The sequence below is a fragment of the Peromyscus eremicus genome, chromosome 13 (genome assembly GCF_949786415.1).
Source record: "Peromyscus eremicus chromosome 13, PerEre_H2_v1, whole genome shotgun sequence".
Classification (NCBI taxonomy): Eukaryota; Metazoa; Chordata; class Mammalia; order Rodentia; family Cricetidae; genus Peromyscus; species Peromyscus eremicus.
The window spans coordinates 36,116,709-36,232,000 of record NC_081429.1 but is presented as its reverse complement, the minus strand read 5'-3'; the positions used below and the strand labels follow the sequence as shown (position 1 = coordinate 36,232,000).

The window sequence follows — 115,292 nt, the reverse complement described above, 5'->3', positions numbered from 1 at the left end:
GTCCCGTCCCTGGCTACCTCAGCCTCCTTTATTCTTGTCCTTCCCTGGGACTAGGGAGAGATGGATTTTATCTCAGTAATTGGGCCCTGACCCTAGATCAGAGCATAGATCTGAATGCATGGAGCAGCCGTGGGTGCTCAAGGCAGCCATGGCCAGTGTTCTCCTAGGGTTGAGGGACACATCCGGCTGGACCTTCTTGTCTCCATGGCAAGTTAGGAGTCTCCTGGACCCTGACTGGACACACCCATGCAGTACCCCAAAATGGTCAATGGGTCCCAGAAATGAGCTTCCTAGACCTGAGGTAGAGGCAAGAGGGATCCAGGTTTTCTGTGCTCTGCCTTGAAGTTCTACTCTTGGCAAAAAAATGAAAGGAACAAACTTCTAACTATAAACAGAGGACTTTGGCACCGGCTTGGGGACCCCTTGACTCAAGCTCCAACAGCCATTCTGGCTTCCCTGGACCTCAGGAAAGAGGCAAGGCTCGTCATCACAAAATAACAAGATGTTAGAACCAGTGAGAAGGGATGAAGAGGGAGACACCTTGCCCGCCCGTCATTTCAGCTACGAAGACACCCCCTTTGCCTGCGAGGATCTCCAACCCCCTACACGCGGCCGGTGCTTTCCTATAAAAAATGAGGTGCCTGAACTCATATCTTGATAAATGGTAAAAAATTCCTCTCCCGTCCCGCTTTGATCTGCTGTTCGCTCCCCATCTCCATTGGAAATGGCATGTGAAGTGCTTCTTCCCAACCCGGAGGAGCCAAGGTAATTTATGTCAGCAGAGTGGTGTCAAAACTGTTCTGATCAAAAGGTGACAATGCCCCACACCTGAGTGAGTGCTTACACTGAGTGGGAACAATGCTCCTACTCGATACCCTAGCCTGCACAGACTGAACTCCGCTCAAGCCCCTGGGAGACGCAGTCTGGCGCCCCTGTGCACCAGTGTGTACCCCCAAAGGACTTCACAGACCTAGGGGTTGGGGAGCCAATCACAGTGCTAACCTTCAAGGATAGTACTGACCAGCCAGACCCTACCCTGTCACAAAGAGGGACGTGCGTGGGGGATGAGGGTGGCACTGGGGGTCAGGGTGATGGCTGCTGTTCTCAGATATCTTTCCTGCACCCCCTTGGTATACTTCATCTAACCACCAGGGGGCATGGTGTCAAAAGGACTCTTGGGGTAAGGGTGGCTGTAAAGGTAAGGTGATTTCCACTGGTTTTGACAACCATGTGGTCCTTTTTACCATTGGCTGTATGGACCGTTCAAGGCTACTCTGGCTGTATTTAAGGATACTTCCACAAACACCTGTACCCCTTTTACTTCAGTGTCAGGAAAAGGGCATGTTATATGACTGCCCGGAGGTTGAGATAAGTATAAAGACACGTCTCCCATTTGCTTCCTCTGGTTCCCCTGGGAGTGGGATCGATACTCCTTGCCCTGAAAAGGGATCGTCATATCCTGCTGTCCAGCTAGTCAGGTACTGGTGTACCCCAAAGCAGTTCATCCCAGGCATCCTAGGGCTAAATAAGGAGCCTGCTTGGGCCGGTGGGTACACCCCAGCTGTGACATCTAGGAAGGTGGCCTACAAACAACCCAACTAGCCAAGTGGTCTGGAAGTCAACCCCTGTAGGACGAGTCCATTCCTGAGAGAGGATTCAGACAGTCCTGTCCCAGGTGGGTGCTTTCCTTAAGTAGGGAGAGGGTTGAAAACCCAAACCTCTGGCTTAGCCTGGACCCCCATATTTGTGGTCTGTCTATTTTTCAGATGTCCAAAACAGCTCCTGTGAGGGGAAAAAAAACAAAACAAAGAAACAAACAAAAAACCCAGCTTCCCCACCTCCAGGATGTTACTCTGGATATCAATGACTCCCATGTCCAGAGTACCTCCATCTGCAACCAGGCCTCCTACAGGGGCCATGGATAAAGGAGTGCAGAGCTGTGGAGAGGAGGGCTGTTGGACCTGCAGAGGATCTTTTTTTTCCTTTCTTTTCTTTTCTTTTTTTTTTTTTTTTTTTTTTTTTTTGAGACAGGGTTTCTCTGTGTAGCTTTGCGCCTTTCCTGGAACTCAATTTGTAGACCAGGTTGGCCTTGAACTCACAGAGATCCGAGGATCATTTTAAAAATGGAACAGTTCAGGAGTAGCCCCCTCCTACCCATCCCAGTTCCCAGCTCAGGTATCTAGTGGGTCACGGGGAAGGGGCAGAGATGATGTGCTAACAGATTGGGCCAGGAGCAGGCCTCAGTATTATTATGGGAGCTCTGAGTAATGACCCAGCCTGGGGTGGTGGTGGTAGTGGTGTATGTTTCAGAAGGAAATGAGGGAGAAGGGCCTGCCCCGGGTTCTGGAGCCACTGAAGGACGTAGTTCTGATGCAGCCAAGCTGACTTGCTGAATTTTGGTTCTCCCCGACCTGTTTATCCGCTGGAGTAAGGATGCAAGATGCAGGATGTGGTGGCTGATGATGATGCGGAATTGGCTTACCTGGATCAGTTTAGCATCAATGTAGCCAGTCCCTTCTGCTGGTGCTCAGATTCCATGCGCATCCTTGTGGAAGGCACAGGTGCCATAGGCCAAAACAGCACCACCTGGCGGGCGTGGCAGTAGTAGCACCCAGGCTGGCATGCCTTTGTGGCTGGGCCTAGTCCAGATAGAATGACGGGGAGTCCAGCTTCTGCACTGCCCGGAGGGCATGACAATTTTCTCCCCTGCTTCAGGACCTGGTTCCACCCAGACTGAGAAGTCAGCTGTGGACTCCCATCCTACGACTCTAGGGCCCAAGGTCATAGAGCGAGCCAAGATTTAAAATCCAGTTTTTTAGTTCCTCTACTCAAAGCTGTCTCCAAAGTACTGTGAGAGCTGTATCTCTTTTGATCTTCTACTCGACCCAGAGAAGGAGGGAAAGGGCTAAGTCCTGTCTAATAGCTACAGAGATAAAACCTTAGAGGCTAATCATTTGTCTGATATCACACTGTGAATTCAAATGCACATTTGGGCCAGATATTAGTTGGAGAGGTGATGCTCTTACCACACCTTGCCTTTAGGTCCCTTACTGGTGGGGTTTCCCTGCTCTTCATCTAGTCCTGGCTAAGATTAAAAAGGGACCTGATAACACTAACGTGCAAAGACACTATAGTAACACTGACCGCCCAGATACTAGCGGAGTGGGCTAGCCTCTTCCAGATGTTCGCCGGATGAAGGACAGAGAGGACATCAAAGACGACGACAGAGAAGGGCTGGGGTCTGCAGCAAAAGCAGGGCCTGGGACTGGTACTGTTCCCAGAAACCTTGCAGAAGGATGAGGGTCGCTGGGTTGCAAAGAACAGTGCATTCTAATTAACTAGGCTCCCCACGCGGGTAAATTGACCCACAGCTCCACTCTCCATCTCTCCACACCTTCCCCAGGGTGTTCAAATGGGCACCAACACCACCACGTGGACCATTCTCCAGACCACGCCCCAGGACAGCTGCAGGTGTGAGGTCAGTAGAGAACAGCTTGCGCAGGGACCCAGCGCTTTCTCTCTGGTGGATGTGGCTTGAAAGGGACCGTCAGACCTTTCGCCCTGGCTGCGAGCCCAGGAACCGTTGGTACCCAAAACCTCCTCTGTCTTGCTTAATAAAACAGCTTTCTTTCTGACCCTCCGAGTCTTTTTCTGTTTTTTTGGAGTCTCCATTCACCCTCACCCTCCCCCCTCTCCGCCCCATATTTATTCCAAGACCCACAAGCCAAGGTCACAGAATGGTGGACTTGGAAATCTGGAGAGCGCGCCTAGTCCGGTACTTCGTTTCACAGACAGTAAATCCGGAATAGGATTTCTCTCATTGTCAAATATCCCAGTCGGACAAACACGGGAGTTATGACTCCGCCTTCTCTTCTTTTGCTCAGGCTAGGTGCAGCCACTCCCGGCTGTTGGCGGCCGGGCCCCTGTCCCTTCCAGGGCTGGCCACACCCCTTCCACCTCTAGTCGGGATTCTCCTGTGACCTGTCTCCTGTCCCTGAGCCCGTTCTGGGAAAGCTTAGGTCTCAATATTAGTTTTCATGCCTCCACCTTCACCCTCCTCTCTTCTCATTTACGCCCGCCCCTCGATCCCTCGACCAAACTCGTAAGTTTCCAGCGCGTTTCCCAGCTGTCTAATAAAGTTGGAGCAGAGGACTTTTTCAAAACTACAATTCCCGGCATCCCCTGTGAAGGAGCTCTCGCGAGTTGTAAGGAGACACGTACGCGGAAGGAGCAGGCTGTAGCAGGCGGCAGAGCTGGCGTAAAGGGAGCTAGTGGTAAAAGGATCTACATGGTGGAGGGGCGGCGGGCAGGGGAGGGGTAGGGAAGAGACCCTAGACGTAGGGCGGCCTCAGAGGTCCTGTCCTGCTCTCCCCATGTCCAGGCTTGTGTTGGTTCCATAACCCTTGGCTACGAGAAACTAACGTCTATATTGGACAGACTCAGTTGTGGGGTCCAGAGGGTCAGCAACCAGTCCTCGGAATCCAGAGATTTGACACCAGTCGTCAGGACGGGCACTGCTGGACCTTGTAGGCTCAGTGTTTGGCGTGCCAGGGGAACCTGCCCTCTGACTGAGCTTTAGCACGTGCAGGTAGCTGTAGGATTCACAGTCAGCACCTAGAGGGGTCAGGATTGGTGCACATCAGACGCAGATTAGTGTTAGTTCAGTACTTGGGGCTCACTCTGAAGATTGAAATTAAATACCCAGAGCTCACGCGGGGTTTGCGGTTCCATATTCACCGCTGGGATTCGGAGCTGAGCATCTAGAGAGAGGATGCAGGAGTTTTCGAGTCATTGGGTTAGAGACTTCAGGTTTTTGAGGTTTGGGGTCAGAGAAGGGGGTCCGTCGAGTTCCCGAGTTTACAGAATTGGTTCATGGCCAAGGGGAAGTCGTTAGAGATAAAAGGGTGGGGTGCATGTTTTTTGAAGGCAACTGATTTTCTGGATTGGGAAGAAATTTGTGGTGGGAGGAGAGGACTGTACTGAACTTCTGAGTTTCCATCCTAGGGAAGGGCTATGTGTTGCAATTTGGAGCGTGAGATCTGAGTGCAATTCTTCCGTTGGCGTTTGAGGTTTAGGTAGCAATCTCCATCATGCTCAAAGCTGTGATCCTCATTGGAGGCCCTCAAAAGGGTGAGGAGCTGGGGAAGAGGGGAGGGGCTAACCCGGAGCGGTTGGTGGGGTGGGGACAGAAGGAAGCAGGGGCCTAAAATCTTCTCTCCTCTCTCAGGGACTCGCTTCAGGCCTTTGTCTTTTGAGGTGCCCAAACCACTGTTTCCTGTAGCGGGCGTCCCTATGATCCAGCACCATATAGAAGCCTGTGCCCAGGTAATAGGTTCTCCTCTCACACGCACCGCACTTCCTGCTCATCTCTTCCATGCTGTGTGTCTTCCCTTTCTCAGCTATGATCTTTTCCCACCAAGTGTAACAGATGTCTATGTGAATGGCGCTTCTTCTGGTGGTGTGCTGCAGCTAGCCCTGTTGACTTCCCGGCCTCTCGCTGCTTAGATTTCACACCTAGTTTTACAGTATGGAATGTAAATTCGGGCAGGGATCTTAAAAGATCATTTAGAGTCGTGGCATGGGGGCCCTTACTGATAATAAAGCGCAGAGCCCATGCTGTGGCTCCTTCTCTTTATTGCTTTGTTATTGGGATAGGTGAGATTTGAGTTTGAGTCCAGTCCCCCTGCTGTGACCCGGAGCAAGCAAAAAATGTTTACCTTCTTTGAGCTCTGGTTTCCTTATCTGTAAAGTAGAGATTAGACCTCCTTTGTAGAGTGGTAACGCTGTAAAGTGCCTAATTCAATGCAGACCCTTGATATACCCTCATCTCATGCTGGTATCAAACCAGAATGACGTATAATGAAAGATGATTCAGGTGGTACAGGGCTGGCTTGCAGAAGCCTGAGGACCCCAGTTTGATCCCCATCATGCTTATAAAGAGCCAGTCGTGGTGATGGACGTTTGTAATCCCAGCACTGAGGAGGAAGAGACAGGCAAGTGTCTGTGGCCCACTGCCAGCCAGTCTATCCTAATCATTAGGTCCCAGACTCCAGTGAGAGACCCTGACTCAAAAACAAACAAACAAACAAACAACCCAAGATTGACCTCCAGGTGGATGCATACACCTGGGCATGTGCACCCACATATGTATGCACACACATACATGAGCTACACACGTAGCTCAGAGATAGAGCACTTGTGTAGTATGTGTGAGGTCTTGGGTTCAGTCTCCAGTACTGAGAGAGAAAGAGGGGGCCCTGGAGACAGAAAGGGGGGCAAAGACGACTGGATTATACATTAATCCAGTAGCTTGGTAGACAAAGTCATTCTTAGAGTGGGCTCCAGTTCAGGTGCATGGGAGAATATTAAAAAGTGGAAAGATCTGGGCTGAGAGTTCTTCTAACTTCCGCATTGTCCAAAGGAAAAGCAGGCTGGAATGGCTGGTTACCCAGGATACCCAGCTCAAGCTGAACTTGTATCCTCTGGACTTCTGGACCAGATTTTCCCAGTTCCCATCGGAATTTTCTCTCCCGACCTCTTCTCTTGTCCTAGGTCCCTGGGATGCAGGAGATTCTGCTCCTTGGCTTCTACCAGCCTGATGAGGCCCTCACCCAGTTCCTAGAGGCTACCCAGCAGGAGTTTAACCTTCCAGTCAGGTGTTTGAACATATATATACATATGAACACGCACATATACATACATATATATACATATATATATACACACACACATATATATACACACATATATACATATATATACATGCCTGAATCTCAAAATTCTTGGTAATGGGTTGAGTCAGTATTTGCCAAGGTTCACCCCATACCCAAGGGATTCTTATTTTGGGCATCAGAATGGCTTTATATGAGGTTTCTCTGCAGGCCTTGGCCAGAAGTACTTCTGACAAGGGCAGAGGTGTTGGGGGAGGGTATGTCAGGTGCGCTGGCTCATGGTACCTCACTGAGTTGTCTGGGGTTTCTGGGGACAGGTACCTGCAGGAGTTTGCTCCCCTCGGCACAGGGGGTGGTCTCTACCATTTTCGGGACCAGATCCTGGCGGGGGCACCTGAGGCGTTCTTCGTGCTCAATGCTGACGTCTGCTCCGACTTCCCCTTGAGTGCCATGTTGGAAGCTCACAGACGCCAGCGCCACCCTTTCTTACTCCTCGGCACCACCGTGAGAGGGCTGGGAGGGCCGCATGCTGTGGAGAGGCTGGGGTCACCCTGGGTCTTGGAGGAGGACTGGCTGTTGGGAGGGAATGGAGGTGTCGTTGGCAACCCCGAGCCCTTTGGTTGCTGGGAAGTAGGGAGGGGGAGGGCAGCTGTCAGCTCTTGACTCTGCCGAAGGCCTGTCAGTGTCTGTCAGAGCTACGCGCCAGGTGCGAGAGGGGAAGGAAGGGAAGGAAGAGAAGACAGCCCTGGCTGCCCTGGAGAGGGCAGGTCACTGTCTCGGATATGTCTGTCCCCCAGGCTAACAGGACACAATCCCTCAACTACGGCTGCATTGTTGAGAACCCGCAGACACATGAGGTGAGGGCAGAGTGGGGCTGGGTACCACCCTGTGAGATCGGCCCTGCACCCTACACCTCCAGAGAATGCTGAGAACGCTCTAAGGTGGGGCCCATCCTGTCAGACAGATAGGACAGTTTGTGTGCCATCACCCCTACCCTTCCCTGGGGAATTGTCTTGTCACCCTTTAAGAGAGAAGGACGGGGAAGGGGTGCCAATGCATTTCTGTAGGTGTGGTGTTTTAACGAATGCATGCATGAGGTACTAGGGAACACAGAAGAGAGGCCCAGCCATAGCCTGAGGTCGGGGGCTTCCTTCAGGAGCAGGGTGAGCTGAGTTAAACTTGAGGAGATGAAGGAGACTGGAGGTTTTGCAGGCAGAGAGAACAGTTGGTGCAAAGACAGACAGGAAGTGTGTGGTGCCCCGTTATTATTGAGGTGGAAACAGTCCCTCAGGCAAGAGGCCATTGTCCCTGTTTGTGAGAATCCCTGTCCCGAGTCTCACTGACTTTGACACAAAAACCGTTTTATTCGTTCATAGTTTAATATATACATACATACATACACACACACACACACACACATATATATAACATACATGTAATGTACACATGTGTGCACATGTGCATATGCAGTTTTGAGGCCGACACCAGTTAGAGAGGAGAGGACAGGGCCACAGAACACATTCTCCACCGCTCAGGAAACCTCAGTCTAGCAGGAAAAAGAGTCAGAAGCCAATCCTTGGAAATGGCACAGTGTCCCGGGTGAGGTATGACCAGACCAGGGGTCCGGGGTGACAGGCCTGAACAGCTAAGAGGAGCTGGCAGGGGAGGACTGAGGAGTGACAGTGTCATCTGGGTTTCGGAAGGTGGGTTTTCCAGAGGCAGAGGTGGGGAGGACATCCCGGTGGCCTGGAGTGGTGCTCCTGGAGTTAGGGAGGCTGGAGCAGGTAGCCCTCTGCGGATGTAAAGCCAGGTAGGGGCAAGGCGTGAGCTCCCCTTTGGGAAGTTGTCAATAGAAGGGGCCCGGAAATGAGTATGAGGTGGTGGTGGTGGTCGCGGCCTGCCCTCCACTCTGAATTCTGCTTTCACCTCCCTAGGTCCTGCACTATGTGGAGAAACCTAGCACCTTTATCAGTGACATCATCAACTGTGGCATCTACCTTTTCTCCCCAGAAGCCCTGAAGCCTCTCCGGGATGTTTTCCAGCGGAATCAGCAGGATAGGCAACTGTGAGGCAGGCTCCATGACCCTGTGACCCCCACCCCACCCCAAACATCCTAAACCCAGACCCCTCCCCCCACCAGGCTCTGCAACATCCATGTCACCCCGCTCACCCTGTCTCCCTTTGCCCCTTCCCACTCATCTCCAGCTAGCCCCCCTAAGTCCCTCCCTTCCTAACCTCATTCTGTCCCTCTTCCTTACACGTCCCGGCTCCTCCTCTGTCCCTGCCTGCCCATTCCCCTTCTGGTCCATTTCTCTCCAGCCCTGGGTGTCCCTGAGACATCTTTCTGAACAGACGGCAACACACACTTGGGTGCACATGTGCTCAAGTGTAGACACACACACCCATACACATACACACACACACACACACACACACACACACACACACACTCTCTCAGGCCGCCCAGAGCTCTGCTTGCTCATGTGAGGTTTGTCCTTCCAAAGCCTGAAAGCTGGCTACTAGGCTTCCCTACCCCCCACCCCGCCGCACCCCACCCCCAGCTCCCATCTCATGCCTCATTCATTTGCTGACAACCATTTCTCACTGCACCATGTCTCTGCTTCTCCCCGTCTCTCCCGGCTTCTCTGTCTCTGTTTCCGCTGAGCTGGCACCTCTACCATCTCTTTTCCCCCCTCTCTCTGTGACTGTCTCTGCCCTCACCAGCTGCCTTACTCTGGGGTGAGTTTGTGGTTTTGTGCCGTCCAGTGAGGGAGGGTGACTAGATGGGTGGATGGGGCGGGGGGGGGGGGGGAGGTGGGCATGGGCAGGGATGGGAGGAGTGGGGTCTAGGCCTGGGGCTCCCCGGTTAAAACAGTCCTCCGAGCGAGCGAGCGAGCGAGCGAGCGAGCGTAGCAGAAGAGGTGCCTAGGATTTGGATGGACCTTGATAGAGCGGCCAAGCTAGAGGAGGGCTCGAAGAGGGGGCGAAAGCCCCTGCAGTTCCTTCCTGGAGAGACCCCGTATTCGGTCTCAGCTAGGGCACTCATGTCTCGTCCTTTCCTGGCCAGAGAGGAATCTCCAGGCTCATGGCCTGGGGCAGGGACCATCCGACTGGAGCAGGATGTGTTCTCAGCCCTGGCTGGGCAGGGCCAAATCTACGTGCACCTCACCGAGGGTATCTGGAGCCAGATCAAGTCTGCAGGGTATGTGGGGGCTGGGGAAGAGCCTGTGCCTCTGATCTGGAGGCTCTAAGGGTGGCTTTGGGATGTTAGGCACAGGCCCTGCTGGACCCTGAGTGCCTCACCCCCCTCGGTCCCTAGCTCAGCCCTCTACGCCTCCCGTCTCTATCTGAGCCGATACCAGATCACTCACCCAGAACGGCTGGCCAAACACACTCCAGGGGGCCCACGAATCAGAGGTATCCACCCCATCCCATCATTACCGCTTACTCTCCCACGCCCCTGGAGGCTACAGTCTTCACCTCAGGTGCGGAAGTGAAGACTCAGTCTCTTCCCTTCCCTGTCCAGATGTGTTTTGGGGTATCTGCCCCCAGGTTGTTTCTTCTGCTTCTAGGAAATGTTTACATCCATCCAACTGCTAAAGTGGCTCCATCAGCTGTGGTAAGATCTGGCCCCCAACCTCAGGGAGAGGCTCTTCGGATTGGTGGGGATCCCCAGGGACTGAACTCAGATGCTGGTCTGTCTCTCTGCTTTGGTACACCTGTTGTGTGGCCTTGAGCATCCCCACATCCCCACTCTCATGGTAGGATGGTCCTCTCCACAGCTGGGCCCCAACGTCTCCATTGGGAAGGGGGTGACTTTGGGTGAGGGTGTACGTCTGCGAGAGAGCATCGTCCTCCATGGAGCCACTCTGCAGGTAGGAACCGGGCACAGAGTAGTGTGTGGTACCCAAAAAGCTGAGGGAGAGGGCCCAGGTACGCCTCCCAGGGCAAGAAGGGTGAGCCCCACCCCCAGGCTCTGCATCCCTGCCTCACTCATGTTCTTGTGCCCTGCCTCCCACTGGACTCACCTGGAACCATCCTATCCGACAGGAGCACACCTGTGTCCTTCACAGCATCGTGGGCTGGGGGAGCACCGTGGGGCGCTGGGCCCGCGTAGAGGGGACTCCCAATGACCCCAACCCCAATGATCCCCGAGCTCGCATGGACAGTGAGAGCCTCTTCAAGGATGGAAAGCTACTTCCTGCCATTACTATCCTGGGTATGGTTCGTGGGGGGCTGGGGGTCAGGGCTGGGAAGCTCCACAGGTGACGGCTGTAGGGAAGGAACATTGTGTGTGTGTGTGTGTGTGTGCACACGCACGTGTTATTCTGTCAGCAAACGTTTACCAAGCTCCTGCCATGTACCCAGCCCACATGAGTCACTGGGGGATGAGACCAGGGGGGCACAGGTGGGCAGGGAGGGCTCCCTCTTGATGGCCTAGCCCTGGCCCCAGCTCCCTGCCCCAGTACCTCTCATGACCTGCTCCTGGTGACCTTGCCCGTGCTTCAGGCTGCCGTGTCCGGATCCCTGCCGAGGTGCTCATCTTGAACTCGATTGTTCTGCCACACAAGGAGCTAAGTCGAAGCTTCACCAACCAGATCATCCTGTGAGGGCGCTGCCTAAAGGCCCCCAGGACTCCTGCTCGCCTTCCTCCTCCGGGCTGTGGCCTGCCTGGCCAGCTCCGTCCAGAACGGGATCTGAGGAAACCAGACAGAATCTTCCCTTGCAGGGAGCCGCGTGTGTGGCCAGGGACGTCTGGCCTCCCCCTCCCCCCCCAAATAAACCCCTATGAACCTTGGAGGCAGCTTGGACTCCGCTTGTGCCTGGGCTGGGGGTGGCGGGGACAAGAGGGGCAGCTGAGTCAGGCCCCCCCACATTAGCATTTAAATTGGAGTCGTTGCTGCCGCCTCATGAATAATGAATCCAGAGCCTTGGTAAATCTCCCCCTCCCACGGCCTCAGCCTTCTGCGCTAGCTGCTTTAGACGAAGGCCCTCCAGGCCCCCTGGCCTGCTGGCCCCCTGACCTTCGCCCTGCCTGCCTGCCTGCCTGGGCCCGGCTCTCTGGAATGCTGAAAGGATTTCAGTGAGCACACTTGCTGCGAGGCTTGGGCCCAGGCTGAACACCCAGCAGCCTGCTCTCCTCAGCTCCTGCCAAGACCCAGCCCTGGCCTGTTTAACGCTTTGCCAGCTCCATCTGCTCCCAGGCTGGCTTTGGGGAGCTGGGGGTTTTGCCCCCACCCAGGGGTCTTCCAGGGTCTCTCTCCCGCTCCTCTGGCAGAGGTCTCTGGTCTAGGAGGTGCCTTGTTACCTCTTGACAGCCCTGATACCTTCTGGCGGGTCATAGCCCGGCTCTTCACACATCTCTCATGTTTGCCCGTGACCCCAGAGTGCCCCTCTTGGCACCCCCTTTCCGCAGCTGTGGGTGCTGAGCTAAGTTGCCAGATGAGCTGGTAATGATCGTAATCTGCTAATTGAGAGGAATCTAATTACCCGAAGAGAATAGGGGGGCAGGGTTTGGGTGGGAGGCAGGAGGGGGGTCCTGGCAGCCAGCTTGGGTGGCAGGCAGCAGGGTGTCGGGGCCTTGTCAACACCAGGGTCTGGGACAGAGCCCAGGGTATCATAGCTTCCTAGACAGGCAGTTAGAAAGGTAGATGGGAGCTAAACCAAGAGTGACCTGGGGACTAGCCTAGGTACGACCTCCCAGGTCCCGAGGACTGTGAGATAGCCATGGGAGATGACCAGATTTTAGCAATCCTAACCTGTAAGCTGCTTCTCCCCAGCCCCTTTCCCTGGTTCTGTCCCGATCTGCCTGCAGCTGAGACCTATCACCGCCATCAGCAGAGAGTTGCAGACACACTCAGTCTGGGGTCACCTCCCTAAGGAAGGGGCTAGGAGAGGGTTGGACCACGGGGCCAGGCTCTGGGTCCCTTTTCTCTCCTCCTCCTATCCTGACCCTTCTGTTCCAAGTGGTTGGCAGAGGCCATGGCAGCTCCATCATAAATATGATAATTTAATTATTTTCTCAGCAAAACACCGTGAAATCCAATAAGTCTGTGTCAGGCCCTGGCCCCCGGGACCCCCCTCCTAGACCCAGTGGGGGTGGAGACATGATGGCTAGAGACACTGGAAGGGGAAAGGGTCAGTGTTTAAAGGTGGGGTGGGACAGGGACGCTGGCCCCTTCGAAACATTCCTCGGGCTGAGGGGGTCACCCGTGCAAAGGGTCTTAACGGTGAGGGACGATGCCCCCACTTCTCCCCAACACTGGGAGAAGCCAAAACCCCATCTGTCTAAGGGGGCAGCTCACACCCCATATGTGGGAGCATTCTGCCTCAAGAGGTTAGCAGGGAGCCCCCTCGTCTGCTACTCTGGGACCCTGCACCCAACCTTGGTCTCATGGAGGTATAGGTGTAGGAGGGTATTGGCTCAGGGGTGGGTTTGAGAAAGGAGAAACCAGGAGGAACTGGGGTGGGAAGTTTGGGGGGGGGGTGAGCAGGGGGAGGGATGCGGGGGAGGGGTGTGCTCCTGCCATTAGTGCTTTTTTTTTTTTTTTTCAGTTTCCATAAAAAGATTATTCTGTAAAATCAGCGAAGGGGAGCGAGCTGGGGGCCAGGGAGGGGGGTGGGCCCCTGGCATCCAGCTGGATGGGGCGACAGGGGAGGAGAGCTGAGGACAGGGACTGAATGTGGAGAAAATTTTGGATGGGCTTCAGGAGCAAGCGAGGCAGGGTGAGCCAAGAACACTGAGTGGGGGGGGGGGGGAGCTGGTCAGAGCGGGGTTGGGGGAGGCAGTGCCCTCTCCTACTCGTGCCTTTTGGCTGGGGTTGCCCAGGGCCCAATCCTACCTCTGTCTTAGTTCCTCCCCCTGGCACTTAGCAGCCATTATGGGGGAGCAGATTGCAGCCCCCTCCCCCTCTCTGGGAAGCAGGCACAGCTGGGGCCCGCCACATCTGCCGCATCAGCACGGAACACAGCTGGGTGTGCCCAGAGCCATGCTCCCCAAAACACAAAGAGGGCGGGAACCAAGGAGAGCCCAGACCCCCGAGATAGACACACTGTCACCTCTGCCAGCAGATACTCCTCAAAGTGAAGCAACACCCACCAACACACGCTCCCTCGTGTGCAGAGACTGAGAACCGGCAAACACGCAATTACCCAGCCCCGCCTGCCACCCCCGCTCCTCTCCCGCAGCCCCCTCTCTTTTCCTTCCTTCTCTCTAAGGCTGCTTTCTGTCACCAAGGCCATCCCTGAATTGTCCTAGGCTAGGTGTGGGGGAGCAGGGGGTCTCACTGGCACCAAGAACACCCTTCTAGTAGGAAGACGGATGGTCAGGGATGCCTCGGGGTCTCACCCTGGGAAGCCACGTACCCTTATCCCAAGATTGTACCCCTTCCCAGAAGGAGGCCTTCCCATAAGGAGGCCTACCCATAGACGGGGTCTCCATGCCACTGGACCACCAATGACCTATTCCCGTGGCTCGCCTATGTTCCACCGGCCACCGCAAGGAGGCGCTGTGTGCTCTCAGTATCTCCAGACCTGTTCTGAGCATCATCAGCTCCTGGGGCCAGCCTCTGCCAACCCTATTATCCCGTAGTCCTCTACTCTCCTCAGTTCATCGCTTGGCTTAGCTCTGCCACCCCGGGCGTGTGTGGGGTGTCGGATTCTGTCCATGACAGGAAAGTCCTCCTTCCCAGAACGGATGATCAAGAGTTTCTTCTTTCTCCCTTCCTAGCTAATAGCCCCTGATTAAACCTGCCTCCTCAAAGACCTCATTTCGGCGCTCGTCTCCTTGGCCGGGTGTCGTGCCCTCAACTCTCTCCTCCCTGCCCCCTCCCATCATCCCACACGGCACCCGCCTCCCCCCCATGCCCCTCGGAGCTTTAATCCCTCCTGCTGCCGTGCCGCCTTATCTGCTCCCAGCAGCTTTAGCTGCTGCAAAGCCCTCCCCCTCCTTCTCGGGATCTTCCCTCTCCTTCCTGCTCTCTTTGCTCTCTGACCAGCGCCCCCTCCCGCCTAGCCTCTCTGTCACTCAGACCCCCGACTCGGGGCTTCCTGGAGGACACCAGATCAGTGCCTGACAGCCCTGTGCCCTCTCTCCAGCCTCAGCTCGGTGTCTGCGGGATGCTCTTAGCCTTCTCTACTGACCCATCAAACTTCGCCCGGCTTCTGGCCAGTTCAGGATTTGTATCTTTCTTCTTCCTGGTCTCCCTTTCCAAGTCCCCTCCCTGGCTCCTCCAGATTCCTCGAATCTTGGACCCCAACCTCTCCATTCCTGGTGACCAGCGACCTCCGCTTGAGAATACCCAAACAGGGGTAGATGGTACGAATGAAAGGCAGAGGAGCACGGGCTTCCCTGGGATAGCCCAGGGAGGGCCTTGTGGGGTTGCGGAGAGTACTGGTGACAATTGGGGGCAGGGCCTGACGGTGGGACGCTAACCCTCTTCAGTTGCCTCAGATCACGTCCGGGCCTCCCCATCCCCCTTCGCCGGGACTCTCATTAACCGCTTCTCCTGCCTCGTCCGTGGCATAAATAACCCAGATAAATCAGCCGCCGTCCGCCCCCCGCCCCTCGGCCCCCGTACAGCCCGTTTGTCACCGCTGCTGGCTCGCCATCCAGGCCTGGCCTGGCCAGCCCCCCCCCACCCCCGCGCCCATCCTTGTCCCTTCCCGCCCACGTCTGTCCCACACTGGCTTCCCACCCCCTGGTCAGCACCAGGTCCAGGTTTCTGAGCTGGGGCGGGTGGCGAGGAGGTGTCCCTTGGGATCAGGAGGCTGGGGATTCGATCTATGAATGCTCCTTAAGAGTTCAAAGGTTGTGTAGTTTATGAATAGAGCCAGCCAGCCAGCCAGGGAGTCAGGAGCCCACAGATGACAGGAAGGAGCAGAAACCGCTCTCTTTGGGGGCGTCCCTGCGCTGTGAAAAGGGTCCCTGAGAACCCCTTCAGGTTCAGTCCCGGGTGGCCTGGGTCTCCCCTTGGGCACATTTTGCTCAAGTAAAAACTCTAAGCATCCTCCCAGTATCCACTAGCTAATCCATCCTGCTCTCCCTGTGGCCTCCACCCCTTTCCCAGCATGCCTAGCACAGAGTACTCCAACCTCTGCTTCCCTATCTCGCCACCCTTCTCTTTCCTATTTTCAGGAAACCTAATCCGCATCCCAGGGCAGGGAGAATTGGTCTGTGAACAAATCTGAGAAATGGGGATAACTGGAGGGTAGAAGAGTCTGAGCGGGGCTCACATCCTGCCTGATTGGCAGCCCCTCCCCACACACCCAGCTCCGGGACCCCTAGAAGCCCCTTCAACTTGCTCACAACCAGTTTAGGTCCCGGCCGGCTCCCTTCAGCCCTCTTTCCCCTCCCTGCAAGGGGCAGCTGGTCCCCAGGGAATGGGTGAGAGAGACGGGCAGAGGCTGAGGGAGCTTGGGCGCAGGGCTGGGGGTGGGGGTGGGGAAGAAACTGGGCCGGGCCCCAGGGACCAGCTGGGCAATGAGCCGGGGAAGCTGCCGGGAGGCTAAATGAGGGAGATTATCACCCAACTGCAGCCGGGCAGAGAAGGAGGCAGGCAGGGAAGCAGGGAGAGGGGGGGAGAGGGGACAGGGCCAGAGGCGAAGGGGGTGTGGAGGGATAGGAAGGGGGCCAGAAGGGGCTGGGGAGGAGTGAGTGGAAAACACCAAGAGATGGGCTGGAAGGATGGGGGCCCCCACTGAGCATAACCGGATTCCTAGAGGTCTGGGAGACTGGATTGTAGGGACTTGGGGACAATTTAGAGACAGCTGGCCACCGGGCAATGGTGGGAGTCTGCATGCAACAAACCGCTGCTTCATTCCGGTGGCCTGGAGTCGAGGCCCCCCCCCCCCATACACACACACCCAGTTACCACCCAACCTCTTTCCTTTTAGAGGTGGAAGAGTCCCTGCTGACCTGAAGAGGGGAAGAGGGTATTATCTGGGCTCATGATGGAGGTCAATGTGCGGTGGAGACGGCTTGACCCTGAGATCTCAGCAGATAGCAAGGTATTCAGACAGGATGTCAGGGCGGTAGGGAGTGCTGGGGAGAGATTGGGGGGCAGCTCCCACTTTCTTGGCAGAGCCCCAGACTGAAGTAACCTAAAAAAAAAAAAAAGCAATTAAATCACCTTTTTTAAAAAACCCAGTAAAGAAAAATCGATATTGGGAGAAAAGGGAAAGGAGAGAAAGAAAAGGAGGAATGGTGTGTATGTGGCTCAGGGTGGGGGTGGAGGGCTTTGGAAAGGTCTGGGAGTCGAACAGGGAGAGTATGGGAGAGTCCTGCCAGGGTATGGGGTAGAGAGGGAGCTGTCAGCGGTCACTTGGACCCTTGCATAGGAACTCAGCACCTGCTGCCAGTCCCAACTCTCCTTTCCCCTGCTGTGTCCCAGCCAGGAGCAGCCTGAGCCTGTCCCCAGAGGTCTTCTCTCCCCAGCTCTGGGAGCCCTGCTGACCTAGACTCATGGGAAGCTTGTGGGGGGAACCCAACTGTGGGGCCCTGGGAAGCCACTTTGCTGAAAGGTTGGGGACATCTACTTAGAGCACCGTGCATGGCTAGGACCCGGTGTGTGGGTGGATTCCACCCAGGAGTGACCCTCACTAGGGGTCTGACCTAGCCTTGTAGCCAGGGTGGGTTGAGCAGCAACCTGAACCCAAGGGGAACCACGCTTGGGACCCTCCCTCAGGGCCAGGCTGAGACTGCGGGGCCAGCCTGACGCAGGGGAGGGGTGGCCGCTGGGCAGCGTGTGGACCTCGGGCTCTAATCCCCAGCAGCTGCCGTTTCCCTCAGATCGATTCCCTTCTCACTTTTTTTTTTTTCAGCTGCTGGTTCCGCGGCTTGGATCGATGGAGCCGCCTCCCCCTCCCCTCTGAGCTTTCTCTCCCTGCTGCTCATTAGCGCCCCGATTAATCAGCCCCCCCTTCCTCCCCAGGACAAGTGCTTCCTCCCCCCCATGAGGATTCACACTTTCACACGCCCCTGGGGGGGGCACAAGTGGACTATTCTTGCTACCTCCCAGCGGGAGGTCCCAATGTATCTGCCCCTGTGAACCAAGAGGGGCTTCTACCTCCTCCTGCAGTGATGGTCCATGGGTCTGAGTCCTCCTCCAAGGTAGCAGCCTGCAGGGTTCCCCTGCCTGGCTCTGCCAGGGGACAGGACATCCTTGGCACCGATTTCCTTAGTATAGCATTTCCATGAAAGCCCCCCCCCTCATCTTCCCACTCCCTCTAATAACCCCCATGGGTTCTTCATTTCCTTCTCCCCTGCCTTTGCGCTCTTTGCTCCCTGGTCTGGCACCCCCAGCTGCCCTCCTTTTCCCCAAGCCTGGTCATAGCAAGGGATTTGGAGCCTATAAGGCTAGTAAAGTGGCCACAGATTGAGCAAGTCGGCCAGGGTGGCCTCTGCTCCAGTCACAAGAATGGCTAGAATTGGGACTGGGGACAAAGTCAGAGAAAGGGAGTCGGTGCCCCCTCCTGGAACGGGTAGGGGTGTGGTGGGTGTTGGAATCAGCAGCAAGGCTCTAGGGAAGGAGAGTCCCAGTGAAGCCACAGTTGTCTCTTAATCTTGCTTGGCCATCCCTTCCTTCCCTCCCTCATTCAAACAAGTGGCTCTCTCAAGGAGTTTCTGGAAGCTGCTGTGAGTGGGGCAGTGACATCAGCTGAGGCTGGAGTCAGGGAAGCCAGGAGCTGGAGGACAGAGTTGGTTGACCCTTTGGTGGGGTGTGGTCCAGAAAAAGTGGCCAGGAGTGGGCTGAGCCCTCTGAGCATAGATAGCATCTTTCCCTGGATGGCCTGAGACTGGACTCTCTGGGAGCCCCCACAATGGACTAAGGTACAGCGAGAGTTTCAGAAGCGCCCTCAATACTGGGCTCTCCATCCTGGGCTGGGGCAGGGCAGGGCGGGGAGTTTTTCCCTCCCTGGCCTGGCTCCTGCCTCCCGTGCCAGTGCCCGACGGTGAAACGCTGTTGACATGTCCTGAATTATTAAGCACGGGGTGGGCTCCAGAGCACATGCTGAGCGGAGCGGCTGGGGCTGCGCGGTGGCGGCGGCGGCGTGGCGGAGCAACGCTTGCTCCCTCGCTCACTCGCTTGCTCGCAGGGACACACGCAGGGGCTGACAGCTGTGCTGGTGCTGATAAGGGAAGCCACAAGGAGACGATCGAGGAGAGAGACAAGCAAGCGGCAGCAGAGGCAGCAGCGGCAGAGGCAGCGCGCCGGGGCTGCGGAGCTGCTGGGAGTGGGAGTGACGCCCCCACCTCGGGCCCCCACCCTGTCCCCATCCTCCTCCAGATTGCCCTGAGTTTTAGAAGAGCAGCCGCTGCCGCCACCGCCACTCCGGAGGGCACCAGGGCTGCTGTCCAGGGAGGGACGGTAGCAGTGAGGCTCTGGCCAGTCCCAGCAGCCGGGGACAGATGCCGATCGAGATTGTGTGCAAAATCAAATTTGCTGAGGAGGATGCAAAACCCAAGGAGAAGGAGGCAGGGGATGAGCAGAGCCTCCTGGGGGCTGCTCAGGGGCCAGCAGCCCCTCGGGACCTGGCCACCTTTGCCAGCACCAGCACTCTGCATGGGCTGGGCCGGGCCTGTGCCCCAGGCCCCCATGGACTGCGCAGAACCCTGTGGGCACTGGCCCTACTCACCTCACTGGCTGCCTTCCTATACCAGGCAGCCAGCCTGGCCAGGGGCTACCTGACCCGGCCTCACCTGGTAGCTGTGGACCCTGCTGCCCCAGCCCCGGTGGCGGGCTTCCCGGCTGTCACCCTCTGCAACATCAACCGATTCCGGCATTCGGCACTCAGCGACGCTGATATCTTCCACCTGGCCAATCTAACAGGGCTGCCCCCCAAAGACCGGGATGGGCACCGTGCAGCTGGTCTTCGTTACCCAGAGCCTGACATGGTAGACATCCTCAACCGCACCGGCCACCAGCTTGCGGACATGCTCAAGAGCTGCAACTTCAGTGGACACCGCTGCTCCGCCAGCAACTTCTCCGTGGTGAGTTCTTCTAGCCGGGCCACCTAAACCTGGGGTGGCCCAGAGGCTGAAGTGGGGGGCGGGTGGTGGTGGAGGGTGGTACTTGAGGGCATCCTCAACAGGGCTTCCCTTCCTTCCTGCCACCACAGGCAGGCCTCGTGTCTCCCCCAGCTGGTGTTTCCCTCTGGCTCCTCAGCCCTGGAGCCCTGGAAGCTCACTCAGAAGGGCTTACCCTGGGTGGTACAGCTCCTCTTCAGCTGCTGCTGCTGCAGTGCTCAAGCTGGGGGGCCAGGGGCATTCCCGGGGATGGGCTCAGGGTCCTGGAGCTGGTCTTCATCCCAAGGCCAGACAGACTGAGCGCTACTTTGCTCTTGTTCTTCTTCTCTTCTGGGGCTACTGGATTCTTCTTCTTCCCAGCTAATGAAAGTGTTGGGGAGAGGGTTGCTGGAGGGGAGAGGTGTCCCTGTCAAAGGGAGGACTCAGGGCTGCCTTCTGGGGAGCTGGCCCAGCCAGCCAGCTGGATGGAGATGGTCTTCGTGTATACTGGGTGACAGTCTCTTCCGTCTCTGTGTCTTTCACACACGCCCCTTCACAGCCGCCCTCACACATCCCTCTTTCATGCTCCCCTTGGTCTTCCCTGCTTGCCAGTGCCCCCACCCCCCTCCAGCCCCTGTTCCTGCTGCTGCTCCCTTGCCTGGCTAGGGCTCTCACACTGGGAATCACTCATTCCCTCTCTGTGCATAACTCACCCTCGGAGCTGGCACATGAACACACACACACACACACACACACACACACACACTCCTACTGCTCAGGGACACAGTTTCCTTGCATACTCCCTGTCATGCACATTCAATGTCCCTGTCACTACACTCATATGCACACCTGCACACCCACACACCCAGAGAGCTGTTCATTCCATGCCTGTACCCCAGCTCACAGCTGCCAAGGATGGGGTCATGCTTGGGATGCCATTCTGCTCCCGACACCAACCCTCAATCTGCCCCAACGTCGTCCCTCCATTCTCCATGCGGGGACAACTGTCACCACCGCCCCCATGCGTGTGAAGACAAACACATGTACCCATACCAGCAGTGGAGCATCAGCTCGGCCTGCTCTGCCCTCACACCTCCCACAGTCAGGTGTGTGAGTGTGGAGGGTGTGTGCTGGCCTCTGTCAAGTCTATCAGGGTTCCTTTCACCCACATTCACAAGCTAGTAGTCACCATGTGCTTGAGATGCCTGTCCCCAGTCCCTAGTTGATGTCTGTCTTTATGTATGTGTGCGTGAGGTTTCACCCTTGTGGCTATGGCCTGGTATATGAGCAGATGTGTGGTCTTAACCTGGCGCCCATCACACCCAGGCTCCAGCAGCAATGGGTACTTTCCCTCTTAAGAGCCTGGCTCCTTATCCACAAGCTCACCTCACTGCCTCAGTGTTACCAGGAAACCTGCATCAACCGGGTTCCTGGCCCCACCATGTCTGCAGTGTCTGGGGCCTCTTGCTTTGGGTTGTGTGGGTGGGTTCGGTGGGTGGGAGAAATTAACATGAAAAGGGGGCAGGAGGGAGGAGATTGTACCAAGAGTGGAATTAGGGAATATCAGCCTGTTGTCTGGCTAAACACTCTGTCTTCTAGGAGAATGAAATACTGCTCTCCAAAAACCAGAGCTGGGAGAGTCCCTACAAAGGAAGTGGTGTGTAGAGTGTGAGCGTGGCCTTTGGGATCCACGGGACTCCTGTCTTGCAGCCTCACCCCTCTGGAATGGGGGGTGGGGAGGAACTCAGTCTCAGCAAGTGCTGCTGGGGCAGAAATCAATGGTGTCTTTGTGTCCCTGAGTTGGTGTCTTAGCTCCAGTTGGGGTGGGCAGGAAAAGGGAAGGGTAACGATGACACACATCAATGGAGGAGACATGGAGGGCATTTAGGAAGTGAGCGGGAGGTGACAGAGGGTTTCTGTTAGGATGAGAGGAATCCAGAGAACACAGGGGCAGGGATTCCCTTGATCCAAGCTAAGAGTCCCTGGAATCCTGGGAATAACTGGAGTAGAGGGGCGGGGGGGAGTCAAGGATAGCTTTCCCTAGGCCCTTTGGTACTCTGGGGCTGGAGAGGGAGGGTCAAAGCTTGTGGACCTCTTCTATGGGGCTGTCCCAGGAACATCAGTGCAAGTCTGGCAAAGCAAGCACTGGGGGACAGAATTCCCCCTTTGGGGTTCTTGTTCCCCGATGCCCACCTTAGCCTAGACTCATAGCCTCCTGCCCATCCCCCATCCCCCACCTGCTGCATGTAATTCCTTCTGGACCTGGAGTACTCAGTTGAGTCTGAGACAGGTAGGAGCTGGGCTGGTGCTCATGGCGATGGAGAAGGTTGGATGCGTTGCCTGGGTGAGGTGAGATGGAGAAGGGGAAGGAAGACTCGAGGCCTCTGGTGAGGACATAAACGAGGTCCATAATCAGCTCTGCGGTGAGGGTGTGGGCTACATGATGGGGATTTGAGGGTCTTTGGTAAGGAGATGAAAATCCGAGCCTGCTGGGGCAGCACCTGCCCCGGAGTGGGTGGTGGAATGGTCAGTGACTGTGACGGACAGGCTTCGGTAAGGGACGGTGATGTGTTTTCTGTTGCTTTCCCTGTTTCCTCCTTCCCACTCCCCACTCTGCTGTGACCTTTCCTCCGGAATCCAAGTTAATAAATGTCACATTTTCCAGCCTATTTTTACTCTGGGTAATGTGCCCTCCCCCAGTCCCCTAAGCTTCTGCTCTTGCTTCTGGTACCACTGAAATCACTCTCACCCCCATGCTCCCAAATATCCCTCCGTTTACTCCTAGTCAGGCACTCACAATGCTTGCTGCTCTGTGTGCCTGCACACACTGGGTTCCTGGCTAGGACCTGGGGGGGGGGGACAGCAAAGAAGCGACGCCCTAGTCCTCAAACCCTGTCCTCAAGATGCCTTCAGTCTCACGGAAGAACAGGGACAGGGATGCTCAAAAGCTTAAGCAACCATGCAAGAGTTAATCAGCCATGCAAGCAATGTCATAAGGTGCCAGGATTAATTGCCAGATGAGGTTCCTGGATGGTAAGAGCCCGTGTTGAGAGAAAGAGAGAGAGAGAGAGAGAGAGAGAGAGAGAGAGAGAGAGAGAGAGAGAGAAAGAGAGAGAGAGAGGCCACTCCGGGCTAAAAGAAGGCTGGGAAGGCTTAAAGGATGAGGCAGCCTGACTGAGATTCCGAGAGGAGAGAAAGAGCGACATGGTTTCTGAGGTGCAATGCTAGGACCATTTCCACTCACACCCCATCCTCCACGAAGGCCCCTGGCTCTTCTCTTCCCTTCTCTCCATCACTCAGGCTCACACCAGCCCATTCCCATGTCTACCTCCTACTCTCATCACCACCCTATTCCCCCCCACACCCCCCACACTATAGAGGGCTCTCCCTCCCTTCTCCATCCCACTGTCCCCCAACTGTGTGCCAAGCCCCAGTTCGACCTCCCTCATCATGGCTCACTCGCAGTCTGTCAGCTTGGTGGGAGGCAATCGCTTTCTCCCTAGCCTTCCTTGCTTGATCTGTACAAAGCAAAGGTGTCTCTAAAAGGCAGCATCTCCTCTCAGCGGGGGGGACTGCACACCATGTGTGAGCTCGGGAGCTGTCTGATCGTGTGGACTTGAACCTTGGTTCTGTTCAATTCCGTGGCCTTGGAGGAAACCAAAAGGCTTCCATGAACATCCGTTTGTGTATTCATTACATAGGCTACGGGGAGGTTGTGAGGGCAAGATGCCCGAAGAGAGTTTCGCACACTGCCTGGCACGCACACAGTATGCACTCTGCAAGCGTCAGTTGCCACAAACACCACCAACCTCAGCTCCTGACCGTCTTTTAACCTCAATGCTCTCAGCATCGCCCCATGGTTTCTGATCCCTGCTCCAGAACAACACTGCTCTCCATTCCCTAGTTTTCCCCCCGCACCCCCTGTAGCTCTCAGATGCTCACGGTCCTCTCTGCAGTTATAGCCCTCCCGAGCAAGCATGCACACGTACATATGTGCATATACTGTATGGGTCAGGGTTAGACGATTAAACTTTCTGTGGTGACGGAAAGAAACATCCCATGTCTGTATTGTCCGACGCGGTAGTCACTAGGCATGCGTGGCTGTTGAGCATTTGAGATGTGATCTGGTATGTGCAACTGGTGCATGCTGGACAACATACTGGTGAATAAGGTTCAGATTGCCTGGCCGAGGCAGGGCTGGAATTACTGATGGGACTAGAGGATATACTTACCATGATGTTTTTGTGGGCTGCGATTAGAAGCCAAGCTGAGGTCCCAGATTAAGCTGAGGATGGAGCCAGTGTCTTGGGGTTGGAAGCTTTGGGGTGTCTAAAAGCATCCTGTGAATGCAGATACTTCTTTTCCTAGAGGCAGACATGACCTTGGTCTCTTCTCTTCCATGCCCCTGCCTGAAAACTGTGGCAGGAAGGAGGAGGGAATCCCTTAGGGGGTGGGGGCAGGGCCCAGCTCCTGGTTGTAGGACTCCCCAGGATCAAGGGTACAGACAGCCCCTAGAAGGGTAGGAGACCAAGGCCCCGTGGGTACCTCACTGTCTCCATCCCCTCTTGGCTCTCAGGCTTCCCTCCCCCTCCCAATCCTCCTTCCCCACACGCTGGTGACTGCCGTGACTATTAATCACTCGCCCTGTTCTCTTCCTCTCTACTAATCAGGCACAATTAGACAAGGCCTCTTCCAGCTGGGCAGTCCCCCCTGCCCTCCCCCTCCCCTCACAGCCCTCCCCATCCGCTACCCAGGACAGCTCTGAGGCAAGGGAGACTTGATGCAAAGTCCTCTACTACTCTGGTTGCCCCGTCTCCCAATTTGGGGCTTTTCAGCAACCTCTTTTTTCCATCCATTTCCTCCTTAGTTCCCACGCTCTTGTCTAGTGCGGTAGTCAGGCCAACAGTGGCAGGCTGTACCTCTGACCTCCTGCCATCGTCTATAGAAGGAGCTATCCCATGCTCACTTCCCAACTCCAGACCTTCCCTATAACCCCTCGGCTCTAGAAAGGGGGACGTTCCATCTGATGTTGATGCAGGCCTTTTACATACAGATGAACTTTGTTAACTCTGCCTGAATCCCCTATCTGGTCCTCTGTCCCTACGGTCCCATTATGTCCTGAGGTGTGAGCCTCGTACACATTTAGTGAACATCTGGTTAAGGGCTGCTCTTGCCTTGGGGAGTCGGGCGGGTGGAGTCAGTGAGAGCAAGGTGGCGAAGGGTGGGATCTCAGCCTCAGCTCTAGCTAACTGCTGCCCTGTGTGAGGGTGTCAGTATGCTTCTGTGGTGTCAAAAGAAGCTCCAAATCTAGTTTCTTTCAATAAAAAGTTCCCTGATTGTAACAACCCTGGAAGTTGCCTACAGCTCAGATTGCAGAGCCCAGGTGGGTACTGCACACCTCTTACTTGGCCCTGGCTGCTGCTCCTCCAGTCCGCCTGGAGGGGGCGCTCTCCGTCTGGCTGCATTGGCAGTGAAGTTCGTAGACACTGTTAAGGGAATTACGCCTGCAAGGAAGGGCAGGGAAAAGCATCACAGAGGGCTGGTCTTCAAGGGCAATGGGGAGGGTCGTGAGAGGCATGCCCCACCCGGCCCCACTCAAGAAGCCCTGTGGCCTCTTCATTAATCAGGAATCAGCCCCGAGCTGGGCTCATTATCAACTCAGCTTCTCCTCACACTGCTGGAAGATGCTGATTAGCATCTGAAGAAATGGCCCCCATACCTTCCCCTCCTAGCCTCTTTATGGACCCCCATCCCTGTCCTTGGGCTTCCAGGAGGAACCTGCCCCCTCTTGTGGTGGAGAGCAGGGCTGCCTGACCTAGGTCTGGGCTGAGGAGCAGAAAGGATCAGAAACCTGGAGGCAAGAGGGTCCTAGAGATCCCAGAGAAAGTCCAGCCTCTAGGCTACTGGACCCACCCCCTGGATAGGGAGTGGAGTGGGGATGGAGCCCAAGGATGGTCCAGGAGAGATGGGCAGCCTCCTTGGAGGAGGAGGAAGGGCAGTAACCTCGAGTTGGGGAGACACCAGCTTTTCCTGCCCTTTCTGGCTCTCCTGCATCCACCTCCTTTCAGCACCTGGATCAAGGAGGTGGGGACAGCCAGCTCGATGGGCAGCATGGGCAGCTGGAAGACGATCTTATCTACCAGAATTGTTGTGCATTTGGTTGTCTTTGTTTTTGCGTTTGGTGGGCCGTGACAGAGGCTTAGGGTCTTTAGAGTACCCCACCCCCACCCACCCCCCACCCCGTGCCTGGGAGTAGGCAGGAAGACAGAGAGAGTCTGGGGCTGAGAACAGAAAGGTCTAATGCTGTGTGTCTTCTAGAAGAGGCCAAGCATGCCTGCATTTCCTCCCTCGGCTCCCAAGCAGGGGGTATAGCAGGACCGAATATCCAGTCCACCCCCTAAGTGTTCACAGTGCCCTTGGGACACCGCTTTGGGTTGGAGGGGGAGCAGTTCCAGAGAGATAAGGCATAGGCTGCGGCAGGCAGGCGAGGCAGCCGCGAGAGTTCAGAGAGGAGCCACGGGATGATTAAGGGGAAATGGAGGATTGATTTAGGAGGAAAGATTAAAGGAGCTAAATCCGTGGCGCTTGGCTCAGCGGTGACTAAGCGTGGACAGGATAATAGCTTACAAATGTGTGAAAGGTGTAAATACCAAGCGGGGGGTGGGGTTGGGGGAGGCAGCTTGGCTGGCCAGGGGAGTGGGGACAGGGGGCTGGGCAGAACCCGGGCAGGGTTGGAGACTCCTGGGGGACTGCGCGGTGGAGTAGGCCTCTCCCTGGCTGGGATGCAAGCGGAGGTTGAGGTGTTTGAGACCCTCTGGTTTCAAGAGGAGGTTTTCATTTCTACGGCCCAGCTCCCTGGACCTCGGGGTGAGTGACCTCCACATTTCACTCCAGCCAGGCTAGAGACTGAGGTCGCGGGTTCAGATCTTACTCTAGCCCTTCAGCGCCGCCCCAGCACCAGGCTCACTGGCCACGTCCAGCCCTGGTCCCCAGCTCCATCTACTCCTGTCTGCGCTGTCCCAGCTCCCGCCCATTTGATCGCCTCCCCGGCCGCAGCGGGAGGCGGGCGACGGTGTCTCCCTCCGCGGTGGAAGCCTCTGGCGCTGCTGTGTGCACGGAGGTCACTTTGCCGAGGAGCCGAGAGCCGAGGGAATGCAAATGAGGCGAACCCGGGGAGGAGAGCCGAGGAGCCCGAAGGAGACGGAGGGAGGGCGCTGCTCGGTGATGATGGATGCCTGCCCCGCAGGAGAGGCAGCCAGCAGGGAGCGTGGCCCGTGGGTGCGGCCTCGCGGTGCAGCGCGGGCAGCTAGGCCTGAGCTGCTAGAAGAGCGTCTCGGACAGGGGCTCCTGATGGGCGCCCACCCACTTGTCCAGCGGACACACACACACACACACCACCACCACCACCAACAACAACAACAACAACAACAACAGCAACTACTACTACGATTACTGCAACTACCCTAGTTCTCCCCGAGCTTTGTTGGAATTGAAAACTCCCGCCCACCAACTGTGAGTGTGAAACAGTTTTGTTTGCGGGAATGCCAGGGAAGGACTTAGTTACCAATTAAAAACATTATCACCTGCAAAATTGTCTTTCTGGGGTCTAATGGCTGCCCAGGAACAGGTGTAACTGTTTCCCTGGGTCCTGGAGTCCCTCCTTCGTCCGCTTGGGAAGCAACCCTGAGCTCCCCATTTCATACTTCCGCTTCCTGTGCCTCCTCCTATGCTCTGGCCAATGGGCCTTAGCCAGGTCCCTGTCCCCATCCAACACGGTTCTCTCTCGCTTACGTTTGAACAGACCCTACCACCATTCCCAGACCCACCTTGGAGAAGGGCTCCCTGGAAAGCATGTGGGTGGCATTGGGCACTGGGAACTGTGTACTCCACCTAGGCTACACTTCTACTCTCAGACCTACTGGAAGTGCGGGAAGTAGCGTGTCTTCCCTAAGTCTGTCTGATGTCCCTCCGGGGTGGCGGGGCAGCCAGCTTATTCAAAGATGCATTCCCTAACCCTCCAACTGGAACCAAACTCCTGTTGCATCGGCCGTGGCCTTGGCTAGGATCTCCAGCACAGCATGGCCCATCGCCAGGGGTGTCTATTGTGTGACTGTTAGGTTTGTGTGTTCCGTTCCCTCTTGTTGGCCTGGCACTTTGAATACTCCTGGCACATGGTGTAGGTGCTCAGTGAACACTTTTTCAATGAATGCATGCGTCCACATCAGATAGCAAACTCCTTGAGACAGTTTTGTTCTGGGATGTATCCCCAGCACCAAATACAGTGCCTGACACATTGTAAAGGCTCAAGGGATACTGTCTGACACATGGGTTGTTCCAGTACCCACCATTCTCGGCTCTGCTATATCATGTGACCCTGGCAACGTTTCTTACCCTCTGTGCCTCCACCATCTTGTCTGTGAAATGGGGACAATGAGAATAACTTCTATCATCCCCCCCCCCAGCATTAAAGAGTTCATTTATGTAAAGCTCTCAAATCTGTGCTGGGTTCAGAGTAGGCATTTAGAAAATTAGCTGTTGCTAATGTGCTATGTTATCTCTTTTCTCATGCCAACTTGGAAGGGTACCTGATTTCATTCCCATTTCACAGATGAAAAATGGAGGATGGGGGGGGGTTTCAATGACGGAATCTGAATCCCACAGACTTCAGTAAGAACAGGTCCTGGAGGTAAGCCAGGGTGAGCTTTCCATCTGCTGGAAGAGCCGTGTCTCAGAGCCTGTGAGGTTTGCTCTGAAAGAGCTCCATGCTGATCAGTTCCTAAGGGCAGACATCTTTACCGAGAGGCAGAATGCCCTGTGAAGATGGGCCCAGTGGGGATCCAAAACCAAAGCAGCTGTGCTCTCTGACTGGAAGCTCCCTTCCTGAGGTCGGCCCCCCTCTCTGAGTGCCTGCCATGCATCACTCAGGAATTTATCTCTAATCTGCAGTCCTAACCGGAGGATTGCTGGTTGCCTTTTATGGAGGTGCAAACCAAAGGCATGAAGAGATTGTCAGGCACTCAGCTCTTGATCACTGCCGCAAGTTGTTTGTTAAGGTTGATGGAAGAGGTGGGATTTGAACTCTGCTTTGTCAGGCTCCAAACTCTTTTCCTTCCCCCGTGTTCGGAGGCTTCTGTATCTATTCCCAGCATCACAGACCAAAGCTGGGGTGTCATGCATATGACTTCACTTTACAAATATCTGTTTATTTAATGCAGGGGGGGTCTCACAGTGTTGCCCCAAATTCCTGGACTGAAACAAATCCTCCTGCCTCAGACTCCTAAGTAGCTGAGACTACAGGGGGATTGCCTTTGGGCCTGGTATTTTTTCTCCTTTCAGACTTATAACTACCCCCATGAAACAAGGCAGGCAGACATTTTTCTGGAAGGTTCCATTTGACAGAAGAGAAAACTGGGGTTCAGAAAAGTCGAAAAATCACTAACCCAGGTTACAGGCTGTCGGAGGTGGACTGCAGTCAGACTCAGTGTCCACTGACTGGCAGGGAGGTGACAAAGTTATCGAAGAATGCTGGCACTGGTTGGGGAGGTGGACTGGGTTACGGTGCTGAATCTTTTTTTTTTTTAATTTATTTATTTATTATGTATACATTATTCTGCTTGCGTATATCCCTTCAGGCCAGAAGAGGGCACCAGATCTCATTACAGATGGTTGTGAGCCACCATGTGGTTGCTGGGAATTGAACTCAGGACCTCTGGAAGAGCAGTCAGTGCTCTGAGCCATCTCTCCAGCCCTACAGTGCTGAATCTTATTCCCTGTGGGCTCTTGGACATGAAGCTGGCATCTCTAGGCTTCTGCTTTAGCCTTGTTCAACGGGAGAGGGTTGGTCCACGTGATCCCAAACTTTTGGCCAGCACAGACATCCAAGCATTTTTTTAAAATTTATTTATTTAAGCCGGGCGGTGGTGGCGCACGCCTTTAATCCCAGCACTCGGGAGGCAGAGCCAGGCAGATCTCTGTGAGTTCGAGGCCAGCCTGGGCTATCAAGTGAGTCCCAGGAAAGGCGCAAAGCTACACAGAGAAACCCTGTCTCGAAAAACCAAAAAAAAAAAAATTTATTTATTATATATACAGCACATATGACTGCAGGCCAGAAGAGGGCACCAGATCTCATTACAGATGGTTGTGAGCCACCATGTGGGTGCTGGGGATTGAACTCAGGACCTCTGGGAGAGCAGTCAGTGCACCTTAACCTCTGAGCCATCTCTCCAGCCCCCATCCAAGCATTTTGAGTTGGCACTATTGGTCTTCCTCTGTCCCTGGAGAGGCTAGAGAAGGATGAAGTACTAAACCTGGATCCTGGGTCACCCCTGAGTACAGCCATGGCTTAGGAGCTCTCCCACCCAGGGTGCTAGTCATGGCTGGATGAAGACATATCCAACCCCTTCTGTTGGTCCACCGCGGACTCCCGGGCACTGCAGGGTAAAGGGGAGTTCATTCCGGGGCAGCTAAGGAGGAGGCACAGGGGTGGACCTCACAGAGGCGGGCAGAGGGATAAAGGAGAGGGGCTCCCATCCATAGAGAAGTAGCTAGGAGGTGCTGGGGTCTTGGCAGAAGCTGGGTGCCCAGAAGGCGGTGGAGATAAAGGCCAGGCTGCAGATTAGCTATGGGATTAGCTGCCCGGTCTTTGCTGCTTCTGGCTGCTTCTTATCTCCTGGAGGCCCAGGGCCTTCTCCCACATAGCTGAGCCCTGGCCCTACTAATTGGCTATTAACCCTGTGGGCTCTGTGGCTACAGGGAGGAAGAGGAGCTAGGGAGGGCTGAGGGGGGGAAAGCTAGCAGCCAGGCAGAGAGAGCTATCTTGGGAAATGGGAGCTGTGGATGGATGGAGCTCGGAGGGCTGAGAGAGAAGCCATCGCTCAGGGGAGCAAGCTCTGGACAGATCTCTTCCAGCTCCTGATCATTGTCTCGGGCAGATGGGGAGGGTTGGGGATTGGGGGAGGGGAGAGAGAGGAGACTAGGGAGGGCATCTGGGTAACCTTAGGCCCATAGTAAAATCTAGGAGGAAGACAAGATACAGAAATTGAATACTCACATGGACAGAGAGAAAAGTAAATAAGATAGAGAGGTCGACAGGGCAAGGGACAAAGGGGCCAGACAGCATCTAGGAGAGAAAGGGATGCTGGGATGATAAACAGGCTGGCCAATGGCTAGAAGCAGAGAAACTGAGTCCAGAGGGACTCTGGTTGGGTGCCCAGAAAAGGTAAACCAGGGAGCTAGAGAAGTGGAGAGACAGACAGATCGGGAAACAGGCAGTGACCTGGGCCATTGCTGTTGGGAGAGATAATCAGAGAGAGACCAGAGGAGGACTAGCTAGAGGAAGCTGGTGGAGGGACCCTAGCTGTCCTGTTTACAGCCCATCCACTTTGAGCTCAGGGAAGTTCCGAGAGGTTACACACTCCAGCTCGGGCTGGTATAGCATGGGGTTGGAAGCCAAGATAGAGAGGAGGTGATAGGGATTTGACAGGATCAAGGCCCCATGGGCAGCGCTTCGAAGCTGAGGTTATCTGGAAATGGCCCTTCCACCATCAGGACACTTCTTGGCCCAGCGTCAACCCTCTCTGTGACTGGGCCCCCAGGCTCTCAACTCTTGTATACACATCCTCCTTTCAGGCCAGTCCATGGGGAGGAAGCAGTGGACAGCCAGTGGGACCTTGCGGCTGCACGGCCGTGCCGTCTCCATGGAAGAAGCTGTGGGCTGTGCTGCCACCAGAATTCTACCACTTAGGAGCCAGTGGCTGGCTCCACCACCAATGCCTGGGCCAGGGACTGTCTCCGGGGCAACGAGGTGCTCTTCCCAGCAGTGGGGCCTGACCCAGGCTGTGCAGGTGGCCCAGTCCTGACAGTCTGGCCTGTCCGTTCTCTCTAGAGTGTCCTTTGAACCCGGACTACTTTCACACGCCTTCTGTGTCACTCACAGCCCCCCAACCCCTGCCGGTATACAACCACGTCATCAGCACATTTGCTAGGTAACCAACTCCTCCCAAGTTAGGGATGAGCTCCATCGTGCAGGGGGCTGGACTCACTGTCCAGTGGCATGCGTCTGTGTACATATGTTGAAATATAAATCTACAGGACTGTTCTACCAAGGGAGCATCTTTCGTCCACTGAGCCCACACCAGGCAATTCCTAAGTACTGACTGTATTGTACATGGGCTTCCGTCTGGTTCAGTTCTCTCCTGCCCTTTGCTGGCTGTGTGCACTTAGCCAAGCCCCTTTTCCCTCTCTGAGTTTCAGTTACTTCATCCTTCACAGCGGCAACAGTTACCTCACGTGGCTTGCGCCGAGGCTCCAAGGAGAAAATACACCAAAAGCATTTCTAAAAAAGACCTGAGATGCCGGGTGGTGGTGGCGCACACCTTTAATCCCAGCACTTGGGAGGCAGAGGCAGGCAGATTTCTGTGAGCTCGAGGCCAGCCTGGTCTACAAAAGTGAGTTCCAGGACAGCCAGGATTGTTACACAGAGAAACCATATCTCAGGGGAAAAAAATTGACCTGGGATGAAATGAGGATGTCTGATCACGCTTGATGTTCTCCTGCACTTAGGCTTTCCTTTTGCTAATCTCACTGGACTTTGGGAATGCCAACAGGGAAGGAAGCATCGATCCATGCTTCAGGGAACTGGAGACCTGGGAGTGAGGCTAAGCTCCAGAGAGACTGTGGCATTGCTTGGCAGACACGCGTGAGCAACACAGACCCGGGGTTCCCTCACATAGCCTGGGCCTCATTTAGCCTCTCAACTCAAGCATGCACTCAAAACTGGCTGAGTTGGCAGGAACTGATTCCAGCGTCTTCTTGGCCTGAAACAGGAAGATGTTGGGCACTTCTACATCCCCTGGATCTGCCTTTCCCATGTTACTAGGGAGTCAGGAGTCTTGCACTCAGCCCACTCCCGGTTCCTCTCCCTCCACAGACATGTCCCGAGAGATCATGACTAGGCCCAAGCTGTCTTGCTTGACTCTTGTGTCTCCTAGTCATTTTCAGTTTCAGCACTGGAGATGGAACATAGGACCCCCCCCCCCCCCCACACACACACACACACACACACACACGGCACTCAGTCTACCACTGAGCTATATTCCTGGCCCTCTTTACTTTTTTATTTCGAGACAGGGTCTCACTAAGTTGCTGGAGCTAGGCAACTCAGTTTGCAGCTCAGGCCAGCCGTGAATTAATAGTCCTCCTGCCTCAGTCCGGAGCTGCTGGGATTACAGGCCTGTGCCACCATGCCTTGTTCAACTAGACCTTTCTACTTACTGTGCGGTCCACAGACCAGCAGGTTTGTAGAAACGCAGAATTTCGTTCCAGGGAGTCCTTCTACCTCCATGTACTAAACCAGAAGCAGCACTTTACAAAGGGGATCTGGGTATGAATAGGCATTTGAGGAACGCTGATCTTGGAGACCTCTGCAAGCTGGTCCAGTTCTCTGAGCTTCTGTCTCCTCATTTGCCCTCTGGGTAGTTGTGGAGGTTCGATGAGACTGAGCATGGACCCTAACATGTCTGGGGCACTTTGAATGCTCTAAGGTGTCTGTGATGCCCACTCCTGTGAGGTCCCTGGGATGCTCCACAGGAGACCTACTGTGATGGAGGGTATAGGTGGAGACAGGACTGGATCCAGATGGGGACAAGGACTGGACCCCAGAAGCTGGAGGGGACAGAAGACACTGAGAGGAAGGGGCTGAGGAATGGAGCTGAAGGTACAGAGGAGCAGGGGAAGGAAGGTCCAGTACGAGGACATCCCATCTCTCTCCATCCTGAGGATGCTAGCAATGAATTATGGGAGTGGCTGGAGCTTTGCATCCCCATGAGTTCCATCCGACCAGACCACTAGCTGTGTGGCCTCATTCCAGTCATTACACCTCTCTGAGCTTCAGTTTCCTTTTCTGTCGCCAAGGTCGTTAAACACTTCTAAAATCAGAGGCCCTGGGTAGATGACACAGCGTAGCAGTAGGTGTTTTCATGTTTTGTAAATGTCAAGGCGCCTGCTCTGTGCCTTTTGTTGTTGTTTCAGAAATCAGTTTGGGAGGAGGAAGTACTGGGGCAGGGGGTGGGGTGGGGGTAGGAGATTGCTGAAGCTGCAAATAGCGAACTCACCAGAGGAGGGAGGACAGAACTCCACCCCCCCCCCCAAGATGTCCCCGGCGGTCCCCTCAGACTGCCTCAGAACTCCACTTCCCAGCTCTCGGCCCAGCCTCTTCCTTCAGCACTCTCCCGCCGCCGCAGTCAAGCCTGGGGAGATTCTTTCCCCTTCACGCCACTTCGTGCCCTTTCCCAGCTCTTACAGTGTGAGCACGTGCATTCCCAGGAAAGGGGTGGAGGTAGTGTTGGGGCACACTGACCCCCTTGCCCCCGGGGAAGGTGCTGCCTGTGATGGGTTTGACCCAGGGCCACGTCTCCGTGGGGTGAGCCTGGCAGGGGGCAGCTAGAATCCTCCTCTTTTTCAGTAGCTCTCCCATTCCGGCTGCTCAGTGACTCCAGGCAGCCACTAAAATCCCCAGGCTGAGCCTGTGCCTTCATCTTTGGGTCACCAGCGCCATCTGGTGTCTGAAGGGAAGAATGCTCATCAAGGAGCCGAGCTGGGCTTTGGATAGGAAAGGTTCACGAAAGCTCCTTCTGTGCCCCACCGTGGGACAAGAATATGGGACACCAGGCGGGTTCCCTGCTCCTGTGCAGCGTGCTTTCTAGTGGAGGACATGGGCAATGGTCAGGGAAGTGAGTAGATGAGCAAAATCTCAGGCCTTGATGCATATACTGAACAATCTAACAGAGTGAGCATGGGGTGTGAGGTGAGTGGGATGCAGGACAGCTAGCTCCGCCACGCCTGGAGAGGGAGCGACCACAAAAATCTGAGGTGAGCGGGAGTACCAGATGTTTGAGTTTGTCACAGTTGCAGGAGTGGAGGGGCAGAGGAGGGTCAGGGCCATACTGAAGGGCCGCTTTAAGGCTAGGGAAAGAGTCTGGCTTCATTCTCTGGAAAATGGGAAGCCATTGTTGTTTAGGGTAGTCTTGTTTAAAAGTAAGTTTTACTGGGGCTGGGGGATGGCTCTGTGGATGAAGGGCTTGCCATGCCAGCGTGAGGACTTTGAGCATCCATGGAAAAAGCTGGACACGGGGGCACATGCCTGTAATCCCAGTGCTGGGGAGGCAGAGAAAAGAGGATCCCTGGAGCTCACTGGCCAGCCAGCCTCGCCAAATTGATGATCTCCATGCTCAGTGAAAGGCTTTGTCTCCAAAAGTAAGGTGGAGGGTGACTGGGGAAGATACCTGATTTTAAATCTCTGGCCTCCACCCGAATGTACAGACCGGGTACAAATGCACACAAGCACAATAAAGAAATAAGTCTTATTGTGCATCCCTTATTGTGTATCTGTAGCATGGTGTGTAAGCCACAGACAAAATCTGGCAGGGGGACTTGGTTGGTTTGAGTGCTTTGACAGCCGTGTGGAGAACAGAAGGAAGGGATGGATACAGGGAGGACCAGGTAGGTGGAGATCGTGTTAGTTTGCTGTGGGAGGGGAGGAGGTGCAGATTTTAGGGATCCTGATTCAAAAACACTAAGTAGCAATAAGAGGACCCTTTACTCAGTGGAGGGAGGGCAGGACGGGAATAGCAAGAGTCTGAGCCTGGCATGGTGGTGCGCAAGTGTATTCCCAGAGCTCGTGTGGTTAGAGCAACAGGATTGTGATTTCAAGGCCAGCTACATGGGGAGCAACTCTTGGGCAGGGAAATTCCTGGGGTGCTGCAAGACCCTGGGGAGGAGTAGATCCAACTTGAACGACACAGTGAGAACCTGCCAGAATATTTAAAAAGTTCTGTTACTGACATGTTCTATCTCCCTCCAGGTCTACACTCGCTATGGGAAGTGTTACACCTTCAATGCGGATCCTCAGAGCTCACTGCCCAGCCGGGCTGGTGGCATGGGTAGTGGCCTGGAGATCATGCTAGACATCCAGCAGGAGGAATACCTACCCATATGGAGGGAGACAAGTATGGGGCAGGGAAAAGGATAAGGGCCAACTCAGGGGTGGGGCCTGGGCTCTGCGCTCTGACTGGAGTAGGTTCTGAAGCTCTTCATCTCTGCTGTGCAGATGAGACGTCATTTGAGGCTGGTATCCGGGTGCAGATCCACAGCCAGGAGGAGCCTCCCTACATCCATCAGCTGGGGTTCGGTGTGTCCCCAGGCTTCCAGACTTTTGTGTCTTGCCAGGAACAGCGGGTGAGCATTCCCAGCTAGGCCTAGCCTGGGCACAGCGCGAATCTCTGTTTCAAGGGATGCTGGCCAGATCTGCCTTGCAGATATCCTGTCTGCCAGCCCCGTGGCCTTGCTGGGGCTACTGACACTGGAGGACTGGCCTTGACCGACATGCTTGGCTTTGACCTTGTCATGCCCCATCTCTGCAGCTAACTTATCTGCCCCAGCCTTGGGGCAACTGCCGGGCGGAGAGCGAGCTCAGGGAGCCTGAGCTTCAGGGCTACTCAGCCTATAGTGTGTCTGCCTGCCGACTGCGGTGTGAGAAGGAGGTCGTGCTCCAGCGCTGCCACTGCCGGATGGTGCACATGCCAGGTGGGCACCTCCAGCCAGTCTCTGGTGCCACTCTTCTGGGCTCTTGAACTTCCAGGGGCAGAAACATGTGTACAATATGTACATGTGTCCACACTCATGAGCATGTGCTCATGGGTATGTCTGGATATTTTTCCCATGTTTGGGAATGCATGTATATCCATGCTTGTGGGCATGCTAATGTATATTTGTTGTGTATGTGTGTGTTTTGGGGTTGTGCGCATGAACGTAAGAGTATACACATGGTTGTGTAAGTAAGTGAATGATTACATGCGTATGTGTATATATGCATTTTCATTGTTTTTATGCATGAGTGTGCATACGTTGATCTGTTATGTATATGTGCAAACATGCATATATGTGGAATGCCACATGGGTGTGTGGTAAGGGAGAAGGGAAAGGACTGTAGATCTCAGAAATACTCTTCTCTCCTTCCAGGCAATGAGACCATCTGCCCGCCAAACATCTACATTGAATGTGCCGACCACACACTGGGTGTGTGCTGCCTTCCCTTCCCTGTCTCTCCCCGCTCTCTTCATCCTCTGAGTACCCTTCTCCTTCTCTGTGGCTTCTCACCTCTCCTCCCAACCTGTCCTGGGGGAGGGTCTTGCTGAGGTTGAGCTTTATCTCACACCTGAGGGGGACAGGCCTGAGGGCTTCCGCGGGTTCAGACACTCGGGCAAGTGGTGACAGGCCATGGGGAGATATCGCAGAGAACCTAAGACCGTGAGTGAAGGGCTGGGCTTCCCATCTCAGTTCTGCCATCTCTCTCTCTCTCTCTCTCTCTCTCTCTCTCTCTCTCTCTCTCTCTCCCCCTCTACCCCCCTTTCTCTGAGAAAGTGAAATGACTTCTGAGCCCTAGGAAAAATACATCGCTGGATGTCAGTATGGATAAAACAAACTCCATCTTTCCACAGGCCTCACCTGATCTGCAGCTCATCCACACACCCATCCACCCACCCATCCACCCACCCACCCACCCATCCACCCATCCATCCACCCATCCACCCACCCATCCATCCATCCATCTATCCATCCATCCATCCATCCATCCATCCATCCATCCATCCATCCACCCATCCATCCATCCATCCATCCACCCATCCATCCATCCATCCATCCATCCACCCATCCACCCATCCATCCATCCATCCATCCATCCACCCATCTATCCACCCATCCATCCATCCATCCACCCATCCATCCATCCATCCACCCACCCATCCATCCATCCATCCATCCATCCATCCATCCATCCATCCATCCACCCATCCATCCATCCATCCACCCATCCATCCATCCATCCACCCATCTATCCATCCATCCATCCATCCATCCATCCATCCACCCATCCATCCACCCATCCATCCACCCACCCACCCCCCTAACAGCTGACTGATTCATTCTCTAGACCTATTCACCCTGTTCTGAGTGTTGAGAGTGAGGAACCAAGAGTCCTGTCCATGAACACTTAGTGAGGATCCATGCTAACAGTGTAACAGTTCTTGAATAGGGTGTTACAAGGGCCTGGGGAGGGACATGTGCCCCCCCCCAGTCTAGAAAGGCCAGAGGATTCTACATGGAAAGCTACACATTAGCAGAGATGTGAAGGGCACCAGGAGTAGGGATAGCATGTCTCATGTCCCAGATATCTTGTGGCTAGAGGAAGCATGCTTTGTCTAGGACACCCAAAGGTCAGTATAGCTGGAGGCAAAGGTCAAGGGAGGCAGCAGGAAGTAGAAGAGGGAGGTTCTGGGAAGCCAACCAGGGCTTTGAAGCTAAGTGGAAAGGTTAGTGGGTGAGATACAGAAGCTTGAAGCAGGACACCAGCTAGGAGCTCAATGCAGAAATCTAGATGTGATGGGCCTCTGGGGATGCGTTTGAGATGCTGGGGTAGCAGACCGGTGTACCGAGACCTCCTCTATGCCCCCATACCACCTGCACCTGTCGGGTGTGCAAGAGAAGAACATTAAAAGAAAGGAACAGGGCGGCGGCGGGCAGTGGTGGCACACACCTTTAATCCCATTACTCGGGAGACAGAGGCAGGCAGATCTCTGTGAGTTCCAGGCCAGCCTGGTCTACAGAGTGAGATCCAGGACAGGCACCAAAGCTACACAGAGAAACCCTGTCTCGAAACACCAAAAAGAAAAAAAAAAAAAAAAAGGAACAGACGTATCAGCTGGAGAAGGGGTGCCATGGGTGTGGCGAGAGTCCATGAAATAAGTGACACAGGGAGCCTTCACTCTCGGGCCGGAAGGAAGGAAGGAAGGAAGGAAGGAAGGAAGGAAGGAAGGAAGAAAGGAAGGAAGGATCACGGAGCAGAGAGAGAGACAGAGACAGAGACAGACAAAGAGAGTCAGAGAGACAGAGAGACAGAGAGAGAGCGCGCACCTAGGGCTGCTTGAGAGGAGTAGACAGTGGCAGTGTGGCACAAGAGGAAGTATGCACCCTCTGCCTATCTGTGGCCTGGAAACTGGAGAAACGGGAAAGAAGTATCCAGGCTCCTCTGCCCTCTCTTCCTCACCTGCCTGACCACAGGCTGGAGGGCAAAGGGGTCAAGGTGATGGATTTGACAAGGATCAGCAGCCTCCCGGGGCATAAGGCAAGGAGGAAGAGAGTGGAAAGGGGGCCTGCAGGGGCGAGCAGGGACATCGAGCATATCAAGTGTGTGAACCCTGTTTGTTCTGTCCATCTGTCCATCCACCCATATTCCCCCCTCCCATCCCAGCATCCTTTCCTTAACTCCCTGTGTGTCTGAGACCTCGGGTTGACTAACTCTGGCAGATATGCTTTCACCTTCTGAGCCACGGGACCTCCTTGTCCCAGGCAGTTGGGGACAGAGGGAGAGATCTGTGGACGCGCTGCCGTCATGGGTAGTTTAAAGTTGGTTTGAGGCGGCCTGCAATCAGCATGCTCTAGGAGGTGGCAAGTCTGGCCCCTCGGATGGACTTGCCAGCTCAGGATAGACTCTGTGCCTGTCCCCATAGCTACTGGGGCTGTGGACCACCCACCCCACCGCAGCTGGGGCCTGTCTTTGTGTCGCAGACTCCCTGGGCGGAGGCTCTGAGGGCCCCTGCTTCTGCCCCACCCCGTGCAACCTGACTCGCTATGGCAAAGAGATCTCCATGGTCAAGATCCCCAACAGGGGTTCCGCCAGGTACCTGGCGAGGAAGTACAACCGCAATGAGACCTACATCCGGTAAGACATGCCCACAGATGGGTTCTGTGGGGAGGGCCCTTGGGCAGGCCCTGGGCAGAGTAGGGACTGAGAATGAGCTGCTGCTTTGTGTATATTGGGTATCCTGCCAGGAATGCCATTCACAATCTTTCTAACTGCCATCCTTTGAGTTACATCCTGGTCCACTTCCAGGAAAGCCCTTCCCGGCCCAAGTCTGAGCTGCCACAGCTCCCTGTACACGCCCCTGTCACTGCTGATGCCAGTGTTTAGACCCGTTTATGTCTTTCTCCTCTGATACATAGGGAGATCGAGGCCAGTGTGGACTATATGAAACCCTTTCTCAGAAAAACAAAGCAAAGCAACCACAAAGCCAACACAGCTGGACCCAGCTCTCTCTGAAGCCACCAGCTCCCCAGCACATAGGGGTCTTAGATCAGGATCAGCTAGCCTGAGGATGCCCTTGATGCTGCTGCCCCCTCAAGACCAGCAGCCCTACACAGCTGTCCTTTCATATTTCCCAGGGAGAACTTCCTAGTCCTGGATGTCTTTTTTGAGGCCCTAACGTCTGAAGCCATGGAACAGCGAGCAGCCTATGGCCTGTCAGCCCTGCTGGGTAAGCCCTGACCTTTGCCCCCACCCATGTGTGGATCAGCCCAGCCTGTTCCCACTGACCCTGCCCTCTTGCTCCTCAGGGGACCTTGGGGGACAGATGGGCCTGTTCATTGGGGCTAGCATCCTCACCTTGCTGGAGATCCTTGACTACATCTATGAGGTAAGGGCATGTAGGAAAGGCAATGTGAATGGACAAGGCTCCTAGGTGGGCTGGTCTGGCTGGGCAGTGGGCTCAGGGTTCTAGAAGTGCTTGAGGGTCTGGCTCTGAAGAGGCTGGGTTGGGGGTGAGGACCCACCCCTATGAAAGGGGTTGCTAGGCAACAAGTCCTTTAACTGAGACCCTTCTATACACCACCTTGACCTGCAAGGTCTCCTGGGATCGACTCAAGAGGGTGTGGCGACGGCCCAAGACCCCACTGCGGACATCCACTGGGGGTATCTCCACTTTGGGGCTACAGGAGCTGAAAGAACAGGTGAGTGACTTACTCTCCTCCCAACCTGGAGAGCACCCTCTCTCCAAGGCCTAAAAGTTCCCAAAACACCCCAGAGGAGAAGGAAAAGCCATTGTTGAGACGAGTACACAACTTGACCACTGTCCCATTCCTTTTTCATTTTACAGAGTCCCTGTCCAAGCCGGGGGCGTGCTGAGGGTGGAGGAGCTAGCAGCCTGCTTCCCAACCATCACCACCCCCACGGGCCCCCAGGAAGCCTCTTTGAAGACTTTGCTTGCTAGGATGGTGCTGTGTGGGGAAGTACCCATGAGTCTGGGATTCTACCCACCCAGGCCCCCCCACATCTCCTGGTCCTGGGACAGAAGACCTGGGACAGCCCAGGGCTAAGGGAAGGGGGTGGTGCTCACTGAGAGGCCAGGACTGGGGTCCTGCTCTCCCCGACCCAGGCTCGGCTGCCTTGCACAAGGGTCCTTCTTGTCCACACTCCCTGCTCCCAGGCGGGTGTCCAGGAAGGGCTGAAGACCAGACTAGAGGCCCCTGAGGAGGGGAGGGAGGAAGAGAAAGATGGGGGAGGTGGAACCCTGGCAGGGCCCCGCTGTACATTTGTATATATTTAGGGACTGGGTGGGGGTGGGACACAGACATACAAGGGTGGGGCTGCAGGGGAGGGTGACACGGGATAGTCAGGGTCCCAGCCCTAGAGGTAGATGGCAACTCCTTGGGACCTAGGCATGTTGGGCTGGTTCTACTTCCCTCTCTCCAGGCCCAGCTCCCCTCTTGGCAGGGGGAGTGGGTGGCCCAGCAGGCCTGGCCCAGCTCCCAGTCCCCCCTGTACCAGCCCCACCACAAGTTCCCTCCATGAGGAGCGGGCGGAAGACCTTTCAGACCTTGGCCAAGCTTAGCGGGAGGGGGAGCAGCCTTCTCAGTCCTTGCTTCCTAAAGACTGGTTTTATAAAGTGCAGGCGAAATTGGGAATAAAGAGTCACAAAGAATTCTGTGTCTGTGACTCTGTGTGTGTGAGAGAGCGCGAACGCATGAGCGTGCTGGCATACGCTTGCCAGGGGCTGGACAGCTGTAGGACTTGATCCCTGTAAAAGGAAATGAAAGCCCTCACAGAAACAGGGCCCCTCCATCCTTAAGAGTCAGTTCTCACCGCTCCCACGCCTATCTTGCCAAAACTCTGAATCACCAGTCTATACTCATTAGTCCACATGTAGTCAGTTTATTAAAGCCAGGGCTTCTTCATCATGGATCCAGAAGGGAGGAGGTGGTAGATACCATACCCCTCCTTTCTCTGTTCCCTCCTTCTCCAACAACCCATCTACAGCCCAGCTCCCCGGACAAGATCCCAGGAACCATGGCTGGCGTCAGGCATAAATACAGAGGCCACAGCCTGAGTCAGCAGCGTCAAGGGGGGGGGGGGGGGGGCGGGGGGCGGGGCAGGACTGGACAAGAGGGGATGGGCTCTAGGGCACCTCTCTCAGGGCTTGTCCTGAGCCCACGGGCCCACAAAGCAAAAGACAAGGGACCAGTGGGCTGCCCTAGGGAATGAGGCTACAGCCAGCCCTGTCCAGCGAGGCTGGCGTGTGGCTCCAGGTTATCCGGGAAGAGCAGGAAACAGGTAAGGAAGGGGCTTAGGTGCTATTGCCCTGTTCCTGCTCAAAGAGTAGCATGGCAAGCTGGGTGCGGGAGCCGAGGCCCTCGAGCACACTCTGGCGACAGCGGTGGTACAGGTCCTCACTGAGGCGCGCACTGCACGGCTGGGCCCGGTAGCGCTGCAGCAGGGCCGGCTCCACCGCCCGCAGCACGTGCAAGCTGGAGAAGCGCAGAAACAGCTCGTACACGTCCAGGCTCTCCAGCAGCTCCTCCTCCTGCTCGGAGGCTGCCACCAGCCGTCCCCGGGCCGCCACGTAGTCGGAGTTGTAGAAGCATGCCTCGCTGGCGGCCTGGCGATCAAAGTGGCCGGTGTCGCGGCCCAGTTCCGGCGGCCCAGGCCCCTGCGGTGGAGCCACGGCGGGGTGAAAGGCCTGGAAGTGCATGGGGAAGAAGGCCTGCCAGCCAGAGATGGCGTGCATCCGGCAGCGGTTCAGGAAGTCGGGTGTGAGCACTGTGTCTGGCCCGGCCAGCAGGAACAGAGTGTCTAGTGGGTGCTTCTTGGAGAGGAGATCCATGAGACGCAGCGGAGAGGGTGCAGCTGTCTGCACACTGAGCCAGGGCACTCGGGCACCAGGGAAACGCCGCTCTAGCTCTGCCACGTGGGCCTTGACAGGTGCGAAGACATCTGCGTGGGCCGCTCGCTGGGCCTGGCGTGGCTCATACAGCAGCAGCAGGGTCAAGGATGCTGCATCACCAGGCTCCAGCGCTGCAGAGGCGAAGGCTTCCAGGAAGCCGGAAGCCAGGTCGCGTTCGGCTGCGGCTAGCGGAAGTAGCACAGTGAGCCGAGAAGCCTCGGTGACATAGGGCACCGGCAAGATCTCCACCCGGCTCAAGGGCCGGAGGAGCTGTACCCTTCGGGTGAGGGGCCAGCGGCCACCCTGGGGCGTCAATGCTTCCAGCCGCAAGTCTAGTGTGTACTCCATGCCTCGGGCTGGATCGAAACGCCGGTAGCCATTCACCAGCTGCTGCTTCTGGAGCCGCAGTGCCGGTTGGTAACGTCGGTTGAGTTCCTCTAAGGCTGTCCCCAGAACGTCAGCCACGTCAGCCTGGTCGGCCCCACGCAGCGGGCAACGGGGCGAGCCATCGGCACAGGAGAAAGCGTACTGTTCCGTGAAGTAGTCCCAGCGCAGAACCTCAAAGCGCGAGGCGGGGCGCGATGGTGCTGGAATGCCTACTGGCCAGGTAGAAGCCCGGTCCCCATCAGCAGCCAGTCTGCTCGTGTTCTGGATCTCCCACTGGGCCAGAAAATAGGCCATGAGAAAGCAGGGAGCCACAGAGCCAGTAGACACCTAGAGGCTATGTGGGCAGTGATACTCAAGGAGGACCCGCAGCCTACTGCAAACCTCTGCTCACCCAAGGGCCCCACACAGTCTCTCCACAGGTTGAGGCCGCTTGAAAATTAAAAGGGGGAATTTCCTGGAGGTTCCACAGAGGTCAAAAGAAAGACCTGGGATTTTAGCGCTGACTTTTTATTCCCCACGATCTCTCATAACCTGTTCCCCTTCACCCCTTCATTCCCCCAACCCTCAACACCAGATTGTACCTGCAATTGTTGAATCTCCTGGTACGTGCGGTCCAGCTCAGCCCGGGCAAATGCCTTGTGTAGCTGGTACATGTGCACAGGATCACGTACAGGGTGGGCTGTCAAGGCGTTGCGGAAACGGGAGTCCTCCTCCTGCACAGGTTCCCCAGGGCTCAGCTCCAGATAGTTGTAGTGTACCCCCTATGGAGAGGAAGGGAGGCATCCATAGAGGAAGGGAGGCATCCATAACGGGAACAATAACAGAACGGTCTTCCCCCACCTCCTAGTGTCTCATTTCCTAATGCTATGGACTTGGGAGTCAGAGTTCTGCAGATTTTAAGTCAATGTGATCAGCTGATGTTGTACAACCCTGGCCAAATCTCTCTGAGCTCATCTGTGAAAGCTGCCTCAGAGGCGTGCACAGGACTCAATAAAATAACTGACACTGAATACACACAGTACGCAAGCATCTCATACTTTTCCCTAATCCCTACACAGCCCTGCCTAATAACTGTTCCCATCTGCATGCACCGGGCTACTGAAGCTCAGATCTAGTAATTTACCTAGGACCACTGGGATTTTTAAAAATGATAGGTTTAACATGGAAACCCAGGCCTCTCTCTCTACCACTCCATATCTCCCCTGGGCACTATGCAAGCTCTGAGAGGAGACACTAACGGGGAGGCTCATCTTCCTACCTCATGGTCACCAGTACAGCCCACGCCCGTGGCATCAAGGATGCACCGTCCCAACCACTCATCTGGGCGAGCACTGACGATGTCGTTGCGGCAGCTTTCCAGGTGGGGGCGCAGCTGCTGCAGCAGCGTGCGCGACAGTAACACTCCAAAGCCCCCGTGGCAGTAGCGGCCTGGGGTGGTCTCTCCACCGATGAAGTCCTGGGGCCGACCAAGATAGAGATGGGTTGCCGAGGCAAGGCTGAGGTGGCCAGCTAGTCGGTCCAGTCCGTGCGCCTCAGTGTAAGTGGCATCGGGCACTAGGAAAAACCAGTCAAAGTCATCGCCGTGTTGCTCCAGCAGGTGGCGTAGCGCCAGGTGCAGGTGTCCGATGGGCCGCTCTTCGCCCAGTGTCACCACGGCCATGCCTGATGGGGTCCGGCGACCCCGAGCACCCGTCAGGAACAATACACGCTCCAATCGGTGTCCCAGAGTTCGGTTCACAGCCACGCCCAGTGTAGGCAACGTGGCCTGTGAGGTCAGCACTGCCACCAGCAGCCTCTGCCTGATGCCCAGCTCCGTGCTGATATACCGAGTTCTGGGAAAAGACAGTTACAAACAGGATAGCACACAGGCTCCGCCTGTTCTTTCTTCTCCGGGCCTGTTTTGCACCCATGAACAGGGTAAGAATAATATCTCTCCCACGAGGCACGAGAATTTAAGGGAAATACAGGTCTTAGCGTTTAGGAGATAGCAATTTCCATGCAGGTAAGAGAGAGATATTAGATCTAATTCCAGGTCTCACAGGGTAGTAATTGTGTCCCTGAGAGTAATACTTAATTTGAACCACCTGTAAAATGGGACTGGATGTATGTAAACAGTAAAGTGCTTGGCACACCTTGCATATACTTCCTGCTATCCGAAGATGCTGTCATTCCCCCCAAGTATGTCCTACTACTAATGATGTGTAGGAATATATGCCATAGTGTTGTAGAGAATGTCTTTCCAGAAGGGGCAAACTATGACAGTAACTCACCTTCCTAAGGTAGAAGGTAAGTTGTACAACTGGAAGTCACTGTTACTTAAAAGGAATTACTTCAGTTCGTGGGCAGAGGCATCAATGTGATGAGTACCTTCCTCCCTCTCCCATCTCATCCCAAGGTGGCCCTTGAAACCCATCGAGAAATGAAATACAGGTAAATTCCAGTTCCCTCCTTTTTCTTTCCTCCTCTTTATACAGTTACCCTCCTTAACACTAATTTCTCTAATCCTAAACAGACCAGCTAGGGGCCGAGAGGGTCTTTGGGGAACTATGGGTGCAGCCTGTTTAGCTCAGCTCAGATCCGGGCGTGATCCAGAAAAAGCTTCAAAACTGGCCCCCTGCCTCCCTGGAAAGCAGGGTCATAGGAAGTAATCGAGGCCCAAGGACTTCCTGGCCGGCCAGCCCCTTCCTTCCGGAGCCTGACCCGGCCTCCGGCGGCCTCCCCAGCACGCGCGTCCGGGTTGGTACCCGGGGAGGGGGGGAGTAGGCGGATGGAGCGGATCAGTACCTGACGGCTTTCTTGGCGGCCTGGCCGGGCTGTGCCGGGTGGTAGGGCAAGACACGAGGCTCCCAGCTCTCACCGGCGCCGGCGCCAGCCCCGGGTCTCTCGCGCTCCGCTCCGGGCTGCACCGAGTTGGGCCGGCGCGCCGCGTTGGTGTTGCCGCGCGGCGGCAGCTCAGAGTCTCCGGGTTGGGGCGGCCCCGGGCCGCAAGGCTCCTCCACCCAGGTGACGCTGAGCAGGCTCAGGGTGAAGCCCAGGGAGATGCCCACGGCCACAGGCCCCGCGGGCCGCAACACGGACAGCAGCAGCGACGCCCGCATGGCGTCCCGACAGCGGGCCCCCGGCCCCCGCGCAGCCCCAGGAGGCTCCGAGGGGGCGGGACCGGGGAGGGGGCGGATCCGGAGGGCCCGGGCCCAGCAGGCGGGCCCGCTCCCTCCCCGCCGAGCAGAGCCAGCCGCGAAAGCCGGAACCCCCGCGCTGCTCCGCTGCCCCTCCAGCGGCGCTCCGCGTCCCGGGCCTCCCAGGCGGCTGCTGTCCGACGTGTCAGGCGAGGGCTCCGCCCCCGAGGTGGGGTCTCAAGCCGTCAGCTACCGGAGAGGGATGGAGGGGGAGGAGGTTAAAGGGGAAGGACCCCCGGAAGTGCCCCCTCCCCAGCGGCGGAGAGGCAGACGCCGGGGGGCGGAGTCCCCCTGCTTCCCTCGGCGTGGTTGGTGCATCCCGGGTGACGTCAGGAGCAACCCGCCCCTGCCTGGATGGTGCACCCTGAGTGACGTCAGGAGCAGAGGCCGGAGCTGTCCATCAGCACCAAAGGCCGCCGGCGGGCTCAGGGGCATGGGGCCGCGGCTCCGGGGCAGCCCGAGCTCCTGCTCCTGCTCCTGTTCTTTTCCCGTCCCCGGGCCGGGTCCGAGTCACCCGGCCGTGGGGCGGCAGTGCCAGCCGGTGTTGGAGGTGGAGTGGCGACGCCGTCGCACAGAGACCTGTCTCTCCGGCCCAGCAGCCCCCTTCGCACGGCGGACTTTGCCCGGACCCCAGTCAGTAGGAGCCTCTGGCGTCCCACAACCCCGGCTCCTCCGGCCCTTGAACAGCCTCTCTTGCTCGGAAGCTCAGGTCACCTCCAGCCCAGGTAGATCTTGGACAATTCCAAATTGAGCCTCTCACAGATGGTGCTCGGGCTCGCCTCTTTTTTTTTTTTTTTTTTTTTTTTTTGCCAGCAGCGCCCTACCCTCGCCTGGCCCCGTCTAGTCCCTCTTTTAAGTCCATCCCAACCGCCTCTAGCCGGGCACTTGTTTCCCTTTTGTCTTTGCTGCCCGTTCCAGAGACGCTTCCAGAGCTGCCTGATGTGGGCACCAATTCCTTTGTCCACCGTGCCCTTGCTGAATTCCCCCACTCGCACTGTTATCCTGGTGGAGACCCACCACTGACTCTTGACCCCGATTTCCTGTCAGGTTGACCTGGGAGGGTGACCCCCCTTCCATTCCCAGCACTATGCCGGGTACTATGGAAACTCTGCGGTTCCAGCTGCTGCCCCCGGAGCCAGATGATGCCTTCTGGGGTGCACCCTGTGAACAGCCTCTGGAGCGCAGGTATCAGGCACTGCCGGCCCTCGTCTGCATCATGTGCTGTTTGTTTGGAGTCGTCTACTGCTTCTTTGGTGAGATCCCCCACATTCCTCACCTGTGCCCCTCCACTGTTTCCCTGAGGTCCCTTTTCTGGTGTCTCTCCTAAACCATTGCCAGCCCATCTCGCCCCCATGGCTATATCTTTCTCTTGTTGATCCCAGATATATTTGTAGATCATTGACTCTAGATTCTACAGGGCAGAGGTTTTTAATTTAGGCTCTCTGAGTTTGAACCTGGCTCTATATGTTAGTCACTGTGGTGTAATAGGGACATTAACCCGAGTCTCAGCTTTCTCACCTGGACAAAGGCAACAATGTTTGTCTCATATACATGAATTAGTAGGTACTCAAAGGACAGTAGCTCTTGTAGTGAAGATGTGTTTGGATCACCAGGCTAAGTGGACAGTGAAAACACTTAGCATGGTGGTTGAGCATGGTCCCTTACAACAGGGCATATTGTATGGTGGGGGCGAGACCTAGAATATTCACACTTGTGATACATATTAGTGTGGGCTGGATGGTAGTCACACACATGGAGATCGCCTACAAGGCAGACTCCCATAAGGATGGTTATTGTGAAGAGTTGTATGGGGGAGGGCGTGGTATGTCTGTAATCCCAGCATCCAGGAAGCTGAAGCAGAGAAATGGAAGCTCAAGGCCAGTATGGATGACATGGTGCAGTGGGGTGTGTGTGTGTGTGCGTGCGTGTGTGCGTAGTAGCTGCAGGAGTTCAGTTGAACAGGTGACTGTGGGTCCAGTTGACAGCTCTTGAGGTCTTGGCCCAAGGTCTTGGCTGCCTTCCTTAGAGAAAAGTATATCTTTTTCTCATTTCCACAAAGGTTATCACATGGGCTAGTGGTAGCTTAGAGTAAATGCCCAGTGGATTCTTCAGAAAGTTATAGAACTTCACAGTGGAGACTGCCTTCTATGAGTAGGGACCCAAAGAAAGCCTCCAAGAAGATAGTAAGTATCAGAACCAGTTTGGGCAAAAGGGCTGGCAGGTTTGCCAGAGTGTGGCAGACTCTATACCTCCCATTGGATCAGTTGGGAATATGGGGTGTGGGTCAGATGGTCTTTCCTTTACATTTTTGCAGAGTGGGCAGGAGAAATGCTCCCCCCACAAGGGTTTAGGACATGTAATGGGTCTTCAATGATCTCCACTCCCTCTGCTCTGTGTATCTACTCTCTCTGCATGGTGCTCTGGATAGCTTCATTCCTTATCCTCAGCTCCCATGTCATCCTCCTCATCTTGGATGCTCCTATCGTGGGATTCAGAGCCTTTTTCTAAACTCTGCTCCTCTCTGACTCCAGAACCTTCTGGTCTCTGATACCCCCCGCCCCCATTTCTTGGGACCAAATCTCCTTTTTCTCTTTAATATCTCTCTCTTTGGCTCTCCCTGCCTCTCCTTGACTCCCAACTCTGCCATCCACCTTCCCAGCTGTTCAGGATCTACACCCCGCCCCTCTGTCAAGTACTGCTAATGGGTATAAATTCCCTATAACCCCCTCTTCTGAAACTCCTCAACCACAACTTCTCCACATAGTCCTCTAGGATTCCCTACTACCCCATATGGATCCCAGCGCCCTCCACTGGCTCTCTTTGATCCCTTCAACTCCAATCAGGAGACCATTCCTCACACTGTGGTCTCTAGTGATCCGATCCCACTTCCCTGGCCACAGCGTTCCCCTCTGTCCTTAATAATAATCTCAATGCGTCTACTTTTGTCCCCCAAACCCAGCTCTGCTGTCTCTGTAACTTCCCAGCAGTGCTTTAGCTCTGAAGCCCTGTGACCATAAAAGGATCTCATCTTCCCACAAACTTATGTGACCTCACCCCTATACATCACTTTTTTTCTGACTTCCAGAGTCTTCATCTCTGACTAGTCCCTCCTCAGAGGACCCCATTGCTGATCCCCTTGTAACTCCAATGAGTGATCTCTCTGAACCCTATGATTCTAAAGACCCCATTGCCCCATTACTGATTTACTCAACCCCAGTGATCCTTAACTCTGACCCTCAAAGATTTCAAAGCGTTATTTCAATAATTATGTCTTCCCAGAGATTCCAGCAAACATTTACACGCTCCCCCCTGACCTCTAGCTATACCGCTGAGCCCTGTGACCTCTAATTCTCTTATTTTTTAGCTCCGGTGTCTCTGATTTCCTTGTGACTTTATGTTCCCAACCCTCTGACTTCCAGCCTGGAGACACCGTTCTGGCCCCTCACTGACCCTGTTCCCCTCCAGGTTACCGCTGCTTCAAGGCAGTACTCTTCCTCACTGGGTTGCTGTTTGGCTCAGTGGTCATCTTCCTGCTGTGCTACCGAGAGCGGGTTCTGGAGACGCAGCTGAGCGCTGGGGCAAGCGCAGGCATCGCCCTGGGCATTGGGCTGCTCTGCGGGCTGGTAGCCATGCTGGTGCGCAGCGTGGGCCTCTTCCTGGTGGGGCTGTTGCTCGGTCTGCTGCTCGCTGCTGCCGCCCTACTGGGCTCTGCACCCTATTACCAGCCTGGCTCTGTATGGGGCCCACTGGGGCTGCTGCTGGGAGGCGGCCTGCTCTGTGCCCTGCTCACGCTGCGCTGGCCCCGACCGCTCACCACCCTTGCCACTGCCGTGACCGGAGCTGCGCTCATCGCCACTGCCGCAGACTATTTTGCTGAACTGCTACTGCTGGGGCGTTACGTGGTGGAGCGACTGCGGGCTGCGCCTGTGCCGCCCCTCTGCTGGCGGAGCTGGGCCCTGCTGGCACTCTGGCCCCTACTTAGCCTGATGGGCGTTCTGGTGCAGTGGAGGGTGACAACCGAGAGGGACTCCCACACAGAAGGTGAGAGGGCACAGACTAGGGTGGGCATGGGAAGAAGGGATGGACAGAGATGGGTGGGGTGATGCAGGGATTCGTGAGCCGGGAACGAAGCTATACACACCCAAACTGAAAGGCCTCAGTTAGGAAGTTGACTTGGCCAGGGTCTAGGAGAATAGGGCTAAGGAACAATATTCATTCAACAAGAATGTGTGGGACACTGGCTGTAGGTCAAACCCATTCCAGGCACTGGGTTGACAGAGCAGAGATGAAAGGAAAGGACAGAGGATGTAACTCAGTACATGCTTGCCCAACATGTGAAGGGCTCTGAGTTTGAGTCCCAGGACCACAAACAAACAAACAAACAAACACTACCAGAGATGTACACCCATTCCCTTATGGGTGTACATCCAGGGCAGCCGAGCAACAGATAATAAACATGCAAACAAACCAATAAGTTAATTCCAGTTGTGCGGAGTGGTATGGAGTGATACAAGGTAACATAAAACTGTAACTTTATGGAGTCCACTGTAGCAAGAGTGGCCAAGGAAGGCTGCTTGGAGCAGGTGCGGTGGGTGTCGACCCTCTGGGCTGAATTTTGTTAGGACAGTGAGATGCCCGTGGAGGGCTTAGAGCAGGGGAGGAAAGAACATAGGTTAATGTTGGGAATGTAGAACATTAGAGCTGTGGTTCTCAACCTGCCTGATGCTGCAAGCAACCCTTTCATATAGTTCCTCATGTTGTGGTGACCCACCAACCATAAACTTATTTTCCTTGCTACTTCATAACTGTAACTTATTTTTGTTGCTACTTTATAACTGTAATTTTGTTACTGTTACGAATGATAATGTGTTTTCTAAATGGTTTTAGAGGGGGTCTGTCTCACCAAGGGGGTTGAGACCCACAGGTTGAGAACCACTGCATTAGTGGGAGGTAAATGGAGACAGGAAACAGTGAAGAAGCATCTGTCCAGTTGAAAGGTGATGGCGGCTGGCCTGGGAGTCACCCAAGGCCTTAGGATTGGAACAGTTGCGGAGGGGGTATTGCATATACAGGCCTTTGCAAGAAAAGAAAAACTGTGGCAAGTGCCATCTTGGAGGTGGGAAATGAGGAAGGGAAATAACAGGGTGGAAGTGGGGGCCAGAGGCAAGGGACCGTGCCAGCCTAACGCCCCTTGAGAGAAATGGAGAGAGAGGGCTAAGGGAAGAGCTATGTGAGCTGAGTCTTCTGTGCCCACCCTCTCTCTCCAGTGGTCATCAGCCGGCAGCGGAGGCGAGTGCAGCTGATGCGGATCCGGCAGCAGGAAGAACGCAAGGAGAAGCGGAGGAAGAAGAGGCCCCCTCGGCCTCCTTCCCGAGGTCCTCGGGCACCTCCGCGGCCTGGTCCCCCGGACCCTGCCTACAGACGCAGGCCTGTGCCCATCAAACGCTTCAATGGAGATGTCCTCTCCCCGGTGAGAGCCCAGAGCCCCTCCAGCTCCAGAGTGGGAGGAGTGTGTAGACCAGCCATGCAGGACTGAGCCTTCTAAGGGGACCCTGGCCTTAAAAGGCCTCCGTTTTTCTATCCATCAGAACCTCTATCCCTGGGCCCTGATGGATCCGGCTTTGTAGATGTCCACAAGTACTGACATTAAGTGGATATGGTATATGGTGCGGTTTAGGGCTGTGGACTCAGTGTGGAGATGCCTTGGTCAGGAGAGTGTCAGGCCTGGGTGGTCCAGGGAGAGGTGGATCTGCGGCAGCACTCATGCCCATGCTTATCCCCACAGAGTTACATCCAGAGCTTCCGGGACCGGCAGACTGGGAGCTCTCTGAGCTCCTTCATGGCCTCACCCACGGACACGGACTATGAGTATGGGTCCCGGGGGCCACTGACAGCCTGCTCGGGACCCCCCGTGAGGGTGTAGTCATGTTTCCACTGTCTGAGACCACTCTGCAGTCATCAACTCTGCCAGCTTGGAGAGTCCTGCCAGCCCACTGCTGCGGCTGGACGGCCCTGTGGTCCTTGGCTGACTCTCCTTGGAGAGGGCTGGCCAGCCACCGGAAGGGAGGCTGTGTCTCAGGCTAGGGAGGCCTGGCCTGAGGGAGAAGCTCCCGTCCAAGCTCCCGAGGGACTCGGGGATGTGAGCCCCGCTGGGATGTGCTCAGGGTTGTGTGTTGCCCATACATGCGTGTGCGAAGGGGTAGGCTTCGAGGGGACACTGGGACCCTTGCCTTAGATTTCTGATGGGCAGGGCTTCTTCAGGGCCAGCCCCGCCTCCCGTCCCACGGCTGGGGTCCCACAGGCCACTCTCCTGCATGTCTGTGAGGAGGAGGCCTGCCTGCTCTGCCTTCCAAGCACTCATCTAAGGGTTCTTGTCACTGTCCATGGAGCTAATGCAGCACCCCTCACCCTGGTCCCCTGGCCTCTGCAAAGCCACCAGCCTGAAGGGCAGTGGCAGGGGATGGGGGTGGGGAGTGCTGTTCTGGGTTGGGTTTGGGAGGAGGGTGGAGGGAGAATGGAGGGAGAAGGGCTGAAATGCACGGTGCATGTCTGGTGTCTGCCATGCCACCCTAGACACCTCATGCTTCTGTCCCCTCCCACCCTGTTTAACATCTTTTATAAATGTGCCAAACTATGTGGCCTCTGCCAGAAGTCTTCAGTAACTGGTACTTCCACCAACCCAAGTCGGAAACCCTGCAACCTAGGAGCTATGCCACTGACTCTTCGGGATCCCAGCACACCTGCCCTCCCATGGCACACAGACAGGCGTGGGCACAAACAGTAGTGTGTTGTTGTTGTTTTTTAATTGTTTCCTGATACCTCTGGCTCCCCCCTTCCCACCGTGCCCAGCATAAGGGTACACGTCTCCTTCCAAACTGTCTGAGGGCATTGGTCTGGTTCAGTCTTCTAGTCACCTGTAGAAGAATGACTGCATGTGGGACCGGGGTGGGGAGAGTAGGGCAAAGCCAATTTCTTCCCCCTGGCAGAGCCACAAGGGGGAAGAGCTGGGTCCCACCCTTTCGGAGCCTCTGTCAAGGGTGTCTGTGGGGCCAAGAAGGTGGGAACAGGTAGGGTAGAACGCACAGCAAAATGTGTGAAAGATGTGCAAAGATTTGGGGTACAGTGGGCACCTCTCATGTGAAAGAGGAAGAATGGGAAGGCGCTGCCCAGGCTGTGCTTGAACCCACTCAGGAGAGCAGAAGCCAGCTGGACAAAGGGCAGGAGCCGATGAAGGACAGGTACCAGCAGATACTGGTGGGTAGTGAGGAGAGCAACTGGTAGCAATGGGGGTGTTCTGGGGAGACAAGCATGCACCAGAAGCAGAGGGAAGAGGCCCTTAGCAGGAAAGGTTCTAGGAAGGTCAGGGAAAGTTCTGAGACTCAGGGTTCCCTTTCCTCTTCAGCCTTGGGTGTGATCTCTCCTGCCCCTCCCCACATGCACCAGCACCTACTGCCAAGAGTCTTTCCCCGAGTCCGGGAAAACCTCTCATAGGTGTATCTCAGCACTGAAGCTTCCAGGTGGCACCCCCTGCCTGGTCAGCATCCTGTTCCTGTGATTCTGCCCAGTGGGCTTTACTCACCCTCAACCAGCAGCTGTGTGTCAGCACTGTCCTGGCCCGCCTGGCAGCTGTAGGTGCCCTGGTCCTCAGGGCGGACGTCATGGATGACCAGGCTGTGGGTGGGGCCGTGGCTGCGCATCTCATACTTGTTTCCCGGACACAATTCGACCCCCTCCCGCATCCAACACACGTGGCCTCCAGGGCGGGACACAGTCACCTCCAACACCGCCCTGCGGCCAGCCAGGACCGTCTTCTCTCGAGGTGGGCGGCGGCACATCTGGAGAGGTAACGCTGCGGTTGGGGGACAGGGGCTTAATAAGGACACGCACGGCCCCTAGAGGAGAGGTGCATCTTCCCTGCCTACGACCTCCACTCCTGGTACAAGCCCTCCGTGCCACCAGCCGCTTTCCCCGCATGCCCGGCTCAAAGTCTCTTCCTCTCCGTCTCCTCCCGAGGAAATGAGCTGCCCTCTGTGACCTGCCCCAAGAGAGTCCCTCGAAGAGGAGAGATGAAGGAAACAGCGTCTCTAGGACCAGCGGCTAGTCAGTTAGTCCCAGGACAGGAGATGATGCCCATCCCTGTCGCCTTCGCCTCAGAAGCTTACCCTCCACCTCCAGCCGAGCCAAGGACTGGGCGGGTCCCGCCTGGAAGCAGACTTCACCGGTGTCCTCGGTTCGCAGCTCGCTCAGCACCAGAATGTGTTTCTTCCCTGGGCGCGGGGGAGGGGAAAGTAGCGAGGCCTCAGCCGCTTCCCGGGAGGATTGGAGAACGAGGGTGGCACCCGAGCAGGTCCCGGGGGTGGGTGGGTGGGGAGTTCCGAAGTGTCGGTGCGCGGAATTGGAGAGAGGAAGCGAGAAGGAGCTAGGCAGGACTCGGAGGTGGCGGCGGAGGAAAAGTCCGGGAGACCGGATAGTGGGGCCGTGGGGCGGGGCCTGCCCGAGCTAGAGGCGGAGCTAATCCTAATGGAGCGGAGTCTGCCTGAAGCCGGGCAAGGTAACGGGGGCGGGGTCACAGAGGGTAGAAAAGCGACCAGACCTTCCTGACGGATGCGGACGCGACCTCCGGGTCTCAGGACGCGGCCTCCGAGCTCCCAGCGCCCGGTGGTCTCGGTCTCCGACACGGTGCACTCGAACGTGGCGCCGTCCCCTTCGCGGGCGCTCACAGACCGGAGCTCGCGGAGCACAGACACTTCGCGCTCTGGGGCGGAGCCGGGGGTGTGAGTCGGGGCCGGGGCGGAGCCAGGACACACACCCGCCACGCCCCCCTCCCTAGAAGTGTGTAAACTGTCGGGGAACACCCTTCCGCAGTCCGGGCACCCAAAGTAGCACCCAGCCCCGGGCATCCCTGGGGTACCCACCGCGTACTGTCAGACGCGCAGGCCCGGCGCGGGCCGTCCCCACAACGCAGCTGTAGGTTCCGGCGTCCGAGGAATTGCAGCGCCGCAGCAGCAGAAGGCGGCGCGTGCCGAGAGCCTGGAGCCGGAGCCGCGGGCTGAGAGACAGTGCCTGCCCGTCCTAAGGGCCGGATTTGTAGCCGGTTAGACCGAGCCCAGCAAGACTCTGGAGGCCCAGGCCCTGGGAGGTGGCGGTGGCCTCTGTGCATGCCAAGCTGTCTAGAGGCTCACCAGTGGGGCTCATTTGTGTTCCCCTGCTAGGGTTGGACTGTCCCACATCTTCCCTCTCCGGTCACTTCTCTGAGGTGACATCCCTTGGGGACTTTAGTGCCGGGATTTGACACCAATGACACAGAAAGCCCAGAGCTCTGCATGGACTCACCGAGTGTAGATTCTAAAATTAATTTCCAATATAGGCTCTACCGCTTTTGTCTGCCCTTGAGCAACTAATTGCTTTCATCCCACAGAACATATTCCTTAGATAAACAATCTGGCGATAACAAGTTGTACCTTCCCAGGGTGTGGTTAAGGATTAAAAAAGATTAAATGTGCCATCCATCTTAGCCTAGTGCCAGTCTCACAGGACCAGTGGAGTGTTAGTTGCTTGCCCGAATTATGGTTATGTCGATAGGTCTTCACTAGGGCCGTGCTCTGACCTTCTCCCATGTAACGTCAGCCAAAGTCTGGGAAAGCTCGCACTCGAACGTGGCTGCGTCCCCTTCAGTCACTTCTAGGTCCTGTGGCCCCCGCACAATAGTCACTGGGACCTCTGGGAGTGGGTAAGGGGGAACAATGCCAAGCGACAAGGGTGGGCGAGGAACGAGGGCCCCATCGGCACAGCACACAGGCACAGCAGATCAGCGGTGACGCATGCAGGTGGCCAGTGGAGGGCGCTAGCGAGTAGAGGACATCCGAGGACAGGAAGTTCAGACACAGCAGGGCCAGAGGGCCAGTGGGGTAGGAGTGATGAGCTGGGAGTCACATGTTGAGGCGATCAGCCGGGGACATGCTGGGGTTGGAGGGGAATGGTGGAAGCTGAAGAAGAGATCACCAAAGGGATCACTCATAGATGCATGAACAGCAGTGGCCACGGAGCGGGAATGGATAGCTGAAGACCCTGGGCTTGGCGTGGGGGCATAAAAGCTCCACAGAGCACCGAGGTCCATTAGTCACACAGAGGTGTGATTCATGCGGAAATCAGGAGGGCTGGAAAGATGGGGACCCTCAGGCAGAGTTAGTACCAGAGCACCCTTTGGTGGCTCGCCAGTGGTAGAACTACAAGGGATACACTTAGGCAGCAAAAGGGCCCACTGAGTCAGAATAATAGTCAGTGAGCCATGTCCAGGTTGACGGACTAAGGGACCATACAGACATGGGATTTTTCAAGATGGCCCCAGTTTGCAGGGTTGAACACCAAGGTGGTCACTGTGGGGGCCACACAGATTCAAAGGGTCCAGGGATTCCCCACTTTGGCAGGGTGGTCAGTAGGAGCCACATGCTTAGGTCAGTGGTCACACATAGGAGATTAGCAGGCAGGGGCCCAGAGGCCACACCTCTCACTGAGAGCCGAGCAGCGCATCGAAGGTTATCCGAAGTGAAGGAGACACAGCCCGAGTCAGCCAGACCCAGGTCGCTGAGCACCAAGCGGTGAGTCCGGCCTTCTGAATAAATGTGGCACTTGGGCCCCGGGTGCAGCCGGACTCCACCCTGGGCCCACTCTCCAGTCACACCCTCCTGGGACAGCTCCAGCTGGAAGGTGGCACTGTCCCCTTCATTGACAGTCACATCCTCCAGAGGCCGAAGTTCCCTCAGCTGCCGGGCTGGTGTGGGGAGATGAGGAGAGAGGGGGGGGGTGGGATGCCAGCTCTAGCTCTGAGCAGGGTACAGGGGCTCGCCCACCGCTTAGCACTCCCCACACCACCCCCAGCACTCAGAGGTCCTAACCACAGAAGTTCAGGCTGGGTAGGTGGGAGGAAGGGACAGACACATCTGGCTAGATTCGGTCAGGGGAGAGGTGTACGGGTTAGGAAAAGGAAAACACATAAAAGGAGTGTTAGTTTGGGGGGCGGTGAGACGTGTGGGGTGTTGTGACACCAGAGGGAACAGGAAATCTGAAGCCAGACCCGCTGGGATTGGAGCCTCGCTTTAACATATAATTTGTTGTGTACCGTGTGATCTTTGGCAACTGCTCTGACTTTTTCTGGCCCTAGTTTTCTCTGTTTGCACCAGATGAAGAGCAGTGAAGCTCTGGATTAGACTGTGATGAACACCTATCACCACCAATGGCGGCCAATCAGCAATCCGCTAACTTCCTCCAAGTCTCTAGAGTAGAGACCAACCCCATTTTTAGGGAGACTTGTTTGAGAGAGATTGCGTGAGGTCACACAGCTGACCAGTAGAGGGCTCCAGCATGGGGTGGTGGGTGAGAAGTGCTATGTGCCAACCACTCTTTCGAAGAATAAATATAGAAGAGTCTTTCTGGAGTATAACATTTATGTTGCTAGCAAAGCCATCTTGGGAGTTGGGGGTTGGAGAGCAAAGTCCACTGGGACTTCTGAGGTAACCAGAAAACATTAGAAAAAAGAGAGGTTTCGCTTTGAGCAGGGAGTCTTCAGGCTCTAACCCCTGAACGGGATGGCCAGGGCAGACCTTCCTCAGCAGAAAGGGGCACTTTGGTGGGGGGTCTCGGGGACTCTGGGCCAGCCAGGTGGATGACGAATTAGGAGAAGACAGGGCACTCACGCCTCACACTGAGCCTGGCCAGGGTGCGATCGTGGCGGCTCTCGCAGCCGTAGGTACCCTGGTCGGTAAGTAGGACTCCATGGATGGAGAGGCGGTGGACATGGCCATCCTGGGCAGTGGTCAGGCGGGAGTCAAGGGGAAGAGGTTCCCCACCTCGTAACCAGCGAATGGCTCCAGCTGCACCCACTCGGCCTGTCTCTACCTCAAGGCACACATCCTGACCTTCCTCAGCCCGCACATCCTGCAGCCGCCTCAAGAACAGCAGCTCTGTCTCTGGAAGGGAAGAAGAGAGGAGGTCATGGAGCCCTGATGTTGAGGGCTGGCCCTGGCTACCTCACTTCTAGGCCAGGATTGTGAGGGGGGTGACAGGGGATGGAGCATTTTATGCTCAGTGGCACTGAACCTCGAACATGGAGCCTGGCACTTGTGTCTGCGGCTCCCACTCGGGCAGTCACGGTCCCCGTGTCTTTGAGCTGGCAGCCTCGGATGATCAGAGTGTGGCTTGAACCATTCTGGACCATCTGCAGCTGGGGCCCTGGAGTAACAACAGCTCCATTGCGTAGCCAGGTGACCTGGGCATCCGGTGGGGAAACTTCACACTGGAATGTGGCATCATCGCCCTCATGGACCGTCAGGGGCATCAGTTCGGAGACTAGCTTCACTGGTGGGGATTCTGGAAGGAGGGGTGAGGCAGTGAACTGGGTACCTCTTTTCTCCCTCTCTCCTCATCTCTTCCTTAGGACTCAAGCCCTCATTCTTCCCCTCAATTACTACAGCTTGAGTAAGATTCTACTGTGTTGGTCATGGGGCTTCTCCCAAAGACCAGGATGCCGATTCCCGGCCACACTTAGTAAGCTCCCTGCAATCCCAACGTGGCACCTCTTCCCAAGTCTCTAGTACCAATACATCATTTTATGGGCCCCATTACAGCATTTAGTAGTCATGGCAACCTACATGCGATCCCATTTCAGAGTTGGGGCTCAGACAAGTAAAACAACTTAGCTAATGTCACACAACTCCCAGAGAGCAGAGTCTGGGCTGGACCTTGGGCAAGTTGGTTCTAGAGGCTCTGTTCTTATCTACTGGGCCACACAGCATGCTAGGGTCCTGGGAAAAGGCGTTTGCTCTCCCAGGGTGACGTCATACATGCATTGGTGGGGAACCACAGACAGGTTGGGGGAGACGTAGATGAGAAGAGCCCAGAAGGACAGGAGATGGTCTTTTTTTGTGGGTGCCAGAAACCAATGGGTGTGAGGGGCGCACGGTTACCTTCCACACTGACGATGAAGACGCGACTGTCCTGGGGTACATCACACAGGTATTCCCCAGCGTCCCCTCTCCGTGCCCCCCGCACCCGCAGCACCTGCCTGGCCCCGGCTTGTTCCAGCTGTACCCGCCCCTGGTTCGCCAGCCGTTCCCCGTCCTTGTACCAGCGCACAGGGCCCCCTGGCCTGGAGAAGTGTACCACCAGCTCTAGGTCCCCGCCTGGGGTGCTTCGAACCCTCGTCTGGGCTGCCTCGGGGGCCACTACCCGCACCGGGGGCTCTGTGGGGTCAGAGCTAGGGGTCACTGGGAGGGTCATGAGGAGGGCAGGGAGACAAGCTGGGGAAACAGGGCAAGGGGATAAAATGCGCTGTCTTAGGAAAGGGGGGGGAGCCCTGGGTGTGGGGTGCTTCTAAGGCTTTCTGCCCAGGCTGTACTCACCAGCCACCTGGACATTGAAGTCGAGGCTTGGGGCCCCTGGGGCTGCCCCAGACTGGCAGGTGTAGACACCTGCATGACCTAGGTCTGCAGCCCGGATGTAGAGGATTCGGTGGGGACCCTCAGCTCTCAGCTCTATTCCTTCCCCCTGCTGCACAGGGCTCCCATTATGGCTCCAGAACACCTGTGCGCTCGCTCGGGACAGTTCACAGCTCAGCACCACTGGCTCCCCAGGAGCCACACAGAGCGGGCTTGGGGTTGCCTCTGGGGCCAGGAACTGCACTGGGAGCTCTGCGTAAAGAAAGGAGGTTGTGAGCCCGAGCCAGCCCCTGCCTCCCCACCCCAGGCTAGCCCGGCACACCCACCAGCCAGACTGACGTTGAAGGTGACAGCCTCATCTCGGGTCTCACACACATATTCCCCGGCATCCTCGGGCTGGGCGTGGGGCAGGGTGAGAGTACGGGCAGGCCCCTCGGCACCCAGCTGCAGTGCGTCTGATACCTCTACCTCTAGTCCATCCTTGTACCAGCGCACCTGGGACCCAGCCGGGGCCACTTCGCAGCGTAGCTCCACATGTCCTGGAGCCCCAAACTGCAAATCCAGGGATCGGGCTGCTGGGTGCACAATCCTCTCTGGTGGAGCTGGTGGGTGGGCAGGGAAAGGGGCACATGATTGTGACTCAAGGTCTCTCCTTGCCTCTCCAATACACTTTATAGCTAAGGACCTGAGGGCTCCTATGAGGAGAAGGACTGCCTAAGGTCACAGAAGCGGGTCGGACTCATACCCAGACCTATCCAGTCACTCCTCCCGACGTTCATCCTGATTCCCTCCCCTGCTATGCTTTGCCTCTGACACTTATCTCTTGTTACTTGATAAACCATTTATTTTTATTATTATTATCATTATATTATTATTATTATTATTATTATTATTATTATTATTATTATTATTTGCCTGTCTGCCCCTTCCCAATGTGAGTTCCACGAGCACAGGAACCTGTAGCTTACCGGTTCACTTTGTACCCCAGCATCTAGGATGATGTCAGGCAGGTACTAGCTGTTTTGACCAGCGTTTGTTAAATGAGTGAATGGTCCTAACGGCTGGGCTCCCTCTCACCAGCCCTGTGGTCACTGCCCCAGCCTGATTTCTCTAATGGTTAAGACTGAGGAGGCTGTGAAGCTCTAGAGGTATGGGGGAGGGGGACACGGGGCCCCTAAGATGAGGAAAGTAAGGAGAGTTGATGGCGGTTCCACAGCACCCTGTCTCTCTACCTCCCTGGAAGGCGGCTACCCACAGAAACTACCCACCTGTGACGGTGACGGTGAAGAAGGCTGAGTCATCTCCAGCATCACAGACAAACTCGCCCCTGTCCTCTGGCTGGGCAGCAGGCAACACCAGACGGCGACAAGGCCCATCACTCTCCAGCACCAGGGCCTCACTCTCCTCTACCTCCAGCCCATCCTTGTACCAGCGCACAGGAGCATCCTCTCGAGACAGCTCACACGTCAGCACCACACATTCCAAACTAACAGCAACCAAGGTCACCTCATCCTGGGGGTATATGATCCGCACGGGAGGCTCTGCGAAGAAGGGCAAACAAGGCTGTCACCAACTGGCATGATTTGGGCCCTGTTGCCCACGTGGTGATAACAGTACTGAGTACTGAGTAGCATAATAATAAGGAATAGGTCCCTGATCTGTCCTCTGAAATCTCTAGGGCCAGGTCTTTGCAGAAATCAGAATATTTTGGAGTCTAAAAAGAAGGCTGCATTTCTCATTTATAAGACACCTTCAGGCCCTGTACCCACCCCTTATAACTATCCCCACTAACATTTCTTTTGCTGTGTAATGTATTTACCCTCAGCAAGACATATTAAAAGATAACAGTCACACCTCACAAAGATACATACATATATATAATAACCCTACCAAATAGATCAGATAATTAAAGAGTAATTAAGTATGCAGCAGTTAAACTCAGTTTTAGTGAAATAATTTTTTTTTTTTTTCGAGACAGGGTTTCTCTGTGTAGTTTTGGTGCCTGTCCTAGAACTCGCTCTGTAGACCAGGCTGGCCTCGAACTCGCAAAGATCCGCCTGGCTCTGCCTCCCGAGGGCTGGGATTAAAGGCGTGAGCGACACCCTGCCCAGCCTTAGTGAAATAAATTTGACTGCCAAACTTTTCTTTTCTTTCTTTCAAGAAAGGGTCTTACTGCATAGCCCTGCCCAGTCTGAACCTCACTGTGTAGACCAAGACGGCCTGGAACACACAGAGCTCCACCTGCCTCTGCCTCCTGAGTACCAGGATTACAGATGTACACCACCATACCAGAAGGCCACTGAACTTTTGGGGCTTTCAAAACTGTGCCTAGGGCTGGAGAGATGGCTCAGAGGTTAAGAGCACTGCTTGCTCTTCCAAAGGTCCCGAGTTCAATTCCCAGCAACCACATGGTGGCTCACAACCATCCGTAATGAGATCTGGTGCCCTCTTCTGGCCTGCAGCCATATATGCAGGCAGAACATTGTATACATACTAAATAAATAAATCTTTAAAAAAAAAAAAAAACTGTGCCTAAGGGATGGTCAGGATCTGTAGAACAGAAGATACTTCTTAATGCTCTAGTAATGGCTCAAAGCACTTGGCATGGTTAGCCTCACAGTGATGTCTGGAGTGAAAGTATTGCGCTGTCTCCATTTTCCAGTTGAAAGAACTAAGGCACAGAATGATCAGCAATGAGCTGTCCTTAAGGTCACAGCTGACTACAGTTCCTGGGGGCAGGAGGAAGCACTTTCTGTTCCAGGCAGGCTCTCCTGCTGCTGGCAATGGGAGGCAATCCAAACCCAGGCTTGCGGCAACCAGGGAATGCTTTTGGTACCTGCACACCAGAGTTGCTAATACCTGTCTAAAAATTTCCCAGGGATGCTACGTGCTGCTTCGGGGATCTCATCTCCAAGCACAGGCCACTCCTCCAGAGAAAACGAACCAAGTCAGTATTATTAGATGCTCAGCAAGCCCAAGCTTACCCTGTACCACGCCCTCTTGTTCCCCTGGGAATCAAGTTTCCAGATTAGCATGCACCTGGCCCCCTGGTGGCCGGGCTGGAGAACTACTAGCTTCCCTGAGTAGGATTTTTCAGAAGTTCGTGGAAGGACCCAACCCCAGCACACTGCAGCCTTGAGCTCCTGTGGGCACACCTCCACACATGGGATTCTTTTCTCAGAGTGTCTGAGCCAGAAGATTACAGAAGGCAGCTTCTTGGGCAGTGGCACAGATTGGAGCAGTGAGTTGGCAAAAAGCCATGACAAGAAAACCCATTTGGTGTGGGACCTGATCCACTGTGGCCTGGGGGTGAGGTGGGATTTGTGTGAACTTTCCTGTGAGGCACCTGGTGCTTTATGGTTGTGGCTGTCATGTCTGGCCAGGGCTGGGAACAAGACAGTAAAAGGTGGCTGGCTGTAAAACAGAATGTGTGCATGGCTTTGTTGCCATTGTGGACTCCGCTAACTGGGATATAGGGAGTGGAAGTCTGTAAGTAACTCGGTCTGGGCAGGACTCCTTGAGCAGGTCAGGGAAGAAGGTAACAGGGCCATGAACAATGGGGTGGTTGTCACAGTGCTGCCTTTGGGGTTCTTCTACGATGCCCAGAACTGCCTAAAACCCCCACTACCATCCTGAAGTCTCTGGCAAAAACAACCATCACTTCTAGCCATCCTGTACTGCCCCCTAGCTAGAATACTCTCTGCCCACTCCTTCATTCAACTCAGCTGCAGTAGAGTAATTATTTTCACTACCCTGACCAGGCCAGCAGCCGCCACCCCTAAGATTCCAATGCTGTCCTTGACAATCTACATTGACACGTGTCTGACTTTCTTACTAGGCTGTGCCTTTTGGGGAGGAAATGCATGTCTGTCCATACACTGCAGAATATATGGAGGCCAGCCTACATTAGTCACCCTGGGTGACTTTCTCCCAGGTCTTCTCCACCTGTCTGCTCTGTGGAGTCCTCCACCCTAAGCCCGCTTGTCATTTATCACAGGTGTCTTGGAGCGTTTATTGGTGTGTTTATTGGTTTAACATAGGGGTCGCAAACTGCGGAGGCCAAGTAGGGTTAAGTCAATAGCTCAAGAGGTCTGGGGAGAGGCAGAAGGAATGGGAGGGTGGGTGGAACAGAGGGATGGGGGCCCCAGATTATGGGGCAGCTGCTACTCAGTGCCAGCCGTTCGTCGCCATGGGGGGAAACGGGACCAGAGCCGGCGGGTCTTCGGCTTTTTCAAGAGGACGCATAATTCCGGGTTGTTATTTTGACTGTCCTGACTTTGGTATGATTCTGCAGGCCAAATAAAACACATCTGTGGGCTGCATAGAGACCAAGAGCCTCCCCATTTGCGACCCTTGGTTAACAACCGTCTTCCTAGCTAGTCTGGCAGCACCCTGACCAGCAGCCCAGGCACCTGGCCCAGTGACTGGCCCAGACGGTGTGCAGTCCGTGAGCTGGTGGTGGAGCACAGCTAAGACCTGGCCTTGACACGGGAGAAGGGCCTGTTTATTCCAACTGGGGTTCCAGGGTCAACCAGCAGGGCCCCTGGTGCATGCACCCTCAAGCCACACTTCCCCTCCCTGATACCGGAAAGCTTGCGAGTGAGGAAAGAGCCACTCAAGACCCTTCGCTCCCGGGGTCGTCCTCTGGTGATTCTAGGGGCTGGTGTGGGCGCACACCTGTGACGGTGACAGTGAAGGACGCCGACTCATCATCGATTTCACACAAGTACTCGCCGGAGTCCTCCAGCTGGACAGAGGGCAGCACCAGGCGACGGATGGTGTCTTCCTTCTCCAGGAGCAGTGCTGGGCTCTCCACCACCTCCTCCCCATCTTTGGTCCAGCGCACCTCAGCCCAGGGCCGGAACAGCTCACAGGTCAGCACCACGCGCTCCAGCCGCACGGCTGCCACATACACTTTGCCGCTGGGGTACACGATCCACGAGGAGACATCTAAAGGACAGAGACATCTGCTGCTAGGCGAGAGGGGGGTGGGACTGGGGTCCCCCGCTGCCCTTCCTGATCTGTGCCCGCCTCCTACGCTTCGAAAGTCTGCGGTGTGTGGAAGTTACTCTGTAGGCGGTCACTCACAGCTAGAGCCACACAACCCTGAACATAACCCTCACAGTCAGAAAGGCAGGACCGTGATCTCCAAAGCACACCAAGCTTCGTGTGGGAGCTGCATAATGGGGACTGTGGTGACAACTTTAGCTGTGAGAACAGTTCACATTCTCTGGGATGAGACAGGGACTGTATAAAAAATGAAATGCGTGAGAAGAAGGCTGGGTCTCGGGTGGAACTGGGGTCCCCTACGGGCCTCAGATACCTTTGGCCCCTTCCACACCGGGTACCACCTGCTCTGTAACAGAACTGTTGTCCCCCAGGAACCCTCTTAGCAGGGGGCTCCTGGAAGATGGAGATAGAAGGGCTCCCTAGGGGGGGCTGGAGAGATGGCTCAGTGGTTAAGAGCACTGACTGCTCTTTCAGAGGTCCTGAGTTCAATTCCCAGCAACCACATGGTGGCTCACAACCATCTGTAATGAGATCTGGTGCCCTCTTCTGGCCTGCAGGGACACATGCAGGCAGAATACTGTATACATAATAAATAAATAAATCTTTAAAAAAAGACTTTTAAAAAAAAAAAAAAAAGAAGGGCTCCCTAGGGATGAGTAGCCAGGACTAGTGTGCTCAGGACTGGACAGTGCAGGGAGGCTAGCTGAGTGACCCGCGGGAGCGTGTGCGCTAGCTACTCCAGCTGGTCCCACCTGTGATGGTGACGGTGAAGTAGGCCCGTTCGTCTCCGGCCACACACTGAAACTCGCCCCCGTCGGAGGGCTGGGCTGCAGGCAGCACCAGGCGGTGATGGGGCCCTTCGGTCTCCAGCACCATGAAGTCGCTCTCCCCGACCTCCTGCCCATCCTTGTACCACTGAACAGGGGCGTCCTCACGGTCCACCTCACAGGACAGCATGACACACTCGGAGGTGATGGCGTGTACAAACACGTGCTCTCGGGGGTCCACAATGTGCACTGGGGGATCTGGATGGGGAGCAGAGACGGATCATAAACAGCCCCTGACACGGGAGACACGTCTCTACACAGGAGGGCACTGGCGGTAAGGAGGAGGGGTTACTGAAGCCTTGGCATGCCGGGCTTTGGGGCCAACTGACATGAGATCCTGCTGGCAGGCAGCTTAGGCATGATGGGAGACGAAATAGCACTGAGTGGTCCACAGAGCTCCACAGGTAGGGGTCGGGGCTGGAGGGTCAGAGGCGCAGAGAGGTCACACAGCAGCATCCAATAGTGACAGAGGCCGAAGGAAGGTCACAATCACAAGGCACATGGCTGAGTTTACTGTTTCCTTCACAAGGACAGGATAGGACACGAAGGACAGGCCTGCAGGATGACTTAGCCAGAGTCAAAGGCTGTGTTTTGTATACCAGCAGTATCTCCAAGGCCCAGGTGTTAAGGGCTTGCAGGCGGGTCTGGTGCTATCATGGTGCTATGGCTTGGCTGGATGGGAAAACCTTAGGTCACTGCAGCCAGTCTTCAAAGGGGCTGTTGGGATCCCAGCCTCTTCTCTTCCTACTTCCTGACCATGAAGATGAGCAATTTGTTTTGCCACATACAACCCGGCCTTTGACATCCAGTGCCCCCATCCATCACAGTCTCAAAACAATGGGTCCACTTGGTCTTGGGTTGGAATCCCCCAAACAAACCTTTTCTCATTATCAATGAACTTCTCAGGCATTTCACTACAGTGACAGAAAACAGACTGATATGGGTAGAGGGTTCCCTGTCACAGGGACACATGCAGGACATGTGCAGGTTGGGGTCACAAGCTCTCCTGGTCATGGAGTTGAAACAGGATTTCTACACAAAGGGATCAGTGGCACTTAGGCTGCCATCCTTGAGAGTCAGCTCCCTCCCTCCCTCCCCCCTCCCTCCTTCTTTTTTTTTTTTTTTTTTCAAGACAGAGTTTCTCTGTGTACACTGGCTGTCCTGGAACTCACTCTGCAGTCCAGGCTGGCCTTGAACTCACAGAGATCCGCCTGGCTCTGCCTCCCGAGTGCTGGGGTCAAAGGCGTGCGCCACCACTGCGGGCTCCTCCCTCCTTTCTTTTGAGACAGTGTCTCACATAGCTGAGGCTGGCCTCAGATCTGCATGTGCCACCTTGCTGAGTTCCTGTCAGCTTTCTCAAAAGAAGATCCCCTAGGCTCAGTCCTGGACATCCCCATTCCGGATATCCCAGGAGACCTGGGAACATGCATTTGCAACAAGTGTCTATAGTGCTGTCTTGTGTGAACCACTGGACCACCACACGTAATACTCTTGCATAAATCAAGCCAGGCCTGGGTGCGAGTCCAAGCCACCGTCTTTGCTGGCTACGTGATGACAGTGAAGTCGCAATAATTCTGTAACAGCCCTGGCTATCCTGGAACTTGCTCTGTAGCCCAGGCAGGTCTCAAAATCACAGAGATCCACCTACCTCTGCCTCCCAAGTGCTGGGATTAAAGGCACATGCCACCAACACCTGGCTGAGATTATACCTTATCGAGTTGTAGAAATTAAACAAAATAGCATAGGTTCAAATTACCTAGCCTAGCTCTAGCCCCAGAGTAGGTTCTGAATAAATGCCAGTGACTCCCTTCTTCCTTCGGCTCCATTTAGCTCCCTCACCCAATCCAGCAGAGGGTGTGTATGCACTGGTGGGCAAGTGTGTTTGATGATATGGATACATGAGATTAAAGACATAAATGCAGGACCAGGGATGTATCTCAGCAATACTCACCTAGTACCCACGAGGCCCTAGGCCACATCCAAATACCACAAAATGAAACAAATAAAAAGCTCTCCTTATAAGGGGACCTCCACCAAGCCAACAGACCACAGGGACAGGGGCCACCAGGCTCCCAGCATTAGCCTCAGCCAGAAAAGGCCAGCATGGTTCCTGACCTTTAACAGTGATGCTGAAGAAGGCTGAGACCCCTTCGGTTCTGCATTCAAATTCACCGCTGTCTCGGACTTCAGCCGCAGGCAGGATCAGCCGGTGCTTGCGCCCGTCCATCTTTACCACGAGTGACTCACTCTCCTCCACTTTCTGCCCATCCTTGTACCAGGTTGCTGGAAAGTCCACCCTTGAGAGTTCACAGGTCAGCACCACACGTTCAGAGGTTGTAAAGGTCAGCAACACCTTGTCCTGGGGACTCAGGATGTGCACTGGGCTTTCTGCGTGGAGAGAAACCTGGTCACTGGCAATGTCTTTGGTCTCTCCTGCTCAGATATGCATCTTTTTCTCCAGTGTGTGCTTGCGTAGGGGTGAACACATGGGGAAAACAGCTGCTGACAGTGACTAAGGCCCAGCTGTCAGTCAGGGTTTTAAAAACAGGTCTGAGGTCAAAGGTATCTGTCAAGCACAGCCTTAAGGTACTAGGTTCAATTTCCTGTACTTGGAAAAAAAAAAAAAGGATTGTGCTTTGCTATGGTTTGGATATGATCTGAGTTGTTGCTGGAAGGTTCATGGTGATGGAAATGTGGTCGGGGGGGGGGGGGGGGCCGGTTGGGGGTGGTGGTGTTTGGAACCTTTAAGAGGGGAAGCCTAGGGCCGGGTGGGCGTGGTGGTGCAGGGCTACACAGTGAGACACTGTCTTAAAACCAAAACCAAAACACCTAACCAACCGAGCAAGCAAAAACCAACCAAACAAACAAACAAAAAGCACAAAACAAACAACAAAAGGAGGAGGGGGGGAGGAACAGGAAGTGGTGATGATGGCGAGGCTTGGTGGGAGCAATTCTCAAAGGACCCCAGCCAGCTCTCGACGACACTGCTACAAAGCGAGTTCACCCTACACACTTGCTTCCTCCTGATCATGACAGCTTTTCTACTTCTTTGTCAAGTTCTGACTTAGTGAAAGGTTGGGGGCGGGGTCACTGGAGACTGAACTGATGGGGCTGACCAACTTTGGACTTCCAGTTTCCGGAACTGTGAGCTTAACAAAAGTACCCAGACAGGGTTGTTCTGTGTAGTTTTGGTGCCTGTCCTGGATTTCCCTCTGTAGACCAGGCTGGCCTCGAACTCACAGAGATCCGCCTGGTTCTGCCTCCCGAGTGCTGGGACTAAAGGCGTGCGCCACCGCCGCCCGGCCCTAAGAATTCTTAAAGAGCCCATCTTTCCTGATGCCGTGGGTGTTAGTGGTCCTAGGTTACAGTTTAGAAACGCTGCTCTTGATAATTTCTGCCTTTGCTCTCTACTTCTGATGCTGGAGGCGACCTCTGGTAAGGTCTCAGGTTCTCTAGCAGTAGCAAGACAGCCAAGTTCTAGGATGGCCCTTGAATTTTTAGCACCCGCTTCCCCAGTCCTGAGTGATGCTACATTCCCTTCCCAACTTGTTCCAAAGGAAGCATGGTGTGTGGGTGTGGGGTGGGGTGGGAATGGATGGATGGATGGATGGATGGATGGATGGATGGATGGATGGATCCTGGAGCCAAACCACCTTTGGGCAGGCCATTTAACTTCCCTGTGTCTGTCTTCCCACCAGCCAAGTGGGAATGACAGAAGAACTCTTATTAAAGGGCCATCGACAGGATTGGGCTAGTTGCCTAAGTCATGTGCCTGGCTCAAGGTGAACCGCTAGGAGACAGTGTTGGCAATCAGACAAGAGGACAGAAAGCAGGCAGGGACCAGGGCCAGGATCCATGTCTCTCAAAAGAGAGGACACATGCCATTATTTTTTGGTGGTATCGAGTTGGACCCAAGGCCTTGCACATGCTAGGTAGGTGGTGTTGTACCACTGAGCCCAGCCCTAGCCCAATGTGACAGAATTACTGCAGATTAAAGCAATCCAAATAGGAACGACACTGATGAGCCCAAGAGAAGCTCTATGTGCTGTGAGTTGAACCCTCAATCACAGCTCATCATGAATGCCCCTATTCTTGTAGCCCCTCTGTGAGAAACAGGCACCACATAGGCTTTGAACCCATCGGCCTAGGCGTCTACCAGTACCAACCTTGGATCGTGAGGGCCGCCGAGTCTTGCACACCAGGGCAGATGAAGCCTACCAGGGCCCCACTGTCCTGGTGCTTCACAGCCTGCAGGATGAGTTTGTGCTGCAGGCCCTTCTGCTCCACACGGTACCGCAGGGCTCCGGGCTCCACCTGGCCCTCGGGCTCATCACTCTTGAGCTGTTCCCCATTAAGGAACCAAGTGCCCTGGATGATGGTGGACAGATCAAGGGAGAAGACGGCATCTTCTCCATCATACACCTGCACGTCCTCCAAGCCCGACACCAGGCGAGCTGTGGGCACTGGGACAGAGACAGGGCATGGCTGTTAGAACCAGCAAGGGCAAAGCAGGGTAAAGCTGGTGGGTGGGAGAACACCATTAAGGACTAAGAGTCAGAGAAGGGAAGAAAGGGAACGGGATGGTATGACTTGGGGTAGAGATACTGACGGGCAAAGGCTTAACTCACCGAGGTGAGCAGAACCATTGAACACGACATGGGAACTGCGGCCGTGTTCACTGACTGTGCAGATGCGGAAGCGGTAGTCACCCTCAGAAGGTACACAGTCCCCCGGCACCTCTACAGCTCCGGCTTTCTCAATGCTGAAGCACTGGACCCAATCTTCAGAGCCAACCTCCTGCCGCTCGAGGCGGTAGATGAAGGAGGTCTCTGGGGCTGGCTCGGGGGGCTTCCAGGTCAGCAGGACCGTGTTCTTTTGGCCTTTGAACATCTCAACCAAAACGGGGGGCCCAGGAGGACTGTGCTTGACACCTGAGACAAAGTCGAGACTTTCCACCTGAGCCTTGCACAAGCCCCCAACAACACCTCTGCTTTAAATCCACGTTGCCAACCCAGGACCCAGCAACTGGCTAGCCTCCTGCCCTGACCCTCCTGTTTATGGGGCTCTCACATTTGACCCTGAGCAGAGTGGTGGTACGGGAGTTGCCCAGGCTGAAGGTGATCTCGCCAGCATCTTCTCGGGTCACCCCTGGAAGGACCAGGGCATGCATGTGACCACAACTGCTCTGGCAGGTGGCTGGTAGCTCCTCCCCATCATGGCTCCAGGACCCCTGGACCCCAGCTTCTCTGGTCTCCACCAGCAACACTGCGTTCTCTCCCTCCAGGACATCAAGCTTCCGGGGTAAGCGCTTCAGGATGGGTCCTGAGAGGCGGATGGGAATCCATCAGCCCAGGATCCAGACACCACCAGCCTCAGCCTCCCCGCACTGGCCAGCTGACCTTTGACCGTCACGTTGGCCACAGTGCGCACTCGACCCCGCATCTCACACAGATAGACGCCGTCATCATCCGCCTTCAGCCTGTGGATGATGAGGCGTCTCACGGTGCCCTCCTCAATCTGCTCGTACTTGCGGCAGGGTAGGAGTCGTTGGTCCTCTCGAAACCAGGCGGTGGGGATTCGAGAGTTGGGTACTTTACACTCTAGCACCGCAATCCCATGCTCTCGGCCCTCCACATCCTGGAGGGGCCTTGTGAATCGGAGGCGGGGTTCTGCAGAAAAGAGGAGAGGAAAAGAGAGAAGGCTCAGAAGAACCAGCTGAGGAGGTCTGCTGGTACCATACATTATCTGCTCTTCCCACAAGGCTGGGGATGGCAGCTAAATTCCCAGCAGAGCCAGACGGCCTAATTTCCAGCCTGACCGTGATGCTCACCAGCCATATCACTTAGAAAACACATCAGTTTGCTTGTATGTTAAATGGGGAGAGGGAGGGTAAGAGCTGAACCAGGACCATGATTTTTCCAAACTGTTCCCTAACTCTACAACTTTTGCCTAACTCTGCAAGGGTCTGCATTGAATTTTGCTTTAATAGCATCCCAAGCATTTCGAAACCGTATTTCGGAAATAGGGAACCGCCAGAGAGCTAACTTGAGCTGGGGAAACGAGTTTTTGTGCTACTTGGAGAAGTTCCCTTACTTCTTTGAGGACGGCCCAGTGTCGCACTGGCCTGGCAAGTTTGGGCACAGAGTTGTGCCTGTGAGGACACTGTAGGTATCACACACTTAGTAAAGTGCCAGGCAGGACTCAAGGGAACTTCCGGGCATGTTTTCCTTGGAAGGAGAAAGTGTAAGTGGAATCGCTCAGGTTGTGATCAAGTCCTGCTAAGGAGAACGTTAGCTTCAGTGTGACTTCCGGGTGTGTTTTGTTTCCTCTGGATTTTCTGTTCATGAGTACTGAGAACACGTTAGGAAATTTTTTTGTTTTTGTTTTGTTCCCCCCCCCCCCCGCCCCCTTTTACACTCATCTTCTTTCAAACTTAAACAGCAGATTAATGAAAGAATAGAGACTGCCGGGTACTTTTCCTCTAGCAAATTTATCTCCCCTGTGAATGAGCAGTTGCTCCAGGGAGGTTTGCACGGGCCTTCCCAACAGATTCCGGGCCTGAAGCTGTGAACACAGCCTCCACTCCAAATGTGTGTTTTCAATACAGCATCCCCCTTGTTCTCACTGATTAGCATGTTATAAATTTAGACTTAGTTATTTACACCCATAAAACGCTCCTTTTATCTTACAGACAGGGCTGCCTGCCGATGGGAATCCAGTTGGGAAAGGCGGCCTAAAAGAGCAAAGGATGAGAGTGTAGGACTTGAAAGTTTTACACAGTCATCTATTCCTAAATTTAGTGGTTTTAGTGATTTTCAACATCTGCCTGGGTAGTTTGCTAAGAACTTCTCAAGTGTCTTGGAGACGTCTAAATTCGCATCCCTGAGGGTGGGAGGCAGGCAGGAAATGGAATTCAATATTTCCCTAGGACACGGAGGTGGACAAGAGCAAGGTGGATCTCTGAGGACACTAGGGGTGTCTACCTTTTACGGTGCTCTACCTTTTACGTGCAGCTGGACCGCGCTGAGCGTCTGGCCCGCCGAGTTGCGCGCCGCGCACACGTAGAGCCCACGGTCTTTGGCCTGGCAGTAGAGCACCTTAAGTACAAAGCCACCGTCGCGGTCGCGGTACATGAGGCGGCGGCGGTCGGGGAGCAGAGGGCGGCCCTCCCAGTGCCATTCGATCTCGGGCTCCGGCTTGCCCATCACGTAGCAGCGGAACTTGGCATGCTTGCCCTCGTTCACCCAGAAGGTCTTGGGTGCACACTTGAGAGGCTCCACCACGGATACCGGGGCCTCATCCGGGTCCTCGGGCGGGCTCTCGTGGGGCTGGTGCACCTGGAGTAGTGCGCCGGCCTGCGCGTGGCCGTGCGCGTTGCGGGCGTGGCACACGTACACCCCGGAATCGGGCAGCCGCGCAGCCTGGATGCGCAGCGTCAGGCTCGCACCCTGGCCATCGGCGCCGCGGCCCGGCTCCAGTGCGAAGTGGCTGCTGTCCCACACTTCGTCCAAGGCCATCCCATCCTTCTCCCAGTACAGCGTGGGCTCCGGGAGGCCTCCCACCTGGCACGTCAGCACCACCTCCGCCCCGCGCAACACCCACTGGGACTGGGGCCCCGTTAGGAACACCGGAGCGCTCTCCCCGGTGCCCGGAGGCTGCAGCGGGCAATCAGAGGACTGGGGCTCGGGCTCTGGAGCGGGGGGCTCCAGGACGGTCACCGCGGCCGCCGCGTAGGCCTCTCCAGCCGCGTTGCGGGCGCGGCACACGTAGACCCCGGCGTCGGTGGGCAGCGCGCCGCTCAGCAGCAGGCTGTGCTCGGCGCCGTCCTCCGGGAAGCTCAGGCGCTCGGAGGCCACCAGCGGCTGCCCGCCTTTCTCCCACAAGACGGTGGGCGGCGGCTCCCCCAGGACCACGCATTTGAGCTCGGCCTCGGCGCCACTTACCACCCGCACGGGCCGCGGGAAGCGCAGGAAACACGGGGGGCTCCCCTGATCCCCTGATCCGGCCTTCATCGCGGCCGCTGCAGATGGCCTGCCTGGGCGCGCGGGAAGGCCGGGAGCCGAGACCGGAGCGTGGCGGAGCAGGCGCGGGGACCCGTGGAACTCCGGTGCCCTCCGGTGTCCGCTCGCCTCCTTCCCCTCGACCCGACCTGCAGCCCTGCTGCTGCGCGGCGATTCCCGGGCCCAGAGCCCAGAGCTCAGGGGGCAGTCCTTCCTGTTTGCTTGTGCAGCGAGGGGCCCTGCAGCCTAGTCTGCCCGCGGCCTGGCTTCCTGCTCCCGGGAGCCTCTCTTCCCAGCCCCCTCCCACAGCCTGGGCCTCTTCCCCCTCCTCCCTCCCACCTCCAGCCGCCAGGTCCCCAACTGCCGGCCAGGCTTGGGCCTGAGTGGCAGAGGCGCCTGCAGCTGCCAATCCCAAAAATATTCTCTGATGACACAGCTGGAGGACAAGAGCCCAGACTGGCTCCTCCAGGCTAAGTATAGAGCAAGCGGGACCACCTGCCCTCGGCCCAGAGCCGCAGCCCCAGGTCTTCCCTCCCACGTTGACCCTAACAGCTGCTGGGGTTGAAAGGAGCACCAGAAAGTCTGAAGGGGTTGGTGCATTCCGTCTTCCTGACAAAGGACACATTTTAGGAACTCATGACTAGTCAACCTTAGCACCCAGGCAAGGTACCTGTGGTACCTGATGTCGACTCTTGGGGTGTGTGTGGGGGGGGGGATGAGTTGTATGCTTGCATGAATGGGTCAGGTCACTTGGGGTGAACGCCCTCCACAGCCCCTTCCCCCACATTCTTGGCGGGAGTGGGAGATAAGGCTCAGGGCCACAGACATCTGCGTCAGAGATAGGAGGTCTCAATGCCATGGGCAGGGGCAACTGGGACTTGTGGCCGTGGGAAGGACTGGGGGAGACTGGGTGGAGAAGGGTAGAAGAAGGGCAGGCAGTGGGATGGGGAGGGGACAGTGGGGAGGTCCTGGACAGGAGGGTCACGGGGCAGGGTGTGGGTTCCCTGTTGTCAGAGCCAAGTGAACTATGGTGATCCAGACGTCCCTGCTGCTCCTTCTGCTGTTGACCCTACAGGATGGGGACAGCTGCCAGGGGCCAGAAGTGGTGCGGGAGCTTGTCCTGGCCAAGGTGAAGGCCCTGATCCTAGATGCCTTGGGGCCCCCAGCCGTGGCTGGGGAAGGTGGGAGTCCCGAAATAAGGCGGCTGCCCCGGAGACACGCCCTCGGGGGCTTCATGCACAGGACCTCTGAACCAGAGGAGGAGGATGTCTCCCAGGTCATCCTTTTCCCAGCCACAGGTAATGAAGTTGGGGACTGAAAGGTCAACTTTGAAAAGTAGTGGGTGCCTGTCTCATGGGCTTGGGAGCCGGGCGGATCTGGATGTGAATGGCAGCCCCACTACTCAGCTGGCTTTGTAGCAGTGGGACAGGCTGGAGTAATCCGTGGGCCTCACGCAACTGGAATATTAGGGAAGCTAAGGCTCTATGGAGACAGAGCTCAGGCTCCTGTCTGCCCTCCTCCTCCACCACTACCACCACCACCACCACCACCACCACCACCACCCCCCCACACACACGCACGCACGCACGCACCCTGTTTCATTAGCTCTAAGCAGCTGGGACTTGAGAGGGTCTCGGGTGCAGCAGAATGCTTAGCTGTGTTCCCAGGAGTCTCTCTCTCTCTCATCCCTGTGTATGTTTCCCATATCCCAGTGACTGGAAGAGTAAAGCCCTGCTCCCGCTGGGCTCCCTTCTCATCTGGCCCACTCTTCTTTTAGAGAGGTCCCCTCGCTTCCCTCCCTTTGGTCCCTGGGAAAAGTATGGATTTCAGATCAAGTGGAATCTCAGTCTGGCCACTTAAGAGCTGACTGTCAGCCACTTCGTATCTCTGGCCTCAGTGTCTTGTCTGAAAATTGGATCAACTGGGAGAATTTATGATGAGAGAGGCTGTGTACTAGTGGGGCCCCGACTTGTCGGTCTTTAGACGACTGTCAGCCCATAATGCTTTCTGTAGTCTGTATGTATTTTGGGACCGGATGCCAGTTGCACTTCCCCGGGAAGGCTTGACCTCTGTTCTATTCTCCTGTCCATTCCATTCTTCCTCTTTTCCTTCCCCACCCCTCCTCCACTTTTTTCATGCTGTTCTTCTTGTCTGATGATGCATATGCATGTAAGTGTGTGGAGGTCAGGAGTTGTCACTGAACATCTTCCTCGGTCACTTTCCGCCTAGGTGTTTGAGACAGCCTGTCACGGAGCCGGGAGCTCACCAGTGAGACTGGATGGCCGGCATTCCCCAAGTGTCTCTCTCTCTTCAGTACTGAGATTACAGGAATGCATCCAGCTTTCCATGTGGGTGCTGGGGACTGAACTTCGGTCCTAATGCTCAAGAAACAAGCATTTTTACCAAATGAGCTGTCTCCCCGCCCTGTAACCTGTTCTTAAAAATACAGTTACTTCAGGGAATTTATCATATTAAGTTTCTGACATGCCGAGCTATATCAAAAGCAACATAACGCAGATCCATATACACAGTAGCCAACATAATCACTATGTGAATCTGATGAGCACTAACATGAGGCTTGCCAGTGTACCGGAGGGTGGAGTGGAGAGAATGAAATGGACTCTTACACGTGGCTGTTTATATTAATTGGTAAAACCGCTTAGAAGAGAGATTGCCAATGTCTTGTTTTGATGATGAATAGAAAATTGGGGAGCCTCTGTCAGTTTCCCCAAGACTCCAGAGAGTGTCTGGGTCTAGGCACTCAGCAGTGTTGGAGACCTAGTCAGCACTGAGGGATGTCCTCCATGTTCTTCTCATGGAAGTGGAGGTGGTTCCAGTCCTACAAATCAAGGTTGCCCTCTCTTTCCCCTTCTGTCCCCTGCAGGTGCCACCTGTGAGGACCAGCCAGCTGCTGGAGGGCTTGCCCAGGAGGCTGAAGAAGGCCTCTTCACTTATGTGTTCCGGCCATCCCAACACATGCGCAGCCACCAGGTGACTTCAGCCCAGCTGTGGTTCCACACGGGGCTAGACAGGAAGAACACAGTGGCCTCCAATAGTTCTGCGCCCCTTCTAGATCTGCTGGTGCTGTCATCTGGGGGGCCCACGGCTGTGCCTGTGACCTGGGGACAGGGCCCTCCTCGCTGGGCTGTACTGCACCTGGAGGCCTCTGCCCTCCCTCTGCTGACCCACCCCATCCTTGCATTACTGCTTCGATGCCCACTCTGTTCCTGCTCAGCCCGGCCCGAGACCACGCCTTTTCTGGTGGCCCACACTAGGGCTAGACCACCCATTGCGGGGGAGAGGGCCCGCCGTTCGACTCCCTCGATGGCCTGGCCTTGGTCTCCTGCGGCTTTGCGTCTGCTGCAGAGGCCGCCAGAGGAACCCGCTGCGCATGCCCACTGCCATCGAGCTGCGGTCAACGTCTCCTTCCAGGAGCTGGGCTGGGAACGCTGGATTGTGTACCCTTCTAGTTTTATCTTCTACTATTGCCATGGTAGCTGTGGGGTGCCCACATCTGACCTGCCCCTGTCACCGGTCCCTGGGGTTCCCCCTACCCCTGCTCAGCCCCTGTTTTTGGTGCCAGGGGCCAAGCCCTGCTGTGCCGCTCTGCCGGGGAGCATGAGGTCCCTTCGTGTCCGAACCACCACAGATGGAGGTTACTCTTACAAGTATGAGATAATACCCAAACTTATTACACAGCACTGTGCTTGTATCTGAAAGCATCTTGTTTCCTCATCCCACAGCCGATGGCCACCGACATCAGCTAGGAGGAGAGCAGGGTGTGGAAAACAGAGTTTCCATGTCCTCTTCCCTACACTTTTCTGTCTGGGGGCGCAATACCCTAGTCCCTCCTGCTCCCGAGGATAACAATAAATAAAGAAGAGTGTGTGACGGCATGCATTTTCAGCTTTCTTTGATATGGCGTTGGCGAAGTCTGGGCTTAGAGAGAATGGCATGATGGGATTTCAGATTACTCAGCTACATTTGGCTTTGAGATCTAGTATCTAAGAGGTAAAATTAGGTGTGAATTTGTTGGGAAGCTGCCAAATGTCCCAAAGCTCTTTGGACACCCACTCTAGGGACAAAACTGTCCCCTTTCAAGATGAACTTGGTAGGTCACACAGTCTGCTGGTCTTGCCACAGCGAAAAGGAACTGTTACTCTCCCAGTGGCTTCATCCAAGGTTGTCATAGCCCCCACTGCGTGTGGCTGTTCTCTGCTCTAGCTCACTGGTGTCTGTCTCAAGGTCAAGGGATTCATAGCCTAGGCCGAGATTGTGGCCTTTGCAGCTCCTCCACTGAGGCAGTTGTCCAGTGAGTGTCAGATCGTGATGCCTCTTGGGAGCTTAGGTGGGAAGAAAGGAGCAAATATGTGAACTGACAGCGTCAAAGAAACTCTCAAGGAGAGAAGCAGTATCACATTGAAGTCTGATGTCCAGAATGAAGTTCCAAGAATTGCAATTGGCTGAGGGTCATGGGATTGCTAAGAATCTGTTTTGGGGTCTTTCTTCCATTCCCTAACTACTCCCACCCCTTTTTGAGACAAGGTCTCACCCTATAGCCCAGGCTGGTCTTGAACTTAAGGCAATCGTATTGCCTCAGTTTCCCAAGTGCTAGGGATTACAGGTCACCACACCTGGCTTCCATCCTTGCCTCTTGAGATAAACTCTATGAGGCCTCACTGACCTCGGACTGGGGCTCCTGAGATCCCTGGGTCCCTTGATGTTTCCTCTGTATCTTTACACAACACTTAATAGATGACGTCAGAAAGAAGATGGAATGATAGCCCATGGTTGGGAAAACGTGTGCTTTTTGGTGAACTGGCCCACACACTTAGTGTGCACACTGGGAAAAGCAGGACATGGTACCAAACTGACCTTTTCTTTTCTCATTTGTTTCCTATCAATCCATTCTGCCTCCAAAATGGGGCATTAGGGACTTCCTTCTCTGGATTTTTTTTTCACACTTCGTTATCCCAAGGCACTGGCTCCCAGCTGATTAGCCTTATCGCAGCAGTATGGTATGTGTGTGAGGGTGGGCTGGGATGTTCACTCTATCAGCATGGGACTTGAGGGCACTTTTGGACCCTGATTGGAGGACTGCAGTGTTTTTGTGCTGGAAGAGCCTCTGGCTTGTCAGAGGCTTCCTTCTAGCAGCTCGGTTAAGGGTGGGTAGGTGCCTGCTCCAGCAAACGATAAAGAATCCCAGAAGTCAGAGTCATATCAACACCCCTTCCCGCCTCCCCGCCTAAATGAACCTGAAGGAGGAGTTCTGTTCCTGGGAGCCCAGGGCCCCCAGTTCAGGCTCCCCACACAAGCCCCAGGCTTGGTTCGCTCACCCTAGGAGACTGCCGCTTCTCTGAAGGCGCAGAGTGGACAGGGCTGTGTTCACAGTTGACTCTTCCAGGACCTTCATTGTCCACCAGCATTAGAACTGCTTTGTGCTCAGGGTCCATGGTTCCTACTCAGGCCGGGTCCCTGCACAGGTTTAGCCAATAGGATCTGGGGGCCTTTTCTCAAGGCTGCCTATATTCTTTTGTTCCCTGCCTGATTCCTGGCCAGGCTTCCCTGCCCCAACACCAAGGACTTTCCCTGGGAACTTTAATCTTTTAAGACGCTTCAACTCCTTAGTCTTCCTGCTGGGACCTTCCAGGTCACTGTACATCTAGACAGCCCCTGTCACGTAGAGGTAGAAGAGCTCTGAGGGCTGGGGACACTCTACTCAGGGCTACAGGACCCTCCACCAGGCCAGCTGTCAGATGGTCATTATAAGTAAAACTTTTTACATGTCCAAGACAAAGCAAGGAAAACAAAGAGCACAATAAACAAATGAACTTCCACAATGGCAAATGTATTAATTTTCAAGAGCCAATTTACTCATTGTGAAATTTCACCCTTTCTCTGTCTCCCTTTTCTCTGTCATACACACATGAACACAGGATCCATCTATCCCTGCTTTGACCCCTAATGCTGAGATTGTAAATGTAAGCCACCACACCGGCCTTTTACATGGATGCTGGGCTTCCAGATTCAAGTCCTCATGTTTGTACAGAAAACACTTTATCTTTTAAGCCATCTCCTCTGCCCCCTCCCCCCCTTTTTTTTTCTGGACAGGATCTCACTGCGTAGTCCAAGCTGGTCTTGAACTGAAGATTCTCCTGCCTCAGTCTCCTGTGCTGACATTGTAGGTAAGGGCCACCCCCCCCCCACATTAGGTTAGGCAGAGCCCTCATGGAAGTGATTAGTAGCCCCATAACCGTGTGTGAGGGAATAAGTTTACAAACTTCCCTCAACCACAGGAAGATTCCAGAACAAGGCGCCACCTGTGCAGGAGAGTGTGTGCCCTCACTGGGTATTGAATCCATCGGTACCGTGAACTTGTACTTTCTAGCCTCTGGAATTGTGATGCTGGAACTTTTCACATGCTAGATGTCTGCTACCCCTCAGGGACATCCCCAGTCCAATTCAAATTCTCTGTCATTTCAAAAGCAGCCCTAGCCGGGCGGTGGTGGCTCACGCCTTTAATCCTAGCACTCGGGAGGCAGAGGCAGGCGGATCTTTGTGAGTTTGAGGCCAGCCTGGTCTACAGAGTGAGTTCCAGGAAAGGCACAAAGCTACACAGAGAAACCCTGTCATGAAAAACTTAAAAACAAACAAACAAACAAACAAACAAAACAAAAACAAAATCAGCCCTATATAAGGCATTTTGTTTGAGCAGCAGGGACAAACTAAGACAGCATCCAACCACAGTCCTCCAAATTTCATGGATACAAATCCTGGTCATTCTGCGGTCACATCTGTTTCTCAAGCCCCCCATGTCTCCTGCACATCTTCTGTCCTGAAGTACCACCTCCTTCAAGACATGGCTCTGGTGTCTCTTCTGGGTCTCTTTCTCGACTCCCAGATAGCAGAGGTCCTCAGTCTCTTTCCATGGCTTCCTGCTATTTCATGCCAACTCCCCCAAACTCTCATAATATATTGATAAGTTCTCATGGTAATGATTCAATACGAAAGGTAAAGATGAAAGTCACCTGAGCATTGTTACCAGTTCCTTCCATAGAGGTAGCTAGGTGGCTTGGCTACCCAGTCACATATTTCTACAAGTGAACACACACATACCTAGTGAGGGAGGAAGAGGGAGGGAGGGGAGGAGGGAGGAAGGTCTCTGCCTACAAATGGTATCATGTCCATGTGTATTGGGATGGAATGTGACTATTTTATATTCATGAGTTGTCGTTAAAAAAATTTTTTTTTTGAGATCAAGTCTCATTGTATGTCCTGGTTGGCCTGGAATTTACTATGTCTTTTAAAAGTTTTTGAAATTTCATTTTGTTGTGTGTGTGTGTGTGTGTGTGTGTGTGTGTGTGTGGTGTGTGTGTGTGTGTGTGTGTGTGTGGTGTGTGTGTGTGTGTGGTGTGTGGTATGTGTGTGTGAGTATGTGGCGTGTGTGTGTGTCTGTGTGTGTGTGTGTCTGTGTATGTGGTGTGTGTGTGTGGTGTGTGTGTGTGTGTGTGTGTGTGTATGTGTGTGTGTGTGTGTGTGTGTGTCTGTCCATGCCACAGTGCACATGTGGATGTCAGAAGACAACTTGGAGTGAGTTTTCTCTTTCCACCATGTGGGTTCCAGGGATTGAATTCAGATTATCAGGCCTGGCAGCAGGTACCTTTACCTCATAAGCCTTCTCACATGCTCTCTTGAGTTTTCTTTAGCTTTGTTTTATAGCTTTTCTGTTGCCTTCTTTTTCCTTAAGTAATCACAACCCCTCTTGCTAATCTTATTATCCATACACCAGCTCTATGCAGCACTACATGCTTAGGCACAGCATAGCTCAAGGCTCATAACAACTACACACAGCACGCACTGGTGTCCTGCCCACTGTACACATCGGGGGGAGGGAGGCATAAAGTGATTAAATGCACCCAGGGTTATATCCCTGGAAAGTGGTAGAGGCAAGATTCGAACTCCAGAAGTTCACAAGTCTGTGTATCCCTCCATACCAAGTTCCTCTCTTCCTTACTGAAGAGACAGAAGTATTTGTGTCCACTAATGAGGACAACCTGAACCCGAACCACTTTTAACCTGAAATGGCATGTCCATTTTGTGTTTCCTTTCTTCCTTTTCCTCCCCCATGTTGCTGCCTGTTTCGTACAATCTTGCCTTATGCTGAAGTTTGAACAAAGTTATCGGTTTTGCTCATGTCGCGTTTTGCTTCTCATTGGGTCTCGTGGGGTCATTTTCTTCTGCTGATGTCTCCCTGTCTTTGTTTCAGAGTGCTTCTGTGGGTGATAAGCCTCCTGAAGAAGTCTTTCATTTTCATAGTTAATATGAGGTTCCTCTAAACATTGCAAGGTTTTTCCTCCCATTTCTTCTCACACTTTCTCTTTTTCAGAGACTTGATGCCGATTCTTATTCTCACACCTCTGTGATTTCATTTAGGACTTTTCTTTCCTCACTTGATTTTTTTTTGGGAGGGGGTCCTCTTTATTATAGTGCCTGCTATTGCATCATAATAGTTATATGTTAATTGTACAAACATCCTGGTTGGCCTTTCTATAGCAGACTTTTTTTTTTTTTTTTTTTTTTTTTTGCCACCAACCAGCTCCCAAATCATGACACAGAGACTTATTATTAGTTATGAATGCTCGGCCTTATCTTATGCTTGTCCCACTAGCTCTTATAACTTAATTTAACCTGTTTCTCTTCATCTACATTTTGCCTCGGGGCTTTTATCTTTCTTTCCTTCTGTATGTCCTACTTTTCCTGCTTCTTGTGTCTAGCTGGAGGCTGCCTGGCTGGCCCTGGGTATCTTTCTCTTTTTCTCCCTCATTCTCTCTTCTCCTGACCCTGGGTTCCTCCTCCTTCTTATTCTCTCTGTCCACCAGCCCTGCCTATCCCTCTACTGCCTAGCTATTGGCTGTTCGGCTTTTTATTAGACCAATCAGGTGCCTTGGGCAGGCAAGGTAAAACAGCAACACATCTTTACATAGTTAAGCAAATGCAGCAGAAACAAATGTAACACACCTTTACATAGTTAAAGTAATATTCCACAACATCTTTCTAACTGAATTTCCACATTTTGGGTTTGAAATTTGGGATACTTTCTTTTTTTTATTTGTTTGATTCACATTTCCTCCCATTTTCTATTTTAGGTGACATCAAAAGTTTTAGTTGATCCCCAGAATTTAAAAAAAATATATGGGCTGGGAATGGTAGTTCATGCCTTTAATTCTAGCACTTGGAAGGTAGAGGCTAAAGGATCTCTGTGAGTTCCAGGCCACCCTAGTCTTATAGGAGTTCCAATTTTTAAAATTGAATTTATTTAATTTGTCTATGTGTATTCATTCCACAGCACATATGTGGAAGACTTTTGGGAATCAATTCTTTCCACCATGTTGGCCCAGGGATGGAACTTGGGTCATCAGGCTTGGCGGCAAGAGCCTTGCCCCACTAATCCGTCCTGCTGGTCTTGTTATTTTAATTTTTAAAACAAACACCATCCACATTTTGTGTGGTGCATGTTCTAAGAAAATGTGTGAGCTCCTGATGAACCAGCCTGCCTCCATCTTAGGCTTGAAAACTGTCTTATAGTAAAGACACACTAGGTTCATCCCTGTTTATGATTAAACCTCTGTTTCTCAGGGATTGGGCCGTGCCCCACCTGTAACCTTAACTACAAATGGCTCTGTACTGCCTGTTCCAGGAAATGGCTACCATGTCTTTGTTTCAAATAGTTGTTCTGATCACTTTGTTATGACCACCTTGCAGTCATGTCTCTGATTCAGGAGGTTGTTATGATCAATTTGTTATGCTTATGTTCTGCTTCTGTAACTGTCTATTTGCCTGCCCAATCCTGCATTTGTAAACTCCCTACTCCTGAGCCAAAACAAACAAACAAACAAACAAACAAACAAAAAACTCTTATTTTACCCATGTCCAATGCTGATCTCTTGAACCCTGCCTTAGGGGGAGACAGCTCATGTACATGAATAAAAAAAAGCTTGCTTTAATTTGGCCACAATGATGATTTGGGTCGATAGGATTAACATTCCACCTTCTGGGTCACACACATTCTCAGTGAGCCCTTGAAGTCATTCTAGTGAATGCCTATTATTTGCTAATCACATGTGTGCTTCTCAGTGAGTGACATCCTTCATGATTATAGGACACTCTAAAGTCCTATTCTTTTGTTTTGTTTTGTTTGTTTTTTGAGATGGGGTTTATTTGTGTAGCCCTGACTGTCCTGGAACTAGCTCTGTAGACCATGCTGGCCTCGAACTCAGAGATCTGCCAGCCTCTGCCTCCCTAGTGCTGGGATTAAAGGCGTGCGCCACCACTGCTGGCTAAAGTCGTATTCTTGTCCAATAAGCAATTTTACAAGGGTTCTTTGGTATGTTGGGGTTTTTAATCTACTTTTTAAAACACTGACTTTCAGGAAGTAGAGGCAGGCTAATCTCTGTGAGTTCGAGGTTGGCTTGGACTATATAACGAGTTCCAGGCCAGCCAGGGCCACATAATGAGACCCTGTTTCAAAAACAGGGTGTGAGGCAATCTAGGGCGCTTGCCACAGTCTAATGTAATGGTCTTGCAAGTGTGGGCTGCGTAGAGTAGGTGTCCTTGGACTTCCAAAAGAGAATGTTCTCTCTTCTCCTCCAAGCTATCACCAGCCACCAGGAGCACTGTCCTTCTTTCCACCTGGGATTTCATAGCCATAGCTCCCATTTATAGGCCACCGGCTCTTCAGGAGAAGCGGAGTGTGGGTGTGTCTGGCATTTGGTGTGCCTGCTGTGGCATCTTGAACACTCATCCTCCCCTTGGTGTCCACAAGAAGCTCTTTTTCTAGAATCTCCATCCCTCAGTGTAAGGATGGTTTTTTACTCTTTTATTTCTTATCCTTTTGTGTATGCGTGCTGAGGCTTGAACTCAGGGCCTTGCATGTGTTGGGCAAGCACTTTACTGAAATACTGCTCCCTCAGTCTGTTCTCATTCCTCAGGGTCATCTACTGATAGGCATATTTGAGATGTGTATTTTCTTCTCTGACCATTTCTTTTTTTTTTTTTTTTTTGTATCTGCCATCCATCCTGAAGAATTTTTTTGTAGTTTTTTATGCACCAAAGTCTCTTCATGCTGTCCTACATAACTATGAACTTTTATTTTTAGATCTTTGTTAGTTTGGGGATGGGTGGAAGAGCGGGGTGGCTGCAGCACGTATTCAGTGTACGGCCTTGGACCAGAACCGTGTCTCGTGTTTGTGGTAAATAGAGATGTCTGCATCCTGATCCTTAGTTGCTGTAAATACATTCTGTCACATGGCAAGGAAAAAAAAATGAAGATTGCCGATGTCATTCCATTTTCTTATCAGCTGACGCGACAATAGAGAGATTATATCCCGGATCACCCTGGCAGATCCAACGCAATCACAAGGAACGTTAAAGAAGGAGGAGGCAGGAGAATCAAGGTCAGCGTGCTGTGTTGTGAGAAAGACCCAGGCAACCATTCCTGGCTGTGAAGATGGAAGGGCACCGGGCCATCGAAGCAGCCGGCCACTTGAGTGCAGAAAGTACAAGGACAGGGATTCTCCCCTGGAGCCTTCCCAAAGGACCTGAGCCCCGCGGACACCTGAGATCTGTTTGGGGCTTTTGACCTTGTTTTAAATATGGTAACTAAAGTTCGTGTCATTTGACACAGCGGCGATGGGAAGGTAAGCCAGTGAATGCTGTGAAGTGATCGCTGACTCTCTTCTACCGAAAGGCCTGTTCTTGGGGGGAAAGAACCACACCTTTGTGTCCTCCACCCTGAAATTAGCTTAGGACCCGACCCATGGTCAAGGGCTGAGAAAATATTCAAAGAACAAAGGAATCCTCTTGGCTGTTCTGTAGGGTGATAGCTCCCCCACCTGAAGCTCCTACACGCTTCCTTCCCCCAGCCCGAGTCCCCAAGCCCCATGTTCTCACTTTGTTCCAGAGTTTCCATTCCCTGTGGCCCGGGTCTTACTGTTAATTCCATGCGCTGCCCCTCCGATACTGTGGCCCATTTCTCTCCATGGGTCCCTCTGTTTAGTTTATGCAGAACTGCAAAGGCTTGTCAGGCAGGGTGACCAGTGCTATTCCTGGGCCACCACCATAGGAAAATTCCTATCTTGTTGCTTCCTCTCCTTCTGGCTCTTCTCAGGATCCAACCCAGGGCCCTGCACATGCTAGGCGAGTGCTGTATCATCGATTGCTTGCCCCAGGCCTCAGCTTCTCTGATTTGCGTACAGCTGGTCTCTGCTTCTCCGGATTCAAATTCATCCCAGTCTCTCCAGGAACCAGGCTCAAGGTCTAAGGCAAGTTCTCAGCCCGGACCTCCTCCAGTGCTCCTGTATATTTGATTTTGACTAAACTCAGGCACCCTCCCTAACCCTCTTGTGGCCAGCCAGTTCTGGTAGCAGCTCCAAGAGACACAGTGAAGTGACTTATGGAGCAAGCAAGGGCTTCTTCTCACCACATAATCCTGCGGCTGAGTGTACTACACACAAATGCTGCTCTTGAGCATAAACGTGTTTACCAAGACTATTTGTGGAAGCCGTGTTCTTATTTCTTCACCTTCTTTCCTTGGTCCCCTCCCCATCCCAAGCACAGATCACCTAATTGTCCTCTCTCCACCACCAACCCCTGTGTGAAAATTTCATTTTTGCGAGAATTCTCAAGTTTTGGCCTCTGATCTTCCGTAGGATCGGAAGTAGGGAGGTCAGGGCAACGGCACACCTCCTAAAGATGAACTGTGACTTCGTTCCTCTGTGGCAGCCTCCTGGCTTTGCCATGCGTCAAGGTATCAGAAACAAGCAGGCTTTGGACCAGGTCTGAGTTCTCCTGGACCTGGCTTGTCATTCTGGTCTGAAGATACCCTTTGCCTGCAGGCTAGGCTAGCGACTGTCACACCTTTCCTTGCCCCTTTTTGTTAGAAGTGTCTGCAGAGGCCATCCCAGGGTGCTCACTCCGGGGAGGCAAGAAGCTACCAACAGCAGCCCTCTCCTCCTGTGACCTGGAGGAGGAACATGAGGGACGGATGTGACTTTCGAGGACCAGATCCATTGCTATGCTGAGCAGTCTTGGTCACATGCTTGGCAGGGCCAGCGACATGTTTCTGGTTTTAGGCAGCGTGTTACTCCTGGGGACTGCAACCCAGAAGTGCTTACAAGTTGAGAGCATGATGTCATAGCATTCTTTGAGGAGGCAATTTCATTCACGGTAATAAATCACGGAACACTACTACTATCCCGTGGTATTTTTGTATCTTTAAAAAATGGTCTTCTTTTTAAAAGAAACGTAAATTAGCTTACAAAGTAATACCGGGGCTTTGTCTCAGCGCCCTGGCCCAGCTTTCCTCTTGTGGCCTTTCATAACAATTTCCACTTCTCTCCTGCTTTCCCCCCTCTCCTCCCTCAGGGCCTCTTTCTCTCCCCCAGTCACACAGGCCTCTTTCTACCACCCCACCCCGCCCCCACTCCCCTAGTCACACAGGCCGCTTTCCAGTTTCTTAGTCCTTATCCCTATTTAATTTTTCTTGGATACACACATTTAACTGTTAGAGGCTAAGATCTGCATATGAGAACATATGGGATTTGTTTTTCTGAGCCTGGGTTTGTATCTTTTTTTTTTTTTTTTTTCAAAACAGGGTTTCTCTGTGTAGCTTTGCGCCTTTCCTGGAACTCACTTTGTAGACCAGGCTGGCCTCGAACTCACAGAGATCTGCCTGCCTCTGCCTCCCGAGTGCTGGGATTAAAGGCATGCGCCACCACCGCCCAGCTTGTATCTTTTTAATAAAGCTCTGGTTTTTATTATTATTATTATTTATTTGTTTGTTTGTTTATTTTTATTCGTTTTTCTTTTTAAAGTAGTAAGAGTTTAATTTAGTGCCTTGTTCATGCTGGGCATGTGCTTTACCACCCCCACCACCCCCACACCCATCTTTTAATTTTTATTTTACTTAATTTTTTTAAGTTAACATTTAAGGCCCGTCATGGTGGCACACGCCCTTAGTCCCAGCACTGGGGAGGCAGAGGCAGGAGGATCTCTTGTGAGTTCGAGGCCAGCCTGGTCGACAGCAGAGTTCCAGGACAGCCAGGGCTGTTTCACAGAGAAACTGTCTCGAACCTCCCCCTCTCCCTCCCCCAAGTCACTTTTATTTATTTGTGTATATATGATCTCTGTCTGTGCTTTGCTGGCTGTGTGGTGGCCAGAGGTCTACTTGCTTTTTCTTTCCACCGTGTGGGGTCTGGGGGTTCAAACTCAGGTTGCCAGGCTTTATGGAAAAAGGCTTTTCTCTCCTGAGCCATCTTTCCAATCATGCTTTCTATTTTAACGTTTTGTTTTTATATGCATGGTATTTTGCCTGCATGTATGCCTGTGCACTACGTGTGTGCTTGGTGCCTGCAGGGGCCAGACATGGGGATTAGATTCCCTGGAATTGGAGTTATAGGCAGTTGTGAGCCATGCCAGCATGGATCCTTAGGAAGAGCAACAACTGTCTCTAACCACTGAGCCATCTTTCCAGTCTCCTACGTTTTATTTCAGAGCTGGGCCCTCTTGCTAAATTGCCTAGGCTGGCCTCAAACTGTAACCTTCCTTCCCCCCTCATCCTCTCTAGTAGCTGGGATTAAAGGCTGGTACTACCAGGGTCAGCTAAGATCATTCTTTGAGAAGTAAATTGAAGTGTCACCCTTGAAAATCAGTTTCTGTCTGTCTCTTTTCTCCTCTCCTCTCTTCCTTTCCTTCAGCCTTCTTCTCTCCTTTCTTTAAGTCTAGACCTCACTAGTGCAGTCCAGGCTGGCTTGGAACTCCCAATCCTTCTGCCTCAGTCTCCTAAGTGCTGGGATTACCAGGATGTGCTATCACACTCAGATTTGTTTATTTGTTGATCTTAGAAAATGTTTAGCTGTTTTATATTTCTGAAATCTCATATGCAGGATGAAAGTAACCAAGCTTTTTCCAGATGGACAGGTAGTTCTCCCTAGACAGTTGAATTCCTCATTATTCTGCTCTGTGTCCCACTGATCTATTAACGTTTATCGTCATTATCACATGGCTGTGGTCACTGTGACTTTAGAGGACACTTCACTGTCTGCTAGGGCAAGGCCTCTGTTAGCGCCTCTCTTTGTTTTTATTTTTTTTCCTTCAAAGTTTCTTGGCTCTGCAAATATGTTTAGTCTCCTAGATGGATTTTAGAATCAACTCGTCAATTTCTGAAATCTTCCTGTTGGGGCTGGGATTCAAATTGTATTGAATTGATGTCATTATAACCCCGATTTTTCTCATCAGGAATATGATTTGCTTTCATTGGCTGGGTCACTTTCAGGGCCTTCCAATTCTTTGTTTTCTTATGGATCTGACAGCCTCTCAAAGTCTGCCTGCTTCGTTTTAGTAGCTTTCGTGACACAGGATTTTCTTTTTCCCTTTGATTAAAAAAATTATTTTCTAAAGTAACAATTTGCAGAAGTACACCCAAAGTAACTTAGGCAAGAGAGAGAGAGGGAGAGAGAGGTAGGGGGAGGGAGGGAGAGAGAGAGGGAAATTCTTTGGAAGGCAGCCAAGGCCTTGCCTGCAAGCCAAGGACAGAGGGGGGAGTGGGCCTCACCAGGAGCATGGAAGCAGCACTCTTTACTCTCCCGTTCCTGCTTCTCTTAGCTCAGTTTTCTCTCCCTATTACAGTTCCATCTTCTCTCTTTTACTTTCCTGGAAGCACTGCAGTGTAGCGTAAACTGGCTACCCACACGAAGGGAGAATTCTTAGACAATAACTGTGCTCTGGGGGGGCCAGGCTGAAAACAAGAGATTCCAAGGCACCCCCTCAGGACATCAGGTTTTGTTTTTTTGTTTTTGTTTTGCCTAGGAGAAGTTGACTTGACAGTTAAAGGAAGAATTCCTTCTCCCCCAAAGCCAGTTTCAGGTGATCAATAAACAGGGACTGATAATTCTCATGTTATGGGATTATTAGTTGCACAAAATGTGCTGGATCCATGAGATTGTATCTAGGAAGTTTCTGAATGCCAGAGAAGCCCTCTACCACTGAGCTATACCTCTAGCTCCAAATTTGACAACTTGAGATAAAGATGGCTGACCCTAATCACACCATGTATACGCAGTGCCCATGGAGGTCAGAAGATGGTTTTGGACCCCTTGGAACTGGACTTACAGATGGCTGTGGGTTGCCACGTAGGTGCCGGGAATTGAATCCGGGTCCTCTGGAAGAACAACCACTTAACCACCGAGCCTCTCTCCAGTCCTACAATTCATTTTAACTTGCTTGTAGTGGAAAGGGGTGCTTCATAAAAGACATTCCCCTTCCAAGTCCTAGTTATTCCGTCTAAAGAATTTTTTTTCTAATGTAGTCCAGCAGTTGATGTCAGCTGCCACTCCAGGAACCAGGGTAAAAGCTACAACGGCAACTTGGATGCTAGAAAACTTAACAGTCTTGTTTTTGTTACTCATTGAAGGTAAATAACCTAACCTCTGTGAATATATTTTCTTATTTTCAAACCTAGGAAAACTACTTTCTGTTTCGGGTGTCCTGAGCTGTAAACACATTAAAAAAAAAAAAAAAAAAAAAAAAAAGAACCGGGTTCAGGTGGTTCATAACCAGTGGCTAATTCTTGTTTTTGAGACAGGGTCTCACTATGTAGCCCTAGAAGCTCACAATGTACCCCAGGATGGCCTCGAACTCATTGAGCTCCAACTGCCTCTGCCTCCGAAGCGCTGAGATCAGACAAGGGGCTAATCTGAGAGTGTGCTAAACCTTAAGGAAAAATGGTTAAGTCTGGAGAGTGAGAACTCCGACAGCAAAGAGGATTCGAGAAGGGGGCATCCCGGCCGGCCTCAGCCCTTCCTGGCTGGTACTGAAGAACTTCGCAAGGAGGACAGGGCTGTTTAACTGGAAAACCAGTATTTGTTTTGGATGAGGTTTTTTTTCCTACTACTAAAAAAAAAAAAAATCCCATTTCTCCAAACTTTGGTTCCCCGCCCTGTCTGCAAACATGGAGTCAGATTTCCCCCTCCGCCGGAGGAGCCGCCCAGAGCCAGGCTGGAGCCGGGGGCCCCGCTCGGGGGTTCAGTCCTGTATCCTCAGGTCCGGGCGGACGCATCAGCCCGCCCAGGGCGTGGCTTCCGGTAACGGAGGCGGGCTTCCGGTAGTCCTTCTGCCTTCCGGGGCGGGACTTCCCGTCCTTAAGGAGTCTGGCAGCAAAGGTTGGAGTGCCGATTGCGTGAGTCTGTGGGCTCCCGAGGCCCTGTGCTCTTGGAGAGGGGCTCCGAGAGGACGTTCTCTTATAGCTGATCCTTGCCCTTTCCATTACGCGACGCCTCCATTTGCGCGAAAGCTCTGGGCTTTGGTCGCCACCGCCCACCTGAGGCTCTTCCGCTTCCCCTTTTACCAGGCTCCGCCCCCCGCGTCCCTGTGGCTATGACGACCGCGCCGCGGGACTCAGTAGTGTGGAGGCTCGCGGGGCTGTTGCGGGACTCGGGTGAGTGGACTTCCGGCTTATCTGATTTGCAGGTTGTGGGTGAGTTCCATACCTTCCAGAAACGCCGGAGTCACTGAGTCACTGCCGGCGGGGTCACGAGGTGTTAAGAGTCTTCTCATTACTTTCTTTTTCTGGGGTGTGTTCCTTGTGACGCCTTGCTTACAGTCCTGTCTTTGACGGTCTAAAGTTCAGCCACTTACCTCTGCAAAGGGAAGGGATCGTTACTGGACTAAACGCTTCGAGACAAGAACATAATCGCGTGTATAGAAAGCCACCAAGTATAGCATCTTAAACACCTAAAATGTGGAGTGAGACCCACATAGGTTAGTCCTAACCCTCTTTCAGACTTGGATAGGTTTTCAGAGCCTCAGTATTTTTCGCAGGTAGGTTATCATAGTGATTGTACTTAACGACATCAGCATTTTAGTTAGCTTATTTAGTGCAGTGTGTCATACATAATACATGTTCAAAAGAGATAGTGCTACTATAATTGCTTCCCTCGGGCATGGTGGGCATGGTGAAGCTCACAGTGTTGTTACATGGTTGGCATCAGTTGTAGAAACAGGCTTTGACTTGATATCAGAGATGTATTAGTTATCATCTGGATGATCACAGTCAAGGTCATTTTTTGAGGGCTGGGATATAGTTCAGTAGCAGAGCATGTGCTTAGCATGTACAAAACTTTGACTTCAACCCCTAGTATCACACACAAAAAGGAGAGATTCCTCTTGGAGCCTCAGTTTTCCTGTCTGTAAGGTGAGGTTAATAGTTCTTTGGGGGAAATAATGATGAGATTTAGGTGAGGCAGCAGAGTCATTTGGGCATGTGTTACCTCGTTAACATCAGTGCCCTCTATCGCTACACTCCCATGATGGGACTGAGAAGTCTCTTGATAACAATTTAATTTTCTGGCTTATATCAATAATTACTCCCATGCCGTGCCTTTTCTATGCTTCTGAGGGACTCCTTGAATCATGTCTCTGTCTATACTCAGTTCAGTGTCTCGTTCATAGAAAATCTTTATGCAAGATTGTAAGATCTATTATTCTGAAAAAATCTGACATGGCTCCTGGGCTAGGAATCATAGAGTGCATGAAAATTATTATGGGGCTGGAATACTTTCTGTGTCTTGATTGTGGTGGTGGTTGTCATCATATACACAAACAGCACAGAACTGAATATTACATCAGCACCAATGTTCTGGTTTTGATAATTGTACTATAATTATAGAAATATAAACATTGGGGAAAGCTGGAATTATAGATGTGTGACACTACATCTGACTTCTGCAATATTCTTTGTCTTCTTGGTTTGTATTCTCTCTCTCTCTCTCTCTCTCTCTCTCTCTCTCTCTCTCTCTCTCTTGTTTTGGAGACAAGGTCTCATTATGTAGCAATGGTCTGGAATTCACAGCTGCCCTTGCCTCCCAAGTTCTGGAATTATAGGTGTGTACCACCACGCCTGGTTTCAGAATATATTTTAAAACACTTCTTCATAGCTAGCTTGTAACTGTACTCTCCAGATGGAGTGATGAGTGGGAAAGTGCCCGAAAGATGTCCTCACAGGACTAATAGTCTCACTAGGTGGAGCAGCTTTATAGAAATATTCAGTGCTGCGATGGACAGTGGCGTGCATTTCAATGTTGTTTGAGAATTCCTATAAATGTGCATGTCATTCTTGAAACCAGGAAAAGAAAGAAAGATCAACATACAGTCAGCCTTTGTGTGAAAGTGGGTGATTTGATTGCAGTGTGGAAGCTCAGTGGCGTTGCATCTTTAAATACTTTTATTTTGGGGGGCACCCTTGTGTCAAGGCCAGAAGGCAGCCAGGGGTGTCATTCTTCAGGGGCTGTCTACCTTGTTTTTTGCGACAGGGTTTCTCACTGAGACCTGGGGCTTGCTGATTAAGGAGGCTGGCTAGGGGTCTTCCTATTCCTTGTGCCCTCAGGTGGATGGAGGGGATCAAAGTCAGATTTCCATGCTTTCTCAGCAAATGCTTTACTGACTGGGTCATCTCCCCAGCCCCCCGAGGTAGTACTGAGAAGGCTGTCTGGGTGAGGTTAATCTTCAGCTTGGCAGTAAAAGGGGATGTATCAAAATGAGAGAGCTGTGGATCAAGTGGGCTGTATTTCCAACACTGTAAGTAGCCTAGGCTCTTTTGAGTCCCTTGGAGTCTTGTAGTGAAGCAGTTTCTTGTGTCCTAGGTTGTTTTTTTGTTTTTGTCTGATTGGTTTTTTTTTTTTTTTTGGGGGGGGGGCGGGTTTCAAGACAGGCTTTTTCCGTGTAGTTTTGGTGCCTGTCCTGGAACTCACTCTGTAGACCAGGCTGGCCTCGAACTCACAAAGATCTACCTGCCTCTGCTTCCTGAGTGCTCAGATTAAAGGCGTGGGCCCCCACTGCCTGGGGTCTGATTGTTTTTAAGATGGGGAGCTATGGAAGACTTCTGAGCTGGGAAGGGGTAGAAAGCTTGATCTTGCAGTGGAATATCTTCAATACGGATGAGAGTGGGTATATTTCAGGGTCCCAGAAGGAAAGACCTTTCATTTTCTCCTCCTTCCTGTCTGCCCTTCTTTCTACAGGGGACGCAGTTCTCTCTGGCTGTAGCACACTGAGCCTGGTCACAGGCACACTGCAGCAACTGAACAGAGTGTTTGAACTGTACCTGGGGCCATGGGGCCCTGGCCAGACGGGCTTTGTGGCTCTTCCCTCCCATCCTGCCGACTCACCCATCATCCTCCAGCTTCAGTTCCTCTTCGACGTGCTGCAGAAAACGCTTTCACTCAAGGTCCTAAGAGGGGCAAGGGGACAGGATAGTCAGAGAGCCTTAGGGAATGATGGAGGCCGGGGATGAATAGAGTGTGAGAAGGCTGTGAAGCTGAGATCCAGATGATGTCAGTGATATGGGTGGTGGTGTTGAGAAAATGGTGCTGATGAAGGGAGACTGCCATGCCTCGGTAACCTGAGTGTTCCTTTTGCAGCTGGTACACATCCCTGGTGTTGGCCTTCCAGGGCCCATCAAGATTTTCCCCTTCAAGTCCCTTCGGCAGCTGGAGGTGAGGGAGTATTGGAGCATAGAGGTGGGCAGAACCTAGTGCAAAGCAGCCTCTTGGGTGTGAGGATGGAGAGGTGGCCTCTTTTGGTGGGAGGTCGGGTGTGAATGTGCCATGGCTCGTCGGTAATGTCTTTTCCATTAACACTTCCCTACACCATAGCTGCGCTTTGCTGTCTTTTCCCTCCTTCCCATCAGAAAAGGTGGAGACGAGGCCTTTGTCTTCTTTGAAGCTTTGCTTACCTCCTCCCCTTTCTTCTCTTGCACCAGCTTCGAGGAGTCCCCATCCAGAGCCTGCGTGGCCTCCGTAGCGTCTACTCACAGCTAGAGTCTCTGGTTTGTAGCAGGAGCATCCAGGCACTAGAGGTAAGGAGGGCGAAGGGTGGGCCTGGTGCCTTGTCCTGCGACATACAGAAGACCAAGCTTTGTGGTTTCCCGTTTTCTCCCTCCCTCTGTCCTTTGTGACCCCACAGCAGTCTACACCTGTCTGTATGTACAGTCATACCAAGCTGTATAAATAGTCTAGTGTCTGTCTCCCTGTGGTCCCCATAGTCTACTCCTTAGGGACAGTGACTTGAGCTTTTCTCAAAGCTGCATCTCCAGGTAGACCCTGGTATATATGAATGATGGACTGGATGATAGAGCATGCATGGGGAGGAGGTTGAGTCTCCAGGTAGACCCTGGTATATGTGAATGATGGACTGGATGATAGAGCATGCATGGGGAGGAGGTTGAGTCTCCAGGTAGACCCTGGTATATATGAATGATGGACTGGATGATAGAGCATGCTTGGGTAGGAGGTTGAGTCTCCAGGTAGACCCTGGTGTATATGAATGATGGACTGGATGATAGAGCATGCTTGGGGAGGAGGTTGAGAATGAAGTAGCAGATGTGCCTGTCTCCTACCCAGGAGCTCTTGTCGGCCTGCGGTGGCGACCTCTGCTCTGCCCTTCCCTGGCTCTCTTTGCTTTCTGCGGACTTCAGCTACAATGCACTCACCAACTTAGACAGCTCCCTGGTGAGTGCCCCTCCCCCAGGGAAAGGATGGTCCTTTGGGAGGCATTCCAGACAGGTATCCTTGGGTGAAGAACCTTTGTATGCCTCTTTTTCCTGTCCCTTCAGCGTCTCCTGTCAGCTCTTCGCTTCCTCAACCTGAGCCACAATCATATCGAGGACTGCAAAGGCTTCCTGATGGTGAGTGTGAGCTGACGGGCTTGGGCCTTGGATGGCTCTGCGCTCACTCACTCTCAGATTAGCTCCTACTCCACATTGCTCTCGGCCCTAGGTGGAGCCACATCCTGAGAGTCAGGACTGTGTGTGTGGGTCTCCCCTCTAGCATCCAAGGCCGTTGTGATCTCAGCTTGGGCTACCTGGATGACTTAGGGCAGATCATTAGCTTCTTGGTTTGTTCACTGCAAAGTGGAGCTCACAGGAGTTCTTGTAAAGAGTACCCTATGTTACTTAGCCTAGTGTGTGGCTCGGAAGTGGTAGATTTGATGACAATGACGAATCTTTTCCCTGTGTCCTCTCTGTCCTCCATTAAAAATAAATAAGGCTGCTGGGTGGTGGTGGCACGTGCCTTTAATCCCAGCACTTGGGAGGCAGAGACCGGCGGGTCTCTGAGTTTGAGGTGAGCCTGGTCTACAGAGTGAGTTCCCGGACAGTCAGGGATACACAGAGAAACCTGTTTCGAAAAACAATAATAATAATAGTAGTAATAATAGTAATAGTAATAATGCTGAGTACTTGTTAAAGTGGTAAGGACATACTTCAATGAGAAATAAACTCTCAAAATAGGGAAGAGGGTTCAAAGTGAACTGAATGGAGAATGAAGGGGTAGGGAAGGGCATGGGGTCATCTGCACACCCAAGAACTGGGGTTTTACAAGTTGGGAAGTGGCTGTGGGTCCACAGGAAGTGCATCCGGGTTGTCTCACTGACTGCACTGACTGGGCCTGTCTTCAGGTGGTGGCTGAAACAAACAGGATCTCTTTGGTTGCTCTGAGTGTGCCTCAGAGCCTTGTCCTCTCCTAGGTGGGAACTTGGTAGGTTGGAGTCCCCATCGGGGTGTAGCCTGGAACTGTTAGGAACGTGCTAGTGTTTGTTCGGGTCTTTCAGTGCGGGGTGGAGGAGATTGCTTGTGTTGTGTCTGCAGTTTCTGTAGGCCAAGGTAGATTTGAGAAGATGGCGCAGATGACCCTGCCTAGAGCTTCGTCAGGTTGAGACCCTTTGTCTCCTCACCCACTGCCAGGATTTATCCGAGCTGTACCATTTGGACATCTCCTATAACCACCTGCACTTGGTGCCCAGAGTCGGGCCTTCAGGGGCTGCCCTGGGGATTTTGATTCTGCGAGCCAATGAGCTTCGGAGCCTTCAGGGTAAGCAGAAAGTGTGTGTAGGGTGGGATCAGTCTGGAAGGGAATTGGATGGGTGTGGCTCAGGTTGGCTTATAGACCACCTACATCTAGAGCAGGAGTTCTCAACCTTCCCAACATGGTGACTCTTTAACACAGTTCCTCATGTTGCGGTGACCCCCAACCATAACATTATTTCATTGCTACTTTACAACTGTAATTTTGTAACTGTTATGAATCATAATGGAAATATCTGATATGTGACCTCCAAAGGGGTCAGGACCTACAGGTTGAGAACCGCTGGTCTAGAGCCTCCTGAGGACTTAGAGGTAGGACTTTGGTGCAAAGGTTTGTCCTTCTCCTACCTCTGTCCCCAGCATGCCTCCACAAGGCCTCTTCCTTCTCTCCTCTGTCCTAGGCCTGGAGCAGCTGAGGAACCTGCGGCACCTCGATGTGGCCTATAACCTTCTAGAAGGACACACGGAGCTGTCACCACTGTGGCTGCTGGCTGAGCTCCGTAAGGTGAGACCTGCGTGCCTTATGGGCCTGGGAGCCACTTTCAGGTCTGGGAGGATCTCTGGCTCACTCAGTCTCCTTTTCTGCCCTTCAGCTCTATCTGGAAGGTAACCCCTTGTGGTTCCACCCGGCACACCGTGCGGCCACTGCTCAGTACCTGTCACCTCGGGCCAGAGATGCTGCTCATGGCGTGAGTGGTTACCTGGTGTCTGTCTTTCTTCGACTCTACCCCCTTGCCATCCCTGAGTGAGAGGCAAAGACCTAGTCACCCTGTGGTGCTGTTGATACCTGGAGGAGTCGCTGGCCGGGCTCTGTCTCAGGCAATGCTGTCTGCTTTCTCTCACACAGTTCTTGCTGGATGGCGAGGCTTTGTCACTGGAGGATCTTCAGGTTAGTCTGGTGGGGGTGGGGTGAGGGAGGACTCACGGGATGGCACGGAGGGAGGGCAGTAGCCCGGGAGACAGGGTAGGAAAGGTTTTCCCGGTCAGTGGAAAGTAGAGTTAGTTCAGGCAGGCCGAGGTGCTCCCTTGGTTCCGACCTCCTTCCTCTTGTCACACGCCAGGCTTCAGAATCTTCAGGGCTTGGTTCCGTGGCTCAACCTCCGTCCGTGCCAGTGGGGAGTACCACTGAGACCTCAGGTGGCCCTGAGCTGAGTGATAGCCTCTCCTCGGGGGACGTTGTGGCCCAGGCCCCTCTTCGTAAGGTTAAGGTAAGTGGCGTCTCCTGCTGGTTTGTGCCTGGGCTTGGGTGGTCTCTTTACTGGCGTTGTGGGTACTTGGTAGGCTAGCAGCAGTACTTGAAAGGCCTTGTCCTTGTTAGTACTTGGCACTTTCTTATAGTTTAGGTAATGGCCATGGATGGCCAGGCTAAAGGCTCTGGCTTTCATTGAACCCCATTTGTCTGTCCAAACTAGAGCCGAGTCCGTGTGAGGCGGGCTAGCATCTCTGAACCCAGTGACACAGACCCGGACCTCCGAACGCTTGATCCCTCCCCAGCTGGTAAGTGGACCCTCCCTGCTCACTCCCTTCCCCTCCCTCCAACTCTCTCTAATCTGGATGTTGCCTTGTAGGTGTCATAGGAGAAACTTGATTTTGGGGTGGTATGGGTTATTGTGGAGGGCCCCTCAGCCCGCTATCTTTTTAGTTTAAGCCAAAGAGAAGGACCTGTGCCGGGTGGTGGTGGCGCACGCCTTTAATCCCAGCACTCGGGAGGCAGAGGCAGGCGGAACTCTGTGAGTTTGAGGCCAGCCTGGTCTCCAAAGCGAGTTCCAGGAAAGGCGCAAAGCTACACAGAGAAACCCTGTTTCGAAAAACCAAAAAAAAAAAGAGAGAAGGGCCTGCTTCCAGGCAGCATTCTCCTAAGGAACACAGATTTCAGAGGGTGCTAAAGACTGTAGAATAAAGAGATGTCATGGCCAGAACCATTTGGGAAATATATATACGGTGAAACAAAGTGGAGCAGGCTTTTTCCTCCAGGGCATCTCAGGGTCTTGGATGTGTGGCCATGTTTTGTGAACCTCCACAAGTTTTGTTTGGTGTGTGTGCTTCTGGATTGCTTATCATCACAGCGTTCCTTAGGGCACACCTGAGGACGTACTGTGGAGGGGTGGCCTGTTGAGGAATGGCCGTAGAAAGAGGCTGGGGTCACCTAGCGTCCGGGGAGGGCCTCAGCTCTACGTCCTTCTCCATCCCAGAATGGTTTGTGCAACAGCACCGGGAACTGGAGCTGCTGAACAGCTTCCGGGAGCGGTTTGGCTGTGACTGGCTGCAGTACAGGAGCCACCTGGAGACCGCAGGGAGCCCCCCTCTGGCCGCCACCAAGACTCCCGCCCTTAGCAGCCCTCTTGTGGATGCCCAGGGCCTGGAGACTGCATGCAGCCCTCCAGCCACAGGGGGAGCGGAAGACACTGAGGAATCACCACAGAAGGTGTCAGAGGAGGGCAGGGTGGAGCCAGAGCCCCTCGAAGAAGAGAGGGAAGAAAGAGATAAAGAAGAGGGGTCGAGAGAGGACCTGGAGGAGGAAGAGGAGCAGGAGCAGAAGGAAGTGGAAGGTGAGGGGCCCTGAGACCATTGGGGATATGGAGACAAGTGGTATTGAGATGTCAGAAGGACTGGAGAGGCCAGGCTGGGTAGAAGGCCTCCCATGGGAGAGCAGAAGATCTGGACCCTTTGTCACTCCGGTTCTCTCTTGGCCTCTCTGCAGCAGAGCTCTGTCGCCCCATGCTGGTGTGTCCCCTGCAGGGGCTGGAGGGTGTGCAGGGCAAGGAGTGCTTTCTCCGAGTCACTTCTGCCCACCTATCTGAGGTGGAGCTGCGAGCAGCTCGGACTCTGGAGCGGCTGGAGCTGCAGAGCCTGGTGGCAGCGGAGCTGGAGCCGGAGCCCGAGATGCCAAGAGAACAGGCGCCTGAGGTGTGTTGTGGGGTCCACGTCATCTTTGATAGTCTGTGGGCTCTTGTGTGCCAGGCACTGGGCTGGGTGTTTTCCACTTCTCTCTGAGTACTTGGAGCCAAGAAGTGCTCTGGGTGTGTGAAGGGCTGTTGTGTGTGGCTTGGGAGGGTGGGCTAAGGAATGGATAGGATGTAAGGGCTTGATGTCCCCTGTTTTCCTCCATGCTCTCTGAGCTCTGAACTGCTGAGTTGTCTTTGTTCCTGCACAGGGCTCAGGTCCACCCCCTGGAGCTCCGGTTCTTGTTCTGCACTTTGCCTACATTTGTCCTGATCGGCAGTTGCGTCGCTATGCAGTGCTGGAGCCAGAGGCCCACGAGGCCATCCAGGTGATGAGATCCGGAGGGTGGGGGGTGGGGGTGGGGAGCAGGTCCAGGCTGGAGGGTTGGGGTCTGCCGGGCAATTCCACCTGGAGTCCGCCTGCTCACAGCTGGCTGCCTTCTGACCCACCCCCTTGCAGGAGCTGCTTGCTGTGCTGGCCCCATTCACCAGTGTGAAGAAAGAGCAGCAGCCTGGGGGGGCCAGATTCCAGTGTCTGCGTTGCAGCTGTGAGTTCAAGCCAGAGGAGCCCAGGTTGGGACTGGAGAGTGAGGAAGGCTGGAAGCCTCTGTTTCAAAATCCAGGTACCAGCTGTGCCCTTGATCCCCCTACCCACATAGCAGGGAAGGTGTCTCTGAGAGGGCTGTGCAAAGGGAACCCCAGGGAAGAGGGCCTTAGGGGAGTGGGGGCAACTGCCCGCCTGCTGCGTTAAAGATCAGAAACGGTCCTGTCAGAGTCGGGAGTGCTGTCTTGTGAGTGTGCCTAGCCATACTCATTATTTTTTCATAACTTGACGGCTTTTGGTTGTTTGGGGGTAACATTTCAGGAGTGGCATGAAGCCTGATGAGCCCTCTGCCCAGTGCCAGGCTCCCGTGAGTCCTCAGTGCAGTGCCAGGCTCCTGTGAGCCCTCAGTGCAGTGCCAGGCTCCCGTGAGTTCTCAGTGCAGTGCCAGGCTCCCGTGAGTCCTCAGTGCAGTGCCAGGCTCCCGTGAGCCTTCTGCCCAGTGCCAGGCTCCTGTGAGTCCTCAGTGCAGTGCCAGGCTCCCGTGAGCCTTCTGCCCAGTGCCAGGCTCCCGTGAGTCCTCAGTGCAGTGCCAGGCTCCCGTGAGTCCTCAGTGCAGTGGCTGTTAAGTGAGCAGCTTTAGGGGTTGGCATAAGTTGTCCTTCCGTGACTGACCTGGAAAGCTGCTGGAGAGGATGCAGCACCTTGTGCTGCATCTCTTTATATTCTGATCTTGGGGATTGCTCCACTGTAGGCCAGTCAAACAGTAAGAGCTTTGAAGAAGGAGGAGGAACGCTAGATAACAGCTATGGGAATGCAGTTTTGATCAGGCATGCTTCTTGGCAGCAGACATAACAGGACTAAGTTATTTTTTCCCAGAAAAATGCTCCTGTGCCATTGCCTGTTGTGAGCCTGCCCTAGCAGGCTCAGCAGGCCGAGCTACAGATGTGCAGTGGAATATCACAGCCCTTTCTGGATCCTGGCTGTCCTCCATAGCTACTGTGGCTTCTGCAGCCCTCCTGTGGTGGAATCTCTCTTTTAAAGTTTTTGATGTTTTCAGACCATGTCTCATATAGCTAGGCCTATGTAGCTGAAGCTGGCCTTGAATTTGTGATAGTCCCCCTGCCTCAGTCTCTTAAATCCTGGAATTACATGTGTGTGCTCCCTTGCCCAGCTTTCTTGTGAGATTTAAATGTGACAATAAAGCACGGAGCATGGCCCCTGGCATAAAACAAAGCTCCTTCATATATGGTGGCTTCTGTTATTACCTCCAGCCATATAGGTGTGGACAGGGTGTGTAAGTTGTTTAATTTTTTTCTTTCTTATTTGCAAAATGGGTAGGGAAAGTTTTGGTGGGGCTGCCCCAGGATAATATTGATGTGGGGGCTAGCCCATGCCTAGAATGTTGTAGTCACTCAGCATCTCTCTCCTCATTGTTCACCCACATCCTTCACTCTTTACCTGCATCCACTCACCCATCCTGCCAACTCTTGAGGCAGACATGATTTTCATTCTCATCTTATAGATAGTAGTAGTCAGGCTGAGATCGCAGATGACTGGTCCACGATTATCCATCTATTAGTTAATGAATCTGGGATTTAGACTCAACTGGCATGAGGGACCCCTTTGTCTTCCCCAATCTGTTGTTTTTGTCTTTGTTGTTATCATTATAATTATTGTATGTGTGTGTGTGCATGTTGTATGTATGTGTTCATATAGCTGTGTGCACAAGTATGTGTGTGCATGTGGAGGTCAGAGATTGACCTTGGGAGTCTTCCTCAGTCATGCTCTACCTTATTTCTTGGGATAGTCAATCTCTCGCTGAACCTGGAGCTCATCAATTTGACTAGACTGCCTGCCAAGTGAGCTCCAGGGATTGGCCTGTCTCTCCCCCGAGTACACGGCACCACAGTGCTTTTACCTGGGGACTGGGGATCTGAACTCAGATCCTCGTGCCTGCATGGAGGTACTGTGTTTGAATCATCTTCCTAGCTCCTGATTTTGGTTTTTCAGGTGTTGCTAGTGAAGGACTGCAGTGCTTGATTAACCCAAGGCTGTGGGAGGGGGCCAGAGCAGGACCTGGAAACTAGAAGGTGGGATGTATTTTTAGGAGGCTGTTGGCCATGGGCTAGCTTAGCCCTTACCGGGATGGTGGTGGGGCGGTCGACATGGTGGGGTGTGCCCTTGGGAGGCTCACAGGGTCTCTGTTCCTCCCTGCAGAATCTCCTGTTGTATGTCCAAACTGTGGGAGTGACCATGTGGTTCTCTTGGCCATGTCTGGGGAAATCCCCGATAAAGAGCAGACCCAGGGAGACAAACGACCAGCTCCCTCTGGGTTCCCTGACCCTGTCTGTGACCTTGCTAACCACAGCGGCCATCCCAGCGGGTCTGATGGCACCCCACCTCAGACATCCATAGCCCATGGCTGTAGCAGCTGGAGCCTCAGCCCAAGTGAGTATGGTGAAACAAGGTGGAGGTGTGTTTGGGGGAGGGATGGGCATGGGGGAAGGTAAGTTGGAGCTGTGGCCTCAGAGCCAGGCTGACGGCCTGTTGATTGCTCGTAGCTCCTGAACGCGCTGGTCTTCGCTCTGTGGACCACCGACTCAGGCTCTTCCTGGATGTCGAGGTGTTCAGTGACTCTGAGGAGGAGTTCCAATTCTGTATCAAGGTCTGTGCCACCCCCTGACCCATGGCCACGGGCGTCGAATCGAGGGCTTGGGTTTAGGGTGCAGCAGATACTTGCTGTTAGACTCCGGGAATGTTCCTTCATACTTGAGGCTCAGTTGTCCCCATCCAGGTAGGGATAAAGCTCCTTGACGCAGAGCGGAGGCTGAGAGCTGACGTTTGTCGCTCAGCACAGCACCTGGCACTTGGTAATGGGTCCTCTTGTCAGTACAGATATATGCTCTCACTCCCTCGTGTCCATCTGCAGTCTTGTTGCAGTCTCAGAGAGTCAGGATTAGGCAGTGTGAGGCTGCTGCAGTCAGGGAAAGGTCCTGGAGGGGCATCTAATCCAGTCTGAGCGGATCCATGCTCTGGGGGAGGCCCAAGAGAAAGTGGCTCGTGGGAAAGTCAGGCCAGCCAGTGACTAGGGTTAGAGGCAGGTGTCCTCCGGGAAGTCTAGGAGGCAGGGGTAAGCTATTCAGGAGCAACCCGCTGTGTCTGCCAGGGAGTTTGGGTAGGATCCAGGGACTACCCAGAGGATTTGAAGCAGGGGATTGATGGTCAAGTTTGTTACTTCAGATAGTCTCGGCTGAGTGTGGGGAATAGGTTGGAAACATCTCGAGGACACTGGGCGGCCTGTTGAGATCCCGGGCTGGTGGGAGGGCAGACAACGGGGTCAAAAATAGAGTGATGAGAGGCTGTCGATCACAATAGTAACAGTGGGCGGGATACAGCTCGGCTTTCGGTCTGGCACCTGTCTCCTTGCTTGTGTTTCCTGGTTTCTCATCAGTTTTCCCTTCCCCTTAGGTGCCAGTGGTGTTAGCAGGCCACACAGGGGAGTTTCTGTGCCTTGTGGTTGTGTCTGACCACAGGCTTTACCTGTTGAAGGTGACAGGGGCCATTTGGTGAGTTACCAGGTGTGTGGCTGGGGCGGCATCAACCCCTGCCAATCCCACCCTGCCCTCCTCTTAATCTTGGTCCTCCTGCTCTCTCCACAGCGGGCCTCCTGCTAGCTGGCTCCAGCCCACCCTGGCCATTCCTCTGCAGGAGCTGAGTGGCATGGAGCTTGGCCTCGCAGGCCAGAGCCTTCGGCTAGAGTGGGCAGCTGGGACAGGCAGCTGTGTATTGCTGCCCCGAGATGCCAGGCATTGCCGTGCCTTCCTTGAGGAGCTCACTGGTGAGGGAGAGGCTGGGAGGGATGGACTTGGAGGGCAAGCTTTCAGGGCCTGTTCCTTAGTTGGATGCTCACCGGTCGACTGAGGTCATGGAACTCGCTGCTCCCTCAGCCCCCACAGTAGACGTTTCCGAGGTCCCACATTACAGAGACTAGCCAGAGTCAGGAGGTTGAGATAGAGGACTGCAGAGCCTCTGAGGGTTTCTGTCTCTGGCTGGCCCCATCCAGGTGTCTTGCAGTCTTTGCCTCGCACCCAGAGGAACTGCGTCAGTGCCACAGAGGAGGAGGTGACCCCGCAGCACCGGCTCTGGTGAGTCAGCAGGAGGTTAGGGGTCGGTGGGATCCACGCCTTCTCTTGGCAGACTCCAGACACAGCCCCATGCTCATGCCCACGCCTACCCACCTACTCATGCCCACGTCTACCCACCTACTCCCATTCCCTGAAGCCTGTCCTACCCTGGCTGAGCCTCTTCCTGTGTCTGTTGTGGTCTCCACAGGCCATTGCTGGGACAAGATACTTCCGCAGAGGCTCCCCAGTTTTTCTACCTTCGGGCCTTCCTGGCTGAAGGTAAGGTCAACGCTGCAGATGCTTCCCTGGTTTCTGTACCCCAATTGTCCCTGTCTTGTCCCCTGTTGCCTTTATAGTGCCCGTGGAGTGATTCCAGTGTCTGGAATTTGGGCTCCTCGCCTTTGCAGGCATACCCCTTCTCCATGTGGGGTCAGGAGGTCCTAGAGCTTCGCTGTCCAGAGACCTTAGCTTGGCATCCAGCCTTCCTGAAGTGGTAGATTGGCTGGCTGTGTACCACTCCTCCTGTCAAGAGGCTGTGGGCCCTAGATTGGGTTGACTGGTGTGGTGGCTCCCTCAGCACAGGCCTTCAGGGCTTTGGATGGTCGGGGGTCCCTGGAGTTCGTGGAAGCATAGTGCTGATGTGTGGCCTCCTCTTTACTGTGCTCCTACCTCTTCTCCAGGGCAGCGCTGGGACACGAGTCCAGGGGATCCAGGCCTGTCATAGCCTTTCACTCTAGCCGTCATCTTGCCTCTCTCTCTCTGCAGGCTCCTCTACCTGCCCTGTGTCCCTGTTGCTGACACTGTCCACACTATACCTATTAGATGAAGACCTTGCATGGTCCCAGGCGGAATCCCCCCTTCCAGTGGTGTCTGGGGAAGCCTCTGAGCAGGCCCCTCCTCTGGAGCCAGGCCCTTCGATGCAGGTCAGGGAGCAGCAGCCGCTCAGCAGTCTGAGCTCTGTGCAGCTGTATCGCACAAGCCCTTTGGACTTGCGGCTGATCTTCTATGACGAGGTAGGTACGCGCGCGTGTGTGTATGTGTGTGTGTGTGTGTGTGTACAGTGTGGAAATACGTCTAGGAAGAATGGGTATCAGTTCTGGATGGTGCTGAGAGAGGGGCAGGCATACAATGGGTGCAGAGTCCAGATGTGAAGACCTGGGTTTGGGTAAGTCTCATGTGTAGGAAGCTGCAGTCAGCAGTGAGAATGTCCTGGCCTGGGAGCCCTGGACTGAAATACCTAGCTGGTGTGAGTTGGTGTGATCAGCCTGCCCACTGTATGCCAACTGTTTGACCTTCACAACTCCAGCATGAGGAGGAGGCGCCATTATTGTCCCTGCAGTAGATGATGTAACTAAGACTCGTAGACGTGACAAACGGGCACAGGTCACAAGGGTTAGAGGCAGGAACTGAACCTCCACAGTTCTTGGAATTGACTCGAGAGCGTGGAAGATTAGAGGTGGGCCTATGAACAGCAGCCCTCCAGAGGCTGTAGTCAGTGCTGACTAGACCGTCTTCAAGGCTTAGAGTCAGCCCTTTAGTGCAGAGTCACGAAGACTGAGGGAGGGGAAGAAAGGAAGAGCCGTTAAAAGCCAAGGAAGGTGGCGAGTCCTCTCCAGGACTTCCCCAGGCCTCTTGCCTTGTCTTCTCCTGTGTCTCCCCTTGCCAACTGCTTGATCTACCAGGTGTCTCGACTGGAGAGTTTCTGGGCACTCCGTGTTGTGTGTGGAGAGCAGCTGACAGCCCTCTTGGCCTGGATCCGGGAGCCCTGGGAAGAGTTGTTCTCCATTGGGCTCCGGACTGTGACCCAGGAGGCTCTGGACCTTGACCGATGAGACGTCTACAGTGAGCTGGGACTGACGTAGGAGGTGCACTGCAGAAGCCCCTTCTCCTGATCTCTGGGTCTGTCTTCTTGCCTGTCTGCAGACCTCTCCAGTGGTCGGCCACTGGGTCGTGAGGCCCCAGATGACCCACAGCTTAAGAATAAGGACAAGAGAAATGATCTGGCCCTCGGGTGGTCTGCCTAGTAGAGCAGGCTCAGTGGTCAGTGAAAACATTTCTCCAGCACTTTCTCTCAGGTATCAGTAAAGTTGTTTCCAGGCCAGGTGTCATGGGTGGTGCATAGAAATGTCTCCTGTAACCTGCCACCCCCTAGTCTCTTCCTGGAAGCGACCTTGTTTGCACTATGAAACCTGTCTCCAGTCCTGCTCTGGCAAAGTAGGACTGCAGACCCGGATGTGCCCAGTCCTCAAGCAGGTTGTGACCCGTCATATGGCCTTGCATGGGATCACTGCCAGTTACAGAGTGGGGCCTCTTAAGACTTTTGTTGTTCTTTTTGAGACAAAGTCTCGCTGTGTAACCTTGGCTGGCCTGGAACTTGCTTTGTAGCCCAGGCTGGCCTGGACTCAGAATCTGCCTGCCTCTGCCTTCCAAGTGCTGGGATTAATGGTGTGAGCCGCCAGTTGTGGGAAAATTGTGAACTTCCCTGCTCCCCAGAGTTTACATTTTAAATAAAGACCTGCCATAAGAAGACTGCTGACTCTCTAACTCACCTACTCACCTACAGAGCCACGCACTGCACCTGTACAGAAATGTCAGCGCGTGGACATGCCTGTGTACACATTCCCCTAGAGACAAGTCACCGACAGAGCCACGCACTGCACCTGTACAGAAATGTCAGCGCGTGGACATGCCTGTGTACACATTCCCCTAGATCTAAGTCACCAACAGAGCCACACACTGCACCTGTTCAGAAATGTCAATGCGTGGACATGCCTGTGTACACATTCCCCTAGATCCAAGTCACCGACAGAGCCACACACTGCACCTGTCAGAAATGTCAATGCGTGGACATGCCTGTGTACACATTCCCCTAAAAAGGAGTAGTTAGTTCAGCCACTCAACCAAGAGACTGATTCTTAGGGATAATTTCTCCCAGGCAGTGCCCTGTCTGATCTGGTGGGAGGGTGAGGGGGAATGCTGAGTCTTGGGACTGGCCAGTGAGAGGTGCTTCTGGAATAGCTGTCCTCTGGTAACACCTGCAGAGGACCAGACAGGCCTGCTCTGTCTGACCAGAGCCGCACAAAGTCATCTCACCTACTTCGGATTTGCTCAGAGCTGCCCTGAATTCTTAATTGAAGTAAATTAAAACTTCCCAAAAATATTAGTCTACTTTTTCAGTGGTGCGCATGGCACTTTTCCATCCATGACTTTGTGCTGTCTGGAAGCAGGAACCTGAGGAAGGCCTGCCCAGCCTCCGGCCCAAAGCTGTATTTTTGCATAGGTCTCTAAGCAAGTGTGTTTCCAGAAACAGGGGTCACAGTGCAGAGGGGACAGAAGAATCTCCAAGTATTTAGGCTGATGTGCAAAGAAGTGTGAGCCTGGGAGGTCAGAGAAACCTCTTCCGATTCTTTGTGCTTCTGGTTTCTGGGAACATCTTTAACAATGATGGCAGCCTTGGGAAAAAGGTGCTCTTGCTTTTGTGACTCAGAAGACAGATTATCAGACCTGAAGCCATTACTATTTAGCTTTGTGCCTCCCCAGGAAGCCGTGTCTCCTCCCCAGAGCCTCTATGCCCTGAGTAGGGGTGATTACTTCGCTGCAGACTGTAGGCACAGGTGCCCTGGGCTGTCCCCAGAGATCAATTGGTCCATTCAGTCTGCTCTCCCCACCCCCACCCCTGCCTGGCCAGCAGTGCTTATCGATTGGCTGGCCTCAGTCTGGCCTTAGGCTGCCATGAAGAACACTCAGCAGAGGCCTGGTGGCTCCTGAAAAGCAGTGGACAAGATTCTGAAACAACCACACCACTGTGCTGCATGCATCTTCTAGAAAACGAGTACAGAGGGGGAGAATGGCCTACTATCTCTTTCTTTTTTTTATTTATATTTTTTTTATTTTTGCGACAAGGTTTCTCTGTGTAGCCCTGGCTGTCTTGGAACTTGCATTGTAGACCAGGCTAGCCTCAAACTCAGAGATCCACCTGCATCTGCCTCCCTAGTGCTGAGATTAAAGGTGTGTGCTACCACGGCCCGGCAAGTGTTCAACTTTTTAAAAAAGAAAATTTAAGTCCTTCAAATTATTATAGACCCAAAAGTTATATTTAAATTTTATTTGAGGCCTTACGGGGTTAATGGACAAGCTGAGTGGTATAAATGTTTCGTAGGACTGGCCAAGGGAAGCTGGCCGGCTAAAGAACCATCTCTGTAGGAGGGGGTCTTAGCTTGGCAGGACTGCTCTCGTGGCTTAGCTGCAGCTGGAACTTGAGTCACAGTTCTGTGTGTGATGCTTTACCTACCTGAGCGCATGCGGTATTCACACCCATCTACAAGGGTCAGTGTGGTATGGTTGTGGTGTAGAAAAGACACAGGATTTAGGACTATACCTTAGTTGTATGATTCACTGCTTAGCTGTGGGCGCATAACTTCCCCTTGCCTGTTCATCTGCAGTGTAGAACTGAGACTAACCAATAGCCTACCGACTTCACAGAGACATAGAGTGGACTTGGAAGTACTGTACAAACTGTAGTGCATTAAATAAATGCTGGCTGTAAAACCTACCTGCTGCTTGTCACCCAAGTGTAGCAGACTTTTTCTTTTGGGCCCCCAACCAGCTCCCAAATCATGACACAGAGACTTCTTATTAGTTATGAATGCTCGGCCTAGCTTAGGCTCGTTTCTTGCTAGCTCTTATAACGTAACCTGTTTCTTTTCATCTGCGTTTTGCCCTGGGGCTTTTTCCCTTTCTTTCTGTATGTCCTACTCTGTGTCTGCTGGCTGGCAACTGCCTGGCTGGCCCCAGGCTTCTTCCTCTCTTTCTCCCTCATTCTCTCTTCTCTTCCTCTTCTCTCGTTCTTTGAGCCTAGATTTTTCCTTCTACTTAATCTTTCTGCCCGCCAGCCCCGCCTTTCCCTCTTCTGCCTAGCTATTGGCTGTTCAGTTTTTTATTAGACCAATCAGGGTGCCTTAGGCAGGCAAGGTAAAACAGCAACAAATCTTTAACATCATTAAACAAATGCAACAACATGTCTTTACATCGTTAACAAAGTCAGCAGACACAAATGTAACACAGTTAAAGTAATATTCTGCAGCATAAACAAATATAACACATCTTTGCCCAGTTAAAATAATACTCCACAAACCCCAGGAGCCTAGGAATGTTCTTTATGATTGGAAGAGTAGATGCTTGAATCTTACTGCCCGTGTGTTTACGAGTGGACATTTCCCCAGCGTGCCTTGGAGGAAACTCAGACACTTGTGGAGAGAGCATGAGTCAGGGCATGGTTTGTTTGTTTTTTTCTTGGCTTGTCCTTTTGTCATTTGATCGTTTTGGACTTGCTAACTTCTCTGGCCTCCACAAAAAACATTCTCTAGTTTATTAGTTACTATAATTACTGGTGCACTCGCTCTCAACTCCACAGATATTTACTGAACACTTCAGAGGTGCCTGGGTCTGTGCGGGGGAGGGATGCAGGAAGAAATCAGATATGCTTCTCTCTCAGCGCCTGGTTATGCAACTCTAGCTGGTCATGAACTTGAGAGGCGCCTCCTGTCTCAGCCTTCTGAGTACTGGGATGATAGGCCTGAGCCAACAGGAATCACACAATGACTGTGTTTAAGGACCTGCTTTGTGCTGGTCTGTGCACTCATTATTCTTTTGATATTATTCTGACTGCCCTGGGGAAGATCAACATTTTACAGGTCAGGAAAAAGAGATAGGTTACTAAAGTGGTCTCGCTTGGACCCTCTACCTACAGACAGGATCTGTGCTGTCTTCCTTAAACCGTATTTCCTCTTAGGCCTTATGAAATGCCCATCCTGCTCAGGCTCCAATCTTTTCATGTTCCCTGGTGGCATATCCTTCAGGTCATTGCTTAATTGTCACCTTACAGAGGGTGGCCCTAGTCCTGCGACTTGAATCTCCTGTGTTATTGGGCTTTTCCTTCATGGTACTTGCTGTGGATGCTTCATAATAAAAAGCAGTGTTTGATTGTTGACTGTAGCCAAATGTATACACAACACGTGGCATTGAGCATAGGGAGACTGTGTGGTCTGAACTTGGCTCCTGTCCTATGGGTTTGGCAGGGCTCCCTGACTTGACTCTTTTCCCTTCATGCCTTGGGGAGCCTCCTTTTGATTCGCTGGCTGGAGAGGGCAAAGGTCTCCTCTCAGCTTCCCCAGCTTCTGGCCAAGATCTCTTTCTCTTTTGCTAGCCCACCTCTTTCTCTTCCTTTATAAACACCCTGCCAGGCGGCGGTGGTGCACACCTTTAATCCCAGCACTCGGGAGGCAGAGGCAGATGGATCTCTGTGAGTTCGAGGCCAGCCTGGTCTACAGAGCAAGATCCAGAACAGGCACCAAAACTACACATAGAAACCCTGTCTCAAAAAACAAAAACAAACAAACAAAAACATAGCTGCACCCTTTGTAAACACCCTTGGCTGTGGCGCTGGGGGAACCCAAGGGTGGAAAGGCTGGTGGCTTGTCTCTGCCTTCTCTGCCATCTGTTTCCTCAAAACACAACCCAAGCAGGATGACCGAGGAGCAGGACAGCACAGGATTCATCTCTCAGAATGCCATCCTAACATAAACATGTCAGGAAGGCTGGTCTGGAAGGTGAGTTCTGCTGGGAAAGATGACCCTCAGGGACACAGTGGTAGTGTCCAGACATTGGATTCCTGTCAAAGCTGAGGCCAGGTACATGTGGATTATGAGATAAACCACTGCAGAGTAACAAAACTAGTAACTAAGGGTGACAGTTACTGAACACCCGTTCTGTGCCAAGTGTTAAATGTTGAAATGGTATTAAATTACAACATCTCTAACTTCAGAGCCTGAACTCTTACTCAATGCCAGCTTACCTGTAAGATCATGAACCCACTCCGTAGCCACTGGGCCTGAGTGCTACACTCTGGGGAGCAGGGAGATAATTCTGGTAAGAGTCTAAGTGACAATCTGGGCTCAATGAAACCATACTCACTGTATAGATTTAGAAGTAGCAATGCAAAGAATTGGTTTATTTAGGTTGGGATACAATTCAATGGTAGAGTGCTGTGGGAGTCCAGCGCCCACCTTTAGAAGGGTTCTTAGGTGGAGGAGAGAGGGATAAGAAAACATCAGATAGAAACATAGACCTAGATGACGAGGAGAAAGACAGAGGCACAGTATAGCTTCAGGAGGGCCTGGGTCAATACCCAACAGCCCCTTCGTTTATTCAAAAGGGCTTTTTATAACAATGTCAAGGGGAGAGGCAAAAGACCTCTCCCTTGCAAGATCAAAGCACACTGTACTGCCAAGCTTCAGAACAAAAGGTACACTGTACCTTCAAAACACCTGGTAACTACACCCATGGTCAAATCATCCCAGTATGCAGCCCTGCTGGGTAAAGCAAGCTCAGATTCTCCGACCCTGAGTAAGTTCTCACCAGGAGGCCTCTGTGTGTGTGTTTACAGAGTACTATTCTTGCATGTGTGAGGCTCTGGGTTCAAACCCCTAGGAAATTAAAAAAAAAAAAAAAAAAAAAAAAAAAAGAGGTTGCTTTATTGGCCAAAGAGTGTCAGGATCTACCTGATAGGAGGTCAAAGCCATCTGTGTCTCCCTGCCTTTATGGGGTTTATATGGTTTGAAAATTTATTGTGGCCCTAAATATACAGTTCTTGTATGTTAACACAAGCTAATGTGCATTTATTTCATGCATGTAAACACTATCCTTTCACATGCTTATCTGAGGCCTCTGAAGACTTGCATGTCTTAGGTTCACAGCAGCACTGGACTGGCTAATGTTTCCTGAGCTCCACTTCGTGCCAAGTCACTGACAAACTCACTTTTTTCCTCTCAACAACCTCATTGTCACGGCTAGAGAAATGCAGTGCCAGGAACAGTGATAAATAACTTGCTCAAGCAGTTTCCAGTGGCCAAGCTGGTTCATGATTTCAGGCCCTATAGCCTCCAGGGATCTCATTCTTAACTTCTCACCTCTGTAGCCTTTAATAGCAAAGATAGTCTCGAAAAATACACCTGGGGAGTGAGTGATGTATTTCAGTTTTGCACATGGCTTGGAAGTTTTAGCAGTTGCATAAAGGCATTGAGACAAGGTGTGGGGAGTGGTGGCATACTGTGATATTTAGGGGTAAATGTTAGATACAGAGCCAAAGCTCTGGGGCTCCTTTGGCTATGTTGCCTATGGGTCTTGAATCTTGAGCAAGCTGTTTATACTTCATGAGCCTTTTTATTTTATTTTACCTATCAAGTTGAGGGTTGCTGTGAGGGACTATAAGAATATCACAATGCCTTATAAGTTGGAAAGTACCACTTAAATTCCAGAGCAAAGAGTTATCTTGGCTGTTATCTTTAAGAGTAAAGGCTATGGCCGGGCGGTGGTGGCGCACGCCTTTAATCCCAGCACTCGGGAGGCAGAGCCAGGCAGATCTCTGTGAGTTCGAGGCCAGCCTGGGCTACCAAGTGAGTTCCAGGAAAGGCGCAAAGCTACACAGAGAAACCCTGTCTCGAAAAACCAAAAAAAAAAAAAAAGAAAAAGTAAAGGCTATGGTTGCTGACACTCTCTGAGCTTCACCATACTACCCAAGGTCAGGTGACAAGAAGAAAGATGCCGGAAAGTTGGCCAAGAAAGACAACGGTCCAGTAAGCAAGTCTGAAGGTCAAGCCAAAAAGAAGAGGTCCAAAGGTGAAGTTCACAACAAGCTCAGTATCCTAGCCCTGTTTGATAAAGCTATGTTTGAGAAACTATAAGGAAGTTCCCATCTATAAGCTTATCACTCCAGCAGTAGTCTCCAAGAGATGGAGATTTGTGGTTCTCTGGCCAGGGCAGCCCTCCTGGAGCTACTTAGTAAAGGATGTGTCAAGCTCAGAGTCCAAGTAATTTACACCAGATACACTAAGGGTGGAGATGCCCCAGCTGCTGAAGATGCATGAACAGGTTCAACCAACTGTACATTTAGAAAAATAAAACTTTATTAAAAAAAAAAGTGAAGGGTGTATGTGTGTAGAGGGGAGTTGGAGAGATGGCCCGGCAGTTAGCGGCACTTGTTGCTCTTGAAGATGACCTGAGTTCAGTTCCCAGCATCCACAGGCTCATAGCCATCCATAATTCCAGTTCCAGGTGATCCAATGCTCTCTTCTGACCTCCAAAGGCATGCACATGATATTCATACGTACATATAAGGAAAACACTCATATGCACACTTGAAAAAAATCTAAATCATTTTTTTTAAAGAGTAAAGGATAGGGGCTGGTAAGATGACTCAGCAGGTAAAGGTGCTTGTCACTGAGCCTGACAATCTGAGTTTAATTTCTGGGACCCACACAGTGGAGGAAGAGAACCAACTCCCACAGGTTGCCTTCTGACTACTACCCAAGCACTGTGTCCTGTTCCCCCATCCTAAATAAATATAGTATAATAAAAAAAATTCTAAAGATAAAGGATGGGGATGATGAAGCATAGCACTCTTCACAAGAAAAGAGGGAGCACTGAGGGCCACAACCTCACATTCTCTGCCTGTTCTCTAATGTCAGCACCACTGCTGCCTGATGCTCTGCCTTTGACCTGGATTCTGAGCCTTTTTCCATATTGTATCGGCCAGCTTGCCTAGTTGCAACCAACTGTGACTTTAAACTGGAGAGGGATTTATGAAAGAAAAGAGTGTATATTTTATGGTATTTTGGGGAGGAATAGAGAGCTAAGACTCATGACCAGCTACCATGACAGTTTCGGTAGCAGAAATAATGACATCATTGAGCACCAAAGCCTCCACACTGAGAAGAACCCCTTAACTCCATTCCGTCCCTTACTTAGAGGTGGTATCCTCTGAGCATATCACTCATTTCTGAATCCATAACTTGTACTAGTGAGTCTTATTGTTGGAACTCAGGTCAGTGTCTTAACCACCTAGCTGCAAGGGAGTCAAGACACATGAGTTTTCTAACTTCTACCTTGGCAAGACAGCACTTAAATGACCAAAACATGAGAAGAGGTTTCAAAGATTTAGGTTGCCATAGATGACAAATATGTTTTTTACTGGTTTAGAGTCTAACGTGTTGGCTCCCAAGACCAAGCCATTATAGGGAATGGCTATAAGAGAAATCCAGCCTATTGAGCTCCTGGCCCAATTGTGGGGAACTCTAAAAACAGTGTACTTGTATCTCCAAGTCTGGATGCCAAAATGGATCAGAGGACACGGTTTGTGGTTGTGTTGCATGTACCAGGAAATCATTCTGGGGCATCGGCATGCAGGTGAGAAGTTCAAATGAGACTGGATTGTGAGGGAGGGTGCGTGGGGGTAGCTGTTGTTTTGAACCTGTCTGTCACTGGCTTCTCCTGCCTTTGCTGTCCCCTTTCCAGTTAACAGTCAGTGAAGGATCTACAGGCTCTGAGCTGGTAGCTGACACACACCAAAGTGGCCATCCTTGGAGCATGCAGGGGCCACTGCTGTCACAGTACCAAAGACTCCCTCAGAACTCACAGTGGGGAACTGATGCAGACAAGAACGCTGGAGGCAGAATGCTAGATCTGCAGGCATAATGAAAGAATACATTATGTCAAGTAGAATGAGCTGGTAGGAAACAAGTGGTAGGTGTCAGCATCTCCTGCTCACGCTGACTCAGAATGAGAGATGAACATGGGCTCATAAAGACCCTTTTTTGGGGTGGGTTGGGGTTTACTTCATTATCCCAGAAATATAGATATAGATATAGATATAGATATAGATATGATAAAGGGAAATGCTTATAGAGTTGAGACTGAAGCTCTTGTCTCTGAGTGGGGTAAGGGTCTCCAAGGGACCAGTTGGGTGTTCCTTTCTAGTGAGAGGAGAACCTATGTTCAACATCCACTCAGGTGTGGGATCTCTAAGGGGCCTTGTGTGTTACAGAGCCCAGTACCCGAGGGCTCCTGGGTTGGCCAAACTCTTCTCTGGCTGTCTCGACATAAAAGTAGCTGATGATTTCCCAGTCTGTGAGGGAGGGTCCAGCACCACGATGCAGTGGATAGAAGGGAGATGAAAGGGACCGTCCTAGAATGTTCCCAACAAGGGATGGCTCCCTTAAGACTTAGTGCCAAGTTAGCTGGCTCAGAAGGAGGAAGGGTTCGGACAACGGGTTACTTCACTGGGGTTGCTGTAATGAAGTATGACAAACTGCTTCTCCACATACTGTGGAGGACAGAAGTCTGAAATCGAGCGTCCCCCAGAGCCAAGTTCTCGCCG

The 115,292-nt window shown here is 53.4% G+C and overlaps 7 protein-coding genes and 1 pseudogene across 13 annotated transcripts; 6 read left to right on the top strand and 2 right to left on the bottom strand.

The window, feature by feature from the left end:
• Nucleotides 1-4,159: 4,159 nt before the first annotated feature.
• On the top strand, nucleotides 4,160-11,469 carry Gmppa (GDP-mannose pyrophosphorylase A). Of its 3 annotated transcripts, XM_059278416.1 has the most exons (14): nucleotides 4,160-4,274; nucleotides 4,382-4,588; nucleotides 5,005-5,130; nucleotides 5,228-5,325; nucleotides 6,553-6,656; nucleotides 6,989-7,175; nucleotides 7,469-7,528; nucleotides 8,606-8,736; nucleotides 9,739-9,873; nucleotides 9,991-10,088; nucleotides 10,244-10,290; nucleotides 10,454-10,546; nucleotides 10,722-10,890; nucleotides 11,181-11,469. In XM_059278416.1, the coding sequence occupies exons 3-14, from the start codon at nucleotides 5,091-5,093 to the stop codon at nucleotides 11,279-11,281; spliced, it is 1,263 nt and encodes a 420-aa protein (XP_059134399.1). In that variant the 5' UTR covers nucleotides 4,160-4,274; nucleotides 4,382-4,588; nucleotides 5,005-5,090; the 3' UTR covers nucleotides 11,282-11,469. The 3 variants fall into 3 exon arrangements, with proteins under 3 accessions (XP_059134399.1, XP_059134398.1, XP_059134400.1); XM_059278415.1 differs by lacking the exon at nucleotides 4,382-4,588 and having other exon boundaries at nucleotides 4,164-4,274; XM_059278417.1 differs by lacking the exons at nucleotides 4,382-4,588; nucleotides 10,454-10,546 and having other exon boundaries at nucleotides 4,164-4,274.
• A 7,263-nt stretch (nucleotides 11,470-18,732) lies between these two features.
• Nucleotides 18,733-41,043, top strand: Asic4 (acid sensing ion channel subunit family member 4). Its single transcript, XM_059278305.1, has 10 exons — nucleotides 18,733-19,662; nucleotides 35,537-35,681; nucleotides 35,783-35,910; nucleotides 36,096-36,258; nucleotides 36,694-36,750; nucleotides 39,301-39,454; nucleotides 39,955-40,046; nucleotides 40,126-40,205; nucleotides 40,414-40,518; nucleotides 40,665-41,043. Exons 1-10 carry the CDS (start codon nucleotides 19,081-19,083, stop codon nucleotides 40,776-40,778), a joined length of 1,620 nt encoding a protein of 539 aa, XP_059134288.1. The 5' UTR covers nucleotides 18,733-19,080; the 3' UTR covers nucleotides 40,779-41,043.
• Nucleotides 41,044-41,965: 922 nt separating this feature from the next.
• On the bottom strand, nucleotides 41,966-46,317 carry Chpf (chondroitin polymerizing factor). The gene is made up of 4 exons (XM_059278446.1): nucleotides 45,900-46,317; nucleotides 44,374-44,947; nucleotides 43,697-43,876; nucleotides 41,966-43,388 (listed from the first exon to the last, which is right to left on the bottom strand). The coding sequence occupies exons 1-4, from the start codon at nucleotides 46,211-46,213 to the stop codon at nucleotides 42,132-42,134; spliced, it is 2,325 nt and encodes a 774-aa protein (XP_059134429.1). The 5' UTR covers nucleotides 46,214-46,317; the 3' UTR covers nucleotides 41,966-42,131.
• Nucleotides 46,318-47,209: 892 nt separating this feature from the next.
• On the top strand, nucleotides 47,210-52,322 carry Tmem198 (transmembrane protein 198). The gene is made up of 4 exons (XM_059278298.1): nucleotides 47,210-47,544; nucleotides 49,757-50,332; nucleotides 51,559-51,761; nucleotides 52,077-52,322. The coding sequence occupies exons 1-4, from the start codon at nucleotides 47,379-47,381 to the stop codon at nucleotides 52,212-52,214; spliced, it is 1,083 nt and encodes a 360-aa protein (XP_059134281.1). The 5' UTR covers nucleotides 47,210-47,378; the 3' UTR covers nucleotides 52,215-52,322.
• A 769-nt stretch (nucleotides 52,323-53,091) lies between these two features.
• Obsl1 (obscurin like cytoskeletal adaptor 1) lies at nucleotides 53,092-73,847 on the bottom strand. Of its 5 annotated transcripts, XM_059278811.1 has the most exons (21): nucleotides 72,562-73,844; nucleotides 70,961-71,230; nucleotides 70,632-70,883; nucleotides 70,190-70,492; nucleotides 69,728-70,024; nucleotides 67,677-67,949; nucleotides 65,487-65,759; nucleotides 64,402-64,674; nucleotides 60,993-61,265; nucleotides 60,051-60,326; nucleotides 59,689-59,976; nucleotides 59,254-59,529; nucleotides 58,388-58,657; nucleotides 57,985-58,257; nucleotides 56,796-57,062; nucleotides 55,899-56,011; nucleotides 55,207-55,363; nucleotides 54,885-55,046; nucleotides 54,454-54,558; nucleotides 53,871-54,140; nucleotides 53,092-53,205 (listed from the first exon to the last, which is right to left on the bottom strand). In XM_059278811.1, exons 1-21 carry the CDS (start codon nucleotides 73,571-73,573, stop codon nucleotides 53,198-53,200), a joined length of 5,691 nt encoding a protein of 1,896 aa, XP_059134794.1. In that variant the 5' UTR covers nucleotides 73,574-73,844; the 3' UTR covers nucleotides 53,092-53,197. The 5 variants fall into 5 exon arrangements, with proteins under 5 accessions (XP_059134794.1, XP_059134796.1, XP_059134797.1 ...); XM_059278813.1 differs by lacking the exon at nucleotides 60,993-61,265; XM_059278814.1 differs by lacking the exon at nucleotides 59,254-59,529 and having other exon boundaries at nucleotides 72,562-73,842.
• A 434-nt stretch (nucleotides 73,848-74,281) lies between these two features.
• Nucleotides 74,282-77,457, top strand: Inha (inhibin subunit alpha). Its single transcript, XM_059278810.1, has 2 exons — nucleotides 74,282-74,859; nucleotides 76,446-77,457. The coding sequence occupies exons 1-2, from the start codon at nucleotides 74,589-74,591 to the stop codon at nucleotides 77,276-77,278; spliced, it is 1,104 nt and encodes a 367-aa protein (XP_059134793.1). The 5' UTR covers nucleotides 74,282-74,588; the 3' UTR covers nucleotides 77,279-77,457.
• Nucleotides 77,458-90,750: 13,293 nt separating this feature from the next.
• On the top strand, nucleotides 90,751-106,609 carry Stk11ip (serine/threonine kinase 11 interacting protein). The gene is made up of 24 exons (XM_059278346.1): nucleotides 90,751-91,052; nucleotides 93,631-93,836; nucleotides 94,030-94,104; nucleotides 94,371-94,466; nucleotides 95,011-95,118; nucleotides 95,223-95,294; nucleotides 96,351-96,477; nucleotides 96,872-96,975; nucleotides 97,064-97,159; nucleotides 97,318-97,359; nucleotides 97,532-97,678; nucleotides 97,883-97,967; nucleotides 98,663-99,019; nucleotides 99,172-99,377; nucleotides 99,625-99,741; nucleotides 99,873-100,035; nucleotides 102,174-102,404; nucleotides 102,518-102,621; nucleotides 103,425-103,522; nucleotides 103,616-103,794; nucleotides 104,020-104,101; nucleotides 104,289-104,359; nucleotides 104,846-105,093; nucleotides 105,763-106,609. The coding sequence occupies exons 1-24, from the start codon at nucleotides 90,992-90,994 to the stop codon at nucleotides 105,910-105,912; spliced, it is 3,225 nt and encodes a 1,074-aa protein (XP_059134329.1). The 5' UTR covers nucleotides 90,751-90,991; the 3' UTR covers nucleotides 105,913-106,609.
• Nucleotides 106,610-112,358: 5,749 nt separating this feature from the next.
• On the top strand, nucleotides 112,359-113,004 carry LOC131923671 (small ribosomal subunit protein eS25-like; annotated as a pseudogene).
• Nucleotides 113,005-115,292: the final 2,288 nt, after the last annotated feature.

Bases quoted from the DNA above. Each gene is read 5' to 3' on its own strand.
- Gmppa (XM_059278416.1), top strand. From the start codon at position 5,091: ATGCTCAAAGCTGTGATCCTCATTGGAGGCCCTCAAAAGG. The intron at 10,089-10,243 runs GTATCCACCCCA...TTCTGCTTCTAG, and splicing joins AGGGGGCCCACGAATCAGAG to GAAATGTTTACATCCATCCA. The intron at 10,547-10,721 runs GTAGGAACCGGG...CCTATCCGACAG, and splicing joins TCCATGGAGCCACTCTGCAG to GAGCACACCTGTGTCCTTCA.
- Asic4 (XM_059278305.1), top strand. From the start codon at position 19,081: ATGCCGATCGAGATTGTGTGCAAAATCAAATTTGCTGAGGAGGATGCA. The intron at 35,682-35,782 runs GTATGGGGCAGG...TCTGCTGTGCAG, and splicing joins ACCCATATGGAGGGAGACAA to ATGAGACGTCATTTGAGGCT. The intron at 40,206-40,413 runs GTAAGGGCATGT...TTGACCTGCAAG, and splicing joins TCCTTGACTACATCTATGAG to GTCTCCTGGGATCGACTCAA.
- Chpf (XM_059278446.1), bottom strand. From the start codon at position 46,213: ATGCGGGCGTCGCTGCTGCTGTCCGTGTTGCGGCCCGCGGGGCCTGTG. The intron at 44,948-45,899 runs GTACTGATCCGC...GTCTTTTCCCAG, and splicing joins GCCGCCAAGAAAGCCGTCAG to AACTCGGTATATCAGCACGG. The intron at 43,389-43,696 runs GTACAATCTGGT...TTTCTGGCCCAG, and splicing joins AGGAGATTCAACAATTGCAG to TGGGAGATCCAGAACACGAG.
- Tmem198 (XM_059278298.1), top strand. From the start codon at position 47,379: ATGCCGGGTACTATGGAAACTCTGCGGTTCCAGCTGCTGCCCCCGGAG. The intron at 50,333-51,558 runs GTGAGAGGGCAC...CTCTCTCTCCAG, and splicing joins GAGGGACTCCCACACAGAAG to TGGTCATCAGCCGGCAGCGG. The intron at 51,762-52,076 runs GTGAGAGCCCAG...TTATCCCCACAG, and splicing joins ATGGAGATGTCCTCTCCCCG to AGTTACATCCAGAGCTTCCG.
- Obsl1 (XM_059278811.1), bottom strand. From the start codon at position 73,573: ATGAAGGCCGGATCAGGGGATCAGGGGAGCCCCCCGTGTTTCCTGCGC. The intron at 61,266-64,401 runs GTGTGCGCCCAC...CCTTCTTCGCAG, and splicing joins CTTCACTGTCACCGTCACAG to AGCCTCCCGTGCGGATCATA. The intron at 56,012-56,795 runs GTGTGGCCTCTG...ACCCACTCCCAG, and splicing joins TGCTCGGCTCTCAGTGAGAG to AGGTCCCAGTGACTATTGTG.
- Inha (XM_059278810.1), top strand. From the start codon at position 74,589: ATGGTGATCCAGACGTCCCTGCTGCTCCTTCTGCTGTTGACCCTACAG. The intron at 74,860-76,445 runs GTAATGAAGTTG...TGTCCCCTGCAG, and splicing joins CATCCTTTTCCCAGCCACAG to GTGCCACCTGTGAGGACCAG.
- Stk11ip (XM_059278346.1), top strand. From the start codon at position 90,992: ATGACGACCGCGCCGCGGGACTCAGTAGTGTGGAGGCTCGCGGGGCTG. The intron at 102,405-102,517 runs GTGAGTATGGTG...GATTGCTCGTAG, and splicing joins CAGCTGGAGCCTCAGCCCAA to CTCCTGAACGCGCTGGTCTT. The intron at 104,360-104,845 runs GTAAGGTCAACG...CTCTCTCTGCAG, and splicing joins TCGGGCCTTCCTGGCTGAAG to GCTCCTCTACCTGCCCTGTG.